The sequence below is a fragment of the Drosophila virilis genome, chromosome 2 (genome assembly GCF_030788295.1).
Source record: "Drosophila virilis strain 15010-1051.87 chromosome 2, Dvir_AGI_RSII-ME, whole genome shotgun sequence".
In the NCBI taxonomy this organism is placed as follows: Eukaryota; Metazoa; Arthropoda; class Insecta; order Diptera; family Drosophilidae; genus Drosophila; species Drosophila virilis.
This window is the reverse complement of record NC_091544.1, coordinates 8,907,590-9,009,257: the sequence shown is the minus strand read 5'-3', so window position 1 is coordinate 9,009,257 and position 101,668 is coordinate 8,907,590. Positions and strand designations below refer to the sequence as shown.

At 40.9% G+C, this 101,668-nt stretch overlaps 14 protein-coding genes and 1 long non-coding RNA gene across 20 annotated transcripts; 6 read left to right on the top strand and 9 right to left on the bottom strand.

Annotated features, from left to right (window-relative positions):
- Positions 1-6,975: 6,975 nt before the first annotated feature.
- Positions 6,976-23,161, bottom strand: Brf (Brf RNA polymerase III subunit). The gene is made up of 7 exons (XM_002054359.4): positions 22,903-23,161; positions 22,476-22,844; positions 22,310-22,414; positions 8,572-8,721; positions 8,279-8,505; positions 7,302-8,223; positions 6,976-7,239 (listed from the first exon to the last, which is right to left on the bottom strand). Exons 1-7 carry the CDS (start codon positions 22,973-22,975, stop codon positions 7,085-7,087), a joined length of 2,001 nt encoding a protein of 666 aa, XP_002054395.1. The 5' UTR covers positions 22,976-23,161; the 3' UTR covers positions 6,976-7,084.
- lute (BTB/POZ domain containing protein 3 lute) lies at positions 11,070-21,919 on the top strand. 4 transcript variants are annotated; one of them, XM_032439424.2, is made up of 6 exons: positions 11,070-11,214; positions 16,452-16,880; positions 18,699-19,202; positions 19,270-19,423; positions 19,478-20,152; positions 20,216-21,919. In XM_032439424.2, the coding sequence occupies exons 2-6, from the start codon at positions 16,538-16,540 to the stop codon at positions 20,757-20,759; spliced, it is 2,220 nt and encodes a 739-aa protein (XP_032295315.1). In that variant the 5' UTR covers positions 11,070-11,214; positions 16,452-16,537; the 3' UTR covers positions 20,760-21,919. The 4 variants fall into 4 exon arrangements, with proteins under 4 accessions (XP_032295315.1, XP_032295317.1, XP_032295316.1 ...); XM_032439426.2 differs by lacking the exons at positions 11,070-11,214; positions 16,452-16,880 and adding an exon at positions 18,216-18,622; XM_032439425.2 differs by lacking the exons at positions 11,070-11,214; positions 16,452-16,880 and adding an exon at positions 18,217-18,637.
- A 310-nt stretch (positions 23,162-23,471) lies between the features above and the next one.
- On the top strand, positions 23,472-24,658 carry sds22 (protein phosphatase 1 regulatory subunit sds22). Its single transcript, XM_002054362.4, has one exon. The coding sequence runs from the start codon at positions 23,581-23,583 to the stop codon at positions 24,571-24,573; it is 993 nt and encodes a 330-aa protein (XP_002054398.2). The 5' UTR covers positions 23,472-23,580; the 3' UTR covers positions 24,574-24,658.
- A 184-nt stretch (positions 24,659-24,842) lies between these two features.
- On the bottom strand, positions 24,843-26,305 carry CREG (Cellular Repressor of E1A-stimulated Genes). Of its 2 annotated transcripts, none has more exons than XM_015171454.3 (4): positions 26,179-26,305; positions 25,397-25,889; positions 25,257-25,338; positions 24,843-25,196 (listed from the first exon to the last, which is right to left on the bottom strand). In XM_015171454.3, exons 2-4 carry the CDS (start codon positions 25,838-25,840, stop codon positions 25,087-25,089), a joined length of 636 nt encoding a protein of 211 aa, XP_015026940.1. In that variant the 5' UTR covers positions 25,841-25,889; positions 26,179-26,305; the 3' UTR covers positions 24,843-25,086. The 2 variants fall into 2 exon arrangements, with proteins under 2 accessions (XP_015026940.1, XP_015026941.1); XM_015171455.3 differs by having other exon boundaries at positions 25,397-25,901; positions 26,179-26,303.
- A 1,205-nt stretch (positions 26,306-27,510) lies between these two features.
- Positions 27,511-30,417, bottom strand: Sur-8 (leucine-rich repeat protein shoc-2). The gene is made up of 2 exons (XM_032439428.2): positions 30,018-30,417; positions 27,511-29,954 (listed from the first exon to the last, which is right to left on the bottom strand). The coding sequence occupies exons 1-2, from the start codon at positions 30,415-30,417 to the stop codon at positions 28,510-28,512; spliced, it is 1,845 nt and encodes a 614-aa protein (XP_032295319.1). The 3' UTR covers positions 27,511-28,509.
- LOC116651930 (uncharacterized) lies at positions 30,399-34,845 on the bottom strand. The gene is made up of 4 exons (XM_032439429.2): positions 34,704-34,845; positions 34,515-34,640; positions 33,820-34,454; positions 30,399-30,525 (listed from the first exon to the last, which is right to left on the bottom strand). The coding sequence occupies exons 1-3, from the start codon at positions 34,795-34,797 to the stop codon at positions 34,384-34,386; spliced, it is 291 nt and encodes a 96-aa protein (XP_032295320.1). The 5' UTR covers positions 34,798-34,845; the 3' UTR covers positions 30,399-30,525; positions 33,820-34,383.
- Positions 34,846-34,861: 16 nt separating this feature from the next.
- On the bottom strand, positions 34,862-35,658 carry LOC6630695 (uncharacterized). Its single transcript, XM_002054366.4, has 3 exons — positions 35,419-35,658; positions 35,178-35,357; positions 34,862-35,118 (listed from the first exon to the last, which is right to left on the bottom strand). Exons 1-3 carry the CDS (start codon positions 35,636-35,638, stop codon positions 35,078-35,080), a joined length of 441 nt encoding a protein of 146 aa, XP_002054402.3. The 5' UTR covers positions 35,639-35,658; the 3' UTR covers positions 34,862-35,077.
- A 3,460-nt stretch (positions 35,659-39,118) lies between these two features.
- On the top strand, positions 39,119-40,409 carry LOC6630696 (cathepsin D). The gene has a single exon (XM_002054367.4). The coding sequence runs from the start codon at positions 39,156-39,158 to the stop codon at positions 40,284-40,286; it is 1,131 nt and encodes a 376-aa protein (XP_002054403.1). The 5' UTR covers positions 39,119-39,155; the 3' UTR covers positions 40,287-40,409.
- A 413-nt stretch (positions 40,410-40,822) lies between these two features.
- LOC6630697 (U-Kazal-Dg21.2) lies at positions 40,823-41,395 on the top strand. The gene is made up of 3 exons (XM_002054368.4): positions 40,823-41,030; positions 41,100-41,252; positions 41,308-41,395. Exons 1-3 carry the CDS (start codon positions 40,856-40,858, stop codon positions 41,319-41,321), a joined length of 342 nt encoding a protein of 113 aa, XP_002054404.1. The 5' UTR covers positions 40,823-40,855; the 3' UTR covers positions 41,322-41,395.
- A 1,629-nt stretch (positions 41,396-43,024) lies between these two features.
- On the top strand, positions 43,025-43,729 carry LOC6630698 (uncharacterized). Its single transcript, XM_002054369.4, has 2 exons — positions 43,025-43,443; positions 43,511-43,729. Exons 1-2 carry the CDS (start codon positions 43,047-43,049, stop codon positions 43,564-43,566), a joined length of 453 nt encoding a protein of 150 aa, XP_002054405.1. The 5' UTR covers positions 43,025-43,046; the 3' UTR covers positions 43,567-43,729.
- A 7,219-nt stretch (positions 43,730-50,948) lies between these two features.
- cysu (Curly Su) lies at positions 50,949-76,427 on the top strand. Its single transcript, XM_002054372.4, has 10 exons — positions 50,949-51,507; positions 65,863-66,021; positions 71,811-71,893; positions 71,973-72,063; positions 74,115-74,503; positions 74,563-74,736; positions 74,803-75,733; positions 75,797-76,075; positions 76,128-76,224; positions 76,285-76,427. Exons 1-10 carry the CDS (start codon positions 51,497-51,499, stop codon positions 76,330-76,332), a joined length of 2,262 nt encoding a protein of 753 aa, XP_002054408.2. The 5' UTR covers positions 50,949-51,496; the 3' UTR covers positions 76,333-76,427.
- Positions 58,378-64,740, bottom strand: LOC138910892 (uncharacterized). The gene is made up of 2 exons (XM_070206871.1): positions 59,232-64,740; positions 58,378-59,171 (listed from the first exon to the last, which is right to left on the bottom strand). Exons 1-2 carry the CDS (start codon positions 64,018-64,020, stop codon positions 58,720-58,722), a joined length of 5,241 nt encoding a protein of 1,746 aa, XP_070062972.1. The 5' UTR covers positions 64,021-64,740; the 3' UTR covers positions 58,378-58,719.
- Positions 66,538-68,132, bottom strand: LOC138910893 (uncharacterized). Its single transcript, XR_011416068.1, has 4 exons — positions 67,916-68,132; positions 67,331-67,848; positions 66,755-67,272; positions 66,538-66,696 (listed from the first exon to the last, which is right to left on the bottom strand). It is a non-coding gene; the product is annotated as an uncharacterized lncRNA (long non-coding RNA).
- LOC6630686 (uncharacterized) lies at positions 69,949-71,590 on the bottom strand. Its single transcript, XM_002054373.4, has 5 exons — positions 71,353-71,590; positions 71,099-71,290; positions 70,730-71,041; positions 70,541-70,670; positions 69,949-70,477 (listed from the first exon to the last, which is right to left on the bottom strand). Exons 1-5 carry the CDS (start codon positions 71,554-71,556, stop codon positions 70,392-70,394), a joined length of 924 nt encoding a protein of 307 aa, XP_002054409.3. The 5' UTR covers positions 71,557-71,590; the 3' UTR covers positions 69,949-70,391.
- Eh (Eclosion hormone) lies at positions 76,285-79,293 on the bottom strand. 2 transcript variants are annotated; one of them, XM_032439131.2, is made up of 3 exons: positions 79,177-79,293; positions 77,363-77,776; positions 76,285-77,297 (listed from the first exon to the last, which is right to left on the bottom strand). In XM_032439131.2, exons 2-3 carry the CDS (start codon positions 77,469-77,471, stop codon positions 77,113-77,115), a joined length of 294 nt encoding a protein of 97 aa, XP_032295022.1. In that variant the 5' UTR covers positions 77,472-77,776; positions 79,177-79,293; the 3' UTR covers positions 76,285-77,112. The 2 variants fall into 2 exon arrangements, with proteins under 2 accessions (XP_032295022.1, XP_002054410.1); XM_002054374.3 differs by having other exon boundaries at positions 77,363-77,491; positions 79,177-79,287.
- Between the last annotated feature and the right edge of the window lie 22,375 nt (positions 79,294-101,668).

Sequence of the window (101,668 nt, the reverse complement as noted above, 5' to 3'; positions counted from 1 at the left end):
CCAAATCGAAACGTTTTTGATGATTTTTTTTAATATCTCGGGTAATAACTCCCGCGGAGATATGATTTTCCAAAACGACATAACTCCGCGCGGAGATATTACCTTCCAAATAATCACGTTTTTTTTTTTCAAAATCGAGGTCAGTGCCCAAATCGAAACTTTTTCGTTGATTTTTTTTAATATCTCGGGTAATAACTCCGCGCGGAGATATGACGTTCCAAAACGACATAACTCCGCGCGGAGATATGACCTTCCAAATAATCACTTTTTTCTCAAAATCGAGGTCAGTGCCCAAATCGAAACGTTTTCGATGATTTTTTTTAATATCTCGGGTAATAACTCGCGCGTAGATATGACTTTCCAAAACGACATAACTCCGCGCGGAGATATGACGTTCCAAAACGACATAACTCCGCGCGGAGATATGACCTTCCAAATAATCACTTTTTTTTTTCAAAATTGAAGTCAGTGCCCAAATCGTAACTTTCTTGATGATTTTTTTTAATATCTCGGGTAATAACTCCGCGCGGAGATATGACGTTCCAAAACGACATAACTCCGCGCGGAGATATGACCTTCCAAATAATCACTTTTTTCTCAAAATCAAGGTCAGTGCCCAAATCGAAACGTTTTTGATGATTTTTTTTAATATCTCGGGTAATAACTCGCGCGGAGATATGATTTTCCAAAACGACATAACTCCGCGCGGAGATATGACCTTCCAAATAATCACGGTTTTTTTTTCAAAATCGAGGTCGGTGCCCAAATTGAAACTTTTTCGATGATTTTTTTTAATATCTCGGGTAATAACGCCGCGCGGAGATATGACGTTCCAAAACGACATAACTCCGCGGAGATATGACATTCCAAAACGACATAACTCCGCGCGGAGATATGACCTTCCAAATAATCACTTTTTTTTTTCAAAATTGAAGTCAGTGCCCAAATCGTAACTTTCTTGATGATTTTTTTTAATATCTCGGGTAATAACTCCGCGCGGAGATATGACGTTCCAAAACGACATAACTCCGCGCGGAGATATGACCTTCCAAATAATCACTTTTTTCTCAAAATCAAGGTCAGTGCCCAAATCGAAACGTTTTTGATGATTTTTTTTAATATCTCGGGTAATAACTCGCGCGGAGATATGATTTTCCAAAACGACATAACTCCGCGCGGAGATATTACCTTCCAAATAATCACGTTTTTTTTTCAAAATCGAGGTCAGTGCCCAAATCGAAACTTTTTCGTTGATTTTTTTTAATATCTCGGGTAATAACTCCGCGCGGAGATATGACGTTCCAAAACGACATAACTCCGCGCGGAGATATGACCTTCCAAATGATCACTTTTTTTTTTCAAAATCGGGTCGGTGCGAAATTCGAAACATTTTCGATTTTTTTTTAATATCTCGGGTAATAGCTCCGCGCGGAGATATGATGTTCTATAACGACATAACTCCGCGGAGCTTCTAAAATGGAATATATATATGCATTTGATGTTGGAAGAAGAGGGTTCAGGGTATCCCCTAGTCGGGAGCTCCCGACTAGAACCTCTTACTTGCTATAATATACAAACAAAGCATGATATCCTGCAAGTTTTACTTCAGCGAAGAAATATTTTAAGAAAGGAATACAAGCTTGGACTGCATTTAGTATCAAGAAACACTGATACCTACAAAAAAGTGAATAGTGAAAAGTTTGTCTGTGTTTGTTGAAATAATACATACATCAGTTAATCGGGCAGAACAGAAGGTAAAACGTACATATAAAAGTATCCCTTTACTTGCCGCCGAGTCTAGCAAAAGCGACGGCGGCTTTCAGCTAATGGGAAATATTCATGGAATGGAATTTAAGCTTAACAATGCCTTCGTTTCAGTTCCGACGCTTGTACTTCATGACTAATAAAGAATACACATCCAGGCAGCGTACATTTTTAATTTAGCATATATTTATATGATTTTTGTGGTTGAAAAAGTCTGGTGCAACGCGTTGCCTATTTTCAGTCCACTTCTGAAGAGTATTTGAAAACAAACCACAAACCATTTTGAGTGGCTTTTTTTTTTGTTATACTCATAACACTACATTGTACAATTTGGCACTTGAAACCACAATTACAGAGCATTTAAAATTCAATTGCGTGTGGCAATATTTGCAGTCATACGCATGTCCAGCAAAAAATATGAAACTAAAGGAATTTACAATAGTTTTTTTTATTCGATTACTTTTACGATATTTATGTTTTCAATTTAAAACGCGGCTGTGATTTAGTGAGCTTGCCAAGTCAACGCGACATTTTTGTGCGGCAATTAACTAAATGACTGTCCCGACTCTTAGCTAATTTGGCATGGCGTCAAGCAGCCAGAAGCAGCGCTGCCAACTGGCGTCAGCGCAGCGCCGCCATTTTGTTTTATTTCGTACGGCTGGCGATGGCGCCGAAAAGCCGTTTGTAACAGTTAGCTTTTAATTTTTTCTTGCTTGCAACCAAATATAAAAATAAAAAAAAAAAATAAAGGAGAAAAGTGCAACATTTTTTGCGGCGCCCACGACATGTATATATTTTTTTTTTATTTTTTTGTGTTATCTATTATGTGGCAGGCGAGCGGCAAGTCGATTTATGATTATGGGAATTCGCAACGCGTCGGTTATTAAGGTCCATGTCGCTTATCTCGCCTGCCGCACATAACGCTAAATATTCGTCGTTGGGTCTTACACATTACGCAGCGCTGCACTCAAATTTCACACGTAAATAAACAACTTCCAGGCGGCTGCTGGGCTCTGCTCTGGGTGCAGCAAGTACGAGTTCGAGTTGTAGTCCGAGTCCAACCCTGGCTCCTGGGTGCTTGGCCTACTTTTGTGTCCGCAAACTACTAACTGGCAAACACAATACACCCAACACAGCAGCAGCAGTAGCAACAACAACAACAACAGCAAACATATACGCATAAATTGAACAATGCCCCGCTCCATGTGCCGCCATCAGCCGCTGCTACGGCTGATGTTGGTGGTCCTGCTGCTGCTGCTGCTGCTGCTGCTCCTGTGCTATGGGCTGTGACACGGCACAAAATGCGGCACATGTTATGAATGGTACTGGGGGCTAGTGTGTGGCGACGACTGGGCGTTAGAGTGTTAGCGTTGGCTTGGGGTTAACTTGCTTAAAGTGCTTTTACTACGCTTAATTCGCATAATTAATTTTGTTAGTAAACTTTGGGCTAATACATATTTTTCCGCTGCTGTGCGGATGTTGCTACTATTGTTGTTCTTCTTGTTGTTGCCGGTTATGCTGCTGCTGCTGCGCTCCAAACACATCCATACGTCTCCTCTTTATGTGCTTGCCATTTTATGTTTATTCATTGAATTTATGCCATTATCGTTGCCTACTTTGCGGCGCCCAGTCAAGCTGCTGCCATAAATGCAGGCGCGAGTGTGTCAGCGACTGTGTGAGAGTGTGCGACTGAGTTTGCCCGGCAGGCCAGGTAATTGCAGTCGTGTTTTGCAATCATAGCCGTGCATAGTTTGCCAGGCACTTTCTGTTCAATACACGCACACACACACACCTCGCATATACGCAAGTATGGGTGCGTGAGTTTGTAGCTGCTAGCGGCATAATGGCGGGTGGTAAGCGTTTATTTACTTTATTACTGCATATTTGCATGCAGCCCGAAATGTGCGTGGCTTATTTATGTCATTGGGTGCGGTTGTGTGTGCCCTTGTGGGTTTATGTTTTGCCTGCTGCTTGGCAGCTGGAAATTGTCTGTTAACTGCCATTGCTCAGCAGGCAATGTGTACGCCTCTACATGTGCGTGTGTGTGTGTGTGTATGTGTGTGGCTAGCTGACCAACACTTAACTGCTCCGCCTGCTGCTTTCCAGCATCTGCAGCCGTGACTTGACCATTTGCTGGCTGCTTCAAATGCCAACCCATTATCAGTGACCGCCAGTCGCAACCCAAATGCGTTCTGTAGGCTCCTATTAAGCGCCGGCTGTGTGTAAACGTTAACTGATTGACAACGGGCAGACTGCATTTGCATAGAGACTCCAAAGATGTTTCCAAGCACTAGACTAGATATATATCACAAAACCTGTGCGCTTATAGACTTAGGATAGTGACAAGGCATCAAATTTAATCATAATCTCCAGAGATGCCATTATAAATTCTGATTGAAATTAATACAGATATGTGTATATTGAGAATCAACTTTTATAACATACATCGATCCCTAAGCAATAAGTGAAATTAATATGAAATGTATAATATTCAAATGAACACATTTTTGGTACATATAAAAGCCACATTCGCGGCATTAGCTGAAATTCGCTTTTGAAATTTGACCCATTTTGCAAGCTTTCAAATTGTTTTGTGTACCCAGCCTCTCGCCACAGTGTCGCAGACCACAGTGGATATGGAAACAAATTACTAAACAAATCATTTAGTAACCTAATTAATTGGCAGGTAGCTGGGTAAAAAAGCATTAAATTTATTCATGGCCCCGGAACACTCGAACTGCAAAACAGCAAACACAACATACTTAATTAGCGCATAAATTAGACGCCTCACGCACACGCATACATACGCTCAGTTCTGTGTATTTGTCCAATGAAATAAATCAAGTATAACGAAATTGAAGTTTTACCCACTTTACATCGCACACACACACACACACATGCGCACATATATACTTTTGTATGTATATATTTTGACAATCACGCCAAATTAATCAGTTTTTGGCATGGTAAATGCAAATTTAATAGTGAGCATGGCAATATAATGGGAAAAAAACGCAATTTGTACGTGGCGTATACTTAATGCAGTGCAATTTAAGCGCATTAAGAGATTGATAATACGTGTGAACTGCTGCAGTTACATAAATTTAACGCATTGGCCGGACTTACAAGAACTCCGTAGGATATTTTTTAATTAAAGTACTCGCTTCAATCATTTTCAAATTGGTCACTGGCGCTGATGGGCATGTCCCATGCCAATGACAACTTGCGGCCGTTACAATTAATAATAGACCTGGCCAAATCCGAAAATAACGTGTAAAGTGTAGTGAAAACCAGTCGGCTGGTTTCGTAAAGCAAAATAAAAATGGCTTCTGCTTGGATTGTTTTTTAATTAAATTCAATTAAAATACAACTATAAAACGCAGACATTTAAAATATTTATCTTTTACATATATTGTATATATTGTAGTAGTTTGGTCGTAAGCAAGAATTTTTTAATTAAAGCACCACAGCTGACAGTTGACAAAGGCATACAAAAGCATTGTGCAGCCATAAAATTTTTAAAAATTTATAGCTTTAATGATTAATGAACGGATTATGCCTGAATTATGCACATCAAAGGCTCTACTCGAACTGCGAAAACAATTCATCGCACACTCTCTAAGTAACACACACACACACACACACACACACTCCTTTATCCCTTGGCATCAATGTGCATAAATTTGTCGCACTGCCTGGGCAAAGTCACACGCCCAGCCAAAACTTTCCAAGTGTCTGGCAAGTCGAGAGAGTTGTCTCTCTAATTGCCATTTGGATGTCACATTTAGCTGGATTTACATGTGCATACATTTGACATTATTATTTGAAGTTGGACGTTGGCCGCAGCCTCTGCGACGGCCACGCCTACTGCTTTAACTGCATTCCAAGTTCTAAGTGGACGTGTGCGTTTTATTAATCATTTGCTTTAAGCCCGAAGCTTATGCAAATTAGCGGACAGGCATTAAATGCACGCAAATTTGTGGCAGTCCTTTACCCGTTGCTAATATTTACGACCTGAACCTCTACGGCATGCAAAACAAAGTCGTTTATCAGCGCAGCTGCAGGAGCAACAGCACAACCCCATTACCGAACTAGGGAAACAAGCGACCAGATTTAGATATGAACAACAGCCCAAATGCATGCGCATATGTAATCCCAGATTCCCAAATACATATAAGAACGACAACAGCACCCATTACTATTACATTGACTTAAAATACGCGAATATAAACTCACTCAAGTTGTAAAAAGATCAGAAAATCACTTAAACAAGTCAAACGTATAGTAATACAATTTTTAATATTTGGAATTAATGGAAAGTTTGTCATCAAAATTTTAATGATATATTTTAGAAGAAAAGAAATAGATTTTTAAAGTAGAAAGCTTCGACTAAGAGAAGAACAATTGATGGCAATGCTAACCTTAACTTAAAGGCGTCATCAATTTATTATATATTTTTTAAACAATTTAAAGAGCGCTGCAGTTTTAAAGGCAACAGTTGATCGAAGTGGCAAAGTCCAATAGTACAGAATGAAAATTATGCAGCGGCCTAAGAGTATGCAACACTCTACGAATTGTTAACTTAGTTCGACTGCCGTGCGCAAGCAACTAAATTAACACTAATTACAACATAATAACTATAAAATCGCAAAGACAAGTGCTCCAAACACTCAACAGCTCATTGCCGGGCACTTGGCACTCAACAGTCCACGAGGCCGTCGAGCCATGAAGCGCAAGCCAAAGCCAAAGCCAGAGCCAGAGCAGCCAAGTCAAGTTCTTGGCTGCCACCATCTCTGACCGGCTGGACGACTGGCCGCCTGGGGCGCAACAACTACAACAACAAGCGCAAAGGCAAGCACACAACACAGCGAGTGCAAAACATGATTAAGAGTGAAATATTTATTTGCAGCACTTGGAGGCGCGCCACGGCAGCGCCAACAATTAGAAGCAAACTAGCAAAAGAGCAGCAGCAAAACCTAACCCCTCAAGCTGAACAGCTACCCCAACCCGCAGCGCTGCTCCACTTGAGCCTGGAGGCAACAGCAACACGGCTTAAACATGTAAATGGCTGCGCTAAGGCCTCATGGCAAGAGGGAGCGATGATTTAATGGCTGCTAACGCGCAAAAAAGAGAAGGCGAAACTGCAACAAGTGCAGCATGTAGCAAGAACCGGACGAAGAAGATAAAGAAGAAGTAGAGCACTCGGCAAAGTTGTAAATTTAAGGCTTAATTTAATTATATTATGAGTAGTTGCTGAATATAGTTTTATGTATAAAAATGACCATATAGAATGTATTAATGCTAAATGCTATGCCTAAACTTAGTATTCCTCCTCCTCGTCAAAGCCATAGCCAAACTCATCATCGTCATCTCCAGCGCCCTGGTTTAGCATATCCTGCAGCGTGGCCTCTGGTTCCGGCTCTGGTTCGGCTTCGGCATCGGCATCCTCAGCTTCAGCATCCTCGTCCAGCTCATCTAAAAGACAGAAACAATAAATTAAGAATATGTCAGCAATAAAATTGTAGCCTCGAGCTCACCTGGTTCCAGCGCAATCTCTGGTTTGGCCTCCAGCTGCTCCTCGGGCTCAATGACGGGCAGGCCAGCCTCCACTTTGACGCGCTTTCGACTGGGTCCTGGCATATCGTAGTTTGGTTTGCCGCGGCTGTTTTTGCTTGAGATGGGTCCCTCCTCCACAATGACGGGAGTCTGCTCCAGCTCCTCCAATGTCTTCGGCTTAGGAGCATCTTCAGCTGTCTCACCCTCGCCCGAAAACGAGCCCATGCCTTCTGTTAGAGTCTTTAGGATGTCGTAATTGATTTTACTGGAGATCTTTTTCTCCTGCAGCATCTTCTCGATGGCTTCGCCAGCGGTAGACGATGGCCCGATGACCTTCTTCCTAGGTTTGCGCTTCTTCTTCTCAGGCTTGCCCTCCTCACGCTCCTTGGCCAGCCGTTCCTCTCGCTCCTTTTGCTCGCGCAGAAACTCTGCGTTTAAATTCTTCCACATGCTTAGTTTAGTGTCGGCCTCCTGTTCCGTTAGCACATACTGATCAAGCTCCTCATCGTTCAAGTCGTCAACAAATAACTCAGTCTCCATTGGCTGCTTGGCGCGCTCTACGTCCTCCAGCTCACTTTCGGTTACACGGCAAATGGCCTCGATGTCGGGACGCAGACCCTCGATTACGGCGCTGGTCATAACTGCTTGGGGTTTAGAGTCCGTATCGGTGTTGTTTACAATAAACTCTTGAATAGCTTCGGCATTGGATGCCTCAATGAATTCTCTGGACTCTTGCATTTCAAGTTCCGTTTCCGACATCTGATTATGTTTGCTTGACTGTGCAGACTCTTCCTTCTTGCCCTTTGTCACTTTTCGCAAAACGCTTTCAGTGTATTTGCCAATATCTTTTTCCAAATGCGCATCGATCTCCTTCTGCAGCTCCGTCAGCTCATGCACGCCCATCTATGACATTAAGGCTAGATCAAATCAATTATATTTACGACCAATATGTACTCACATTTTGTATGAGTTCGCGATCCTTAATTCGCGCTGCCTTAAACGAGGGCGGGTCCTGTTCACGCTCCAAGTCGACGGTCATGAACTCCTCCAATGTCAGACCACCGGACGGTGTCTCAGCGAACTCGGAAAGGCGCTTGCGCAGCGTGGACTCATGTATTTTAACTACACCGATGACATCTGCAAGGGTGCGGCTAAACTCGTGCATGCGAGCGGCAATCAACAGTGCTGCAAATTACAAAAGCCAACAAATTAAAAAAAAATCAATTAAAAATTCATTTACTGAAAACTTACCTGCTCCGCAGAGTCCTGTGGGTCGACGTCCCGAGTGCATACAGTCCTTCTTCATGCGCTGTACAATGCGCAGCGCCGTCATGGACACCTCATGGGTCTTGGGCCCCAACTGCAGCCGGTTCGCGAAGCGCATGATGTACAGACAGGGATCTGCAAAGTCGTGTAAATGATGCAATAAGGAACTTGTCAATTATGTGCACAACAACAAGTTTTTTTCTTGGCTGCCGAACCTCATGGTCACAAAAAAAATTGATAACAAGCCGCAGCCGCAGCAGAAGAAGTCGTTCAGCGACCTTCAAAGTGCCTCTAAGCAATGAAATCGAAAATAGCCAATAACCGGCCATGCGACAGCCGAAAAACAAACTTGAACCCGAGCGCCAAGACGATATTTTTTTTAATTCATTCAACTTTTACAAGACGCTGACATTGAGCGTAGTCACGAAAGAAAAAATGAGAGACACACCGAGAGAGAGAGAGAGAGCGAGAGAGAGAGCGGCTTGTGATCAAGTCAAAGATTGAGCACAAGTGAGAGAGAGAGAGAGTAGGAGCGAGTTTTAATAGCATGCGATAGATTTGAAAGCCGCAGCAATATTGCGCATACGTCACGTTGCCTGAAAGATGTGTTGGGTACGTCTTTTTGGTCATTTCTGTTTGCCTCTTAAGCCGGTAATTAGTTCTACTTGGTCTGCAAAATGCAAAAAGGTGACACAGCAACGCGCAGCAATTAGTAACTGGCCCAAAAGCAAATAGCAACAACAACAGCAACAACAACAAAGAACCCGCCAACACACACGCATGGCAAATAGACTTTGCACAAAACGCACTGGAAAATTAAAATTATGTGCGAAAAGAGTGCGAAGAGCACAAACTTAAACACCAAATACCAAATACAAAATACTAAGTCCACAATAGACCTAAACTAAACAACCTTGCAGTCAACTGCGCCAAGCGAGCCGATGCTAATATTTGACAAGCGTGTGACTAAAGCTACAGGGGCGCAAGGGGTCCAGTTGACCGTCAATCTTGAGCTACAAATTTGCATTTAACGATACGAATTTATATTGCGATGCCAAAATTATACGCACAGTGGTGCAGTCGATACGGTTGATATGTGTGGTGCGCCCATTAGCCTTCTGGGCAGGCCCTTAAGCCCTGTTTGTGCAACAACTTGACACACTGAGGCAGCCGTTAAACGGCGACGGCAATTACAAGCACAACAACAACCCCTTTGGCTGCGGCGGTTTTCACAGGGTCCGGCAAGAGTGCTCGAAAAAATATTTATTAAACCCTAATGAATGCGCATATTTAAGGCAGTCCAACCCCGCCTAAGTTCAAGCCGCCCGCTCATGCGACTGTCGAGTGGTTCCACTTGAAAAATGATGCCGTTGTCGCTGCTGCGACTGCATTGACCCTTCTGTGCAGCATCCACTCATCCAGCAGCAGCTGTTGCAGTTGCTGCTCCCCCATATCTGACAGCAGTCCGCAGCGGGCGTGCGGCAGAGAGGGGCGGTGCGGCCACGGTATCTGCTGCTGCTAATGGTTTCTTAATGTTTCCCTGTCCGCCAACGCCAGCGCTCATTGCAGGAGCTAGCGAAATTATTATTATTTAAACTTTATTTTTGCGTTTGTCATGACAGCAATTATCGTTTTGGGCGTGTTACACAACACCCCCTCCCCGCCCCTCAAAAAAAAAAAACCCCCGGGCAGCGCCCAGCGAACACTTTGTTGCCCTTGCAAAATGCCAGCAATTTGGGCAAGCGCTTTCCTAGACGCAATTAACTTGGCTATGCGGCTTAATTGCTATTTAATTTATCCACGATTAATTATTAACTAGCATTGTGCTGTGGTTTGCTTAAATATTAAGAAATAACCAAGCCCGCCAACCTTCAATATCTGAATTCTGTCTCAATCAATTAACAACAAATTAAGCGCAGCTTACAAATAAATAGATGGCTATAAAGATTGTATAAAATTCAAACGCCGGGCTCTTTGTAAGAGTTCGGATCATAACTATTAAGTAAGCCTATTAAATATGCCAGACTGAAACCCATAAACATAAAACAAATCGAACATAATACAAGTCAGTTTATATATTATTTTTGTGGTTTTACTTAAATGTGATGTATGTTTGTATCTCATGCCTTATGCCTTATTCAATAAACATATATCTAACACTGACTAGAGCGACCACTTAAAGCATTAAAAGCTCAGGAGAGACACCATGCTGTAAGGCTCTGCTCATATTTAAGACCTCATGCAAAAGGCTCTAACTAAATGAATTATAAAAGAAAAATTAACGCTATTCCTGAATGGGCATAATAACCAAATTGAAACAGTAAGCTACATTTTATTCACACTCTACCAGCAAACGAAATAAATACAAATATCGCATGCGATAAATGCACAATTCATGCGTCTCTCAAGGCAACGCAACGAGCCCCGCTCGCAGACGAAATACCTGAGAAACACACCTGAGCGGCAGCGCGTCGATCGTCAAGAAGCTGAATCGCTGCTGTCGTCGTGTCATTTCGAATTCGTTCGTTGACTCGCGAACAACTAAAAGCAACAGCAGCAGCAGCAGCAGCAGCAGCAGCCGTAGCCGCAGCAGCAAAAGCGAACGACGCGCATGCGCAAAAATCACATGTAAAAAAAAATCTCTAAACATTTTTTTATATTCAATTGTTGTTATATGTATGTGTGAGTGTGTGCGTGTGTTTGTCTTGAAATTGTTGAATAAATATTATTAATTGCAAAGCGCGCGTTCTTCTGTTGACGTTTTAATTTATGTGCAATTGAGTTGAGAGCCGGCAAAGTGCGTGTGCATAAAAAAACAAGATATACATACTATATATCTAAAAACAAACAAATTCACAACATTGTGAAGTGCGCTGCAATTAAAAAACACAACAAATAAATTGAAATAAATCGCATGTTTAATTATAATTTCGCCGGTTATATCTCATAATAATTATCTCGCAGCCTTCTCTCCATCTCTCACTCACTAAATCTCTATATTTCTCTCTGCGCTCAGCAGGCCGACGATTTTGGTCGTCTTGCCTGTTGACACGTTTTGTTTTTTTTTAATAATAATGTGCATATAATATATGACGTCAATGTAAACAATATTTTTGAATAAGCAATAAAACAAAGAAGCATTTGATCAGAAGAGAAAAAAGTGTATTCAAGCCAAGCTCACACCGAAGCTGGACAAAGAAAGTGTTAAAAATCTGTTTAAACAGAATACTCAATGCGTATACAGAAATTAGCTAATGCTAAATCAAACAAAATAAAGTTCAAGTTTTGCCACAAGTCGCACGAGTAGATCAGAATGTTAAGCTGTCTGAATAACTTAAACAACTTGACTAACTAAAAAAAAAAAAACCTTAAAATATAAAGTGTGCCAAATGATCGGGCATATTTTTGACAATCCATTGATTGGTCATTGTGAGTCCCCACTCTGAGAAGCACTTCGAGTCTAATGAGTGATTACTTGTGCTGTCTCAACAATACTTACATATTTATTTTTCTCAATATCATGCAATCAAAGTTAATTAATAACAGAAATAACAAACTATAAAGTATATATTCTAAATAAAAGAAATAGTTGCAAAAAAAGTCTACCAATAATAATTATTATTACATTTGTATGCGAAATTGAATAACACAGCAAAATTCCCTAATCATATATTATATCCTATAATATGAATATTATAATTATAATCTATGCATTGGAATGTTGCCAAAGTGCACATTCAATTTGACAATATATATATATATATTTTTTATATTATGTGCTATCTACTTATTTTCTTAATTTTCTTCGAACCTTGAAAGTTTTCTTTGCGCTTGTCTCGTCATATAATAATTTACTCTAACCTGTAATTTACAGTATTTAATTATGACCAATTTGTTAAGGTGTTTTTGTTAATAGTTGGTTTAGGCACGGAAATTGCGGAGAAGCCGCTTGGAACTCGCAAAGATCAGGCAGCGAATATACTCATCTATGACAAACAAACAATTCCATTTAGTTTACGCTCGTTGCCAATACCAACAAAAACAACAAATACAAATTGCCCCACCCGTTGTTAAGACCACAGAAAAGTAAAAAAATAAAAAATAAAACTGTCTTCCTATTCTCATTTTGCGAATGGTTCATTGAAATTCTGGTCGGAGAAGCGCACGACTTGAGACATGAATATTTAAATATTAAATAATACGAAAATAGAAGAGGAGGAAAAAACATTTTTGGACAGTCCCAGAAAACCTGATGACAATTCAATGCGGCCATAGAATATCGAAGCGCTTAAGAAATTGAGCAAACAAAGACACAACAACAACAGCAACAACAAAAACAACTTTGAAACTGGTTTTCGCAACAAACTAATAGTAGAAAAACAAATATCAGAAATCATATATTAAATTTAGAGACTGTCACAGGAAGACAAAAACGAAATCATGCGCATGACTTAAAGCATGATAAAGAACCCAAGAGTAAAGCGCATTGTGTGGGGGGAATTTTTGGGCTCGTTGTGAAACACTTTTGAAAGACTTGAAAAGCCAAACAAAAGTCAAAAAATGTTAAGTCGGCAAGTCATTAGACAAAATACAGCATGACTTTCCAAAAAAAAAAAAAAAAAAAAAAAATAGAAAAAAAATTCGATAAATATGTATATACATGTATGTACATGCATGTAATTGCATATAAAGAAATATTAATAAAAACGAGTAGATTGTTGTACGTGTAGAAAAACTGCACACTAATGTCTATAAAATTATCTGCAAATCAAAGCGTCTAAACCGCAAGGCCCCAACCGACCGACAACCCGACCGCCAGACTGACTGACAGACAGTCTGACAGACAACCCCCAAGCGACCGACACCTGACTGCTTGGCTGCCTGCCTGAATGATTGCGAAACCACCTAAGGGCACTCGAAACGAGGCATAAAGTAATTTGACAACACCTAACAGATACACAGCAGATTCAAAAATACTAAAAAACAAAAAAAAAAAAACGGCAACAACTTAAAGATGAGCTAAGTTCATAATGACGAGTAGCAGATGCTCTGAAGGGCAAGCTACTAATATTATTTGTCACTAGCTGGGCTTTCCTTGAATAGGTAAGGTGGGAAAAAGTTTGAGGTTTCTTTCAGAATCATGCAAACATAAGATTAAAGAGGAAAGAAAGATGTACGATCAAAGATGTTTACTTTGATACCCTAGTATAGGGTACTACAATTTTCACATGAAATGTGTTATACACAAAACTCAATATCTTCGAATCCATAAAGTACATATTTTATAGATCAGCAACAATTGTCTGTGTGTTTCCTTAGTTTTCTAGTTCTCATAAAACGTAACAAGTAGGGAGTGAAAATGAATTGGAGATACCAATAGAAAATCGAGCAGGAAAATCGACTAGTTGGCAGGCCAACAAACCTTACGACATAGTTCAAATGCCCTTTTGTTCATGCGCCAAACGATCTGACAAGCGCTCATAATTAAAGCGCGAAATCGTCAAATCAACGGCCACGTGAGCGAATGGCTACTCAGCTGCGATGGCTTAGATTTGAGGCCAATCTTTTGGTTCACGTATGGCCAATAACTGTTTTTCGTGTAATTCGAATCGCTCTGCTCTCTACTGTATTTCGCTAATCAGCTAAATGCGTTGCGATTGCAAAATCGGACTGCAAATGAAAATGCAACAAAATATATTTTTAACGTGGCCCGTAAAGTGAGTTAAGGTATAATGAGAAAACAAAAGAGGAGACCAATTTAGCAGCTCCACCAGGCCAACAAAAAGGCAACAAAAAAAGACAACTCTTCACTTTTTTCTTGGTTTTATTTTTATTTTTTTTTTTTTTTTTGGTATAAATATATTTTGTTTTTATTTTTTGGTTTTTTGCCTTTTCTTGACTTTTGCATTGTGCGCGTGTAATGAGGAAATAAAAATCGAAAGTGTTACGCGGGCGTTGTTTTGGGGTCTCTCTAGGGTCTGGGTCTGTCACCGTCTCATGTCTGTCCAGCCGTCTGTTTGTCTGTTTGTCGGTCCGCCTGTCGCTCGTCGGTGGTTGTGGTCCGACCCGGCTTGGTCAAAGTGGGTCGACATTTGCAATTAAAGAGGCAATGAAGAATGTAATGAAAACGAAGCCAACAAAATACATAAATTAAGAAAAGGGCGCGTAAAGTTAATGCAAGCGGCAAATTTGAAATGCGTTTCCAAACTGCAAAAGCCCAAGCGGAACACAAATTAACCAAGAACTGACTACAAAATTCGAAATGTGCATAAACAAAAAAAACAGAAAACAAAAACAATAGCAAAACGAAAATGAAGTCTACAAGTGATGAGCACTAAACGTGACTTGGTTGTCAAGTCGAGAAATGCATTTAGCATAAATTGCAAGTATTTGTGGAACTACGCGTATAAATAGGTATATATCAAAGATTGTATATAGCAGATGCACTCTTATGGATCACAGATATATACACATGGGTATGTGACTTACCTAGAAGCAGACTAATGTACATAGCAATTACCCTAAAATGCACGTCTCACTTTTTTTAGGCCCCTAAATACTTGAAATTAACTTTAAATCATTTCTGTTAAATTTTCGCTTTATTGTGCATTGTGCAGCACTGAAAACGCAGCTTTTTCAACACTTAACAGCATTCAGCGTAGAGTGCATATACAGCATATAGTATATAGCAGATATATACTCAGGTACATAAAGCAGGGATATGTATGGATATATTTTTAATATATTAAAAAATATACCCAGATTATTGAAATTGTCGGAGGGTTGGTTTACGGTTCGGGCTTATAAATTAGGATTTGTAAACATATCATTTATTTTCAAAATTCAAATGAAACAATTTAATTTGTTATTTATTCAAATGTGCCCACCCAAAATCGACTTGAACCAAATATGGTTAGACAAAAAACGAGCCAAGTTATACACCGCAAAAGTATTTTATTTTGAGCCCAATCATTTTTGAAGAATATGATTTCTAGTATTTGGTTCAGGCTGCGACTTGATATAAATGGTATATAGGATACTATATATAAATATTTATATATCGCAATCGGATTTGAATCAACTCTGCAGTTAATTATATTACTTTTTACATACAAGCTAAGCTCCGGTCAAGCTCGGCTGGTCAAACCAGCTGTTCGTAGCTTACCGAATTCAGTCAGTGATCAGCAGAGGTATTGTTATAATTAGGAGATCTACAAAATGCTGTCCCGGAAACAATCGCATGCCAAATTTTCATCGGGTGCCAACTAATTATTTGTTAGATTTTTTTGAGGCGTCGTCAGTTGTTGATTGTTAAACGCACTCCCGCATCCCCCGCTGGCAGTCAGCATGTCGAGCGAATCGTCAGCGGCATGACACCACGAAATGTGTTGTCCAGTGTCTATAAGTGTGTGTGTGTGTTTGTAGTGTTGCCGTTTTGTTTTGGTTACGGACTTCTCATTGCTGCCAATTAAAAGTGGCCGCTTGCATAATTTCCGTAGCTCGGCGCAGGCATCCACACAGGCATCTCGACGACAGGTGTGCATTCTGGCTGAGAAATGACAGTGAAAATGAAAGCAAATGCGGGGAGATCGGATAACATGGGAGCAGAGCGACCCGAAAAACGCCAAGGCCGAGCCAGTTTAAATGATTTCCTGTAGCTAAGCCAAAAGTGGCAAATGCGTGTGGAAATGAAAATGGGAAGTGGAAGTGGAAGTGAAAGTGCAACGCACAGACCGCAAACCGAGATTTCGGGTTAGAGAAACAGCAGATAGACAGATAGAAAGAGAGAGCGAGTGTGTGTGTGTGTGCGAGTTCAGTGACTGTATTATCATATTATATAACCTGACGCTTTGCCTTTGGATTAGTTGCAGTGCCAGAGTGCCGTGGGAGTCGGAAACGAGGAGCGTGCGTTCGTAAACATGCCACATTTCGCAACGATGATGCTACAAAGATGATCGAAGCCTTTGCAAACACCCTGAGCAGTCATCTGGGGCGTCATCTATTCTACTGGGCGATCGATACAACGAAGCCAAGAAGCGTCAACGGCGCCAACTACGGCCTCAATCTGCGTCTCTCCGAGCTAATTAACAAATTTCACGGTCCCCTCGAACGGGGCGTGCAGGTGCTGGATCACCTGTTAACGCTCGAAGAGGACGACTTTGCCGGCCATTGGGGCAGCGCCTATGCGCACAACTATGAGCCGGAATACGCGGCACGCGTTCCGGAAAACGAGGAACTGCCGCCGCCCGAGCAAGATCAAACGGATCAGCAGCAGCAGCAGCGCCAGCGAAACAGTAAGTATTGAGCATGTGGGAAATTCGTAGGAAGCTACTCATTGAAAATTCGTTGAAGCAAAGGTCAACAACAACATATTTGTTGTTTTCTTTCTTGGCTAAGCCGGCTGCACATAAGCAGAAACTGGTTTTGTGTGTGTGCGTGTGTGTTCAATTTGAAAAAAATCTGAACAGTGTGTGTGTGTATGTTTTTAGTGTGCTAAGAAATCAACAAACCTTCAGCGATGACAGCAACGATGCCCAAACAAGCAACCAAATCGATTTCAAGTTCAAATTTTTGGTGGTCATATTAAATATGCGCAGCCCAGCCATAATCAATAGCTGTATTCAAACAAACAAACAAAATATGAGTCAAGTTTAAAAACTAAAAGCATGGGCTAATATGTACATGATGCTGCCTCAGCTACTGAACAAGGCTGTGGTAATGTTTGGAATTCACGTACGCATTGACGTTTTTTATGGGGCAGCACAAGTGCAGGAGCGCGAGCGCGAACACAGCGTTTCAAATTGGCATGACGGAAATACATATTAGCCGCGACCATGATATAATCAATGAATTGCGGCCCAAGCCGCTTGCGAAACTGACGTAAAGCCAAAGTAAATTGAAATTCAGCTCATTCAAACTCAAAACACGCGCGCCATAAGCCACCAAGAAGCTGGCCGCTATATCACACACCAGACAGATGCATTGTCTAGTGTGGATGTTATGTGTATATCGACTATCGTCCGACCGCCACTGTCTATCGAGTTATCTATCTGGCAACTACTGAAAGTTCTTTCAGGCCGATATACGCAGGTTTCTTTAATTTTTAAAATGACGCTATAAATGTCGCCAGTTAATTGAAAACAAATTGGATGCACTCATTTCAAATTTAAAAGCAGAGTGCCCACATAGAGTTGTTTTTTCCTAAAAGTCGGTTACTGACCTTTCGGAATTTTCCATTCTCTGACTGCTGTGCAAACAATACAAACAAACACAGCGTAGCCATGGCTAGCAGCAGCAATAGCCATAATAATAGCAACAACAACGCCTTGAATCGATTCTCGCTAAAAACAACTAACAAGCGTAATCAAGAATCTATGTCACACTCCCAGCATAACGGCGGCTGGATAAATGGTAAGAAAAGTGCATGCAAATACACAATATAGCAGGTGCGTCGTCTCTGCGAGTACCTGTGTGTGTGTGTGTGTGTGTGCGTGTGCGTGTGTCCGTGTTATCGATTTTTCACAAAACAGGCGACGGCTGTTGTAGTATGTGTGTGACAATTGAATAGGAGGCAGGGTTAAAGGGGTGGATTTTGTTTATTATTATTTTTATTTACTTGTTGATCTTGTCTAGTTTTCAAAATAATTAAAACACATAATTCTGACATTTGAAAAACCAACAAAGTGAAAATTTGATAATCCGCTCCGATTAGCAATTCACGCACATACAAACACAAACGCACATTATTATTAATATCAAGGAGACGCACACAGACAACGCTGCTTTGGGGTCCGTGCTAAAAGTCGCGAGCTGCAGATTTAGCAACAACAGCAGCGCCAACGTCGACGCAGCTATTTTTGGACGTTCCACATTACGTTTGGGTTGGATATGGGGGAGCGTTTCAGAAGGGGGCCGCCATTGCTGCAGCCACGGCGAATGGGGACACCGATGGGAACTGGCGGCGCAGTAGCGGAAGTGAGGCCGAGGCGGCTAGTAGTTGCTAAATGCTGCAGCGAATTCTGCAGAAGCTGGCGGAGTACGGTTGGGCATGGTTTAGATATAAATATGGAAATCTATGCTAAGACAATATATTGAACAATTCTACGTTGCAGTGGAGACGCTTAACAACGGCAACGGACTGTTGCACTCGCCGCCGCACAATCATCAGCAGCAGCAGCAACAGCAGCGTGGTGCCGCAGTCACATCTCCAGGTGCGGGTTCCGGCAGCGCCGCCGATCATAATATACAAATAACACAGCCCATAAGTGCGCCGTCGTCGCCCTTGGCGTCTCCTGGCGCACTGAACAGCAGCAACAGTGGCAGTAGTCCCACCACATTTTGCCTACCCTCCAGTTCAGCGGCCGCAGCGGCCATTGCCTCGGCAGCGGCTGCGGCAAACGCGGCTATCGCAACGTCAACGCCCAGCAGCGGCAGCGGATCATATGTGTGCGCAGCTGGCAGCAATAGCAGCTATGCCGCCGTAGGCGCCTCCAATGCAATTGACACGGCCGATCCAAACTGGCAGGCCAGCAAGGCAACCGTGCTGGAGCGCAATGCGGCAATGTTTAACAATGAGCTGCTGTCCGATGTCAAGTTCATCGTGGGCAGCGAGTTTGGTAGGCTATGACGGATCACATAGGAGACACCAAATTAATCGTATTCCTTTACAAATTCACAAATTAGATTTTGATCCCATTCAGACTATACCCGCACACAAATATATACTCGCAACGGGCAGCTCTGTATTCTATGCCATGTTCTACGGCGGCTTAGCAGAGGACAAGCAGGAAATCAAGGTGCCCGATGTAGAACCCACAGCCTTTTTAACGCTTCTAAGGTAAGAGTAATTTATTTAATTGCCCAATTCCAAAATTACTTAAAATCTCTGTAGGTATCTTTATTGTGATGAAATCAAACTGGAACCTGAACACATACTGGCCACTTTGTATGCAGCCAAGAAATATATTGTGCCACATTTGGCGCGAGCCTGCGTCAACTATCTGGAAGTAAAACTGACGGCAAAAAACGCCTGCCTACTTCTCAGTCAATCGCGTCTTTTCGAGGAGCCCGAACTGATGCAACGTTGCTGGGAAGTGATCGATGCTCAGGCCGAGATGGCGGTTAAGTCCGAAGACTTTGTGGACATTGACCTCAAGACTTTCGAGTCAATACTGTCACGCGAGACACTAAACTGCAAGGAGATACATCTATTTGAAGCTGCGCTCAATTGGGCAATCAATGCATGTGAGAAGATGAGCATCGACGAAACGTCGCCAAACAAGCGCCGAGTTCTGGGCCAGGCGTTGCATCTGATACGCATACCGACCATGACCCTGGAGGAGTTTGCTAATGGTGTAGCCCAAACGGGCATACTCACATCCCAGGAGACAATTGACATGTTCTTGCATTTCACAGCCAAAATCAAGCCCACTCTCAGCTTTCCCACGCGACCGCGTGCAGGTCTCAAAACCCAAGTTTGCCATCGCTTCCAATCGTGCGCCTATCGGTCAAATCAGTGGCGCTACCGAGGCCGCTGTGATTCCATACAGTTCTCAGTAGATCGCAGGTGAGTAAAACAAACAGAAATATATATACGATCATCAATTGAAATACTTTTGCATCCCCTTAGAATTTTCATTGTGGGCTTTGGCCTCTACGGTTCTTCGACGGGAGCGGCCAACTACAATGTTAAGATTGAACTGAAGCGATTGGGGCGTACGCTGGCAGAGAACGATACAAAGTTCTTTTCAGATGGGTCAAGCAACACTTTCCATGTGTTCTTCGAAAATCCCATACAGATCGAACCAGAGTGCTATTACACAGCGTCAGTTATACTGGATGGCAATGAGCTAAGCTTTTTTGGCCAAGAGGGCATGTCCGAAGTGCTCATGGGCAATGTCACATTCCAATTCCAATGCTCATCGGAGAGCACCAACGGCACGGGTGTGCAAGGTGGCCAGATCCCCGAACTAATCTTCTACGGACCCACTACAGTAACCGCCCTGAACTCGCCGACTAGCTCAATATGCGCAACGCCCATAGGAGCAACACCGAATGTCACAAATGGCAGCAATGGGGCAGCCGCAAGCAATTCGAGCAATAATGTTAATAATGCTACCGAGGAGCTGCCTCTTGGCAGCACAGCCGCCAGCAGCGATGGCAGCAACACCTGATGCGCGCAGTTATACTGCGCGGAGTGGCAGGGCGCATGCTATTATCGCCAGCAACCGCAGCAGCAGCAACAACAGAAAAGACCAACACAGACGCAACAACAAGAACATACACAAAATCGAAACTCATGGGTTTTCAGTGCAACACAACAAAGCAAATTGGAGTTTTAAGGATATCGATATTAGTATGATATATAAGAATGATATATATCAATATGATATATATATATACATATAGTTATTATATATACACACACACACCTATACGATCACATGTAGAGCGCTCTAGTTTTGGTAGTACATAGATATATATATATATATATATACAAACATATAGTCTGTTGGTAAATGCATACAAACAAAATATTTTAAATTCAAAAGCGTAAACCCGCAGAAGTTAACCATATACACGCATACATACACTTATACTAAATACGTTCCAAAAACCTGAGACGTTGTGAAAGCCAGCATGTAAGGTAATCAGAGGCATTCTCAATAAGCAAGTAAACAACGGGCAATCAGTCAAGCTAATGATAACTAAATATATTCTAAACAAAATTGAATGCAAAACACGACATACAAACATATTTTTTGCCAGCATATACTAAACATATAAATAAATATTGATATATACTATATACACTTGAAAGAGTATTACGCCATGTTGAAGTATGCGTACGAATTTGAAAGCCAAGTTAAACATTTAATAATGTACACACTTAATTAGGATTTGCCAAACTCTCAAATAAGAAAGACAATGATATTATGCGCAAAAATTATCTTTATGTATATCTTGTAGTGTGAATTTGTAGTTGCATTAGTTGCACAATATGACGCATCTCTTCAAGCCAGACGCACTCATTTTATACTTGATTACGAAACTTTCATATAACATTCATATTAACCCATACTAAAGCCTTTCCTATGATATAAAACCAACCAATTTTGCATCAAATCTGCCCAGGCTGCTCTACGCAACAATGATATTTCTGTTCAAGTTTTTGATTTCTTTTGGAAATTGTACTGATTTTTGCTTTTCAAATAGAATCGATCGTTTTTATACATATAATTTAAGACGAATGTTATCCTATATTGAATATGAAATCTTTGAATTGTGTATTATGATTATTAACCAATAAAATACATTATTAGATTTTTTCGAATTTAAACAGCATTAGATTTGCATGTGACTATGGGAACGACGCTTTGACGTCTTTGGTCTTGATACAATAAAGGAATTTTTCGCAGCTGCTTTTACTCGCTTCTCTCATTTTTCTCTTGGCCGGAGAGTTTAGAGGAGACAAGTTCGTGACTCACTTTCTCGTTTCTCTCACTTACGCATTTCTATCCATACTTCCTAAATTCTAATAACTCAGACCGATATGGATATTCATTGAACATTTTTTAGGAAGTCAGAGTGAAGGGAGTATTTAGTGACTTAACGTAAATACGATTGTGTTTTGGAGATACTAATTTGGGGGCATTACTAATTGAAAGGGATACAGCTACCCGCCCGATGTTAAATTAAGCCAACAAGCACAATTGAAACTCACCCACGGATGGTATATTAATGCACAAGGCATGTGACAGCTTCAAGTAAGTGCGTCCAAGCTCGTATGAGCAAATCTGCTGTACATCACTTATGTCGATAAGAAGATCTGCAAGAACAAGACTCATTAGTTGCCATAGTTGTGCCACAGTCAAGCACTGCCCACTTACGTGACGTGCCCTCGGTGCGGCAGGTCATGTACACGCAAGCAGCATAGATGTGGGTGCTCTTGCGGCCTCGCGTCAGGTGACGATGCAGCGCCATCTTAAAGAAGTTGAGAGCAGTGTCTGCGTAATGCTGCGTCAGCTGCAGCTGCTGGCACAAGAGCGTAATGTCGCGCTTAGCCTTCTTGATTGTTACCTCGCGAGACTCTGTGCCGGAGCCAACTTGGAATTTGCCATATCCATAATTTGTGGCTCCGCCCGAGGACTCGGCGGAAACAAACTGTCCAATGGCGGCGGCGCCGTGGCCCATTTCTTCGAACTGCACCTCGGAAACAATGAGCGAATCCTCCAGCACAGAGCCGCAGTTCATGCAGACTGAAACCAGCGTCAAGGATTATTAAGAGGTAGCAAATATTTTATCGAATATACTTACCGCGATCGCCGCGTGCATTATCCTCCTCGATCTCATTAGATCCGCAGTTGCGACACTTTAATCCCGTTGACATGATGTTTATTCAGCTACTCGTTAATAAGGAAATATCTAGAGAGTCCTAAATGGGAGCACAAAATAGCAACTCAAGTAGGCATAAGGAGCGTCTTTCACGACATTTTAATTATACATATATACACAAATTTTATTTAAATTATAAATAACGCCGCACGCGTTTTTGCAAAAGCGCAAAATACCAATAAACAGCTGTTATTTCTAGTACGCTGTTAACAAATAAAGCCCGATACGCAAAATCTTTTAAGCAATGCAACAATACAATTTTATTTACAACGAAAAATAAAGCATTTGAAAATACAAAACCTTGTCTCCATATTTAATACCGTATCATTTATCAATGATGTGTACATTTTTTACATCATTACAATATATTAAAAAAAAAACAGTATTGACTAAATACGTAAAGGAGACTGTCAGCACAACTCTTGTGAGTCGCATATCCAGCGCAACAAAGACTTACAACACTGCGCTGTCGATTTCGTGCACATTACCAGCACTGGATAATATTCAGCGAAAAAGCAACTGGGAAATCGACGAGCAGGCCAGGCGGTATTTAGAATTTGTTAAATTTGTATATCAAACGAGAAAAAGAAAAGCATTCTTATGAGTATGGCTGACGGCGATAGTGCAATCCCTATAAGTGGAGAGGCTAAGCCAACAGCCGGCATGCAGATAATACCTGGAGAGCTGGTGGCTTCAATTGAGGAAATCGTTATGATTGATCCCGAATGCTATGAACTGGATCTGAATCATCGCCGCATAGATAAGCTGGAGAATTTCGAGCCACTTAAACAGATCGAACGTTTGTATCTGCGATGGAATCTGATCAAGAAGATTGAGAACCTGGATATGCTGAAAACCCTTTTGGAGCTGGAACTGTACGATAATCAGATCACAAAAATTGAGAATCTGGACAAGCTTGTTAACCTGGAAATACTGGATCTCAGCTTCAATCGGCTAACCAAAATTGAGAACTTAGACAAGCTGCTCAAGCTTGAGAAGCTCTATTTTGTGGCAAACAAACTCACCGTAATCGAGAACGTCGGCATGCTGACTAATCTGACCATGCTGGAGCTTGGTGACAACAAGCTTAAGAAAATAGAGAACATCGAGACATTGGTGAATTTACGACAGCTGTTTCTGGGCAAGAACAAAATAGCTAAAATTGAAAATCTCGATACGCTAGTCAATCTGGAGATATTGAGTCTGCAGGCCAATCGTATAGTTAAGATTGAAAACTTGGAGAAACTGACCAATTTGAAGGAGCTATACATATCCGAAAACGGCATAGAAACCATAGAGAATCTGTCGGAGAACAAAAACCTGGACACACTAGATCTAGCTAAGAACAGGTTGAAGCTAATTGGCAACTTGGAGGCCCTCGAGCAGCTGGAGGAGATCTGGCTGAATGACAATGGCATCGACAACTGGAAGAACCTTGAAGTGCTCAAGATGAACAAGTCGTTGCAGACCATCTATTTGGAACACAATCCAGTGGCGACAGATATACGCTATCGTTCCAAATTGCGCGATATCTTACCCCACTTGCAGAAAATTGATGCCACCCTGTGCGTGCTGCCGGGCGCACACGCGTAACGTTCTGGTTAATCTTATATCGAATTCATTAATTACATTAATATGAAACGAACTAAAAGTTTTAAAATATATATTCCAAATTTGAGTTGTTTGTTTATGTTTTCTTCGAGCGGGAGCTTACTCGATCCTTTGTCATTGGCCAGGCAATTCAATTTTAAAAAAGAATCAGATAGCTTTTGACTCCTGCTTGCACATTTTTTTGAAATTACAATTTATTTTATGTACATTGCAAGCTGTCTGAACATTCAAATAAACGGATGCGAATCCTATTAAACGATTGCTTAAATTAAATCTTTATTTTTGCTTAAGTCGCATTTTTCCTGATATCTGTTGCTTTCACCAATTTCTCATTATTCCGTAGAACCATATCAAATATTGTCAGTACAATATATGAATCGCCAGTTCAATGGGACAATTCTCTTATCAATGCACATTATTCTTTCTCGGATGGTAAACAAAGGACTGGCGCGTCAAGTTGTAGTGGTAAAACGTAGATACTACGTTAATCAGTGCTTAAATCTTAATAGCGTAATAGTCCGAGGCGTTGACCTGGTGCGGCCCACCATAGAAGTCCAGCACAAATATGTTCCTTATGTTCAGTTCGCACAGATAGAAATGATGCTCTACAAAACACATGCACGCTAAAGAATAAGAGTAACAAGCATAATTTAAATTCTGCTTACCAATTATCCACTTGGCCGCCGCTGGATGACGATTAATAAAAATGTTCATTGCGGGATTATAGCTTGGTGCATCGTCTGGGAGCTGTTAAAGCCATGACTATATTATTGTTATAAGACGGAATTGATCGATCTCAACAGACCTTTTTCACTTGACCGCTGATGATGACACGCGCACAGGTTGGCTCCATGGGATCCTTGTTGGCATTCTTGCAGTTCAGCGTTTGCTCATCCGTAAACATGAAAGTCACCTTGTTATTGTTTTGCCAGTCTGGGCCCGTAAAGTCCAAATCGGTTAGCAAAAATCGTATTACGCCCGTGGAGTTGCCATCAAGACCATTGTCATCGATCGATATAATATTAACCATGGGATAGTCTTTCACAGCTTGGTTAGTTGAAATGCTGCCCACAGACGCCCAATTGGCACGGTGCACCAGTTGGCGCGCGATCTTGGCATGATTTAGTTCCAGCTGCCGCTTATATTCAGCAATAATCCGAGCATCCTCAAGAGCCGAGTAGGCCTGCGCATGGCTAAGGAATACACAGGCAACCAGTAAAAGCAGCAGCTGCTGACACCCAATATGCATTGTGTTGCGGCGACTGAGAAAGATCAGCTTATATGCTCAACGGTTCTCTCTGAAATGCGCACTGTGAAGCGTTAAGTGGAACTGCGACACTTTTAAAGGCATTTATTCACATGGCCTTATCTGGGGGAATCAAATGCATTTTCCTATATACAATACATGTGTAAGACTCGAATAAAGCTCATGACTCAATCGGACAAAAAGAACAAAGAGCAGTCTACACAGTCTACAGTCCAGAGCTGATGAATTCCCTCAACTTCTATTTTTCGGGCTACCAATTCTGCACACTTTTAACACAATTTCCACAATTACGTTTCGTATAACTCCACTTTCATGCTTACCTGACTTTATTTATTTATTTAGTTAAGTTAAGTCCCAAAGCTAATGTCGTCTTATTTGAACAGTCGGAGTGCAAGTGCGTTGTTTTGCTTTCGGAGATTATATCGCAATGAACAAGCAGTTGCGATTTTCTTATCGCGTGCTGTGAGAGAGAGAGAGCGAGCGAGAGTCAGAGGGAGAGATAGTGTCCAGCTGTTCTATAAGAAACTATCTCATATACACACACGCATACTCCCACACTTGGGCATGGACAACAGCTGTTAATTTTCTAGTAAAGCTTTTAAGCTCGAGTTCGGTTATGGTTTAACATTGAATTTTAACATTTTGTTTATTTCTCAAATATGTTTTGTATGTTTAGGAATATCTTTACATTTTGACTTTCTCGAATCCATCGCTCTAGTCTAACATATACTCTCGTAACTTGTACTTACATTTCAACTTTTCATTTTTTTAACTTGACAGCATAAGGTGAGATTTCCTCATCTCTATATTTAGTATGTATTATGTGTGTGTGCTTCAGTGTGCGAACATTTTGTTTAACATTTATTTCTATTTTGTTACGTTTCCGTATATTTTGTTTGTTTCTTTGTTTTGTACCGTTTGCATTTTACGTTTTTCGTACTTTGTTTACTATTTTTGTTAAGAATTTTGTAATTAGATTACAATTGTATGCATACAATATCTCATGGATTCTTGAAATAAGACATAGTGTATGTATAGAATTCAAGTGTTTTTAAAAAATATTTGTGTATATATGTATGTATATGTAAAATATGTATGTAAAAGTATAGCTATAGATCGCACTATGATTTATGCATGTAGTTAAAGTTAGCTTCGTTGATTCAGTTGTATTTTGTTTTAAAAGTGATTTAAAGCCCATTTGCGTTGCAACAGAGAACAGCTCAATATACATATGTATGTATGTGTTTGTTCTTTACAAAAAAATAAAAAAAAAAAAAAACTCGTAGTCTCTCTCTTACAAAAATAAATAGTGCAGTGTTTAAAAGACAGAATCGATTTTGAGCTGTTTAGACATTACTACTCATTATTCATTATTCATTACTCATTATTCATTGAGTGCAACTGCGGCACCCACATATGTATGTATGTAGTACAACACTGATAATTATTTGTATGTATAGTACGGTATGCATGTGTAGAACCAGAGTTTTTCTGGTTCAATTGTTATCTCTAGATACTTATGTATTTTGCTTATCAAATAACTGGCATTACACTACTCGTAGGTATTGTGTTTTCAATGCTTGCCATACAAAAATGTATGCGATTTTGGTAACCAAATGCATGAGATATATAACAATTATAATTATAGACGCGCACACATATTGACTTTACGTTAACTCGATTTTTGTTTTATTTTATTTTTTTTTTTTTTGGTTTTTTTCCTTTAACTTTTTCCAAATGTTTAACATACATATAATGCATGTGCTAAGTATATGTTTATTACATTTATATATACCTATGGTGCGCTACAAGCAAATCCAATTTGTTGGTTTAATACACAAATATGTTCTTATAGATAGAGGTGCATTATATCCACATAGTACTTGCTTGAAGCGCTCAAAAAACTTGCAATTTGAACTTGCGTCGTTACTGTCGTCAACATTAATCAAATTATTTGTAATACTTTTGTTTTTATGTTCTTATAAGCATACGAAGTACTCTACTAATTATATTTATTTGTGTATATGCGTGTATATATTTTTAGTTTAAATTTGTTTTTTAATTTTTTTCAAACAATTCCTTGGCGCTTGCGTATTTTTTGTGGTTTTGAACATTCGATTTAGCTTTCCTTTATGACAATTAGTTTGTTAATGTCTTTAAACGAGTATCAAACAAAAAAAGTCTAAAGCTTTAATATAATTAAATTTAGTTTCGTTTAGTGAGTGTTTTTGTTTCTTTGTTTGTTTTCTTCTCTTTGTTTTTTTTTTTTTTTATGACTAGCTTGGAAGCATTAAACTAAAACCAAAAAGTTGAGGACCAAATCAGATGTCGCTAAGCAGCTTCAAAGTGAACAACTTAAGAGTTAAACCATAAGGTAAAAGCAAATCGGGGCAGTTTTACAATACGCGGGACGTTGGTATAACAATTTAAAGCTATCATTTGCCAGGCAACGCACTCCAGTCGGGTTTCGGGGAGAGGTTACACCCACAGGCATGGCCAGGGTCCGGGCTAGGTAGCGATTCTTAGCTGAGCTCGCACCGTTAGCGCCGATCGCTGGACTGTTTACCCTGCGTCTGTTGCTCCGTCTGCAGCTCGTACTGATAGTAGCAGTCGCTGCCCACATAGACGGTGCGCCAGACGCCATCCACATCTCACATTTGCCGATAAGGCGAGTGCATCTTAAGCCACTGCAGCACGAGCGATGGGCCGCCGGCTTGTATCTCGGGCGGAATAGTGCCAAGTGGGCATTTGTCAATGTTCAAATATTTCAAATTTTGGCACAGTGCCAATTCAAAGGGCAACTTCTCCAAGCCTGGATTTTGATTGATATAGAGGTTCTCCAGGCTTTCCAGCGAGCCAATCTCTTCGGGCAAAAACTGCAGATTGTTCTCGCTTACAGAAAGATGTGTGAGGTTGCTCAAATGGCCAATGCTACGCGGAAGCATGGTTATCTGATTGGTCTGTAGTATTAATCGCTGCAGCTCGTGCAGCAGGCCAATCTCATGAGGTAGCACCTCGATGCGGTTTTCCTCCAGGTCCAGGATACGTAACTTGCGTAAATTACCAATCGTATTTGGTATCTTCTTGAGCATGTTGTTGGACAGTATGAGTATTTCCAAATTCTGCAAATTCATGATGTCATCGGGCAGCTTCTGCAATGCATTGGTGGCCAAGTTCAGCTCCACCATGTTAACCCAGGTGCCAACATCGAGCGGCAACGCGGTCAGCATGTTCTCCTTCATATTCAGCTTTGTTAGACCCTTGGCTCGCGAGAATATACCATATGGTATCTTGTCTATACGATTATGCTCCAGATTGATGCTATAGACATTGGTGAACTGCGCGGGCCCACCAGTTGGATAGCTGGTAAACTGATTTCGTGACAACGTTATGGTGGTCAGCGCGCTTAAGCTAGCCAGCATGCCATCCGGCAGCTGTGTGATGCCGTTGCCCTCGACATTAAACTCATCCATGCTTTTGCAGTTCTTCAATGAGATGGGCACGCTGTTCAGCCGATTGTAGCGCAAGCCCAGACGCACCAACGACTTCAGATTACCAATGCTATCCGGTATGTCCAGCAGCTCGTTGTGCTGCAAATCGAGTGCACTTAGATTCACACAGTTACCAATGTCGTCCGGCAAGTGCTCCAAATGATTATGGGATACATCCAGCGTGGTCAAATTCACCAAAGCACCAATCGCACTGCCCAGCTCCTTGATTTTGTTCTCGCGCAGACTCAACATGGTGAGATTGACCAGCTGGCGCAGATCATCGGCCACAGCCGTGATTCTATTGAAGCGGAGATACAGCGTCGTCAATGAGCGCAGTCGATAAATGACTGACGGGATTTCTGCCAGCTTGTTGTGTCGTAAATCCAACACCTTAAGCTGTGTGCAATGCTTCAACGACTCTGGCAGCGACGTTAAGGAGTTCTCATTCAATGCCAGATTTCGCAAATTCACCAGGCAACCAATCTCCGTGGGCAGCTGCCCAATTTTGTTGCTGTACAGGTAGAGTTCGGTGAGATGGACGCACTCCCTAACCGTATTGGGTAGAACAGTGATAGAGGATTTGCTCAAGTCCAAGCGCTTGATGCCTAACAGAAAGTAAATCCAGTAGTAAATATCATTGGTTGATTATTTGGTCCGATTCCACTTACCTTCGTCGCGGCAACGCTGCAATGCCTTGATGACATCCTGATCCGCCTGGATGTTTTTCACAATCTTTTTTGTGGTGGGCTTGGGTTTATTCGATTCCGGATGCTTAACCGTCACCATTTTGGGACGTGTCTCGGGCGGCATGATTGCGTTGATTTCGTTGTGTGTCAGATTGGGACCGTTGCTGTTTGTAGGATTCCCGCCACCACCGTTGACTGTGCTTCTGTTACTTTGATTAAGAGCTGTATCTGCCCGGCCGCTTCCGCCGCTGTTGCCACCGCCGCCGACGACGCCAAAGCAATGTATGGCCTCGGAGGGACCGCTGCTGTTACTCTCTACGTGCCCTGAGGACGATAGTGATGAGGTTGATGCGGTTGCACCAGCCGAGGAGCACAAGTTCATAATTTTGCCCAGTCTTGCGGTCGCCGGCGACAATATGTTGCCCAGAAGTGTGCCAAAACGACAACAACAACAGCTCCAACCGCAGCCAGTGGAACTCGTTGCTTTTCCCTGCAACGTTCAGATAAAGACAATAAGAAACAGGCTAGGTTGGACGAGGAGTGTACGCTGCTTATTGCAGCCGTTTATCAATTGTGCGTCAGACCGTAATACATGCGAATACTTGGCCAGACACACACACACACACACACGGAGAGAGAGACAGACAGCCGTGCGTCATCGTCAATGGCTTAGCCTCCCGACCCACACCCACGCGCAATTTATTACTTTTGCTTTTGTTTCTCAGTCCTTATTAGCATGCGCTTCAACAAGTTGCCCATAAACTTTGCTGAAACTCTACGCGCGAATCAATAATCAACCCTACAGTCACATCAAAAACAATGTGTTCACCTCGGCCTGTCTAGGCGGTAATGGATCGCGTTGTAATTGAGATTATAAAAGGTATAGTCCAATCGGGAACAACAATGCAATAGTCGCTCGCAATTGGAATGCTCCGGCTCCAGGTGTTATTTTAATTTAGAAAAATTCTTATACTTAGATGGTTGATTATCTTCGTATACTACAAATTTAAAGTCAATAAATACACTGCCCTCCCTAGTGTAGTTTTTACCTAGGGGTCCAGCTTGTGTTCTGCTAAGGGAGGTGCTCGCCTAAAGCCAGACATTCCCTAACTTAATAGACTATCTTTAAACACTCTTCATTTTTGCCTAAAAGGATTATTATTATTTGAAAAAGTTTGAAAGTAAAAATGAGTCAAGTCAAGACAAGGATATTTTTACTAAATGTTATCAAATATGAAAAGTGCTTCATATTTCATTAAATGATGCAGATAACATGTTCTTGAAATTAGTGAAGTGCATTTATGAGCCCAACCTCTATCCATCCATTATATGTGCATTTGCCACAAACTTCAGCTGTGGGGGACAGCGACATCAAAGCACGTGAACGACCGCACCCAACCGGCCCACTCCCACACCCACTCAGTACAAATGCTGCTCCTGGCCATGTGGCCAAGTGTCAAGGTCAGAGGAGCTGACAATTCCTGCAAGTCCAATGCCAAAGGTGAAGAGCGCACTCAGCAGCAGCAACAACAAGTACGACAGCAGGACAAACCTCAAATTACCGTTATATGGCATTACGCATGACCACGCACACACACATATTCACACACACACACACACGCAAAGAGGGACCGCACAGCGTAGTGCATTATTCAACCTATCAAATTTCCAGTAAATCATAACCCTGTCTTTATGTATGTATGTGCATGCACATATGTATATGTGTGCATGCATTCATGTGAGCAGGTCGGGATATAGTAACTGGCAAGTGCTCTGGAATTTTTCGCAAATTATATGTGATAACGAGCAACAGAAAACAGAGGTATAACTACATAAGTGCCATAACAAAAGTCTGGCCAAGGCTTTGAGTCTGATTCATGACAAATTGCCATTGCTTCTTCAATCTTCTTTGATAATTATGGGGCATTGTGCGCCATTCCTTCTTTATATTCAGCAGCCTCATCTGCTTATTGTTGTTGTTGTTGTTGTCATATCGTCGCATAAATTTCGCTACGCTGCGCTGCGCTGTTGTTGTGGGTGGCGGAAACGAAACGAAGCAACTGCACAGCAGAGATGCGTTATGTGTGATTTGTGCCGCAACAGTTCTGCGAATACACAAATATCTTAACATGCGCTAGAGGCATAAAAGACCTGATAGCAAGTCCATGGCAACAAGTTAGCGTTTAGTTCTTATCTTGCGATAGCATATCTACCTTCGGTGTTATCGGGGATATCTGTTTTTTTTTTTTTTCAAACAAATTTAACCAGCCTTCTATTGGGTTCGAGAAGTCACAGTTTAATCAAAATAACAAAAATTGCTCATCTCCGACAAGTAGTCCCCATACAAATCATACACACACAAACACACACGCACAAAAACACAGGCCACCCGCAACATTAGCACTTACAGTTTCTAGTAAGAAGCCATTAATTATATTTTTAATTTGTTTTGTTTGTCTTTTACTTGTTTTTTTTTATTTTTTGTATATTTTGTTCACAACAAGCACAAATCTTAATTGCGGCAGCGACCAAAGAACAACGCGAGTGAGCAACGAATGTTTTTTACATCTATGGCCACCCTAAGGCTGCAACATTCGCTAAAATGTTATTAACAGCGCACAGACCGTTGATTCTGGCTAAATTTCCGTTACATGTAGTTCAGTTCTTCACATAAAAAATGTAGCTATCGTAATTTAGAGAATTAATGGGAAATTTATGAAAAATTACGTATAAGGTTCAAGACTGAATAAAACAGCTACTTCCAGCAATACATGATAAAAAGTGCCTTAACATAGTTATAACAGAACAGCTGTTGCTTAACACTATCGATTATTTTTTTTTGCACAATTCAAAATTGAGGCAACGACCAAAATTCGTTTCGATAAGACGTAAACGCAAATAAAATTTAGAAGGCTTATCAATATGCGTCTAATATTTCACGAACCATAGATGGCGCCACGCACAGGTCGAAGTGCCAAATTCAAAGCGAGTCCACTAATTTAATAGTTATCGATGCGTAGCACATTTAATTGTATTCTTTAATACAGAGATTAATATTATATACTCAATTTAAAACACTGTAGTAAACCACACAGATATTCTTATTTATAAAATACACGATATGAAACGATTGCATTTTGTCGCTTCAATGTGAAAATAATGTGAAATGCGCAGTTTCAATAACGACACACACTTTGTGGGAGGCAAGCCACACTGCACTCTCCCAATTGGCGGCATTTAATCTTTCGTGGTCGAGGTCTAGGTCATTGAAGTGTGGCTATTGTTATTCAGTGGCAGGGTCGCACTGCCACATTTACATACGCATTAGACACACACACGCATGCCCATACATTGTATGTTTGCACATATTCGCATGCAATCATATGTGTATTGGTGCACACTCGTGCATACGTACGTATATAAATTCTCGAGAATTTTCCTATAAACTCCATCAATACTTGCTTATAATGTATGTAACTATATAATCGTGTGTACACACACACACACACACACGCATATATATATATATATAATGCAGCGACGGGGCTGAAATGTATGCTTCAAATTGATGTGGCCCGCAGCTATCCATACACACACACGCGCACACCTACACACACCCACACACACTCAGACACACACACACACACCTACACGCACACACAACAATAGACGGACATTAGATTGTTATACATAAATTATGCGCAATTTGCTGGATTCCGTACTTGCGACTGAATGCCGGAAGCAGGTTGAATGTCAAATCAATTAGCAATTAGGGATAACTAACCTGTTATTAGATCGCCACGCGACTAGCTGGAAAATCTTAGCAGCCTTCACCGTGTGTATGTGCTGTACTGTGTTGCAGGTTCCTTTGCTGCCGCCTGCCCGAACCCAGTTTTTCTTGTCGTTGTCGTTGTCTGCGATTTGTATAATGTACACTTTTTCTTTTTCTTTTTTTTGTTTTTTGTGTTTGTTCTTACACTACAATGCTCATGTTAGGATTGGAGGATATTTTATTAAATAAGAGCGATTCACGTATTTGTATAAATTTGGAGCACGAAAAAAGAGTAGCGCACAATTGAAATATGTATTTTAAAACAGGGCAAAAATTGCGTTTAAAATTGAATTATCGCTTATTTAGTTGTGGCGTGACGATACAACAGTTTAGCCAGAGAGAGAGTTACACATAAAAACAGCAGCAACAGCAGTGACAGCATATATCTATATGTATATCCTGGCGACTTGTGTGCCCCACAAACACCAAGCGAAATTTAATGCGATGCATGCGCATGCGCATGGGCTGTGGCGCCATCTAGCGTCTGTTTCTAATGCTGTTGCTGCCCTTTCACCGCTAGAGTTCCAACTTTTGGAGCTCTTCATTGCTGATAAACTCACAGGCTCTTTGAGATATGATGCGATAATCTGGAAAAGAAAAACTATACAGTTTTTGAGCGTTAAATAGTTACTGCAAGATCCACTTACCCTTCTGGTACTTGCAGTTGTATATACGCATCACACAGCTGCTGGCAAATGTTCGCAGGCAGCCGTCGTGCAGAGCACAAACCACACGATATCTGGTGGGGCAAACATCTTGACACTTATTAGGCACTGTTGAGGCACGCGGAATATAAAACATTTATTTGAATTATATATTCGAAGCACTTGACGCACCTTGCAAAGTGAACAGTTGTCCATAGATAATACCAATTGGAGCTAGCAAGAGAATTACAAACAGCTTACTCTTAAAAGCTAGTCCAGTTTTCATTGTGCTTGCTTCTTGTCTGCAATTTCTGTAATAAAGCTATAATTTAATAACAATTCGAAGATGCTTCTAGTGAATGTATTTTTTTTATTTTTATATTGCTGTGTTTATTTGTTTTCAAAAATTGTGTCAATATTAATACAATTTATAAAAATACTCAAAACTGGCAACAGTTGTGAGGGTCAACTGCGTTTAGTCTGGATGCATTTCAACGTATGTGTGACACATTTTTGTATTTAATTTGATATTTTCAGTTCCGGTGCTTCAATTTAAACTAGCATATCTATACCTGACATTCACCCTCAGTTGGCTCGCCGATATAAGCTGCAAATATAAAGTCATGTGTTATATAGCTTGTATAGTATCTTTGTATATGTGCTCACCCATTTCCTGCTGGCAGGCAAATCGATTCAAGAGACAGCTGTTGAGGAAAGATCTTGTCTTCCATCCGGTGGTGCCATCTGCATTAGTATATGCGAATGAGGCACAAAGTCCACTGCCGCCCAACGGGCAGATATCACTGCAATACTTCATGCACTTCTCACGTGTTGTCTGTTCCATCTCTAGATGTATATATAGAATGTCAAACATTTATATCTAAGTAAAAGTTCAGAGTCTACCAACTTGTCTTGCAACTGTTCACGCGATTACAGTTTTCCGAGCTGAACAGGCAACCGTTTTGAAAGACACGGCAAGTGCCGTCCACAATACTCCAGACCAAATCCTTATAGTAGGGTGAGCAGCGAAATGCCAGCTCGCATTTTCTAGGGCAAACGCGGGTTTGGGCCGAGCCCAGGCAGAAAAAAATGCCGAACAGTGCGATTGTTAGCGACAGTTTATACATGCTGCAGGTGAGAAACTAAAAGTTGGCATCATTCGAATCGCTCATTTATACCGATTCAATTTTTTTTTTTTTTTTTTTTTTATCAATTGCTTTGTTTGACTAATAACAAAAGCCACAATATGTGCTTAATATTTAATATGTGTATTATTTTTCACTTGTACAAATGCATACCTACACGTACGTCTAAAAAAGCTTATTGGCTGAGTAAATAAGCAACTTTACTTACTTATTATACACGAAGCTAATATATTAATATTAATATAATTTTTTTATTGTTTTGCATTAAATGTATGTCAAAGAAGCTGGCAGAAGGCAATTTAAACCAACGTCAAGCCGAAAACATTCAAAATTTTTGTAATTTTGTATATTTATAACAAAAGGTAAAGGTAAAGGTATACCTAATATACGCGCAATTTCGGATTTGAGCAAATAATCTTTAAGCTATAAAGTGTCAGATATGTGTTTAAGCTTGTTTTCAAAAATTGAAAACAATTACCGCCTGGCAATTTGGCAACATATGCATTTTAATAACTTTTAAAGTACAAAAGCGACAGATGAATAAACAAAGATGCTGAAATGAAAAGGTTAATAAGAGTTACAAAGGGTCTTATGAATTCAATTATGAATAATTTGGCATGCAATTTTAATTAACCACGTGTTATTTTAATTGTCAAAACACCAGGCTCCTGGCTGCGAGTGAGGCAACAGATCAGTTTACTGGTGGAGCCAGTTATGCGCCGGCTTGGGTTCAATTGGCCACTTGTTGCAGGCAGCGTCAAGCCATAAAAACAAAAAATATCTACTTTGAACGCTGGGCGCTTTTTGAAAGTCATCTCGTTGGAATTGTTGTTGTTGTTTTGCTATGCTACCTGTTGAAGGTATTTTGCTTATTTAGAAAGTACAATTTTTCTTTTTCGGCTTTAATTGAGTATGATGCTTGAAACCGCTGCGATATCGACCAACATTTGACGCCTTTGACTGCGGTAATCATTCTCCTCTCCATCAGCCAGGTGACATGTGCGGATATTAAAGCAAACGCCCACCCAACGCCTTCTCGATACTGCCCACCAGTCAGTCCGCTGGATCGTGGGATCGCAATTAATTCAGATGTTCGGCAAGTGAAGGGTACTTGTTTATTATAAGGGTTAACTAGATTATTGAACACTTTATTTGTAAACCTTAAGACACTTTGAAATTTATTTATTATTGCTTGCGCTTCGGCCTATGCACAACGGCTACTCTCACGAGATGTCCTGTTTTCTTATTCATGATTAGAAAAACTTTTTTGTGCTTTTTCTTTATCTTTTCCGGTTTTGCTAAATGCGTCATATTTTTCCCTAATTTGGTCGCACTCATCGTTTTTGCCGGAATGTTTTCACTTGTTTTCAATATTAACAGGTTCCCAGTTCCTGGGAATGCCGCTGGAAGAATTGCTTTTCCTGATGCTGTTGACGGCCTCAAGTGCGGCCAATTGATAGTATCGGGATGATAATGAACTAGAATGCCTGACTTTTGCATAGACACATGCTCTTTAACATATTGACTGCTGGACAGCTTGATGAGCAGATAAGCGATCCACACCCACATGCTGAACATAGCCAACGCGTTGAACTGAACGCTTGTCGACCTATTGCCAGACCTCAAGATTTCAATTAATAGCTTTGTAACGAATCGATTCGTGGCATGAAATGAATTATATAAATTGAAAATCAAATTGTTAATACTGGCTGCATGTAAGCTGGTAGCACGCCTAGGTCGAGATCATTTAAGGCAGCCCATGATTTATGATCGGAATATAACGCGAGTCATTGAGAAGACGCTGGCTTAAGGGTCACGTTGTAATAATTATCTGGTTAACTGGGTGTAAAAGTACCTGGAAATGAATGTTCAAAGAAATCATTGTCTATGTGCTTAGCTGATTACTGTGATTTAGCCATACGCAAATTGGGATTCACTTTTTGAGATATTTTTCTCACATCTGTTTTTGACTCGATTGTTTTGTTGATTTTGTCAAGAACTTCTCCGAGAGAAAACCAGTTCCCACTGTCTAACAGCCGCTATATAAGCCTGGCTTTTTCAACGAAATCAGCTAGTCTCTAAAAACTTTCCATCAGAATGAAGTTTTGCTTTGCACTAATCAATTTGCTGCTCTGCTGTGGCCTTATAATGGCCGCTGACCGCTGTCCCACCATTTGTCCAGCGATTTATAAGCCTGTCTGTGGAGAAGCTCTAGTGGGTGGTCAACGAGTGCGTTGCCAGTTCTCCAACAGCTGTGCGATGGCTGGCAATAGCTGCACCAAAGGAATAAGTAAGTTGATTGGGCAACATCTCCGATGCTAAATATATCCGGATATACCAAGCTATATACTCCTGACATTGAAAAACTTTACATCGTGTCATATAAAGAGTTCTACCTGGCTGAACGAGAACAATTAAATCGCTAATGTGTATCCTCAAACGGTTTTAGAGACAACAAGTACTTGCTGATAATTTTCCTTAAATATCCACACTCGTTAAATTCGCAAAGAATGATATTCGTGCAGTCAAAGTTTGAAGGTGACTGCCATGGGCTTGCAGTCTTAAAGCCACTGCGCACATAGCTCGTAGCTGATGTTACAATGTAAACACAGATTGAGCAAACTTTTTCAACCGAATTTATTATTATTAATTGATCTTTCATTAATTATTTATTTATGTGAATTTTCCTTTACAGATTGGCGCGAAACTCCGAATTGCAACGGGCTTTCAGGACGTTGTAGCAGCCTTTTAAGCTAAGCACAACTCACAATCTATGAATAAATTGTTGCACTTTATTAAAAATAAACTATTCTATTTCTGAAATTATTCAGTTTTTCAAAAAGGTATCAATTTTTAGCATTATATTTTGAGACATGGCTTAGAACCAAAAACTTAATAAATCAAGTTTATTTACACTTTTTCAATTTCTAAATTGAAATATTATTTGTATTATGTTATATTTAATGCATTTATTAAAGTTCTTATTCGCCGTACTTAGAATTGTCTAGAATTGTTACAACAAAAATATCTAAATGAAAAGAATAAATTTATTGGTTCAATACATGAAGGACACATTCGGTTTGGCGTTTTTCTAAGTAAAGAATTAAAACAATTACAGTTCTGGGATCGCAACGGTTTGGTTGGAGTCCGGGTTTCAGCTATTGTTTTCATATAACTGTAGTATTATGCAGAGCTATATCAACATATACACCTGTATCTCAATTTGTATGCTACAATATAGCAATGCTTGATAAAATCTTGCTAAATATATAAAATTAGCTTGCTAGATCTTATGTAAATCAAAGTCAATCACATTATTTTACGCAGTTTTTAATAGCCAACAAAAATAAATGTATATTTTAAAGTTTGAGCACACATTTTGTTGGGATTTATGGGCCAATTACAATCAACAGCTGTTGTTACAACTAACAACACCTACACTAAGTGTTCCAGAAAAACTATCCCAGTAAGCTCAGTTCTCTGTTAAGCTGCAACCGAGATGCCGCAAACGTGGTTACTAGTTCTTTGCGAACTTTTGATATTCTTATATACATTCGCCAAGGCGCGTATGCTCCGAGTTCCATTGGAGGTTCAGAGAAAGCCGGCAAGTCAGTTGTCCCAAAGTTTTCTTGCTACCCAGTCGCTGCAGCTGATGCTAGACAATAGGGACAATGTGGAGTATTATGGGCGCATTGCCATGGGTACGCCGCCACAATTGTTCAGGGTAATTTTTGATACAGGCTCGGCCAACACGTGGCTGCCCTCCAGCAACTGCCCAGATAGCAATATAGCCTGTCAGCAGCACAGCCGGTATAAGGCACACAAGTCGAAGAGCTATGTGAAAAATGGTCGCAACTTCTCGCTGGCCTATGGCAATGGCCATGTAAGCGGCTACCTGTCGCAGGACACGTTACGAATAGCTGATGTAGTTGTGCCCGACCTGATCTTTGGAGAGACCTTGTCGCATCATCAGGCTACCTTCATCCCAACGAGCTTTGACGGCATTGTTGGACTGGGTTTCAGACAAATAGCCTGGAAAAACTCGACTCCATTCCTGGAGCTGTTCTGCCAGCAGCATCTGGTCAAGCGATGCCTGTTCTCCGTCTATCTACGACGCATGGCCGGCGAGCTGTATGGCGGTGAGATCACATTTGGGGGCATTGATCACTCCCGCTACAAGGGCGCACTGGACTATGTGCCACTGTCCAAGGTAGGTTACTGGCAGTTTGTGATGTCCGGCGTTTCTGTGGGCAACAAGAAAATCGATGGCAGAGTCAACGCAATTCTGGACACAGGCACATCACTGGTGCTAATGCCGCGCCGCATCTTCGAGCAGTTACAACAGGCCATTGGGGCTACGATTAAGAACAAAACCTATATCGTTAGCTGCCATTGGGACTATCTGCAAGATGTTCAGTTCCACATTGGAGACAGGAAGTATGCACTTACTGCAGCAGATTATGTGGTTAGTCTAGAAACGGCAAACGAAACGATCTGTGCGAGTGGCTTTGTGCCAATTGAGTCCGACTTTTGGGTGCTGGGCGATATATTCCTGACGCGCGTCTATAGTGTTTACGATGTGGAAGCCGAACGCATTGGATTTGCCGAAGCAGTCCAAGATGAGGACTAGCCAAAAACGTGATCATAACGTATTATAATAGAAGAATTATTGTATGATTGCTTAATAGAATATTTATAATTTAATAGCAAACATTTAATTAATGCTTTATATAATATAAAAATTTCATAATGATCCATAATAATATATTAATAGCAAATAATAATTAACTTTTAGCTGGGGATTTACCTGTTCGCGGGCAAAACTGTAAATCTAGTATGTTAGAATCTATAAATGACATAATAATGGTTTGAAGTTTACCTCATAGTGTTTATATTTGCTCTATAATTAATAAGTAAATGAGGCAAACCTGGTGAGCTTGAGCAGAGCGCTCGATAATCCCCGTGTGTTGCGTTTTTTGAGAGAACGAAACCTGTTTATTTAATCAGCTGATAAGGTGCCTCAGCTCGACCCACCCATTGCCTAAACCTATTCACAAAGACATAAACAAAAATATTTACATACACACAGTAGCTAAAGCTGCTCCCAGCGTGGGCACGTTTTGAGAATATGCTATATAAGCTCATCATATAGAGCACCGCGGCAACAGTTGACGTTTCGCCGCTGATCTAATATTTAAAATGAAATTGATTTGGGTTATATCAATTTTGTTTGCTCTGGCCTTAAGCCACGTCAATGCTAATTGTTCGGCTGATTGTCCCGAAACTGAGGATGTTGTGTGGGCACTCGGCGGCGGCTGTAGTGTCTTCCGTAATAAGTGTTTCTTTGACAAGGAGAACTGCTATCGCAAGCCACGTGAGTTAAAGACTAATTTAGCTTAAAAAATAAACAAATTTAGCATGATCTGTTTCTGTTCACTTGCAGCTCTGACTATTACCACCAAGGAGGAGTGCCAAAAGTTGTGCCCCGATATTTGCCCACAGATATATCAACCGGTCTCAGGCACTTACAATGGCCAAGTAAGAAACTTTGGAAATGCATGCGAAAAGATTGTACACAGCTGCAAAACTGGCGAGAGTAAGTATAAACATCTTTTATATGCAAAATATTTGCTAAAAATCACTATTTTCAGCATTCTTGGACTAAGCAATGACACCCGACATTTTAATTAACAGCTTGTAATAATAAATAAAAATATATGCACATTTTGACATAAAACATTCATAAGCCAATGATTATAATTGAATTCAATCAAATGTGAATCTCTTACCTAGTATTATTTGATTAAATATTAAGTGAGGGCAGGTAAGGTGACAATTTAGAATCTCACGGATGTGAAATTTTTTATTTGTATGTATAGTAAATGTGAAAATCATTTGGATTTAGACTATTATTTATGATTATTATTTTCTCTTGTCATTATCATTATTTTTTATTATTATTATTATTATTATTATTATTATTATTTTTATTATTAATTTTGTTAGTAGAGTAGAAAATAATAGGAAACTAGAAACCTGATGAAGATTAGTAAATACCATGAAATTGAAGTCTTAAAGTCTTCTCTGCTTACTCACAAAACAACAAGTATATGGGTTTTTATATAGGGTGCACTTTTTGTTAATCTAGCCCCTATTTGTTTTTATGTGTGCAAGAGCATTTGTAACAATGCAATTAAACCTGTTTAATAACTGAAAGGGTCACGTTTCTACGTCGCAACTAATGCACTGATAAGAACAATTTAGTAATTAAAACGAATTGCATTCTTTCAATTGTGAAGTGGGCATAAATATAGCGTGATGTGTTTGTTTTTCTGATAACTTCAATTTTTTTAAATTGGTTACAGGAGTTATTCACCACAGCTCAAGGCAACCACAGGAGTCATATAGGATATAATTACCTGCAGAAATAGTTCGTAATTATAATTTATTTTCATAGAAATGTCGAAAGTATTTATTAATTTAAAAAATAAGAAATGTTCCAATAATACACAAATGTTTAACAATATTTAATAATCGCACATGCCGTAAGTCAATCCCATTTCGGCTTGCAATAAATTCTTGACCACAGCATGAAACTTGTTTAGTAACTGGAAGAGGCACGTTCCTACGTTTGCCGGGCACTATACATACATTTATAATATATATAATAATTTGTGCACTTCTGATGAGGTAACTTTTATGTGAATAGCAAAATACCCACAAGACAGTAGTTATCGTGGGACCCACTTACGTTGTGCTGAACTTGTGCATAATTTACGAGCTCTTCAAAATAAACTTAACAAACAAATCATAGTCTAAAATTCGTTTTATTTGCGAAGTAGGCATTGGTCTGTGAAACTAAAAAGGTGCGTTTTGTTATTTGTCTGGCCCTGAGCCAAATCATTTCCGATTGCCCAGCATATTGTGCGGCACTGGACGTCTTATATTTTGTTTACTCACATTGAGTCGCCTTTTAAGAGAAATAAAAACATGCTTTAATTTTAAGCCAAAGAAGAATTTCAGCTAGTGGGATACATATTTTAATATATAATTCACACTTAGTTTAAGCGTACATATTTTTACAACTCGGTTGCATAGTCAGAGTTAAACTGAGATAGCGTTTAATTATAGTTTTAATACATTTTTATATAGAAATAATAGCTCTTAATTAACAATTGAAATTTATATTTTTACGATTAAAAATAATAGAATTGTTGACTGGGACGACTAATAAAGACAATATAAATTATATAAACAAACAAATAGCTTAATTATCTCAGGTCTAGCGAAAATCACACGAAGTGGCAGAGCTCTGACGTCACGTCGTGCAAAAACATATAAAAGCGAGTTGACTTCTGCTTGAATAGACAAGTTAGGAAACTACCTGCAGATGAATGAGATGCCGATGCCCAGCAGAAATATACTCGTGCTAGCAAGTGCATTAGCTATTCTTCTGACCAAATTGGAGCAAGGTCAGGCGCGTCATAGCCTATTCGACTGTAACGTGCAGTACAAATGCTCGGATGAAAAGGAATATGTCTGGGCAACCGACGAAGAGCGTTGCCATGTCTTTCACAATAGATGTCTGCTAAAGGTGGAACAATGTGCGCGGGTCAGCCAAGGCAAGTCGGAGCTGATTGAAACCGATAAGGAGATCTGCAAGCAGAGTTGCGTCAAGGCGTGCAAAAGAAATTTTGAGCCAGTCTGTGCACAGTTCTTCCAGGAGGAATATCTGACCTTTAGCAATGAGTGCGAGATGCGGAACTATATGTGTACCAAGGAAAGGGGTGAGTAATTGTGAATATTTGATATCATTGAAAGCATTACGAATAGTTTATGTTATTTTCTTGACAGCTTACTCGTTTTATGCATTGGGCGAATGTGTTGAGTCTCCTTCATCGATAAGTTAAACATCTGGAACTACCTTTTCATTGACTAAAATTTAACAAAATTGGACATACAACATATAAGTATGGGCTTCAATGTCATTGCATAAAGATAATAAAGATTTACCGCTGTATAATCGGAATTCCATATCAAATGCGATTATATCAGCGAGGCTCTGAAAGCCAATGACCTGCATTTACCCACTTAAAACTGACGCACGTTGTTTTTAGTTACTATCTAAAATCTCGTTACACTTGACGCGTGCTGTAAAGTTCAAGTTCGAGCTCGAGGTCTGAAAGATCATTCACCGACATTGTGTTATTTCTCACCAAAAACTGGAGCAAATCAAGAGTGTGCAAAACTTTTCCAAAAGTGGTTGCTATATTAATCAAGATCTTAATTTTGTCATATAGCTAACTGTTTTATGGAGCTTGATCAGTTTTGTGGAGTGGGACTATAAAAGGGCAAAGATGTCCTAAGGAAAACATCAGTTGTCAACAAGCAACAATTAGGCCACATACACAAATAGCTTTGGTTAAAAAAACACACAATGGCTGCTACCCTCGTTATTATTTTGAGTTGTCTCGCATACAGCTTTGTAGACTCTTCTCCGTCGTCCTCCTACTCGTCGTCAGTTGGTGGACGTCCAGCGGTACAAGGTGCTTACGTTTCAGGGCCAATTTTAACCCGACCAGCCGTGCCTGGACCTGTTGTGTCTGGACCATCTCCATCTTATTTGCCACCAGGTCCTGCTGTTTCTGCACCTGTTGTCACTGCACCAACTGTACCCGTTGTACCTGGAGTTCCATATAGTGTGGGTGGTAAACGGCCATTTTCTTATCGCCCTGCAGCCTATGGACCTGTTGTCGCTGCGCCATCTGTACAGCGACCAGCCGTAATTGGAGCACCTTCAATTGTGGGTGGTGTGCGCCCAGCTGTCCATGGCGCTGTTGTTCCTGTACCAGCTACCCAGCTACCAGTGCCAGTACCACAAAGACCACACTTCGCTGGAGCTGTCCCACGACCGATCCCAGCAGCCGGAGCTGTGTCAAGCGGCCCAATCTTCTCTGGACGTCCTCGAAGTGGCTACGGCTCGCGCACTGTCGGCTCCAAGGCTCCATACTAACTGAGGAGCATGACTTCATGATTGACATTTTAAGGCCCGAACTTTTTGAACCTATTTTTTGAACATATGCATAAAATTACCAATGCAATTTAAAACAAATAAATAATGCAAACAAATAATTAAACAGCTCTTATGAGTGTTTTATTTGGAAATGCCCGAAGAGCATTTGAACTAATCTGTATATATATATACCGAAAACAACACATATACCCTTATATACCCAAAACCTCACACACTTTTCATTCCGCACTTTATTTAGGGACTATGCTTATTCTTTTCCCAGCGACACACTTCCTTATCCTTAATTATAAGCATGTGGAGCGGTATCAAAAAAGTAAAAGAATCTTAATCGGTATATAGGAAAGTTTACATACCACGTGTTGTCTGTATAGCTCGTTAATTCTTCGAGGCATGCTTAAAACCCATTTCCCAAAATCAATATTTATGAATATTATGAGAGGGGGTGAAAAAATATGGTCGATATGGGAATATATATCGCAAATTTTAAATCATTAACTTTCGCAGTGTCCCGGATTGCTTCATTCATACAGACGAGCGGAACGGATAGATTGAGTCGACTTGTTTGTCTGATCAATCCTGTATCTATTTTATGACACACATTCTTTCTTTGTTGTTTCTGTGCATACACGCATTGTGCATACAATATACATTTACATATATTTTACACAAAAACATTAAAGAATAATAGGTTTATTTTGATGTCCGTATACATGTCGTTGACGCTATGTAATCCAACTCCAAGTCAATAGGCGAGAAAATTGTAACATTTTATGTTTTTCACAGCTTAAAGTTTTAAGTAACCAAATTCGTATTACAGATCTATCTAAAATAGTTTTCGCCCCGCAAATATTGCAAATCGATAAGGCGGAGCTTTAATTTAAGTCAATACATTTAATAATTATTTAGTATATATTTAATAATAATAATAATATTTATATTTATTATAATCAAGAACTTTTAGCAAATTTTCAATAGGGTTCTTTAGGGCTTAGAGGACAAGCACCCACCTTGAGTGTGTTTTCATCAACAATTGGAGCAGTTCAGTAAATTATTTGTCTAAAAGTGTATTCTTGATTTATTACGCTTTTAAATTTGCATTATTATAAACTGTTAAATTTGTACGGGCCAATTTACAAACAAATGCAATTGGTGAATGAATTTGATGAAATTTGATCTATAAAAAAGTCGAGCTTCGCCAGAAAGATCATCATTTCCAAACAAGCAACCAGGCAACACAAATCGCTTTGATTAAAAAAAATAAAAGAAAATGCCTGCTACTCTCGCAATTATTTTCAGTTGTCTCGTATACGGCATTGTAGCCTACTCTCCAACATCTTCGTACTTGTCACCAAGCGGACTTGTGCCTGGCGGACGCCCAGCTGTTCAAGGTGCTCCTGTTTCTGGCCCAATTTTAACCCGACCAGCCGTCCCAGGACTTGCGGTTCCTGGACCCGCTGTTTATGGACCATCCCCATCTTATTCGTCACAAGTTAAAGGAGCAGCCAGACGTCCATCTGTCGTAGTTCCTGCCGTTCCAGTTGTCGCTGCACCAACTGTACAGCGACCTGCTGTTACTGGAGTTCCACACAGCTTGGGAAGCAAACGCCTATCTTCTTATCGTCCTTCAGTCTCTGGAACTGTTATATCCGCCTCAACTGTACAGCGACCGATTGTCATCGGAGTCCCATCTAGCATGAGAGGTGTACGCCCAGCTGTCAGTCGTCCTGTAGTTCCTGGTATCGCTGTCACTGCTACACCAATCCCGCAGAAACTATTTTATGCTGGAGTTACTGCAAGAAAAATCCCAACGGTTGAAATGGGTGCAGTTCGTCCAATCTCATCTGGCTATGGTTCCCGCACCGTTGGCTACAAGGCTCCGTACTAATTGATTATTGAACCTATAAAATCCGAACTGCCGACTCCACTTGACCCATTTTGTGCATAAAACTAAAAATTCTAAATATTAATAAAGAAAATAAAAATAAAAATATTCTCCAACGATTTAAAAAAAAGAAAACTCCCTTTTTACTCGTTATTTTTTAGTTTGCAACAAGAAACATTTAGTCTTGTTGCTGAAGCTAAAACTACATTCGATCGATACGAATCAGAATAGCAGCTTTTACAATCCGTAATATAATAATTTTCATATAGATTTTTCATATAGCATTGTACATTTTAAGATAGATATCAAAAATGATTTTTACCTGGAAAAATTAATACTGTTCCGTGGTCCGTGGTCGATGTTAAAAAACATATTCGATCATGTGCAAAAAATAGTCAAATGAGGCTTTCGAAAGAGAAGAGTTTGTGAACTTCTCAAGATACAAACGAAAATAAATTGGGCCATTTTTAATATTGAGAGGAACTGATTCGGAAACGCAGATGTATCAAATTTGATTCAGAAGATTTCTGATGCAATAAGTCCATATTTTTTGGGAGTTTCATTTAAGTTAATATTTACTTATAAGAAATATATATATGAGTATATACATTAAGCAAACCAGCCTCTTTATTACCCATAAGTATTGAACAGTTTAATTAAGAATTAAGAAAGAAATATAAACTTGTTTTTGATTATTTGATTATTATCGGAATAAAATAACATGCCAATAACACATATGAATAGATATGTATGTATGTGCATGTAGTATGTAGATTTTTAATTTGTTCCACCCGGCAACAAACTTCAAACCTAACGGGCAAGAACATCAGCGTCAATTAATGGAGCCATGGGGAATTCCGAGGCATACTTTCCAAAAAAGTAAGAGTAATTAGTAAGTAGAATAATTAAGAAGTACTTAACTCATATTGCAAAGTGATGTGTTTAATGTATGCAATAAATTATCGCTTAGACAAGCTTGTAAGATATCCATTTAGATGTACTAATTAGGTAATAAGATGTGGGTCAATATGCAATAAAATAAAAAAAAGTATTCACTGGCTGGATTAATTTTTGTAAGCAGGAGCTATAAAAGCGTCAAAGAATCTCAGAGAGAGCATCAGTTGTCAAGCAATCTAGTAAGGAGTTTATTCAATTTAAATACAAATTGCAAATATGGCTGTCACTTATATTGTCCTGCTCAGTTGCTTGGCATATGGAGTTATAGCTTATCCTCCAACAACGTCTTACTTGTCGCAAGCTGGTGCTGGCTCAGCGGCTTACAGACCTGGTCTCCCAGTTGTCTATGGATCTGTGCATGGTGGCCATAATAGCTTCAATGGATTTGCTGGCAGACCAATCTCATCAGTTGGCATCGACTCAATTGGCCCAATCTCGACCGGCTCAATCGCTTCCGGTTATCAGCATGGTAGAGTTTACCAGCAAGTACAACATCTCCCTGTTCACGGAGCCGTCATTGGCCAACATATCGGAACTCCAATTGACATTGATTATCGCCATTCCAATGCTGGCTATCAACATGGCATCGCCGCTCCAGTCTCTTCGGGCTATAGTCATCACGTGGTTCCTAGTAAATATGCCCACGTGCCTTACTAACTATTCTCCGCTGGCTTGGCCGTTATGATATCTGAACTGCTAATACCACTAGAACGTCAATGCACATCGAATTGTTTTTATATCCACAGTACAGTTTTTATAATAATGTTTACTCGTGCTGCGAGCTCAAAAAGAATAGCTAATTAAATGAATAAATAATATAAAATATTGAAAAAAAAATTTGTGTCATTTTTGTCGACTTTTTCCTAATAAATATTTTGGCTGCATATATTAAAATATATTTTCGTTGTACTTATAACATGCGTTTTGGACAGCTGCTAATACAATGCATAATACATGAGCTATAAGTAGTTTAGGCCGTAGCCAGGTCGGTTTGCAATTTCTCATTAGCTGTTGCCATCGCTATAATTGGCATATAGAAGACTTCATTATAAGTAGCTATGGCTTGATTTTGGATTGTTCGTCAAATATGTTTAATTATATTTACCCTCAGCGAAAGCCAAACGAGTGCGAAAAGAAAAAATTGATCGTGAGGCATTTGAAAAGAAACCTTCGCTTACCCAATACTTAAATAGCTCAGGGTCGGCTATGGTCGGTTTATGTTGTTTGGCTCATGTGCAACAATAAGAGCAAATTATGCTTACAATTGTCCAAGATATAGCAAATCCAATTGCTTTGATAAGTGCTCTTTGCCAAAAATGAAATGTCATGGCAATAATGATTTAAGAAATGTATACAAAAATATCGTAAAATTAACAAATCCCACCATCGTGGCTAACAACTCCGTCACATTATGTAAGCGTAATAAAATTGGCTTACACACTTCAGGCCACTAGGGAGCTTGTGCCGGAGGCGCTCCAAATCTTTAGCCATCTATGACTCATACGCTGCGTTGTCGCCAGCTGGGCATTTGGGGTGTCTGCAGAGTGCCAAAAGTTTTTAATTTCTGAGACATATTCGTGCGATTTTCTTATACAATTAGCTAGGCGGCCATTAAATCAGTACAAACATATCAACAATTGCTCAATCGCTTCGATCAAGTAACAAATAACATTGTGCCGAAAATTGACATTTTGTAAGCATTTGAAAAGTGAACGCAGCAGCAACAACAACAAGCCTACATGCGGTGCGTTGGTAAAAATCTTGAACATGTTAAGAATGCCCGCAAGGTTGTCTGCAGCGACTGTGGCAGCCATTCAGCGCCTCCAACTTAATTAAATTGGCTTAACATGGAGCATTTGTGGCTCAGTTGGCTGCTGTTCGGGCGAGCTAATCAAATGGCCAATTTGAAGCCGCGTTAGCAATTAACGTTTGCCAAAGCAACGAGCTTTTTGTCAGCTCAAAGCGAAACAACATTATTTTGATGCACTCGCATACAAAATGCCATGCGATAAATATTAATTAAGCAACTCAATGACAAGCTAGAAAAATAAGAAACTAATATGCAAACATGCTAATGTTTTGCTCTACATTTAGGCGGTGCGTAAACAAAAATGTCACACGCCATTAAAATTTAATGGCATGTTTAATAAACTTAAAGTAAAACGAGACAAAAACGAAACAAAATGTAATGCTGTCAAACCAGGTCGATAGCGCAGATTGTAATGCGTATAAAAAACTGCCTCTTGTTGTGCTTAAATAAAAGAACAGCAACAAAGCTGAAAACCACTTTTCAAAAATGCGTGCAGCTCGTGTCGCACTGTGGTTGTTCTTATTGCTGTTGAAGTAGTTGCACAATATTCATGCGTTCATGCAAAGCAATTGTAAAGACAACAAAGCCACAATCAATATCAAAGGCCATAACATCGATATGGAAAAAATACCAAAAAAGATTAAATTTTTGAGAGTGGTTCAAATTAAATTAATTTTAATGGCTTAGCTATTTGACGTGTTTGTGAGCTTTGGTTGATTTTAGGCTTGATATTTTAGCGTGAATATTTGAATAAGAATGTTTGAGTTATACAAATGATTTGCTTGTGCGTATGGCTCTATAAATTTCAATTATTTAGCCAGAGTGAATGAAGTCTAGTTTAATGTAAATAATTACATAGCCATATACCATACAATTTTGAATATCATTACTTTGAAATGTATCGAAACGATCATAGTTATAATCATAATTAATATATATTATAGTACTATAAAACACTATACAAATGCTGCTTTCTTATCTTGGGCACTTGCAGTGTGACAACTAAGATTGAACTTACAAAATAGTCTTACAGTATTTAAAGACTTGCATAAGATATTTATAAAAGATAAGTTTAGGATATACATAACATTTAGGATTATGTAATAATAAGAAATTAATCCCCATCCAACAATGCTCATCGCATCACGCATTCACATTTGTCATATCAATACAAAAGACTTAGGCAACGAACCTCATGCGCATACAACTTAATTAGCTACCACGCCAAAAGCTACCACAGTAAATTCAACACATGTGGGCAGTCGTAGCCCGACGAGCGAACAGCTCAAATTTGCACTCAAACACGACAACGCGACTCAAAGTCGAGCTTAAAGCCCGCATCGGAGAAGTTCGCTGGCGCCGTCATTGGCTTTGGGCGTTTGTTTTGCCGGTGTTGTTCGCAGCTGCTTGCCTGATAACTAAAGTACAGGGTAAATATCGGGACCGTTGTATTGGCCTGCTATCGCTATCGTGTCGCTGTTGCTGTTGCTGTGGCCGTTGTCGCTGTCGATGTTGTTGTCGCTGTTGGCGTTGGCGTCGCGCCGTTGACGTTGACGCAGCCGCATTCAAGTCGGCAAGCCATTTGGTTTTGTGTGGCAGCATTGGGCTGCTGAGTTCAGTTATTTGTTGGACACACGCCGTGGCGGTACAGCAAGCGGCTAACGGTACTGGGTGCTGGGTGTATAAAGTGTTCAACATATAGCAAAGCAAACAGCAAGTGCAGTGAATAAATTAAGTGAAGAAAAATTTATGAAAAAAAAGTGACAAAGGGTGAAACTTAAAAGCACATGTGTTTACTATATATTGCCGGCTTAAAACGAAACAAAAAGTAACAAAGAAGTGTGCTAAAAAAACAAAAGACTTAAGCAACAAACCTGAAGAAAGAAGACTTTGTGCATAAGCCCAGCAGCTGCGTGCTGCAGTTCGGCCAACAGGCTTGAAAAATAATTAAGGCCAAGTGGGGGAAAAAAAAAAATACCATCATAAGAAACTGCGTGGGCTGTCGCAACGTTCCACTTTATCGTTCCACCGGCCATAATTGGATTAATCCGCAGCTTTTGGTGTTTGCGTGCGAAAATCGACGCAAAAACGCATTTAAAGAAGTCATTAACAGCCGCAACGATCTACGGCCAAGCGGCAACGTGCAACGTCAACAAAATGATTTTAAGGTATGTTTCCTGCCCCCCCTACGGCTCAGCTACTTGGCTAGTTGCGCGAATTTGTATTTATTTTTGTGCCAAACTAATGAGTTGAATTTTTATTTATGGCACGTCGCCTTATTTCAAATAGTTCAAGTTAATTTTGCCGCGTGTGTGGCACAAAGCTGAGCCTAATTCAAACTCCTAACTAGCTTTAAGAATTTTTGTAGCTTTATGTAATTTTTATGTGCCTGGCGCTGAGTTATGACAACTTTCTGTTGACATTTTACCGTTTCTCTTGGCGTGGCACTGGAAAGTTCTGCGTGGCCGGCAGAGAAATTTGTGTGAGTTCTGTTGACGCTGTTTAATAAACTTCTGCCTTGTGCCATGTTTGTGTTTTGATTACCACATTTATATTCAGGTTGTAGATGTTGTTTCTGTTTTGATTGTCCGCTGTAAATGGTTGCCACATGTTGATTGTGTAGTTGTAAAAGTTGCGGGCTTAATGAGTTCTATGAAAGGCTAAAAGTACCACATGTCTGTTGTTCCTTCTAAATAACTGAGTACATCCGCGACTTATGACTTCCGAAAACTTTCTACACAATATCTCTTTTTTGTCACGCGCCAATCACAGCTCACACGGCTCACAACTAATGATCTTGTTACGAGCCTGCAGCTGAACAAATCATCACAGACAGCCTCTAGGCAAAGCTTAGCTGGTTTAGTTAATAAGCGTATAGGTCATGCTCTTGGCTTAGTAGTGCCCGCTGTTTGGGGCTCGTTTCGTCATTCACACCTACTTAAATTGAGCTCAGCTTGACTACAGTTTCATTTAAAAAGCAATTAAGCAGCAGCAAAGGTGAAAGATAAGATTTTAAGCTAGGCAAAACAATATGGGCACAATTTTCGTAGAATTGAATATATTATTTTAAATAGTTAACTTTTCGTCGAAGGCGCATATAATCTCATAATGACAAGGTAGTCGACTAGTCGGCTTAGCTGCGGCTTAAGGCTGGGCAGAAAGTGCTGTTGTAGGCGTGGTTAGGTTGGGCATGAGTCAGACGCTGTTTAATGCCTGGCAATGCCTTCGAATATCTAATTGTTCGTGGTCTTTTCCATGGTTCTTGCTGTGGCTAACGGCAGTTCGCACCTCAGTTAATAGCTGAAATAAGCATAAGACTGGGCCAACAATTTATGGCAACAATATTGAGTTATCGCCTTGCTGTTAATTGTCGGTTGTTGGCCACGTTTGTTGGTTTGTTTGTGGTGCCGAGAGCATTCATAAAATTAAGCTATTAGTAAACATAAATTAAGAACAGAGCGTGATCATGCGTTTTTTTTTTTTACATTTGGATCTCTAGCCAAAAAAACTGTAGGCGTTAACGAGGTCATTAACATTTCTATCGAAGTTCAACTCGAGTTACACAATTGGCCAAATGATTGCCAGTTGTTGATTTGGAATTCATGCTCAACCAGTTGAAGGCCTGCGTCGTCTGTGACTGCGTCTGGATTTGTCCACTTTACTTTCTCCTTAAATGTAGAAGACAGGCTAAAAACAGCCTTAAGTGCAACGCGCAGTTGATTTCCTGCTGCAATTGCTGGTCATGTGCCCCGCACTGGAACTGGGCTGCATCTGCCGCGTGACTTGCTAGAAATCCGGTTCGAGCAAAAGTTATAAAATGAAGACATGATTGTTACTATAGAGAGCAGAGCCAACAGGTAGTTGCAGAGAGATTATAGTGGCTGATCGCACTGACTATGGCTGTTGCCACTGCTGCACGTCGAATTTGTGTCAAGGCTGCTGCAGCTCAGTCTGCAGTTGGCAATTTGCATGCACTTTCTGTGCCACAGCACGCAAATGAGCCACAAATCGTAGCTGTCGATTGGTGGGCGTGTTTTTTGAAATTGGAAAGCGTCCAAAGATCGAGGTGCTGCGATAAAGACGCATTGTGCAGCGTAGTAATGAGCCACTGTCCATAATAAATCATTCGTTTGACCAATTTCACAAATGTATCTCGGCTCAAACATAGTCCACAAAAATTGGAAGCTCTTGCTTTTGTTACATAAACAGCCTTGCAAGGTTCAATTGAAGACAGCAGCAGCAGCCACAGAAGCCGCCACAGCCAAGAGCTGTGGTAAAATTGTGAGCTGTTTCTATTTTGTACTTGAATTCGTTGTTTTTTTTTTTTTTTGCCTGAGCATCGTTTTAGGTCATGTGCTTTGTTACAATTACTTGTATAATGGCAATTCCTTGTCCCCCCTCCCGTTTAGCCATATTTCTTGAGCAACAAACCACGTGACGGTTTTTGCTTTCAACACAAAAATTGTGCGCCTGACATTGATGGGCTTTGCGGCACTTGGCGCAGTGCTCGATTTTCAAAGTGAATGTTGGCCCAACATTCACTTTTGATTTACAGATCTTTGAAATTGTATTTCAACTGATGATGATGCGCCATAAGACACGACATTAACTTAAATTAACCGATATAATTTTTGCTATGTTCAAGCTGCCCACATCAAGGTTTTTTTTGGCGCATGTTTGTATACCTAGACATTTAATTGAGTTTTTGCATTAGTTTTTCATTTGGCGATCTATTAATGATCCTCTACGCGTAACAAATGAAAGTTCAGCGTTCAAAAGTAAAAAATTATGGCTTGGTTAAGTAAGCTAAGCAAATGGTGATAACGGATGGCAAAAACTTAAGTCCATTCAAAAATCTTACAACACTTCTGTTTGGGTTAACAGTAAGTACTAAAAGCATGGGTCTAAACATGCACAGTAATCACCCATGAAATTGCAATTCATATTTGTCTGTGCTAATCCTATTCATGTGTAGAAATTTTTCCACTTTTCTAAGATGTACACCAAAATCTGCTGACTCACAGGCGAGAAAGTGTTACAAATAACTATGACAAATGAATGTTATTTATATGCTCATGTATACAGGTCGTATACTAGATATATGATTTTCAGCTAGCTACCAAGCGTGAGAACCAAAAGTGAAATGTGCTTTATTTCGGATCTCTTGGTCTGCATATTTAAAATCAACGCAGTTTTTTTTTGCGCTTATCAGTCAAGTAATTAATATGCAGTAGCTGTCGGCGATCGTGCTACAGAATGAAGCGCCTTGGTTCGACAATAATAGAGTCTTATAGATCGTGAGAGCCAAACTAACCCAAATATCTGCCGCAGAGTTTTTGTTTCACTTTTTCATGTGCGCTTGTCAAAATGATGGGGCAACTGAAAGCAAAACTATGCAGCATGTTGCAGCGCCCCGAAAACAAAAAACAGATGCAGCTTGTCTTTGGAAAACTATTTAAATGAAGCGCAGCGCATAATGCTGCATGTTGGCATGCTGAGAAGCTACGCAATAGCCAAATACACAAATCCAAATATCCAAAAACTATACAAATCCACAAATAACTAAGCGATAATCACCCGCTCATTTGTAGGCAGACCAAGTGGAGTGGCTCTTGCATCATTCGCACTCAAATTGATGATGATGATGACGATGTGCCAATTGTAAGGCATTTGAAGTCGAAGCCACAGTTGCTGAGTTATTGAAATCATGCAACAATTTGGTAATTGTTGAAAACAACGAATGCTACAACAACAGGTGAAAGGCGTTACCATACGTAAGCACTGTGTGTCCAAGCATTTATGTAGGTGTCACATGAGGATGCCTCCGCTGAGACGCAGACTTCAAAGTTGGGTAAGGCTAAGAAAGTCAAGGCAGTTTACTTGTACAAAAACAGCAAACCGAGATCAGCGTTCAACATCAAATGCAAAAGTTGTTTTTATTTGATTTATGCATTTACAGTCGATTGCGGGCCTGGACAGCAGCTAGTTTTGCATTGAGTTTGCACTTCATAAAATTCTTGTATTTTAATCAATAAGCTGGCATTGAAAATGGCTGCACATATAATTTTTGACTGGCCGTTAAGCATTGCAATTTGTTTGCAATTAGCCGAGGCAATGCGAGTTATAAATCTGCAAAGGCGTTAGCTTGTTGCGGGCCCAATTAATAAACTGTTGCCCGCAGATCGCCTACTTAGTTATCACGGGCAGCTGTGCAATGCGGCGTATGCGGAACAAAGATCAATAGCTGTTGCAGCAGCTGCTGCTGTGCTTTGGCATGTCTGCGCCTTACATTCTAATCGAATGAATTCGATATTTAAGTCCATAAACTGCACGTAAGCCGTGTCTGATGCTTATCTGAAACCTCGCGATTGCGTGCAACGGTTCATTGGGTGATATATCAAACCCTTCACGAGATGACGTCGATTCCATGAAATTGATAAGTTCCTGAGCGCTTTTTTTAGGTCAATTCGAACTAAGGCAGCTTCAGCCCGCTTATTAGCCCATAGAGTGGATCTATGAAACGTGTTTACCGCTGCACAACTTGCCGATTTATGGCACAATAAAAAAAGAGCGACACTAATGCCGCATAAATGCGCCTCGTGTTGCAATTGGCCAACAGTTTATTAAGTATGCGCCATGTGTGCGCTATTGATTTGATTTGTTTTTATGTAGCTGCATTTGAAATAACCAACGGATGTGAATACATGACAGTGGCCTGGTCAGAGCCTGGTCTGCCCAGTCTCGATTCTGCCTAGTGTGAGATTCACTTTGACTTGAGCAATTGGCCGGCGCTGCAATAGCAGCCGGTGCACAATATTGAGCAAAAAACTAAATGCGACAATTAAATCGTCATGAATTCGACATTAGCAATCGAATAGACACAAGACCTACTTCCATATGTCTGGGTTTTGGTTGTTGTTCAGGCGTTGTCTGTCTGTCGGTCACTTCCATATTTATGAATGACTCGCAATTAATATACAATTCCAAATACTACAAAGTCAAAATCATAAAATATATCAAACCTTAATTTATGAATGAAACAATAAAGCATACGGTTAATTAACAAACGATTCGAGCTTAAAACTATGTGATTTAAATAAATAAAACTAATAGCGACAATTAAAACATCATGAATTCAACATTAGCAATCGAATAGAGACCTACTTAGAGTTGCCTAGATTTTTATTGAAGTTAAAGAGTTGTCTGTTCCATATTTACTAAACAAATTAAATCCAAAAAATATTAAATCCAAAAAACAAGGTCAAATAATTAAGATATTATTAACTTTAACTTATTTAAAATATGAAGCTGATCTATACATGTAGTAGGCATAAGGATTCATTTCCGAATACTGAAGAATATGTAAACAATTTTAATCAGAATTAACAACCTTGTCGATCTAGACCTGTCAGTTTTTATTGTCGGCTTACCTTTTAGTCTGTCTATCTGTCAGTTCTTCGAAGACTTTAATAGCTAGATACCTAAATGTTGTATATTGTTTCGCGTATAGCCTCTCACTTAAAAAGTATTTAAAAAGTAAATTGTAGTTGCAGCTTTTAAGTTACTGAGGTATTAATTATGAATAACATTTTGATGATTAATATAATTTTATTGCAAAAATACTTCAGTATAGCCGGAACTAAGCTATCTAAAAATATTCTAAAGGTCATTGGCTGTGAATGGTTATATTTGTTTCTCGACGATTTTGTACACCTCTTTATTCTTTTTTAAGGAAGCACCATTTTAATCGAACAAACTTTGCGCTTCTCCTGGCAAATGGCTTAAATTCATTGTTATGAAAGCATTTCGTGTGTTGATTTAGTATTAATCAGTAAAAATTATGCGCATTTCAACATTTTGCTAAGATATGTAAAATCAGAGGTGTAAGCAATTTACATATAATACCTAAAGACAATGCTGAGCGATGAGGTAAGATGCAGCAGCAACAGCAACGCCAGCTGCAGCAACCACAATAAAAAGATGCACATAAAAGGCCCAACAAAAGGTCCTATGCTCTTGGCGCGCCCCTGGGCCTGGGCGATAGGCTGTATAAGACTTACATGAATGCCAGCCAAGAGGTGACATAACAAAGTGGCAGCCGGCATCATGCGATGCAAATCCACAGTCACATGCAACATCTGGCAATGCCACAACAATGGAACAACAACAATGCAACGGGCAATTAACCTGACGCTGGTAAAAATTATTAACAAATGTCAACTGTGGACGCGCTTTAAATATGTGAAGATTAGTGGCTTCCATTTCAGGCAACAACAAGCCAGTTGAATTTAGCCTTTTTGTTAACAACGTTGAAAGCTCAGTGCGCAGCATCGTTAGCAGACAGATATTGTTAACGGATTGTATTTTGTTTATGCTCCTAATTCGTTATGGCTTTTGGCTTTGGCCTGTCTGGAGCGGGCTAAAAAAAGGTCGCCTAAGTTTTGGGCACATACTCAAAGTCAGTAAAGGTGGCCCCAGCCCAAATATGGTCACATTGTTGCAAAATATGGGTTGAGCTGGACAAGAGTTGGGGTGCACTGCAAATGCAAATGCGCTGAATCGTTAGATAAGTTGCAATTGCGGCTTAACATATATATATATATATATATGTGTATGAAAAGCTGTTAGCAGCAGCCACCAAAAAATTAATTGGCTCTTGCGGGCAGGTGTAAAACTTGACGCTGCGTGAATATGCAAAAATTTTGTCGTTTTGTTTGCAACTTGGCCAGAAGGACGTTGGCTATTTTTGCGTGTGTGCGTGAGCGCCTTTCACAAAAGCTGTCGCCCCAATGGCGAGCAACAATTAATTGACTTACGCAGTGGCTGCCTGCATGCAATCAACTTGGAGCAGTTCAATTTTGCGAGGCGTGCCCAATTCAAATCCAGCTAGCCAATCACTGCGTGGGCGCCTGTGCCTTTTGCTGCGTTCTAATTGCCTTGGCATGACGGCTTATGGCCCAAACGGGCCTGTGTAGTTGCAAGCTTTTTTGCAACCAATTAATTCTAACTGCTTGTGCAGCGAAATTCAAACACTTAGATTAGTTTTCAAATGGATTTATTTGCCGCGCAGGGCACTTATTAGAATTTATAAGTTTTAAATTGTTGCTTGGCAGCCAACTCGAATTAGTTGTGCCTAGGTTGCGATCAAAACGAAAGACTGACTGGTTATAACAATATGTAAAGCGAATCGAAACGAAACTCCAATAAGACGCTCGCCGGTTAGAGCGAAGGGCAGCAATGCAAGCAAAGCAATTCAGAAGGAGAGTGGACAGCAGCTTACAAAGAGCGCGCAAAAAAAACTATTTGCTCTTAGGCTGTAATTATGATTGTTATTTTCTGCTGTTGGATGATGTCCGCAGCCGTCGGTGTTATCTCTGCTGTTACTTGACCAAACATTCTCCCCCCGTTGGAAGGCAAGGGCTTTCAACATCATCCTGTTTGGGCAGCAAACACAGCTTTCGTACAGCTCTACGTATGACTCCAGTCGCAGTTTGAAGCACAGCAACTCTGGATACCCCATCAGATCCAGAGATCAGCTCTTGCACTCTGGCGAGTGGCCACTTCAGCGGCGGTAGATTCTCATCCTTTACAAGGACAACATCGTTAATGGAGAGTCCAGGCTGAGGAGTGCGCCATTTGGAGCGCTGTTGAAGAAGCGTCAAATACTCTTCGCGCCAACGGGCCCAGAATACTTGTTGGAGATATGTGACGCGCTGAAAATAATTAAGCCGATTGAAGTTAAGCTGCCTTAGATCGGGCTCAATGTATGATGAAGATGGCGCTGTACCCAGGAAGTGTGCGGGTGTCAAGACGTCAAGATCACCTGGATGCTCTGAAAGTGGAAGTAATGGTCGAGAATTAATAATTGCCGTGATGTGGCAGACGAGCGTACGCAGCGAATCGAAATCCAAAATGGAAGAGCAAACAGATCGATAAAAGTGGTGCTTAGCAGTCTTCACAGCGGCTTCCCATAGTCCACCAAAGTGCGGAGAGCGAGGAGGGATGAACAACCATTCAATTGATTCGGTTAGGCAAAACTCGTTAACGGCCTTGACATGCTCGTCTCTCAGGAACAGGCGGTTCAGATCTGCTAGTTCGTTCTTGGCACCTACGAAGTTTGTCGCATTGTCAGACCAGATCCTTGAAGGTCGAGAGCGAGTCAGGATGAAACGTTTTAGGGCGTTTAGAAACGATGTTGTGGACAAGTCCTTTACAAGCTCTAAGTGCACCGCCTTTGTAGCGAAGCATATGAACAGACTGATATAGCATTTCACTGGTGGCCTGTTGCGCACTTCGTTCTTGTAGTAAAATGGTCCACAGTAATCAACGCCAGTGACCATAAAGGGATACGATGTATTAAGACGATCAGCTGGTAGGTCTGCCATTATATGCTCGGCCAATCGTGGCTTGGCACGAAAACAGATTATGCATTTGGCAACAATACTGGAGACTGTTTTTCGACCGCCAATGGGCCAGTACTGGAGCCGAATCGAAGACAATAAAGCGCGAGGTCCAGCGTGTAAGTTTCGTTTATGAAAGTAAACTATGATTGCTCGCGTCACAGGATGCTGACGGGGCAATATAATCGGATGTCGCGCTGAGAAGTCCAACGACGAGTTTTTCAGCCGTCCACCGATGCGAAGTAGGCCGAAGTCGTCAAGGAATGGTGCAAGAGAGGCCATTGAGCTAGACGGTTTGACATGCCTTCCTTCCTTCAATGCCTTGTAGTCATCGCTGAGAGTAGCCATTTGCACTGACCGCAGCAACCAATGTGTGCCATGATGCAAGTGGTCAACGGTTAGTTCAGCTCCTCGGATTCGATTTACAAATTTGTAAACATAAGCAAAGACCCGCTGCAGCTTGGAAAACGAATTGATGAACTTGCAACCAATCGAGAGATCCGGTTGCGCTGCAGTTCCGAGGAGTACCTTGTGTCGAAGTTCTGGTAAGGATTCGACAGGTACACAGGAGGCAGGCCACTCTTCCTTTCCCTTACTGAGAAAACTCGGACCATGGGCCCATAATGGAGACCGGAAGAGCTCACTAGGCAGCGCTCCTCGTGAAATTATATCCGCCGGGTTTAATTCGGTGGGAATATGATGCCATTCCATTCCAGTGGTGAGCTCTTGGATGGCTGCGACTCGGTTGGCAACGAAAACATTGAATTTCGAAGCATCATTGCGAATCCAAGCCAAAGTCACGGCAGAGTCTGACCAACAGTAATACCGACAGTCGAACACTTTCATTTGGCATATTTCGCTGAGAAGTTGAGCCAGTAATGCAGCTCCGCAGAGTTCCAGCTTTGGTACCGTGATGGTTTTCACAGGCGCGACACGCGATTTGGAGCATAAGAGACGCACGCTGGTGTTGCCATTGCACTTTGAGACTGTATAGACGCATGCTCCATAAGCGCTTAGGCTGGCATCACAAAATCCGTGAATCTCCACTGTACTGTCTGATGAGAGTGCTCGACGGGGATACTGGAATTGCTGAGTATACTCAAAATCAGCGCAGAAGTTGACCCAGGCTGTGCTTAAGTGTACGGGCAGGCTCTCATCCCAGTCCAGCCTTTCTCTCCAGAGATCCTGCATAAAAATTTTCGATTTTGTTATTACGGGACCAACAAGACCAAGGGGGTCGTAAAAGCGAGCAATTGCGGAGAGTATTGACCGTTTTGTCAGTCTGGAGGGCAACCTCAGTGGAGAGAAGGAGAAAAGGAAACAGTCTGAAGCGGGATCCCAAACGAGGCCTAACGTTTTCGTGATGTCACTGCCATCGTCAAACTTAAGCAGCGTTTCTCTATCCTCTTCCGGTATGTTTTGGAGTACAGATGTGTCGCTAGAACACCATTTGCGCAGCCTAAAGTTCCCCTTGGCGAGTAGTCCAGATGTTTGTTTCAATATCTCAATTGCTTCTTGAACACAGCTACCACCAGAAATGAGGTCATCCACGTAGAAATCTCTTTTAACAATGTCAGAGCCAATAGGGAAAGTTTTCTGCTCATCCATGGCCAGTTGGTGCATAGCTCGCACTGAGAGAAACGATGCTGGTTTTGTGCCGTAGGTGACGGTGTCTAATTTGTAAATCTGTATCTTCTGATGCTGAGACTCACGCCACAAGATACATTGAAAATAACTGTCTGCGGGTTCGACTCGTACGCATCGATACATTTTGCATATATCGCCTGTCAGGGCGACTGCAAATGTACGAAACCGCATCAGTATCGAAAACAGCTTCGGTTGGATGGTAGGACCTGCCATCAGTGCATCATTCAGCGAGTGTCCAGAGGTAGTAACTGCTGAGCCATCAAACACGACCCTTAGCTTGGTTGTAGTGCTATCCTCCTTCAGCACGCAGTGATGTGGCAGGTAGTACTTGCATTGGCCCAGTGCAGCTGAGGTAACAAGTGACATGTGACCCAAGTCAAGATACTCCTTGATAAATGCTGCATACTGGGGTTTCAATAGTGGATTACGGTCTAGTTTTCTTTCTAAGTTCAGGAATCGACGAACCGCCTGTTGATAGGAGTCACCCAGCGGATACATGCCTAGACGTAGCGGTAAACGAACTGAATAGTCGCCAGTCGACAGACGTTTAAAATTGGCCTGAAAGTGTGCCTCACAGTCGCGTTCCTCCTTGTTTGGTAAGGACTCAGGGTCGGTGCAGCATTCCAATTCCCAAAAACGACGGATTAATTCATCAATCTGTGTATTAGGCTGCAGATGCGAGTCAACCAGCAGATCTGGATTCTCCATTGATCTCATGGCCATGAATGATGATTTTCCAGCATGTGAGGCACCTCCCGTAGCCACCCAACCAAGGCGAGTCTTTTGCAATATCGGCAGTCCAGCAGCTAGTTTAATCTGGCCGACGCATAGCAGATCGAAGAACAGACTGGCTCCAATCAACATGTCGATTTGCTGAGATTTAAAGAATTCAGGATCAGCTAGTTGTATATTTGATGGAATGTTCCATGATGCAGGGTCAAGAGTGAAGCCAGGCTGATTATCGGTGATGGATGGTGCAATCAAGGCCGGGATGCATGTGGAGTACTCCGACACTCGAGATTTGACATTGATGTTGACCGAAAACCCATCGGACGCAAATGCTGCATCACCAATGCCAGAGACGATTACTGTTGACTTGAATTTGCGCAGCTGGAGCTGATGAGCAAGACGAGAGGTGATGATGTGCAACTGCGACCCAGAGTCGAGCAACGCACGGCAAGGCACCAAGGAGCCAGCGCGATTTTTCACGTTGATGACGGCAGTGGCAAGCAGGACCACATCGTGCTTGAGATGCTGGGCGGTAGTGAGAGGCGAAGATAAAAGTGCCGCCAAGGTGTTTTGGGATGACGAATAAGTTTCGGTATCTTGAGCATTGTTTGGGCTAGAAGCAGCGATGTGACTGCTTGTGTTGCCAAGATGCAACAAGCTATGATGTTTGCTTCCACAAACTCTGCAAGCGCTGGAGCCGCAGACTCTCAGCTGATGTCCCCTTTGCAGGCAGTTTAGGCACAGCGCAAGCCGCTTGGCTTCGTGAAGGCGCAGCAAGGGCGATAAATTTGCGAATTGCAAACATTTATAAATAGAGTGGCCTGCGACTTCACAAAACACACAAGCACTCGTTCCATTCCTAGTCACTACAAACGTTCTTCTACTACTGTTGTTCTGGCCCACCTGGGAGCTAGGCGTGTACATTGCCGTAGCGTGATCCGCATTTTCCAGCCTTTGGCAACGCCTCTCTATGAAGGTTGTAAACCGCTCGCATGATGGTATGACGTCCAACGGCGCATCATCCTCCCAGCTAGCCTGCGTAACGCTATCTAGTTTTTGCAGCAACGTATGTACTATGACGCAACCGGCGATCTGTTCCACACTGCCCATCGATTTTAAAGCACGTAGATGAGAGTTGAGCTTATCTGAAAATTCGCGCAGCTGTGCAGTCGCGCCCTTGTCCACCTTTCTCAAACCCAAAATTTCAGAGATGTGTGCCTGAAAAATAAGACGCTTGTTATTAAAACGCTTATCAAGCAGTTCTAAAGCGGCAGCATAATTTGCGTTTGAAATTTCCAATGAGCGAATTGTATCCAGCGCTGTTCCTTTAAGGCATGACCGTAGATGCTGGAGTTTTTCAATGTTGGTCAAATACGGATCCTTGTCAATGACCGTGGTGAACAGGTTCGAGAAATCGGCCCATTCTGTGTAGCCTCCACTAAACTCCGGCAATTTAAGTTGAGGCAATCGAGAGTGGTTTGGAACAACAAAGGTAGAACGCGAGTCATCGGCTGCGGCTGAATTGAAGGTGGAACAATGCGGAATCTGCTGAACCTTGCTTCGATTTCCGCGCTCGCGTTGAAGGGACAGCCGTAGCTGCCTAATAGTTGACTCAAAACTTGTCTGAAGATCCTCATCAACGCTGGCATGATCCACCTCCAACAAACCATCACAGACTATCTCAAATTTCGCCTGCAAGTCAGATGCCATGCTTATGTAATCTTGCAGCTCGTAGTCATCAACATCGCGAAGTCGAGCGGGATCAAGTTCCGAGGACAATCTATTGAGTCGATCAGTTAAATTCTTGATCTTTATTTTAAAAACAGCAGCCTGGGTTCCAACCGCCACTTGACTAGCTGATGTCGCCTCATCATTTCCATTTGCACTTGCACCTTCATCAAACATTATGAATGTAGCGCACAACAAGGTTCACACAGCCGAACTACAATACAAGTCTGATCGCGCAAGTGTTCGTTCGAGCGAGATAGCGTATAGCGGGTTATAGCGCGCAACGATTAGCGGGGATTTGCTACGGCGTTTATGTATAACAACCAACTGTATGCAGATGCGCAAGCAAACGGCTCACCACACAGCTTTGCCCGAACTGATAACTGTCCGTTGACACGACAAGAACGAAGTACAAGAAAAAATAGAAAAAATGAAAGAAAGAAAAATCACGTCGGGGTCACCAAAATGTGTAGTTGCAAGCTTTTTTGCAACCAATTAATTCTAACTGCTTGTGCAGCGAAATTCAAACACTTAGATTAGTTTTCAAATGGATTTATTTGCCGCGCAGGGCACTTATTAGAATTTATAAGTTTTAAATTGTTGCTTGGCAGCCAACTCGAATTAGTTGTGCCTAGGTTGCGATCAAAACGAAAGACTGACTGGTTATAACAATATGTAAAGCGAATCGAAACGAAACTCCAATAAGACGCTCGCCGGTTAGAGCGAAGGGCAGCAATGCAAGCAAAGCAATTCAGAAGGAGAGTGGACAGCAGCTTACAAAGAGCGCGCAAAAAAAACTATTTGCTCTTAGGCTGTAATTATGATTGTTATTTTCTGCTGTTGGATGATGTCCGCAGCCGTCGGTGTTATCTCTGCTGTTACTTGACCAAACAGGGCCAAATACCACAAATACAACTTACAGACCGTTTAATTACCAACATTGCACGCATTTTTTCTCATTTACTGGCTCATATTTTCGAAATATTGCCTTGAACCATTTTGATTTGTGTGGCTTTTCAAATGTCTTTTTATGCAACACACAATTGCCGCGTAATTACAAATAAAATATTGTTAGTACCTCAAGGTATGAAGAGCTTGCAATATCTGTAAATTGCTCAAATTAGAGGTAAAATATATAAATGAGAACACTTGTTAAATTGCAAAAAATGCAAGCTTATTTATAAAATAATTTAATAATTGCCTTTAGAGTAGGCTGGTTGGGCATATCAAATTACGCGGGGGCATCTATGGGCTGCGCTGAAATGGGATACAATTGCAGTATATTTGCCGCACCGCGTTTTATGTGGCCAGCTGAAAAGAAAGCCTTAGTACAAAGCAACAAATTGTATGCGAAGTGAAAAGTGAAAGGATTTAAGTGCGTTTTATTTGGCTTACACAAGAGCGGAACAGCGCGATATGCCCTAAGCAGCTCTTTTCATCAAAAGCGCAAAGCAATAGATCATAAATGAAAACGAACAGATGGCAGGGCAACACTGGGCACTTTCACTGTTGCTGCTGCTGTACTGCTGTTGTTGTCAGCATTAACAATCGATACTTATAAAAATAGTCATTAACAATTGACCGAAAATATGTTTTAATGTCTGGCTCTGTGCAGGTGACAAAGGCTAACAAGCCATTAACATCAACACGTGCCTCAAGTCATAAATTTGACTCAATAAAAGCAAGGTTGCCAGCTGTCAAGCAGCCAGACGCCGCGAAATGTGGCCCAAAAACAATGGACAGCCAAAAACAATGCAATTCAAATTGGCTACATTGGCAGCAATTCGACAGCTGTTGTTGCCCCTATGGCTAGCTTTGTTGTTGTTGCAACCGATGATTGATAGACCATGCGACGGGCATAAAGCTATTTTGCTAATAATATTCATGTGTTAAGCCCAGGTCAATATTTTTTAACTTACCTTCTAACCGGAAAGCTATTTAATATTATATTAACAATGATAATAATAAAATTAATACGTATTACTAATAACTATATTTTCTTTTTGTCGATATTCACAGAATACTTGCGCTGTGTCTGCTGAGTGCCGCTCAGGCGCAATATCATCAGTTTGGGGCGCAACTGCAGTCGCCTCATGGCTCGGACTGTGCCCTGCTGTTGGCCGGACCGGGTCGTTCCTCCGTCTATGACTACAATGTGAATTTGTTTCGCGGCACGCTGTAAGTACAAATAGAAAATGCGACAGTGGTATTCTGGGTTGCGTTTGTGCGCAAATATTTGAACGGTGACACCAAAACGGCAAAATGCTAAGCTGACAGTCATAAATCTTGGGTGCTGTTAAAGCAGTGGCAACATGCACTGCCTGTCGATACTCTACACCTACGACAACGACAACAAAAACGACAGCCGGCTTTGAGCTAATCATTAACAGCGGCAGCGGCAGCGGCAGCCGCAGCGACAACAACTTGGCGGCGTGTTGAAACGGTTTGTCTTGCCAAATGGGCAACGGGGGCAAAAGCTGCACGCCTGGGAGCGAGTCTTCAACTTGCGTCTAGGCCTGACATATTCGCATATGAATGGGACACACAACTCAGCGGGTAGCCACAGTGTAGCTTAGTGTCAGTTGTTAAAGGCATGCTGAGTGATTGGATCTGCTGTGAGACAGGAGCAGTTCAGAGCTCTTCAAAACGGACAACTGCATTAGCACAAGTTGATAAATAAATTGTGTATGCACATATTATCAAAATAAATATATTAGCATATTAGTTGTCGATTAGTTGAAATATTATAGATTGTTGAATAGGTGCTTAGTTATCAGCCGGAGCTTGAGGTCAAAATCGCTCTGCAATCCTTTGATTCTTTTTTGCAACCGCCAGATTTGGTCATTATCCAAGCTGATTGAGAATGTAAGCAGTTAATATATGCCAGTTAATAACAATTCTTTATGCATACCTTGAGATTTATGGCATATATGATGTCTCATCACGCACTCATTGCTAAAAGTACAGGTGCTGGTGCACTTGCCACGTTTCCAGGTGGCACAAACAGGGCTAAGTTGCCTAGTGCACTCAGTTGGGCATCTGGGCACCCGATGACCATTTACAGCCCACATTGCACAGAAATTAACTGCGAGCAGGAAAAGAATTGTGACAGATCTCATGTTGAGGACAGTGTACGTCTGAAGCTTTTTGGGAGCTGACTGTGGCTTATATAGTCCACTGCTCACAAAGAACACATTTTATATAGTCAATATGTATTTATTTGACCCAATTAAAAACACAATATTGAATGCAACGCATTGAATTGCATGCCACTTGTGCCATAATGGCTTTTGTTTTATAAGTTTAAAAATATATTTCCTCGATAAATTGTTAAATAGGTGCTTAATGATCAGCCAGAGTTTGAGCTCAAAATCGATCTGCAATCACTTGAATTCCTTCTGCATTTGCCATTATTAGTGAGTTTCCAAGCTGATTGAGAATGAAAACAGTTAGTAGATGCCATATAATAACAAGTCTATGTTCATACCTTGATTAGTGGTGCATATTTGAACTCTCATCCTGCAAGCATTGCTAAATGTACAGGTGCTGGTTAACCTGCCGCGTCTCCAGGTGCCACATACAGGATTAAATTCCGCGGTGCACACAGTTGGGCATCTGGGCACCCGTTGACTATTTACACCCCACATTGCACAGAAACTAACTGCGAGCAGAAAAAGAATTGTGATAGATCTCATGTTGAGGACAGTGTACTTCTGAAGCTTTTTGGAGCTTGACTGTGGCTTATATAGTCCTCACCTCATATAGAACACATTATATGTAATCAATATGTATTTACTCAACCCAATTAAAAACACAATGTACAATGCAAACAATAAAAATATATGCCACTTGTGCCCTATTGGCTTTTGTTATATAAATTAAAATATATATGAACTCTATAAATTGTTGAATAGCTGCTTAGTGATCAGCCGGAGTTTGAGGTCAAAAGAATACTGCAATCATTTGTTTGCCTCCTGCATTTTCCCATATATGCGAGTTTCCAAGCTGATTCAAAATAAAAATAGCAAAATAGGTTACCATAAGCCTGTAAAGAACAAATCTATTTGCGTACCTTGATTACGGCTACATATCTGATATCTCATCATGCACTCATTGCTAAAAGTACAGATGCTGGTTAACCTGCCGCGTCTCCAGGTGGCACAAACAGGATTAAATTCCCTGGTGCACGCAGGGCATCTGGGCACACGTTGACTATTTATTCCACACACTGCACAGAAACAAACTGCGAGCAGGAAAATAATTGTGAGAGATCTCATGTTGTGGACAGAGTTTGCAGTGCTTGATTTGCCTAATGGAAGTTTACTGTGGCTTATATAGTCGTCTGCACATTTAGAGCACATTATATTTTTATATAATATGTACCTATTTGACCTAATTAAAACACATATGCTCTTTTGTTAAAATATGAATAAACTCTGAATGAAATGTTGTATTGTGAGAATTAAATGTTAACTTCTGATGTACAGCTCAGCTATTGACCTCGACTTCGGATACTCTGTCTTTGGCACAACGCGAAGACCGAGTCATGTGATGCGAACGCGTCGGCTTGACGGCACTTGACAGGCCGCAACAGATTTATTGGTAAAAACCACACAACAAAGAGGCAGCTGCGGCAGCAGCAAACCAATAACAAATACGAAAAAAAAAAACAGAAACAGCAGCTATACAAATAAATGGCATTGCAACACTTTGAGACGCCAAAGGCACCTGTGGTGCAGTGCGGCATACAGCTGCCGCTGCTGCTGCCGCTGCATGGATGCCTCTTCCATTGATTGCGAACTAAAGTTTTGAAGCGGTTTCGAAATGTGACTTTGAAAAAAGTGGCAAAAGACAATTTCTGAACTTCGACCATGCGGCACAAAGCTGCTGCACTGCCGCAGATGGTTACAATTTTAAATGTCGCACGATCGGGCCATAACAAATTTAATATAGGGGTCACCAGAGAGTTGAGCTAATTTGGGGTTACCTGGCGTAAAACGTGACTCGGCAACTATGTGGCTTTGCCCTGGCTATTGAACTTTGTTGCGGCCGGTAAAAAAATGCAGTCCACAATTGCAGTCACAACAACCTACTTAAATGATAAATACAGGTTTCCCGACCCGGGACACTTTCATTGCTGCTGCGGCTGCGGCTGCTTCAACTGATGCTGCAGCTCTGATATATGTTTACTAAACTATTTTCTCTGCTGGACGCACGTCAGCGTAAGTGTGGTAGCCTCGGCGATCGTCTTGGTTATGCCACAAGGCCCCAAAAATTCACGAGTATATAGATAACTGATGTTGGGATGTTGTGTCTGTGGATTTACGACATGCTTTTGCAATTACTCACAATTCGCAATATTACGCATACGCCATGCCGGCCCAGGCAACCAGATACAGTTTCACTTTCAGCAGGAAGCATTCACAGCAGTTTTTCGCGCACCTGCAAACGTGCAACAAGATGCACATTCATTGTGCCACAGCAACCCAATCAGGATAGCAAGTCCCAGTCGCACCAAGTCAATTCCAGTGCGTGCCGCATGCAAGCAACTTTCTAGTTGGCCCAAAACTCTATCTCTGACTGCTCGCCAGCCAGTCCAATGCGCACATTGAACTTTCCATCAGCAATAAATTTTAAAATTAACTGGCAGACCAGTTAAGTGCCAGCAACTATTTTGCATTTGACAAATTTTACACAAAAACAAATTCCAAATCTAAGCAGCCTTTGTTGTGCACCCTAACTGGACTAGAAATCGCACTTTTAGCAATATAAGAATGCCTATGCGAGCGCTGATAACATAATTATTATCATATATTTCATTATTTTTTTAACTTTAAGAAACTTAAGCATCATTTAAATATATATCATTTGTAAATTTAACTTTAATTAACTTAAAAAACTTAAATGCCTGCAATCTTAGCACTTCCTTGAGTACACGCCCTATTGAGGATGTAATTAACTAAAAGGTAAACTACGGTAAAAGTAAAATATTTAGCCTGGTATGTTACATACCTTATCTCAATATCATTAGACCCCTTTAACTGCGTATGCAGCATGTTGCACACAAAATATGGATGCAAGTTCGCGAAGAATGTCGTCCATTGCTTAAATGGATTTTGCATTGCGTGTCTGGGCAATGTCTTGGGTGCTATGGTGTGTGTTGCATTTGTTGTTGCTGTTGTTGTTGCTGTTGCTGTAATTATTTAATACTTACGCATTGTTAACATGTATCGTTGTCACCTGACACGCGTTTTACATGTCGCTCCATTTGAGGAAGTCGCTTTGCCCCCTATTTAGGGGGCTTTTCGAGCAGTTCGCAAGACGAGAAATTTGCGTGTTTTGGCATTTAATTAACAAACCGGCTACAAACGCAAATGCAATGTTAAAAGTTAAGTTAAGTTGTTACTGTTACAGTTACAGTTACAGTTAGAGTTTAGCTTATTTATTTGGCCCGAGATGCTGTGTATGTGCTTGTGTGTGCATGTGCAACTGCAACTGTTGCATTTTGTTTCCTGCTGGGGAAAAACCCAGTTTATAATGGAATTGAGTTAGTCATATTCGGCACCAATGGTTAGGCTAATGGTGCCGGGTTGCACAAATGTTTGATGATACCATCTGTTCGTATCCAGAACGACTATGAAATAGGAAAAAATTGTACTTAAAGACTTGTTAAGAGCTCATTTAGCTCTCGACTTACTTATGTCTCCCTGTTGCACAACCACTTCGAAGCGTTTGCACTGAAAATAGCATTCGGGCGGTGGCACCAGCAGCCAGCGCTTGCTGCCCGCCAACTGCGCCTGCCACGACGGCAAACGCACGTTATCAATCTAAGAGGATTTGAAGGAGCTCATGACTACCCCTTTTAGGCTGAAGCCCTTGTACTCACATGCATTTGGGCGCCCAGTCCGGCAGTGCCTATGAAAAACCAATCAACTGCATTGTTCTCCGAGCGCTCAGGCAGAAAGTAGGGCCTGCCATAATGCCTGCGAAACTCTTCGGCAGTCTCGGCATGACAATTGCTCCAACCAAAGTACCAAGGCGCCTCATTCGCTTCCAACTCGACGCGCGACCGGGGCATGTCCAGAGCCTCGTAGATATCCTGAAAGCCCGTTTTATAGGGCAGAAACTGGCAGTCACGTATGCGCTGCTTGCGCTTAGCCTTGCGATAGACATCCCGAAAGTACCAGTAATTGAAGAGCTAAGCACAGTATTCGTTAACCAAGTAACTCATGATTTAATTGGCTGGCTAACCCACCGTTGTGGCTGTCCAGTTCTGCATGGCATCGCTGACAATGACGGGTGCACCACTATATGCATACTTTGCCTCAAATGTGGCGGGACTAAGGTTGCTGAGGCGTGGCACGCTATTGATGTTGGCACAGAAATCACACCGTTCTGGCGGTCGCAGCGCATAACGCAAAGGGCGTGGCAGCTCCAAGGCACAGCGCTAGAAGTATGTCAAGAGATACACAAAAACGCTGTGGATATGGAATCAATTGTTTAGCTCACCTGCCCCTGCAACTCCGTTTGATAGTAGTTCAATAAGAATATGCCTAAAACACACAATAGCAACAATTTGGTTAACTTAAGCAGCTTTTGACTCCATGCAGATGCTGGGCAGTGCTTGTGCAACAGCTGCTGCATTGTTGCATTCAAATCAGTTGCACGATGAGCCCACAATATGCGCCTCAGCTGGCTGCGTGCTTGCTGCATGTTGCCTCGACTAAGTCACGTATTCAACTGTGGCCAACATTTCCGTTTCCTGTAGCCAGCTGCCTTCTGCTGCTGCCTGCTGCCTTACTCGCTGGCCCGTCAATAATTTGATTATCAGACATTGCACAGACGGTATGGGCGTGTATGTGTGGGTGGGCGTGTGACTGGTGTGCGTGGTGAGCATGTGATAGCGACAAATTGCTTGCCATTGTCAATAGCATTCAATAATCTTCTTGTTTGCCCTTCCCTTGCAGAAACCCCTACAGCAGCGGTGCGGGCACTTGCATTACCTACGATGCCATCAATGCGGCCTATTCGGATGCACGCAAGCGTATACGTAAGTGTGGATACGTTTAAACAATGCACAGATAAGCACACTATTCATATTACATCTATATATCTCATGCACTTTGCAGATGTGGCCGAGCCCAAGTCCGATTGGAAGCCCGAGGAGCTGGCTACTGTGGGCGAGCTGCTGCTCGATATATCCATACAGTTGGCGCGCACGTAAGTAAATGTTACGGTAATAAATGTTGAACGCATTTTGAAAGTTGCGCCTGGCACGCCCACAGCCCCAATAAATGATTGCCAAATAACGCATGACATGGCACTTAAATCGTGCTCGTGCTCGTGCTGATGCTGACGCTGTTACTGTTGCTGCAGCCCGTCCAGACCGCCTGCAGTCATAAATATGTATGAGTTTGAGGCTGGAATTGAACTAAAGCGAACTGGTGCTGAGCCTGGCTTCAAGGTTCTGCGGATTGGATGAATTTGAAAGTTTGGCACATGCAAATGCTAATTGCAATGCCAAATTTACTGTCGTCGCCGCTGTCGGTGGCTTTGACTGATGGCCACTTGGCCACCTGCAGTCATGTGCTAGCCTGACTCTGTCGATGCGCCATCTGCAAACTTCTTCAAACTGGCTCAACTCCATTTTTTATTTCTATTCGCTTCCAAAAATTTTGCCAGCTATTTGTTGTGCTCGCTGCGCAAAATGTAAACAAAAGCAATATTATGCAATGCATCGTCTCTTCGGGATGGCAGCCTCAGTGAGAGTGAGCTGCCCCCGACCAGAAAACAAGAAGCAGCTGAGCCAGCTGAGGATGCAACATAGCATTACCAGTTTTATGGTTGGCCAACTGGCGTTTGTGGGTAAGCGGGTTGCCAAGTCAGTTGGTCACAGCCGCCGTTCCACAGTTCCATTCGCAGTTGCAACCTGTGCTTCAATGCGACTTTCTTCTGTGGACACCCTCCGCGCTTAGCTCATCTAACATGAGTACGAGGAGGATCATCAGCATTGCAGCTGCTGTTGTATAATCCTATGATTATGGCCTCTGGTCGGCGGCTCAATTAATATCAGTTAAATATGATAAAAATGTTATAACTATTTTTATGGCAGTTTAGAGCAGTTTTTTAGTGGTCGATTATGCAAGGTGCAGGATTAGAATGAAATCAGATTTAATTTATACATTTTTTTTTAATAAAGATTCGGATTTTTACAGACAGCTATGTTAACTCAGATTGTGCTTGCTGCAAAGTGGATCAGTTAATTGAAAATAAAATAGTCTTTTTTTAAGTTGGGAAAAACAATATTTTTGTCCATTATCTGAAAGGTGTGTTGATTCCAGCTGCGAACAGCATGAATTAAAACTATTTTCATAGCTTAAGGAATTGTGGGTTGCTTTCAAAATTTGTTATTGGATATACAAAAGTACATGCATAGGGGTTCTTGTTTAATTGAATTTCAGGAAACTTATATAATGTATACAATATCGAGAAGTTGATTGTCTAAAGTCAGTAAATTTCTTTTCAATTTAGTCAGGGATCAGTTAATTTACAATGCTTTTCGAAAGGCTTTTAATACTCTGCTTGAAAGTTTTCTTTTAACAGCACCTTTTTTCTTGGCCATTTCCTCAGCTAGTTTAATTTATGGACCTTCGGTCCATTTAACTGCCAGGCCAATTGACTGTTAAGTTTTTTTCTCACTTCATATCTGTTTGCACTATCTTCAGAGCCAACAACAATGGGTTCGCCCTAGCCTCAGCTGCCTTTCCATTGCTCAGGTTACTGCAGTTTTTCTCACTTTCCCATGCACTTGAGGAAGTGTCCGACGCAAATTTATTATGCTGCAACAGCAGAGTTTTTCCATTTAGTTTTTCGGCACTTTTGGCAGCAATAGATAAAAGATTACCAGCGCTTAATTCACGGGCCACAGTCGGCTTCAATAAAACGGCAAGTGAGTTAAATTGAAAGCGAATATTTTGCCATTGATGTCAACGTCAAATCTCAAATATCAGCATCAATGTCTGTCACCGTAAGCCGGGCCAAAAGTGCGTTAATTGCGTGCCGAACTGGGCTAATTCGATAATTTTGCAATCTTTGACAAGATTGAAAAATATCCACTCAAAGGAGAACCAAACAGTTGACACGACAGGAAAATGCCATGTTGGGCGATATCCGCAGTTGTTGGCAGGCAATTCAGATATAAGTAGTTAGATATAATTTGTCAACACTTAGCTATACTTGGCAGGCAACTAATCTACAATCGTTTCTTCCAGCTATGGCCTATCCTATGAGGAAATCGAGAAAGGTCTGCCCAACATAGACACTTCCAAGACGCTGATTCGCGAGGTCTGCCCACCGTTCTTTGCTGGCGTCGAGTGCCGACCGGGCAAATATCGCCGCTTCGATGGGCTTTGCAACAATATTGAGCATCCCACCTGGGGCGCTACCAATGCGCCTTTTCAGCGCCTGATTGGTCCACTCTATGCGGATGGCATCAATGCACCGCGCATTTCGGTTACCGGCCGCGACTTGCCCTACTCGCGTGTGGTCTCGCGCACAATGCATCCAGATGATGGGTATCATGATCACGCGGGCACCGTTATGGTCATTGCCTGGGGCCAGTTCATGGATCACGACTTTACGCTGACTGGCACGCCTTTGGGTAGGTCAAGCAACTGTGTGAACGGAATAGTTGAAAAGAGCCATTCCATCTGATTGTAGATCCCATTAATCGCAACGATCCCGAGGAGTGCTGCAAGCGACCGCTGCACCGGAAGCATCCCTATTGCAATGAGATACGCATTCCCGATGACGACTACTTTTATCGGCTCTTTAATGTCAAGTGTATTGATTTCGTGCGCGGCTTCCCATCACCAAGACCCGGCTGTCGCTTGGGTGAGTAGCGCCTTAACTTAACACTGATTATCGATGATATCACTAGCCCATTTCATTCCAATTCAGGTTCTCGCCAGCAGTTTAACACCTTGACTGGCGTCATTGATGCCAACACTGTTTATGGCGTTAAGGAATCATTTGCGCGCAAGCTGCGCACTGGCTACGGCGGCCTGATGCGCATGAATCCCGTATTCCAGGAGTATGGCTTGAAGGATTTGCTGCCTCTGAAACTGGACATACCCGATGAGGGCTGCACGCGCCCTAACAAAAGCATGTATTGCTTCGAAGGCGGTGAGATCCGTGTTAACGAGCAGTTGGTGCTGACCTGCATGCACACGCTTATGGCTAGGGAGCACAATCGTCTGGCCACGGGTCTGGCTCAAATCAACCATCACTGGGATGACGAGACTCTATTCCAGGAGGCGCGACGCATCAACATTGCCATAGTGCAGCATGTCACCTACAACGAGTTTCTACCCATTTTGCTAGGCAAGGAAGTGATGGAGAAGTTTGGCCTGGTGTTGCAGAAGGATGGCTACTGGGATGGATATGATCCGAACGTCAATCCTGGCATCATTGACTCATTTGCTGGCGCTGCATTCCGCTTTGGCCACTCTTTGCTGCCCACCGCCGTGGAGCGCTGGTCGAAGGCACACAAATTCATAGCCTCCAAGCGTTTGTCGGACCTTATTCGACGTCCCTATGATTTGTATAGGGCTGGCGTGCTGGATGAATACTTTATGGGTCTAATGAATCAAGTGGCACAAGCCATGGATGACTCCATCACCCAAGAGGTCACTAATCATCTCTTTAAAAAAGAGGGCGCACGCTTTGGCATGGATTTGGTCTCATTCAACATGCAGCGTGGACGCGAATTTGGCATACCCGGCTACATGGAGTTCCGCAAGTTCTGCGGTCTGCCCACATCCAATACGTGGGACGAGATGTACGGCTCCATGCCAAACGAGACAGTACTACGCTATGGCAGCATATTCGAGTGAGTGTAAATTAGTCTGTTGAACTAAGCTTATAAACATTTGCTCCTTTCACTCTTTGTTAGACATCCTGCCGATATTGATTTATGGTCTGGTGGCGTATCGGAGAAATCTCTGCCTGGCTCCATGCTGGGACCAACGTTTGCGTGTATAATTGCCACACAGATGAGCTACTTGCGTCGCGGCGATCGCTTCTGGTATGAACTGCCCAATCAGCCTTCCTCCTTTACACCCGAGCAGCTGCAGGAAATACGCAAGGCGAAGCTGTCGCGTTTGATTTGCGACAATACCGATTTGATTGACACCGTGCAAATCTATCCCATGGTTCTGCCAGATCATGAAATGTAAGTTTATAGCTGTCAATTAAGATGCGCTCTAAGTTTACGCTCTCCATAGCAATCCACGCGTGCCATGTAAGAGCGGCATTATACCCTCTATGGATCTAAGCAAGTGGGCTGACTTCGGCAGTCACGGTCTGGACTCGTCTGTCTATGTAAGTCGATTGGATTTATTATGCAAAATATATATATTAAATTTTGTATTTAATTTCCAGAACTATATCAATGAAATACCCGACACGCTGCTCAACTTTAGAAAGTAAACATCATTTTATTAATTATTTTTCTGCATACATACCATATTGGACATAGCTGTACACCTTTGGCAAGAAGCCAAAAACCACAAGTCTTTGGCATTTGTTTTTCAGTTCTACATTCTTAGTATCTTCCACTACCGCTTAGTCTCTTTTACTAGTCTTCTCTCTTGCTGCAACGCATCCTTCGCACTAATGCATTCTAAAGACAGTCAGTTTTAGTTTCACACTGCCATTTTCTATAGTGATTTTCAACATTTCCATGCATTTTCCATACATTTTTTGTATATATGTATTATTTTAAAATAGCAAAAATACAGGGTAAGTTACAAGAAGGTCGTTTAACAACATACAAGACCTTTAATAATGTTTAAACATACGAATATTCCGTTGTAAGTTTTGTATATGCAATAACTATCATTTAAATAAAAAATAAAAACAAAGTTAATGTTTCTTTAAATTCTTGTTATTATTGAATGCTGGTTAACACCATATGTTAGTTGGTAAGTAAGTACTATAGGAACTTCTTTGGTTACGTGCTGAGCTGAGGTTTTGCCGGAAACTCTAGTAAAATATTGTAGTTAAAGCCATTAAATCGTATATAGCAAGCGCCAGTTTCAGTGTTGTCGTCATCGTGGTTGTGGTCGTGTTCGGCAGCAGCCAAGATCGTGTTGAACATCGCATCGCATTGACCCAAATACGCGTCTGAGTCACAGGCGATAAAAATCCACACACTCCTCACACACATACACATACAGTTTATAAGAGTCGGATAAATCTTTGAAACCTCTATTCGAGCGCGTTCAGAAACGGCGCTATAGAGCCAATATCTTCGCAATCCGGTATGGCTTTGCCTTTGAACTTGAGACAGGACTCGGCACAGGTCTGGCCCTGGAAGTAGTCCCCAAACATTTTCTTGCACTGAGCGCAGTTGTTAAGGCAAATCTGAATGAAATCAATGCCGCCCATGGGATCTGTAAAATAAAAATAAAATATAATATAATATAAGGAATTTCTCCCTGTGGCTTTGATCACATACCAAATCTCTTGCCATAGTGTCCTATGGAAGGAAGCGCCTCGCCACACTGCAGCAGACACAGAGCGGTCAGTACAATGCTAAGTAGCAGCAGAGTCCTATTGTTGCACATGCTGATAATGGTCAAGATCTCTGTCAAGCAAATAGATAGATGTATATGTGTGCGTGTGTGTGGTTTCTAAATTTTCTAGCTTATGATAGAGTAAAGCGCTGTAGCATATGCGACCGTTGCGCGCCAAGTGCGATGTTGAAATAATAAAACGCACGTTTGTCTCTTGTTATTTTATAGGCAACCAAACCCAGATGCGAAAGCTTAACAACGTCAAGAAGTCTGAAACTGCGGCAACAAAAACAACAACAACAACAGCAACAGCAACAGCGCTTCAAGCCGGTCTCAGAGAGCACCCAGTGCGTCAGCTATGTGAACAAAAAGAAGGAAGAAGAAGTTGGAAAAAAACTATAAAATTAATACAAATTCAATAAAATGCCAATTTGCTCGATGTTCTATATGTAAATTATATGTGGGCTGGACATTTTTTTTTTTTTTTTACTAAAGGTTGCAAGGAGCTGCCAGAACCTAAAGCATCGAAGTCGCGTGGGCCCTTGTTAAGTTTTGCATAATAATCTGGCTAACAGATTTTATGGTATTTTTATGGCAAAGACAATGACTTGTTAAATATTTTTGTATTTGAATTGGAATGAGTAAATTAAGAAAATAAATTCATATGTTTACGAGTTTACAAATATTGCGTTCTAAAAAAAAAAACACTATCTGTTTTGCAAAGTAAAATTGTATCTATTTAAAATCAGAGGATAAGGTATAATAAGTATTAAAAAAAACATCTAAAATACAACAAAATTCCCCACTCTCAAGAACAAATAAAATGAATCAAAATGCACCGACTTGTGGAAAGAAAGCTGAGAGAATCGCATGGAAAGTAACAGCAGGAAGTGTCAAGGAAACGGACAGAGCTAGTCCAGATGCCAGCGGGAGTTGGCGCCGGCGCCGTAGACCCAGCCGGAGCAGCAATAATAATAAGTTACGCCCCAATAAAATGCGTGAAATTCTTTTGTGCCAACCGGACACGATGCCAGCGACTGGTTTAACGCTACGGCCAGCGGCTACAAGCTGTCTGGCAGCCAGTCATCTGTAGCGTCACTTTCAATACCCTAAAAGAAGGTATCACAGCTAAGACGCGAATTGTGTGACACCCGGATATTTCCTATCGAATATAATATGTATACCTGTGCTCAGGCTGGCAACGTTTTCCCTGCCTTCAAAGGCTGTCCTGCTTAAGCTGGTCGTCAGTTCGTCGATCAATTATAGATATTATCGTCCCCGAACCAATAACTAAAACAGGCCTAAATTGAAATAAGGCTTAACAACGAATTCTTAACAGCGATATATACTAATTGGCAAGACACTTATCAATTGCCCATGAGAGTAAATTGCAGGTAGCATACCGTATGTACGCAAGGGTATCTAAGCATCGGCATCTCGAAGTCTGTTTAAAGCATTGTTTTGTTTACATTTTATACGATTGTTGCTCAAACAAAATGCTGGTAATCATTTATTAACTAGTCAGCTATTTAAATCGTGGGAAAACTTCTAGTTATGCTAATTTTATGCCACATAAGCGATTTGTTAATATTTTTCTAAGCTAATTGCCAACACGCGCCGTACGTATGAGTAATGTGAATCGAGCGCTAAACGCGGCTTATACGTCACAGCCGTTTAGTGGGCGTGACACTTGAACTGACAGCAGCTTTTGTCTAATTGGTTTGGTGACGTACACAAAATAGTACTCGACACTCACCGGTAGTTGATCTTAAGATCTGGAAGCGATGCTCGGTCTCAGCGAATACGTGGGTTTTTGGCCAAAACGAGGCTTCGCTGTTGGCGGCGGGTTTGTTTGCTGAAAACTGGTTCTACACCGACTGTTGCCGAAGTGCAGAGTTCTTATTGTATTTATATTGCTTGACGGTTGCCAGGGGACCGTTGGGTTTCTGTTGGCAAATTAATCAATTTGTCTCAGCAACAAACACCTAATTGAATATATGCTTGCCAGTAAGCAAAAACTTACTTCCGCTGGCAGCCACTTTCTTGAGTGGTTTTCACAGCGGTGCACGGACTGGATGTTACTTAGCCAGTTTAATTGCGTTTCTTTCGTGACAACTCTAGAAGTGGATTATACGGATTATACAATTGTGACATATGCATATAACATATAAAGCAGGAAATATATGTTTGACTTGTTATAGTCATAGGGTTTCCTTTTCCTTGCCTATAAATCTCTCTAGCTCAATAGATCAAAATGCCATTTCATTCCAATAATATTATTATTGTTGTTTAAATAATAGCATTTCCCGACGGGACTTGGTCGAGGTGTGTATTGGTTAATAACATTTGTAACACTCATTTAATCAACTGTCGGCTACATTTTTGGTGCCATATATAGATGAAATTAAGGGTCATCTTTGGGGTCATATGAATAACCTTGCATTGCAAGTATCGAAATCATTTGGGTAACTCTCATCAACTTTAAAAATGAAAAAATCGCTCTATTAGCGCCCACGTCTTAATTTTATAAATTCAGTAACGAATTCGTTTTCTTTTTAATTGGGCATCATTTGGTCATTAAGTCATTCAGTCAGTCAAGACAAACTCTTGTGTATAGATAGATATAGATTGTGATTATCCATTTTTCATTTCGTAGCCTTAAATCAGAGCCTGAATTTAATTCAAATTGTGAACTGCTTGTTGTCACTGCTTGAGAGTCACTGCTTTGCCAACATATTTTGTATGGCAAGAAAAGGAAAGACTTTTTCAGTCTTTTTAAGGTATCATAAGAAACACAGATGACCATAGAGTATATATATTAATATATATTACAATATTTTCACTTAGCTAAATCATTGGTATGTTTAACTTAAATTCTATTCAGTACAATATTATTTTATTATATATGAGCAGAGCACAGGGCTGGAGTCAAATGAATCACTGTCGGACAAACGAATAATCTTTATTAATTATTGTTTTTTCTTATTGTTGATATTTTCTGGACAATCAAGAGATGCCAAACAAGACAGATTGGCCATACTTTAAATGAATTAATAATTAAAATCCGTTTTTCAGTTACAAGTTTTATTAAATCCAAATTGAAACTATAATTCAAATACTTTAACTGCTTTGCTAACGGTTGACACCAAATGATGCACTGCTTGCATGAGTACTTTTTATAGTCGATATGGCAGCACATTTTGTCGTATTGATTTGTGCTTCCATAATTTCCGCTAGCTAACGCCACTATACAAATTTTTAAAAATTTAACGATTTTATGTTTAAATATATAAAAATGTGTATAAACATACACATGTATAGGTTTTTTTTTTTTTTTTATAAATTTAGCATCACGAGCTGAAAAAATCCGTAGTCTTAAATTTGTTGTTTGACAAACTTGCACGGCCTACGTAATTTAGGCAGCAGTTCATTAAAAAGGAGTTATCCGTAGAGAGAATAGGCAACGTTAGGAGTCAATCAAGCTGGCTGGCTTCAATACAAACCTCATTATTAAAGTGTTGGCCAAATTAACTTTTTCCCAGGCGTACGTGTGTCGAAAAGTTGGATGATGCCGGATGCTGTGTTGCCTTGCGGTTGATAGCCATTTGCTGTTGAAATTCCACAAAAGCCAAAAATTTTCTCCGCTGGCCGGCATTCGTGAGTGTGTGTGCGTGTGCATGTGTGTGTGTGCAACCGCATTGAAAGTATAGCCGCACAACAAACATCAACGCCTGTGAACTGCAGAAACTTTTATTAGTGGCTGTTTGCTGCACTCGGGGCGCAGCGGGTAAATCAGCACAAGATTTTTTGTTCGATGCGATGCAGCGCAGTTTTATTGTGTTTTCTTGGTTTATTTCTTTTTTGAATTTTGTTTTGCAACAGCAACTTTTATTTTAAGCCAAGCCGAGGTTTGTCTGCCTTTATTTATGAGCTTTGCTCGCAATCGATGCGTTTCTGTGTAGCCCAATACATTGCCACAGTTCTTGCTGTTGCTCCACACGAAGACTCCATAAATCAGTCACGTAAGAATTAAATTTGGAGCCAGACAATACGCACATTGTGCCAGTGATTTTAGCTTAAAGATATATTGACAGAGTGCCGAGCGCCGGGCATCGGGTACATGACAATGGCGCAATGAAGCCTATTTGGAGCTGGCTGCAAACTTTGTCAGTTCGAGCAAAACTTTATTTAAATGCACATAATCCCTGCACTCGGCAGCTAGTCACGCAGCGAAGGGGCAGAAAAAGGGACCATGGCTGCCCAAATGAGATGCTTAATATAGTTTCAGTTGTTAATAATAGACAGGTCGGGGCACATTTTTAGCCATGACCGAAAATAATTGGTAACTATAAACCCATTTCATGCCCAACTGAGCAAGGGGCCCACACAAATAAACTAAAAAACTGCCAGTCAACGTGTCGTATGCGTAATTAAGCACGGACAAGCCACCGCCCACACCCGCCCGCTGCTCACACCTTTCCAACTACCAGCAACCCCTTTGACCTCCTCTCGCTCGCTGGCAGGACATGTAAAAAACGTGTTAATCCTCAAACTAATTTGATGTTGACGTGCGGGTTTTAGGGGTAGACTAGTTAATTGTTTTTCGTCTCACTTTACACCAGAGCTTTTGTGAGGCTTTAAAGTCGGCTCATTAGAACGTTAACAATTAGTGCGGGGCTGTTAAAGCCGGAGGTAAGACTAAAGGTATATCCAGCTGACAATTGGTTGCATCTTAAAATTGCTTCAATTCCGCTTAATGCATATTTCTCATTCAATTGGCGTCAAGTTGCCTCGAGCCGGCTCCTCCGGCTCAAAGGGGTGGTCGTGGGCAAATGTCTGCAGGATTGGCGACATTCACGACGGGCCACCGCCCGTTGCGCTCAATGTGCTCAAAATGAAATCAGTGAAATGCTGGAAATTAAAAAATAACGAGATAATTAAAAGCTACCCCGCAGTTATTTGCGTGTGTGTCCTTTGCGCACGTAGACCAGCTTAAGTAGCGGCATTGTGGGCGACCATGCGGGGGCAGCTGGTTGGTGGGGCCTCGTAGCTGCTTGGCCTGTTGTTGTTTGTGTGTCTCTCCTTGCCAGGCCGTGCGTTAACGTATTCTCTGTGCAAGTGTGTGTCTACCGCCCGCGCGCTCAACCCGAGCTGGTTTTCCTGTCATTTACGTTGACATGGAGCAGGGATTCGTTTCTGCTATTCATTTAGTTATTCATGGCTGAAATTGTGCCCGCTGTTCGGCATTGTTTGGCAAATGATTTTTCGCCTTTCGACTTGTCTTGATTTAAATTAATTGTTTTGATTTCAATTATATAAAAACAAGTCATAAATTACTCACTTGAAAGCAGCGCGGGAAGCGCATTTTTAGGCATAAGTGAATTCTATTGGAACGAAGTGCTCTTAAGTGTACGAAAGAAATAAATTATATGCATTACAGATCATTATTAAGTATATTTCTATTTAGTTACTTTTATAATATTTGTTGCATATTATATGCTGTAAGCTTTTAAGAGGATTTATATAGTTCTGCAGCAGGTGCCATGGCTCAACTGAGTCCATTGTATTTATTTATTGTATTCACACACACACACACACACACACACACACGCACATACCCACTCTCACACACATACCAGGCATGTTTTAATATGCATGCACATATACATATGCACGTTTAATAAACATTTATAAATGCCATTCTGCATAGTTGGGGCGAAATAATTTCATATAAACGAAATAATTTAACATTGATGCGCATTTAATTGCTTGAATTATTCGAATTGTATTCATTTATTGTTTTTCTGCACTTCAAATGAAATGAATTTGTGTGCGTTTACTCACTGGACACGCGATAATCTAGCCGTACTCTCATATGTAGTACAAGAATTTCATTATTGAATAATTTGATTGTTTTTTCCAATTTTTTTTCATCTTAGGTATTTTTATGATTTTCCATTTTAACCGTAGGGAATCAAATATGCTGAAATTTCTGGCCAAAAACAATCTAAATTGCAATCATTTTCAAACAAAATTTTATTGAATTACAACAAATATTTTTATAATGGCAAAGTTAATTGCAGTGCCTTTTCGCACTGATATATAATTAAAGGGCGTTTTATTTTTAATCATACCCGACTGCAATTCAACAATGCCGCGGAAATTAAATAAAGTATGAACCTCTCTCTCCCTCTCTCGTTTTTCTGCTCCCTCATCTCTTAATTCACTCATCGAGCAATGTCACTCAATTACGCGTTTTTGTTTAATTGACCACTAAAATTGACCAAGGCTTAACAACAACAACAACAAAAAAACGAATGCTACCTAATTAGCTCATTCAGGAATTTACAAATTAAGTTTATTATATGCGCACACACGTAATTAAAAGTAATTACTAAGTAAATTTGGGGTGGCGGCGAGAATGATGAATGCGAAGTGTTGTTCGAACTGGATAAAATGCGGCTTATAAAAGAGCATGGAATGCGAAATCTATCAATGCGTATATCCAGGCAGGACGGTTTACGATTTTAAGCTGAAATTTTGGACATTCATTCTGCGCGCGTGGAAATCGACCAGTACCGACCAGTATTGGGCTCCACGGCTGAAGTTATATTTCACAAGCTTTTGAAAAGCACAAATTGGAAAAAATAGATTTTCATTTATACAACCTCTGATCCGCATTTTCCCTCTAAGATGGCGAATACTTCTTTAAATAATTTGAATACATTTTTTTAAGGACAGTTTGAAGCCGATTGGACAGTTATAATCAGTCAATCAAATCTATGTACATACATTGATCTCAATATACACTATATTCTTGCCATTTCCGACGAATACCAGTGGAAAATGCACCCAATTGCACATGTGAGTAACTTGCTTAAATTGAGACACTCTTCAAGGGGAAAATCAATTTGCGTACGTATATTGTATTTGACGTCGCACACTGTTGTGAAAATTTCAATTATCGGTCATGTTGTTTGTATTCCCTGTAACCACAGGGTTATTTAAAGGGATATTAAATGAAGTAGAAGAGTAAATGTCACAGCCTTTATTAGAGCGTTGAATGGCGTGCAACTTCATTAGTTGGCATAATAATGCAACTTAATTGCATAGACCAAATCGCATCTTTGTGTGTGGCTGTCAAATAGCCAACATATTGCAAAACTTGTCACATTTTCGCCGCACAAAACAGCAAAAGAAGCAATTCCGCAAAACGCCGAACCGTAGAGCTTTACGAATGAGAGTGCAGGCTTGTGATTACAGTGCCGCAATAGATTATAATAATTGTCAAGCCGTTGGCCGAATGCAATCAGGACTCGGGCGGGCCAACTTCAAAGCGTTGGGCCGCCAACAAGAATAAACCACTGCATAGCCTGTGGCTGAGGGGAGAGCAAATGAAGATTAAAGTCGGAACATCGGTTATACGAGTTGGGCTTTAAGGAGCCTGGCCAAAAACTGTTTATTGAATCTGTCTCCATTTTTTTTTTTGGCGCTGTACATATCCAGCGCTCGTTTTAGCCCAAAAATAGCCTTGAAGTTACTTTGCCAAGTTGCGACGTCTATGTCCATGTCGTGGCGGCATTGTAAAAGTTTCCATTTTTATTTGAGTTTTCACTTACCTTGCGCTTAAGTGTTCCATCGGCAGAACCATTTGCCATTCGTTTTGGCACCACACACCCAACAGTGGCCTGGCGATGTGAAAACTTTGCGCCAAAGGTAGCCTAGGCTGTCAGGCAGGCAGCTGAGCGTGCGGGCTACTTTTATGATTATTGCTTTCTGGCGCTGCTACCTTGGAATGAAGGTATCTTTTTGGATGAGTCAGTATCTGTATACAGATGGTCTTAAGTGCGCCTTAATGTGGATTTTAAGCATTTCTCGCAATAAGCTTTTGATTTAAGACGCCCAATCTTGGCGTGCTGCCATCAAGCGTTGACAAACCCCTTTCATGCACACACTCGCTCTCTCGCACACCCACACTCGCACCTGCAGCTGCAACCCTGTATCTATGCGGCTGCAGCTGTTGCCTGTCTCTCTGTCTGCCTGGAGCCGCACTTCACTTTGTCTAATTGTAAAATAAATAAATGAAATAAAAACGTGAAGTGGCGGGAGCGCAAAAAATGCAAAGGAAATGAAAAATTGTGCAAAAGCTGCTACGCCTTGCAGCTAACCACACACTTATAATGCACCCACCCACACACACACACACACACACACCCACTAACACACAATGTGCAAATTGAAGTGCAGGCAAAGCCGCGCCAAAGAAGAAACAACTGTCAAAAATAATAAATCAGCATGGTGGTTACATTGAAAAATGCAAAGGTGTTGCCTGCCGCTTGGCAGTTTTTGCCAAAGACAGCAGTGAGCAGAAAGCCTTCAATTTCTAGAGCAAAGCGCTTAACAGGCAGCCGACAAGACAAGACGATCCCGACACTTGGCTGACTAGCTGACATAAGTACGACCAGGCACATAGATACACACACACACACACAGACAGACAGACAGGAAGGCTGACAGGCAGGACTCACTTACAAAGCTTGAACAACAACAACAATCAGAAGCAACCCCTGCAGTGGTTTTGTGTTCGCATCCCTCCCCCATCCATTTTGTGGCCAGCATCTCGAGAAGAGTCGACGAAGTTGTTAAAGTACTTCGCGGGCAAAATGGCTTGCCGCCGCAATTTAGATAAATTTTAATTTTAATAAAGTGTTTGCGCTGCACTCCCGGTGCACTCCAGCTGATACTCATAGCATTATGAATTAATTATTTTTGCCGGCCGTTGGAACGGGTCCGCTTAGCAGCACATTTTTGCTTTCAATTTCTATTCTTCTTGGCCATTTGCTTGCTCTTCTTTAGCGTGCCAGTGCCCGTGATCCTGCTGCTGTTGTCATTGTAATTTCCGGATGCTCTTGGCCTCGGCAGCCGCTTGGGTGTGACATAGTAAAGTATTCGCTTCAATAATAGTTTTGCATTCGATGCCCTTCATTCACGATCTTGTGTCCCAAGTCCCTAAAGAACATGCCTCTTCCGATATTCCTCAGCTCATACGAATTGTTGAGGGTCTCATCGTAGATTAGATTCATGAGAAAACTGAGAGTTTAACAACTTAATGTGCAGAAACTTAATTGAATAAGTCAAGAGAAGCTGTTTTTTAAATACTGAGGCCTGCTCTGGCAACTAACTATATCAGCTAAAGTTAGCCACTGGATGCCTACTGTGTGTAGAGACACAGGCACATGTACACACCCTCGCACACACACACAAACGCTGCTTGTCACAGCCAAATCATTTCATACACGCTGCGGGGATTCCTGAACGATTGCAAGGGCCACGTGATTTGCTTTGATTTTGTATCCTACAACAAATTAATGAGGTTTAGAACAGCTCGCCCAAACAGTCGTCGATTTACCAGCGTCTGTGATGGACATAAACAACCGTAACAACAGTGCCAGTTACGCTGAGTGGAGAACAATGCCAAAAAGTTCAAATCCGGCCGAAAGCTGGCGCACAATTTGAATGAAGCGCACAAATTGAATAAAAGGCCAGCGCCTCAGCTCAAGCTGAAAAAATGCTGGCTGTGATAAAATCATCAGTTTGCCTGCTCTTTCAGTAATGTTTTCCTCTTTTGTTTCGTTTTTTTTTTTTTTTTGGCTTTCCTTATTTTTGGCATTTTCCGCTTTTGGATCGACCTCTTGGACGGAGTTAGGTTAGAGTGCGGCGGCCAGGCTGAAAATAAATTTTTATTGCACGAGCGAATTCAATAAAATGGGCGTCGGATGGTGCAATGTAGTCGGTTCAGGCAATCGCCCACTTCCTAATTTAATTAGATTTTTATTGCAACGGAGACAAGCGTTGAGAAAGCAAATAAAAGTAAATAGCTAAATGGGCAAAAAATTTATATATTTAAGGTGCAGCTAGAAATCGTCATTTGTGAGGGATTCCATTATTCGGCTTTAAACTCCTTCAGCTTTAATTAAAATTGACTGAATGCATTGGCCTTGGAATACATCAAGGCTTAATTATAAGAATGTATTTCTCAAAGTCAGCCAAGCTTCTAATTATTTTCTTCTTGTGAATATATAAATATTGTGATATTAAAGTGACACACCTCTCTATCTAGCTAACTGCAATATATTAACTCCAATTTAAAGCTTGCCCAACAAAAGCAGCCAAGAGGGCGTGTCCAAAGCGGATAGAGCATTTTATCAAATTTGAATGCATTGACCAAAACGGCGCATTACGCAAACATAATGCGGCCAGATAACCGCAGCTAAGTATGACTGTGTGTGGGTGTGTGTGTCTGGCTGTGTGTGCGAGAGAGGGAGAATGGGTATATTTATGTCTTTATATATGCATGTAGATATATCTGGATGAATTGAATTTAATTTCATGCATTTGCAGTATCAACGCATAAATTATGATAAAAGGCATAAAATATACATGTTCTGGGTAGAGGGTAGAGGGGTGGGGCAGCTAAGCCGACTAAATTATGTTGATGACCCGAAAGTGTGGGTGTGTCGGTGACCCATTGGGTTCAAATAATCAACATTAATATTCAAGTCCATTCGCTAGTTTGGGTGTTATGCAAAAACAATGTCAAAGCTCAGCTGGCCCAGATGTTCACTAAATTAGCCTGGCGCAAACACGCACACACGTACACAACATATTTATTGCGGCCCAAACAAAAAAAAAAGGCAGGTGCAAAGTTCAGCAAATGTTTGTACAGTCTCTGAGGGCCACCTGTTCGCAGTTGTCATATGTAGAATGCCATTGGACATCAGCTAATCCAGCTGAGCGCCAATTTGGCGTACATGTCGTCTGCCTTTTAGCTCTTTTTTTTAGGTTTTTCGTTCTTGCTGTCCGCTTTTCCGCTCATTTGGAACACGAGTTGCCCGGTTACCTGGCCAGGTGTAATTGTGAACATGTGTGTGTGTGCAATTAGCAGATAGCTTTTCGTGTGTGTGTGTGTGTGTTTGTCGGCAGAGCCAAAGTCCCGGCCGACTATTTTGCTTCCATTAATATGCCGTTTGCAGGCGGGCCATTCGATGCAGCTTGTAGTCACTTTATAGCCAACTCGGGGGCAAAAAAAAGAAAATTGTCTATAAAGCGCTTTGCAAACTAATTGAAAACACTTCAAAGGAAACGATCGTATCAATTGCACAAGCCAATTCGTTGAGCATCCAGTTGCCAAATTTAAACCGAACAAGCGGCAAATTATTTGGCTGTCGCTGTAACAAGGAAAACTCTTGTTTATTCTTTTCACGCTTGCCTAGACTAATATGCAGGATCAATTAGTGCGAAGCTCTCGGCTTAAAAAATATGTATGCGTATTCAAGTCGCCTAGGCTGAAAATGATGGCATGAAAAGTCTTTAGCTTTTATTTCAAAAATCTTGTAATTCATATGACCAAATGTCCTACATAGCATGGTCGGTCAGGCGTTGAAATTGTGATATCCAGACACACACACACACACACTCAGTGATTTGTAGTAGCATAAATGTGTTCTGTATTCAGGTGGACGGCCATATCGAACCCTCAACAATAAGTTGATAAAATGCCTTTCATTTTCCCTTTGTGTGTTCCTTCTGCCTGCTACAAAATCAATTTACAACGGAAGCTTGCTTGCATAACCCTTGAGACACGTAATCCTGTTTATATGTTTGTATGGCCATGTCTGCACGAGTCTATCCCACACGTTTGCCTTACATACATACACACCTATGTATATAGCTATATATATATTATATGTATATGTGTGCGTGTGTGTATGTGTGCGTGCGCGCTCCCCTTGGCATATTGCAAAATAGTATCACAGGTAGATTCTGAATGTCTAAGGACAATGTCGGCATATCCTGCGCCTCAACATTGTTGTGGACTAGTTGCAGTTTTCGCATATCGATCACATTGTCTTTTGGGACAGCACGTGACCCAATGCCACAAGCATGCTCATCTGCCCTGTGTGCTTCTGTGTGTTTGTGTGTGTGCCTTTGAGTTTGTAAGTGATTCGATTGCAGTTTATAATTGCTTCATGCCTTCCAGTATTTATTTGCCCTGGTTTGCTCTTCTTGTGCTGGCAACATTTTCATAAATATTTAGCAAAAGCTCTGATTGCTTCTGATGTATTTACCCATTCTACTCATTTGTAATTTCGTTAGTATATTTCTAGGCACAAATACTTGACTACTTTAAAAAATAAACAAGTGTTAAAAGTTCCTTTGTTGCGTCAAAAACATTTCCCTTATTTTACTCTCCAAGAAATGTTTACTTACTCTTGCTAGCTTATGATTTCTCGCTCAATAATAATAAGAAGCTTGTTATGTAAGTTAGTCAATGTTGTCAGTTCTTTATATAAATATATTTCCTTGCTTAGCCATCTATAAAAATATAAATGCCTTGTAGCTGTTAGTAGCTTTCAGTAATGGTAACAAGTATCATTGGGTTGATTAAAACTGTCAAGTACATTATCCTTGATGGCTTGCAAGCTTCTTGATAACTTGACAAAACGAGGACTTAAGTTTAATAAGTATGTGTGTAAAAGATTAAAGCCAACAATAAATTTCAGTTAATCTCTTTCTCTTGCTTTTAGTCCGATTAATTAACTTGCATGGACAGAATAGAGCGACCTAATTATTTGCACTTACAAAGAATTCAAAGTTGTTACAAAAATTAAAAAGAATGTAATTTATAAAGTTTTTTCCAAGTCACACGCTGTCAACTCTAAGCTCTTATCGGAGCGACAGAAAGTGATATAACGAACTTTAAAACGTAAAATGCATTTAATGGCCAAACACTAAGAGAAAACAATACGTTTTAGTTATAACTCATTTGGCGGCAACTGACGCTCACTTGTAGCCTAGAATTATTATCAGCGAAAAAGTGAAATATGTAAAATGATTATACAAACGCTGCAAATGCTGATTGGGCTGGCTGTATGACTTTTGGACTGTTTAGTTGGCTGAGTAAATTAGATTAAAAACATCGAAAGCCACTCAAAGTCTACTTGACTGCGTTGGCCGAGTCTTGGCCAGACTGCCGCTAAAAGTTTCTCAAAGTTTGTGAGCAACAACTCATTGTTGAGCGAAGTGGATATACGTTCAGCTAGCGCACCTTTTGTGCAGCCTGCAGTCAAAGTTGCCTCGGCCTGGGGCTTAGCAACATTGCGCCAATTCAATTGATTTGGCTTTGAAGTGCAATGCGTTTAAGCGCTGCACAAATACAACTAATGCAATGCATGCCTCAAGAACTTGGCTAAGTGATTTTGTAAAGTTCTTCAGTAATGAAACTATATGCAAGTGCGCATCTCTGCCACTCCCTCTCGCTCTCTGCTTTATTCCTCCCTTTTATTTTTGGAGTTACTCTTTTTGTCTGTAATTAAACTGATTGATTTTTTGGATTTGGCTATACTTTTGTGCTTGCCATGCACTTATAGCCGGGGTTTTTTTTACTTTCTTTTTTTTTTGCTGTTTGTTTGGTTCTTTGGATTTCAAATGGCTTACCAAACATTTGGCGAACCGAGTTGAAACCCAAACACCGACCAAACAGATTCTGGTCGAGCTGCCAGAGTCCGGCCATTATTTATGCGGCTCTGTTTTTCAACAATTTTATTGGCATTTTCAGTTTGCGTAACAAGTTTGGCTAATTTATTACAATGGATGCCTCGTAAATTGCGAGGCCGCGTCCGTTCCGTGCCCCAACTGACACTCGCTGAGCAATGAGCATGTTAATGCCCAAAATTTATACGCATCTCCCACGCAATACGGCAAACAACTCACGCTTCTCAATTTAATTTATATGGCATACTTCAGGGCGTCTGTCGCAATGAGCGAGACTTTCGAATGTGCGCGCACTGCATAATCCTGCCTAATTAGCTTCAATTGTCGCTGTCATAAAACGCATCCTTGTGGGCCACTTCAACGCTCCATTAACAAGCAAGGCATTTTGTCAATCCTGGCAGGTGGCTGAAGCAGCGGCTCATTGGCAAATTAATTAGCTGTCAATTTGGTGAAAAGTTTCATTTGGACAGGTCACAAAGTTTAATTACGTTTCCGTTTATGTCTGAAGAGCTAAGCTTATTAGAATGTATAAATGTGTGTGTGTGTGTATGTTTTTGTCTGTGTGTGAATACCTCAAATTATATTTCCTCAACTCTCAACTAATTCCAAAGTAAGCACGCAACGAGCCAAGACCTTTCCACCTGCTGCGCAACTACTTGACATTTTTGGAAGTCTTTAGCCAACTTTAAATGCACCAAATTTTATAAAGGCAGCTTTTGATATTTATTTAAATATATATTCTGCAGAATGCACTTGACTGTTATATGGTAGTCAAGTTGCACACTGCATTAGCAGTACTTATTTACTATTAATAGCTGATATATTTCTGTAAAGGTTAAACTAATTCTGATGTGAATATAACAAGTTAAAAGTTGAATACATAAATATTAAGATTATGTATGCTTATACAAATATTTTAATTGGAATCGCAGATTGTATCTTCATAATTATGATAATAATAAGCGTACGCCCATTTCTTAAGGAAACAACTGGCATATGTCTTAAACCCAAAATAAGTGAACACCCACATATATATGCACACTCTAATGTATTGTTAGTAAAAACTTTTTTGACACCTTGTCTTTGTCAGCTCAGCCATAGATATGTATGTATATAGCCAGTCCAATTTATATATAGATGGGTAATGCTGGTTAGGAATTGTCCTCACGTTTTATTCTCTTCGATGTGCGCGTATAAATCAGCCGAGGCGAGTGCCTTAGACTTCTGCCATTCTGTATATATGTATAGGATGTATAAGTAGGGCAATCAGTTTGAGTGCTTTTGCACATCTATTGAACTACATTCCAACATTTGAAAGCAAATGAATTGCATTTACTTTAAGACTCAACACTTGAGCAAGGTATTAATTATTATGTGAAAAAAAGACAATTTAGAGAAGCAATTTTATATGCTTTTGTTGTTGTTGCATTGCAATAATAAATGCTCTCTTTGATGGTGGTATAAATATGAGAATGTTGTGCAAATGGATTTCCATAAATAATGGCAACGAATTCGACTTCCTTTCAACAACAACTTCCGCTGGCTTTGGCTGCTGCCATTTGAAAAAAAAGTAAGAATAAAAAAAAATATATCTATATATAGAAAAGGCAAAATCGCATTTCCGTTTGCTGCTTGTTGCTGCCAGCATATCAGTTGACAATTGGCCATAAGAAATGCAGTACGCTTGCAGCTAACGAGCACACACACATGCACACACTCACACACATGTTGTTGCGGACAGGGACTCAAATGCACAAAGTGACATTTGCCGAGTGCTTGTTGCAGCTGCAATGCCATCAAAAATGTATGAATTTGTTGATTTGACGGAAGTAAATATTTGGCTAACGGATGTGTGCTTCACTTGTGTCGAGTCATCGTCGTAAATGCTGTCGAGCTGCTGTCGGGCTAAGCGCACTATAAAAAATTGATTAGTTCGCCGAGAGCAATGCAAAGATGGCATTCCAAATTGGAATTTCATTGAAGAAACTATGCCCGAAGCGTAGGCCAACATCAGCATATGCGTTTGCGTGTGTGATGTTAATGTTAATGTTATCAGCGTTAGAATATATCTATGATTCAATGATTTGGGTCTGTGGCCTCGGGGCTTTTGGGTTTGGGGCGAATGCAATCTATGACGCGCTTGAAATGCGTGCCCAATCTCAAAAGTGGCATATTCAAATCGTGCAACATTTTTGCATGTTGCAGTTGCATGATGTGTGCGTGATGTGTGTGTTGGTTTGCATTAACGCACGGACAGACACCAAAAATGGCTGCCATTGCGGCTGTCGCTGTGTACGCGTCTATGTCTCTGTGTGTGTGCGTGTGTGTGTGTGTGTGTGTGTGTGCTGCTCAACTAAGCATATCGACGTCAATAAATCATCCAATAATGCGCTGATGCTGCTGCATAGCGCAAATGGCGCCGCTTGCGGCAGCACTCTACTAATGTGGGTATGACAAGAGCGGGGTGGGGTAGCTGCAAGTCTGCTAGCTAGCTAGCATGTCTTTTGCCATTTCCGGAGTTACGTACGAGCTGCTGTTGTTAGCTGAGTGCTTTTTAACTTGGGCGGTGGCAATCGCTGTCAGAGTCGTAGCTGGCGCTGCCGGAGTTGCAATCTCAGCCTCTGTGGCTGTGGCGCACTTATGTTTGCAGATTGTCAGCATAAAATGCAAGGGGAGCATTTCACAGATTGAATTTTATTCGGTTGCGGTTATTTCGAGCCATTACGAGTGGCCTTTATGTACGTATGCGTTTCTGCGTGTGGCTGTGGGTGCACGAGTGCATGCATCAATTTACTAAATTAAGCTATGTATGTTCTCTGTTTGGCAAACTTAAAATGCTTTTCCTGTTAAGTGGCTGCCATTTGTTGAGCTGCATATTCTCGCGTCAATTTCGTTTGGTTAACCCAAACTCGCAGAGCATACCCCACAAGTCCTTACTGTTTGCGCCACAAAGTTAATCAGATTATTTGTTATTGTTTTTTTTTTTTGTTTTGTTTTGCGCTGTACCATTATGTTTTGGTAACGCACACTGTGCGGCAGTATGTGGCAAGTTGGTGGCACCTCGCGTAACAGCTAATCAATTCCCTTTTAATGTGACATTTGCAACAAACTATGAAGGCGGCGTGGCATCTGCTCCTGCTGCTTATGCTGTTTATGCTGCCACCTTTCAGCAGCTAAGCTCAGTCGTGTGAAAAATAGTTTCGTTATGGCAGCCACGCACACTTATTCCCGACTCTGCCTTCCCGAGAGGCGTCTGGCAAATGACGTTACTTAACGCTGCTCCATCGACATTAATGCGATTTTAATGCGCTGATTTGATTGAAGCCAATTGACAGTTTGCTCTTTTGCTCTCTGCAAACAGGCGGAAGAGCTGCACGTGAAGACAGCACGACCCAGAGACCGATAAAGGCAATGCACAATTTATATTCAAATGGTAAATGGAAAATATAAAATTTTTGTTCAGTTTTTTTCTTTTTTTGCGGAAATTCCAATTTCCCATGCCCAATCCTTAAGTTGTCTGTCATAACTTTGTATCCGGCGCGGATTAGTACGAATTTTCTGGAGGCGATGCATCTTTAATATCGTCTAATCTCCATATAGATTTGTGATCAACGTATATTTACATTTTTTTATGTAGCAAGCATTTTGCTTAATCAGTTGTCCAAACGCCAAGCTCAAATTAATTCTTTTAAGGTATTTTGTTGATGTTCTTAATATGTACAATTAATTAATTTCAAAAATCATAATACTATAAGGTACCACCAAACCTAAATTGGCATTACATTATTTATATATATTATTTCGAAGCAGACAGACAGAGATAACGCTAATTATAATAACAACTTGTTATTACTAAACATCAATGCATATAATTTTGCAACTTACTTGAATTAGAGAGGAGTTAAGTTTCGTTGCTGAATTGTGATTTGATGTTTCCACCAACTTTTCGGTCGAGGGGTGGATTTCTTAAAGTCGGTAAGCCAAAAATATTTACACGACCGAATTCTAACAAATTCAAGCCCATTCTAACTTGTCCTACATCGCACAAAAACTGTATAAATTCGGTCCAGGGCTGTACTTTGTCGTCAGTCAGACAGACAAACATATATTCATCGATTTAAAGACTGACTTTATTTGAAATTAGGGAAAATTGCTGAATCCTTGGCTTTTGGATGTAAAAAATCAGGTTCGCGGCTTTAACTTTTAATTTCTTTTCGTTACTAAGAATATTTTAGGTTTAATCAAGCTGCAAATAATCTCCGGTAAGCCCGTAAAAAATACTTTTCATATCCTGAGGATTTCTTCTGGATGCAAAGAGTTTCGTGTAGCTTTTCTAAGAACTTGTTATAATTTTCTTACGATGTAGCTACAATGTAATCTTTATAATGAAGTGACAGTAATTTATATCTCCATACACCAACTTAACTATATGCAATATTTCCTATGTATTTAGCCAGATGATGCGTTAGCATCCATTGCATCGATTAGCCTAGTTGTGTAAGATAAGATTTTCTGCATTCTGGTCATCAGAGTCATAAGGCCATCCACAGAGTCTGCTGCATATCAAATTTGGGGCCAGTCAGCCTGGCCGGCAATCATCCGAGGACATTTTGCAAATTCTGTTCGTCCATCTCTAATTAACCTTTCCAGCAGGCTGGTGCTTCTTTGCAAATTCGACGTGCACATGGCATATGCGAGCAGACCCACATCTGCAGACACACACACACGCAGACACATATATGTATATATGGGATTAACCAGCTTATGGACACCAAAAAGGTGAACTAACCGCTTGTCCCAGAAATTGACAGCGTGGCCTGCTCAACGTTTAATTAGAGTAATTAAAACCAGACAAGCGATGCATTAATAAGCTGCAGCCAGCTGGCGACCTGTTCGCCTGACCGTTTGCTCTGACCTGCAATGTGTTTGGACATTTATGCAAATCAAGTCAGGACGAAGGCGGCATGTTTGAACTACACTAAATGCCAAATCTGCGTTTTGAACTGCAGAGAGTCAAATTTATGCATAGCCAACAACAGGATGCTCGAGATTTATACAGTGAAGTCTGCCTTTGTTGCACCGTCATTAATAAGTATAATAATTAAAATTTGAGATTTGCATTTACAAATCCATTTGCACTCGACTCAGCTTTCTGGCATGCATATCAGTCTGTGGTAATTATACATATATTTTATGCATATCATTAGCTTGCATGGGCAATGAGTGCACTTTGGAACGATGAAGACAGGGAAGCAGCTGAAGCTGGAGACGGTGCCACAGCTGCAGTTGCCTTTGCTGCTGGTGCTGCATATTTTATAAGGCCAAAGGCAATTGGCTTTTTAAATATTGCGACTCGTTTTCAATTTCTCAGCAGAAATTCCATTTGCATTTTTGCCTTTGACATTATTGTCAGCCCCACTCTATTGACATGGGACTGTAAGGGAACTGTCCATCCGTTCCAGCAAAGCAAGTAGCCGTGCTCAGTCCGGCTATGAATTTCCGCTTCCGGTACCATGCGACACGCTTTGCCCGGGCACTCAAGTGTAAAAAGTGCCTTTCAAAGTTATTTTCCTGTTTCTATTTTGCCATCTTCGTTTTCTTCCGCTTCGGTTCCACTGCCACTGCCACTGCCACTGCTTCTGATTCTGCTGCTTCTGTATCTAAATCTGTATCTGTCTTTGTCAGAGTTGCCTTTGTTTCGTGTTTTTTCTTGATTAGAATTTTATACTCATGAATTTTCATTTCCGTTGTGGAATTTTTTACATTGGCAATGCTTATCTGTTGTCATTGAATTCCTTAGAGCTGTGTCGATAAACAACAACCAAAAGAGCCAAAATAAATAAATATACAAATGCAGTGTCCAATGCGCAATTGAAAATATGTGCCTGCATCTACATAAATATACTATATACATTTGCTTGTTTGTATGTGAGTACAGCTCTCTGTTGTGTATTCCCTGTCAGGCGACTTAATGCACATTTCGAATAACCAGCCAGTTGTTGACCTGATTACAGAATCTCTTCCTTCCATCCTGCGGCGGAGAGCTGCAGCGATTGCTATTAATTTACGGACATTTTAATTAATAGAACCCTCTTCTTCCTTTCATTTTGCAATAATTACAATTTGTAATGCTATCGATTATGTGAGTCGCACTCACGCCTCTGGCGTTCTTAAACATAATTTTGTGTTTAACATAACACAAGAATTTTAATGTGAATTCTATTAAATAACTGTGTGGATAATATTTGCAAGAGGAACCCAAAACTAAATGAAATATAATGCTTGTACTTTGCAGGTACTTTCAAAAGAAAGTTGTAAGTCTTCCATGTATGTAAATTCTAAAACTGTTGCACAATATTTCCAGCATTTTAACTGGATTCACCTTTTAGTTGCATAACTACTTAAAATGTTCAGCTGCTTGCAATGGATCCTCCACGCAGTTACAATATTCGACACTCACATTATTCTTGTGCAAGTTTCATTAGATTTTCATAAATGTTCTCCATTTGGATTGCCGCACTTACACTCAATTGGCTGCGCATCCAGTTGAATCAGTTTCTATTTGCCTAGGCCATGGAGACGACATGCACAGATGGCAGGCAGTGTGTCGTCGTATCGATGACGACAAATTCAGGCATTGTTTTGAACCACCTCGCACACTCACTCACATACACAAAAACATTTTCTCACATATGGAGGCGATCAACGTTGAGTGAGCAAAAACAAAGGCAAATGCAGGGCAAAAAAGTTCGATATGCTAACAAAATGTCTGCCACAAAATTAACAAGTCGCTGTTGTTGTAGTACGGGGAGTAGGTGAATGCTGCTGCCAAGCGTAAAGATAGCATATTAACCCCAGGCTTATATGCAGCGTTTATATGTATCTTAGTACTTTTCTTTCAATTTCTTTGTTATACCCAGCATGCAATAAACTTAAGTAAGGTCGTGCCAATGTATGAAGAATGAGATGATGAACTGAATAACTATATACGGCAGCGATTCGTCTTTTTTTGTCTGATAGACGATAACCGGGTTTTCCTAAAAGAACATGTACACGTAAGAATTGGCCCTTTTCGTAACTGATAAATTTCAATTAACTTTGGATTATTCAGGGTATTTATGATTATATGACATACTACTTCAAGGGTATTTAAGCTTCGACACTCTAAAGTCTGCCAGCGTTAGCAGTCAACACAAAGTCGAACAATTTAATTATAACGATTGACAGACGAGCAAACTGACAGACAAACTAATCGCCGCTGACAAAGGCTTTTGCGTGAAATAGTTAGCGGTGCTAAGATTATTATTGCATTATAATGAAATGCAGCACATGTTGCACACCATGCTGGAAGTGAACGAAACCTGTGATAATTCAAATAATGATGACGCCCAGCTGCAGCATCTGAGCAAAGCAGACAAGCAGCCGCAACCACATTGCAACATCCGCCGTTGCATCCGTCTGGCGGGCAATGCAAAAGCACTTTATTTAAGTGAGTCCCACATGAATAGCACTTGGCTGGCTAGCGAGCGGGTAGAATGCCATAGTCGTTGGTGGATGGGTGGTTGAGTTTTGTATTTGTAACACTTCTTTGCAGTTTTTTTATTTATTCACTGTCTTTCTAAAGCATGCATATGCACAGGCAATCCTTTAGCATAGCGGGTGTCGTAGCCACAGCTGTACCCCACTCAAACTCAATCTTATGTATATATGTGGTACACTTGGAGAAAGACATCGCAGAGCATCGAAATTTGTGAAATATGGAAACGTTGCTGTTTTTATAACTTTCTCAGTGCTCTTAAGATCTTTGTGGCTCCATGAAACAATATTCAAACATTTCAGATTTATTGACTTATTTACGTAAATTTATTTGCTTTTAAATTAAGATTAAGTTAGTTGGAATATTTTCATTTAAGTAATATTAATCGTAGCAATATTTTATAAAATGAGTGCCTTTTTTAACTACGAACATTAAAATACATATTTTTTTCAAGTGTACTTTTGTATGTGTGCATGCACTTATACGCCGACGTCAAGTGCCTTTGGCAGCAGTTGTTTGGCAGGTCTGTGGCTTCGGCTTTGGCCGTGGCAGCCTGCGCTGCGCTTGCCTCATTATGTGGAGTTGGCTGTGTCTCTTATTGCATCAGGCCAGGCGAAAAGCAGATAGATATATAATCGCTTTAAAGCTTGCCAGCTGCCAAAGCGATTCGATTTAGACTGCAAATTTCGTATTATAATCCTTTTAGATGCATTGAAAATGCTCAATCACTCAACCAATGTCTGTGCATTGTCAGATTTAATTTGTAAAACATAATTCATAAGCTTTATGAAGGCCTACTGTGCAGTTGGTCAACTGGCCCAAAGTCGACTGGGACGACTAACATGAAGGCAGTTGCTGCAATTTATGACCAGTGGGCCATTAAACGAAGTTGTAATGAAAATGAAAATAATTTACCTTTTAGTAATTTGAAAATTTTAATTAAATGCTATCCCTGGCAGCTGCCAGCTTGTACAATCTCAGTTGTAGGAGTGCAAGGCTCAGCTTGCCGCTGGGCGCCATGTGCAACTGCATCAACGCACATTTGCATTCGGGCCAGGCCTGTTTAGATAATGTCCTACGCACAAGAGGCGGCTGAGAGCAGCCCAGTCAAACATGGCAATAATAGAGCACACACACACATGTTCACACGCACACTTTCAAACTGCACATATACTTGCGTAGGCTGGCTGTTATTAAATGCAAGTGCAGCAATTCTCCCAATCCTGGTTGCTGGCTGCGGCTGGCTATCAAGCAGCGTTAGCTGTGGCTAACTTTGGGCTGGGCATGTTGTTTGCAGTGTGAGTGTGCGTGTGTGTGTAATGTGTATTGTGTGTGTATCCTATCTGCATTACAAGTACATTTTGAACAAGTACGCTACGTGTACTACTAACCTTTGGCATTTTCGGGTTTTGAATTTGCTTAAATTGCATTGTTGTCGCTGTGAATGTTGCCCCTATTGTTGTTGCTGTGGTTGTTGCTGTGGCTGTTGCTGTTGCTGTTGCTGCTGCTCCGTCCTGTATCCCCTTGCCATCTAGTGATTATTTGCATAGGCTCACAGCCAGCAGCTTTAACTAATTGAAATCGATTTTGGGCGACAGTTGTGTGCACTTCTCTAAGTCCTACCATCGAGAATCATGTCAAATTCACACACACACACACACACCCACACTCGCACATAATAGTTGTCATGCGTGTGGCTATTAAATCGATTTTGGATTTTCTTTCGCAATCTAAACCTGATAAAACTTGCATGTATCTTAAGTGCACTTAACTCACTCACCGAATAAACTCCCGTCTTTGTCACAGCTGCGTGACGTCTTTTCATATCTAATTAGACGGCTTTCTTGAAAGGCCAAAGTACCGGAGCCAGAAGCCGCTTAATAGAGCTTTAGGTATGCAGTTAAACAACAAACAACAAACAACAAGAAGAACCACAAGCTGAAACGAATGCCAATTGAAACTTTTTTCTGTAAAGCACAACGAACTATTTGAATCAGCAGAACTTTAATTGGTATTGGAAGCCAAATAGCATTAGCTAAGAGCGGGTTACAACGCGATTGAGACAGTGTTTGAGAAAAGATAAGTGAACTATGCTCAACTAGAGTTTAGTTTACCTTACAAGCGTTGGACTAGCTTTCATTGCGTATACGCAATGCAAACTTAATTACGCCTAAAAGATGCAACACTTTTTATTACTTGCCATGACATGGCACCTCATGCGAATTCCGTTAGCTGCTGTCAAAGAGCAAGGCACTGCACAAATGTTGCTGTATTGACATGACTTTAAAGCAAGTTGGCTACATTCCAGAAAATTGACAAAGTTTCTACAGCAGCAGGTAAACATTGCAACATCATGCCATGCATGCCTAATGTTGCGCCCTTCTATATAGTATGTGGCGTATGGTGGCTTTTTAGTGTTTTTGCCTGTGCGTGTGTGCTTGTGTGAATGTGCGAATGTGTAGGTGTGTGTATCAAAGACATCTTGCGGTTCAGTTTACCAGCTGATATTGCAGCCACAGTGCGGTGGGGTGCCAAAATCCAACTGAGCTGCAGCTGGCGACAGTTGTTGCTGTTTCTGTCGCTGTTGCCGTTGTTGCTGTTGGGAACTGGGCTAGTTTACTGCCACCACTGGCTTGTGGTTAGCCCGTAGTGCATTTGATTGATTTGGTTAGTCTCATTTGCAAACGCAAATATTGGCAGAGTGGCTATGGCCGTTGAGCGGAGCAGCTGGCAGTTAGTTGGTTTTGCCTTTGGTTTCAATTTAAAAATGTAGTTTTAATGAAATAACCACGGCATTGATTTTGTTTATCTTTTTACACCTTTTATTTAATTAATTTGCTGCTAGTATTTGCATTTTGTTTGGTTTTAATTCACATACATGTATATATATATATATATATATATATATTATATATTTACCTAAGATACCAATACAATTTCATTGTTGATTATCTATTTTAATTAAATACCATACCATATTTTACGTACACTAAACAGTTAAAACGCACGTTTAAAAAATCAATCGCGTTAGTTTAAATGCTGCAAATAATTAATATTCAAGAAATAAAAAAATGTGGAAAATAAACAAACAAACCGTAATTGCCACTCCGTTCGATTAAGATGCTGTTTAAATCAAATGCAGAACAATTTGTGTTTG

Coding starts and splice junctions, on each gene's coding strand:
- lute (XM_032439424.2), top strand. CDS start 16,538: ATGATCGAAGCCTTTGCAAACACCCTGAGCAGTCATCTGGGGCGTCAT. Junction 19,203..19,269: donor CATCGTGGGCAGCGAGTTTG/GTAGGCTATGAC, acceptor TTCACAAATTAG/ATTTTGATCCCATTCAGACT. Junction 20,153..20,215: donor CAGTTCTCAGTAGATCGCAG/GTGAGTAAAACA, acceptor GCATCCCCTTAG/AATTTTCATTGTGGGCTTTG.
- LOC138910892 (XM_070206871.1), bottom strand. CDS start 64,020: ATGTTTGATGAAGGTGCAAGTGCAAATGGAAATGATGAGGCGACATCA. Junction 59,172..59,231: donor TTTGGATTTCGATTCGCTGC/GTACGCTCGTCT, acceptor TTCCACTTTCAG/AGCATCCAGGTGATCTTGAC.
- LOC6630696 (XM_002054367.4), top strand. CDS start 39,156: ATGCCGCAAACGTGGTTACTAGTTCTTTGCGAACTTTTGATATTCTTA.
- cysu (XM_002054372.4), top strand. Junction 66,022..71,810: donor AATTTGTTTCGCGGCACGCT/GTAAGTACAAAT, acceptor CTTCCCTTGCAG/AAACCCCTACAGCAGCGGTG. Junction 74,504..74,562: donor GCTGACTGGCACGCCTTTGG/GTAGGTCAAGCA, acceptor ATCTGATTGTAG/ATCCCATTAATCGCAACGAT.
- CREG (XM_015171454.3), bottom strand. CDS start 25,840: ATGCATATTGGGTGTCAGCAGCTGCTGCTTTTACTGGTTGCCTGTGTA. Junction 25,339..25,396: donor TCAGCGGTCAAGTGAAAAAG/GTCTGTTGAGAT, acceptor TGGCTTTAACAG/CTCCCAGACGATGCACCAAG. Junction 25,197..25,256: donor GGCGGCCAAGTGGATAATTG/GTAAGCAGAATT, acceptor TGTGTTTTGTAG/AGCATCATTTCTATCTGTGC.
- Brf (XM_002054359.4), bottom strand. CDS start 22,975: ATGTCAACGGGATTAAAGTGTCGCAACTGCGGATCTAATGAGATCGAG. Junction 22,415..22,475: donor CCGCACCGAGGGCACGTCAC/GTAAGTGGGCAG, acceptor TTGTTCTTGCAG/ATCTTCTTATCGACATAAGT. Junction 8,506..8,571: donor CACAGGACTCTGCGGAGCAG/GTAAGTTTTCAG, acceptor TGTAATTTGCAG/CACTGTTGATTGCCGCTCGC.
- sds22 (XM_002054362.4), top strand. CDS start 23,581: ATGAGTATGGCTGACGGCGATAGTGCAATCCCTATAAGTGGAGAGGCT.
- LOC6630698 (XM_002054369.4), top strand. CDS start 43,047: ATGAATGAGATGCCGATGCCCAGCAGAAATATACTCGTGCTAGCAAGT. Junction 43,444..43,510: donor TATGTGTACCAAGGAAAGGG/GTGAGTAATTGT, acceptor TTTTCTTGACAG/CTTACTCGTTTTATGCATTG.
- LOC6630686 (XM_002054373.4), bottom strand. CDS start 71,556: ATGCAGCAAGCACGCAGCCAGCTGAGGCGCATATTGTGGGCTCATCGT. Junction 70,671..70,729: donor GACTGGGCGCCCAAATGCAT/GTGAGTACAAGG, acceptor AAATCCTCTTAG/ATTGATAACGTGCGTTTGCC. Junction 70,478..70,540: donor TGTGCAACAGGGAGACATAA/GTAAGTCGAGAG, acceptor CCTATTTCATAG/TCGTTCTGGATACGAACAGA.
- Sur-8 (XM_032439428.2), bottom strand. CDS start 30,417: ATGAACTTGTGCTCCTCGGCTGGTGCAACCGCATCAACCTCATCACTA. Junction 29,955..30,017: donor GCAGCGTTGCCGCGACGAAG/GTAAGTGGAATC, acceptor ACTTTCTGTTAG/GCATCAAGCGCTTGGACTTG.
- Eh (XM_032439131.2), bottom strand. CDS start 77,471: ATGTGCAACAATAGGACTCTGCTGCTACTTAGCATTGTACTGACCGCT. Junction 77,298..77,362: donor ACACTATGGCAAGAGATTTG/GTATGTGATCAA, acceptor TTTATTTTACAG/ATCCCATGGGCGGCATTGAT.
- LOC6630697 (XM_002054368.4), top strand. CDS start 40,856: ATGAAATTGATTTGGGTTATATCAATTTTGTTTGCTCTGGCCTTAAGC. Junction 41,031..41,099: donor GAACTGCTATCGCAAGCCAC/GTGAGTTAAAGA, acceptor GTTCACTTGCAG/CTCTGACTATTACCACCAAG.
- LOC6630695 (XM_002054366.4), bottom strand. CDS start 35,638: ATGTATAAACTGTCGCTAACAATCGCACTGTTCGGCATTTTTTTCTGC. Junction 35,358..35,418: donor CGTGAACAGTTGCAAGACAA/GTTGGTAGACTC, acceptor ATATACATCTAG/AGATGGAACAGACAACACGT. Junction 35,119..35,177: donor TGCCTGCCAGCAGGAAATGG/GTGAGCACATAT, acceptor TTATATTTGCAG/CTTATATCGGCGAGCCAACT.
- LOC116651930 (XM_032439429.2), bottom strand. CDS start 34,797: ATGAAAACTGGACTAGCTTTTAAGAGTAAGCTGTTTGTAATTCTCTTG. Junction 34,641..34,703: donor ACAACTGTTCACTTTGCAAG/GTGCGTCAAGTG, acceptor GTGCCTCAACAG/TGCCTAATAAGTGTCAAGAT. Junction 34,455..34,514: donor CAACTGCAAGTACCAGAAGG/GTAAGTGGATCT, acceptor TTTCTTTTCCAG/ATTATCGCATCATATCTCAA.